The sequence below is a fragment of the Alosa pseudoharengus genome, unplaced genomic scaffold (genome assembly GCF_046254945.1).
Source record: "Alosa pseudoharengus isolate Yale_2024_CS ecotype anadromous, Long Island Sound unplaced genomic scaffold, YU_APseudo_1.1 YU_APseudo_1.1_scf_14, whole genome shotgun sequence".
Taxonomy (NCBI): Eukaryota; Metazoa; Chordata; class Actinopteri; order Clupeiformes; family Clupeidae; genus Alosa; species Alosa pseudoharengus.
The window spans coordinates 5178543-5322721 of NW_027468609.1; the positions used below are offsets into that span (position 1 = coordinate 5178543).

Below are 144179 nucleotides of genomic sequence, written 5' to 3' on the forward strand. Positions count from 1 at the left end.
ATCTTACACGTGAGAATTTAAATTTATAAGATAGTTGATTGGTCAGTAGGCGGTATTTTACACGATTTGAGTTATAACTTAGCACATAACCTGCTCCCGACCAGGTTTGGTTGACAGCATAAGACACCATGGTGATACAGTGATGCTAAAACAGAGCCACTTTTGTGTCACAGCATACCCTGGCTTTGAGCGCAACATACCTCACTAACCCACTAATCGAGCTTCGTAGTATACCCTACAGGTAACATACATGTAGGTTCACTTCATTTAGTGACCTTAACAATACCACTGAGCAAAGGAGACCAATATCTGGTCCAACGGAAAGGCAATTAATGGCATTGGAAGTATGGCAGTAGACTTGCAGGACAATCTGTTGTGTACTTAAGTTAATTAATTAATTAATTATACAATTAAATAATACAATAATAAACAAACAAACAAACAGACAAACAACATCACTTTTTGTAACATTTGTGGTTGTTGTTGTATTGTAGGGTGGTGTTGTTTGCACTATAGTCATAACAGTGTGATATAATGCCTTTTATATGTAAAAATCGGCACACTTAGAATATAATAGAGAATTGCTGAGGCAATGTAGAGTATTGTATTGTGATAAAAAATTAAATGTGAAGAACAGACCTGGGACAATGTCCCCATATCATCTCTGCCTGGAATTTATTGAAAATTAGATGATTGCACAATGAAATGTGTGAAAATCCCTAAAATCGGACTATGTTGTTTCCCAACGGTCACAATTGTGACCAAGCATAAAACACTCCTTTTCACCCGCTTTTTCAGGAAAATTGGAAAAAATAGTAATTGATTACTTCAAAGGGTTACTCAAGACACATGATTTTGATATTTTCAAGTCTGGGAAAAATTTGGGATTAAACGGGTTAATGACAGGACAGTGGAGAGTGACAGGAAGTGAATGGGAGAGAGAGTCGGGGTGGGATCCGGAAAGGACCACGGGGCGGGAATCGAACCCGGGTCGCTGGCGTACAGTGCAGGTGCCCCAGCCAGTTGTGCCACAGCTGGGGCCCACTTCTGGCATTATGTAGCGACAGGAGAAAGCAGTCACCCCACCTGGCCGCAAACCCCAGTACAAAACCTGCACTCTGATTGCATTTTATTTGTAGAGCACTTTATCATGTACTCAAAGCACTGTGACTGAACATTGTAGGATAAAGAAGGGAGGCAGGCAGGATTAAAAGTAAAAAGAAAGTAGAATGAAATAATAAATTAGGAGGCACACATAAAGCACAAGCAGTTGCAAGTGTGGAAAGAAACAGACATATGCCAGCATAATTAAAAAGTAAAGTATTACATATATAACTCTGTTTCTAACAAATGCAGACAATACATTTGCCAGTTTACTTAAAAGTATATGCAATATAATTGCTCACATGGTTCCTATAATTTACACAAGATTGATTTGTTTGGCAGGTGTGGTTCACATTGGGAGAGAAGCAGCCTACATTAGTTCAAGAAAACACTGGGCTCCCATAATTTACTCTAAGCTTTCTTGTGGAAAGTATGATTCTTGTGTAGAATGGGCACACAAGCACAGGAAAGTTGTAGGAGTGCATGTATGGAGATGTCTTAAAGGCTGTCACATTGTACACGGTATTCGCTGCGCTCGCCGCTAGGTTGCTCTTGGTTGAAGTAACGTCTCAAAGATTTTTGTTGTGCTTGCCGCTGGCAAGATGGCGCTTGTGCTGCACTTTGCTGAGCGCAGCGGCAGACCAGTTCTTGCGCGCGCAAGCCATTGACTATAATGCATTTCATAGCGCATGCCGCGCCATCCTATGGCGGTCATTTTTGACCGTAAACAAAAAAAGTGTGACCAAGTTGAAAAAATCACTCAAAATTCAAAGAAATTAGTCACAATAAATTTCATGTGTTCAAATGCCTTTTGGGAAGCATATTATAAGGTCTTGAGGCAATTTGATGAAAAATGCCATATTTATGGTACAGGGAATGTGTAAACCTGCATATTAAGCTAAAAAACCTGCACAGTGTACCTTTAATCATAGGACTTTCTCTGTGTATATTGGCTAGTTCTCCTCATCATCTCCTCCCGTCTCATATGGGGTCCCTCAGAGGTCCATCTTGGGTCCTATGCTTTTCAGCCTGTATATGCTCCCATTGAGTGACATAAGAAAGCATAACATCTCTTTTCACCTCTATGCGAATGACTCACAGCTGTACTTGCTTCTAAAATAGGGACTCCACATAGTCTCTCCTGGTCTGTCTTGAAAACATCAGAATTTGGATTGGCTAACAACTTCCTCCAGCTTAATACTGACAAGACAGAAGTCATCATTTTTGGTCCTCCCAAGCAGGGTTGTGCACAATTCGAATGGCAATTCTGCTTCCTGTTTGCTACCTCAATTGAAATGCAATGAAATTCAAGAATTGAATTGGAATTTAAGAGCCAGTTTCAATTCAATTCTGGAATTTTGCACAAGCCTGGTCCCAATGCAAGATACATGTAGTGCAAAATTTAGGTCACTGCACCCCATCTGTCAAACCCTATGCTAGAAACCTGGGTCTCATCCTCGACTCCGAACTCTGCTTTGACAAAAAGATTAGCTCTGTTGTCAAAGATAATTTTTATCAGCTCAGAATAATATCCCGCCTCAAATTTTTCTTATCTCACAATGACCTTGAGAAAGTTATCCATGCCTTTAATATATCACGGCTGGATTATTGCAATTCCCTCTACCTTGGTCTCCCCCAATTCTCACTTAGACGTTTGCAGCTGGTCCAAAATGCAGCTGCGCGCCTTCTAATTGGCACCAAGAGGCGTGAACATATCACCCCTATTCTGGCCTCCTTGCACTGGCTCCCAGTTGTTTTTAGGATTCAGTTTAAAGTTTTATTATTTGTTTTTAAGGCATCTAATGGGCAGGACCCAACCTACATCACCGACCTTGTACAGTTCTCCCTGGATATTAGATCCGCCCCCTCCATTTCTGCCTTTACTCCCTGCATGGCCTTCCTTGTTCCCTAACTTCCCTGTGTTGTGTGCCCTGATATTGAAGATTTCCTTTTATTTATGTTTTTATGACTATTGGTCCAGTGTGTTTATTCTGTATTATTTGTCTTAGTCTTTATCATTAGTTATCCACTGCACTTTGGTCAGTTTATGCTGTGTTTAAATGTGCTTTATGAATTAAATGTACTTACTTACGTACCAAGTAAGTGGCATTAGGCAAAAAATAGAATACATATACTGAAAGGAAGATATTGGTTTTATCCTTTTACATTCAAATGTAGAAGCTGGGGGAAATAGTACAGAAGATGCGCGTGAACAGTGAGGGCACCACTGCCACTGCAATCCTTGGAAAGGTAAGCAGCTCACGGTGGGTAAATAAAAGCAATGTGAGATCACACCTTTCTGCAAGAAAGCCTTACGGAAAAAAACAACAGAAAGGAAATAGAAGGATGTTGTTACCTCCACCATCATCACGCATACTCCTCTTTAGCACCCAAAACAACCTTGGCACATTCTGAATGAAAATCCACTTGTTCATGGAGGTTCTGTGCCTCTCTCATCCTAAATAGCCTTGCAAATAATGACACGGGGCCTCTTGTCCCTGGGCTACTCGAAGCCTGACATCATAGAGGTGTTTTCAAAGATGCTGAGTGCTTTTCTGTTCTATACTGTTTGGCACAAAGAAAGCATGTAATCATTCCTTTGCCTTCTGTGTCTCTAGTTCTCTGAGCTAACATTGTTTTGTTTCCATTATTTGTGGTTTGTTTTATGTTGGTATACAAATGATTTATTGGATTCATGGATAGTTGTGCAGAGTTAGCACACAGGAGTTAAAGGAAAACAAATGAGGGAATTATTTCATAATTGAGTATTTGCAAATGCAGCCAAGCAGAAATAAAATCAATTTGATTTATATATTTATTTTATTGCATACATTGAGAATTTAAATACTGTCATTCTTCAAAACGAGACATATTTTCCATTTTGCTGATTTGTTGTGCGTTCTGCAAAATGGTGTGAAAGCTGCAGATGTGGGGGGCTTCCATAGCTTGTTGCTGATGAAACCACAGCAGGAGCACACGGGCAATGACACGCGGGTGTCATTTCCTGTCAATCACACATACCTTGCTGACAAAACGTCACACCTTAAGAGCCTGCATGCGACTGATCAACTCTTGCCATTTGTATGTTCTACATTATGTGCACCAAAGGTCCTGTTTTGCTTGCCAGCCTCATCATCTGCATATGGAGTGCATTTACAGGTAATTGCATAAACAAGTTTTCTCTACCTCCAGAATCATGATTAGCTCTGTTGTCAAAAATAGTTTTTATCAGCTCAGAATAATATCCTGCCTCAAATTTTTCTTATCTCACAATGACCTTGAGAAAGTTATCCATGCCTTTAATATATCACGGCTGGATTATTGCAATTCCCTCTACGTTGGTCTCCCCCAATTCTCACTTAGACGTTTGCAGCTGGTCCAAAATGCAGCTGCGCGCCTTCTAACTGGCACCAAGAGGCGTGAACATACCACCCCTATTCTGGCCTCCTTGCACTGGCTCCCAGTTGTTTTTAGGATTCAGTTTAAAGTTTTATTATTTGTTTTTAAGGCATCTAATGGGAAGGCCCCAACCTACATCACCGACCTTGTACAGCCCTATTCAGTTCAAAGGTCCCTGAGATCCTCAAATAAAGGGCTTCTGCATGTGCCGCGCTCACGGCTCAAACAGAGGGGTGATAGAGCTTTTGCAGTTGCTGCTCCACATTTGTGGAACCAGTTCCCCCTGGATAGATCCGCCCCCTCCATTTCTGCCTTCAAATCCAGGCTAAAAACCCACCTTCAAAATGGTGTGAAAGCTGCAGATGTGGGGGGCTTCCATAGCTTGTTCCTGATGAAACCACAGCATGAGCACACGGGCAATGACACGCGGGTGTCATTTCCTGTCAATGACACATACCTCGCTGACAAAACGTCACACCTTAAGAGCCTGCATGCGACTGATCAACTCTTGCCATTTGTATGTTCTACATTATGTGCACTAAAGGTCCTGTTTTGCTTGCCAGCCTCATCATCTGCATATGGAGTGCATTTACAGGTAATTGCATAAACAAGTTTTCTCTACCTCCAGAATCATGTAAACTGTAACTACAATGTCAGGTCATTAAATCGCTCAGATGGGGCAGGAGTGTCCATTGTTGGAGGGAAGGATGTTAAGGCTCATTCCAAACCATGGATGGTGTCAATCCAATCCAAAAAGCAGCACATCTGTGGAGGAGTCCTCATTCAGGACCAATGGGTTCTTACTGCGGCTCACTGTCAGAAGTTGTGTGTGTGTGTTGATTTTAAAGCATCCTATGTAGAAAAGTACAGTGCAACAACCAGTGAATATCTGCTGTGTGACAATGTATATTTTACATTAACTTAGAATTTACAGTTCTATACCTCATGAAGAATTCATACGTGATTAACTTAGTCAGCTGCATCCTATTCTAGAGTTTTCCATCCTTGGGAGATGTGACTGTCCTCCTGGGCGCTCACTCTCTGAAGAATGAGAAAAACACCATTCGGGTGGGAATCGAGCGCTGTGAAATCCCCCGGACCTTCAGGATGACAACAAAAGCTGATGATATCATGTTAATGAAGGTATTAATTATAGATTAATTATAAGCCACCGTTTTTTTTCCCAAAGGAATCTTACTTGATACTTGCAATCCATTATTTACAGAACTGATTTCTTGAAAATTAATAAAAACAAAAAAATCTTATTCTAGCTCAAGGACAAAGTCAAGGTCAAGAAAGAGAAAGTGAAAACAGTCAAACTACCTAAATCACACAAAGATATTCCGTCTAAGACAAAGTGCCAAGTGACTGGCTGGGGAGTCACAGACCCAAACGGCAAAAAGGCCTCTGACACGCTCAAATACGTGGAAGTGTCCATCATAGAGCGTGATTACTGCACCTGCCTGTACAATCAAAATCCAGTCATCACAGAGGACATGCTCTGCGCAGGCAACAAGAAGCCACAGCACGACGCCTGTCTGGTACGTATGGAGTCCCTGTCTTCGAAAGAATAAGCAATGTGAGCTTATTGACAGCAGGTTTAAAAACATGACAAACTCTCTAAAATCCTTGTTTAAATGTCTACTGAATAGACGATTTCTATAGACTTTGCTTGTTGTTGTCATTTTCAGGGAGACTCTGGGGGCCCTCTAGAATGTAACAAGAATCTTGTCGGCCTTGTGTCTGGAGGGTTAGGATGTGGCGATCCCAAGAAACCTGGAGTGTACACTCGCCTTTCAGAGAAACACATGTCCTGGATCAATAACATTATAAAAAGACAGTCCAACAGCACCGTCTTTTAAGACATGACTGAATTCGCATGTAATGGTGTCTCATAGACAATGTACTTCAAGTGCATTATTTATGTCTATGTAAGAAGAGATGTATGTGATTGACAGTTGGCACTGAATCTATCTGAATCCCACAGATATTCTAAGAAAAGGTGCATCACTTGTTAACTTAAGAGTAAGCATATTACAGAAAATGGTAAGAGTGATTGCCATATTAAAAGTTTTAGAATCAACAGCCTATGTTTGCCTTACTCTTCTAAGTTCTAAGTTTCTTTTGTAAAGTTTGTTAATGAACTGCAGCAGAAGTGTTTTTGTGCTAGAGTCAATGTTTTCTTACATATCACTTTCTATTCTAGATGATTCTTTTCATCACTTCTTGGGCTTAATATGAGGGTTTATCTTTAAAAAACCTCCCTGAGAAAAGTACCTGCTGTCTCATACTGTTCCGGTCAATAAATATAAAAGAATCAGGTTCCCTATGCACTTTTCACTTTTTAATCTTATCCAGCTTTCACCGCAAGGCTTATTGCAAAGGATAAAAGTATAGTATTTTTGTCTCCAGTCAACTGGTCTGTCACAGATGTTTTATATTCTGAAATATAACTCAATATGAAAAGGTCATACTGAAATGAAAGGAAAGCAAGTGACATTAAAGAGGCTTCACTAGAGCTATGATTCCTAGGAAAAAAGAATATAAGGCTGGACGAAATATATTGGCCTACTGGTTACTTGTAAAATTACATATTATTTACAAATGTAATATTACCAAATCTATCAATTCCAGAAATGTCCGTTTGTATGTCTGTGCTTCGCATATCACTTGCATATGAACTAACAGTTTGGGGCCCTATCATGACATTCTAAAGCGCATCGTCACTCGTCAAAAGTTTATTCAAATTTAGTAGGATGTCCAGTTCACATTGGGAGGGGTTTCGTTATCAAACGTGGAGCGCATGGCGCAACAAGGTGTTCCTAGGTTTTTAAATCAGTCTTATGGGTGTGTTTGGAGCGTAACATCATTTAAACCAATGAGAATGACATCTGTCATTCCCTTTAACGGCGCAACGCGCGATATGTCAAATAAATGCATCGGTATTTTGGCATTCAACGGCGCATTTGAAGGAGGCTGCTTGCGAGACCGTATGGAATAGTCATTCCTAAACCATGCTTTACTAAAACTTAGCATAGCCTTCACGCATTTGCACTCGTCTATTATTTGAACTCATTGGCAAAGTGAAACTAACTTCACCAATGTGTCAGTCAACGACAAGATAGTTATATGCAGTTACTTTCACTATTGACTGACAATGGGTTACCATCGAAAACATAGGCTGGAAAAAGCAACACTTACCCTAATATTGCTCAAATGACCGAATAAAACAACATTTCTCCTGCAGAGGAGTTGCTTATATCTCGTGACAATGCGTCTTCAGCTGTGCTCCATACGTGTCTCTCGCCTCTCCCCTAATCACTTTTAACCGTCATTACCAATTTGCAAATGATGGTGAATAACTACTCATCATGAGATGTACAGTATTTCGTAATATCTTTATATATATATAATATAGCCCATATTATGGGCTATATATATATATAACCCATAATCACTCATTTGTGATTTGCACCCCCCGGTAAAAAATGAAAATGCAATATAATTCTGCTTTAATCGCCCCTCTCTTCAGTAAAGACGTTCAGAACTGCACCAAATTTTGTGTGTATGATTAACCTGACGTTCTCTGGGGGTATGCCAAGTTTCGTAGAATTTCATCCATGGGGGGGTCTAAAAAATTAAGTTATGTGTACATTTAGTGACTGTACACTCATTGGCCTGTAGATGGTGGTGCACACATATACACATGCACACACACACACAGGCACCCACATAATATCGGTATTAGAACGGCCGATACATAATTACAAATTCAGTAGGATTAAAAGAAAGCCAAAATAAATATTCATCATCATCATCATCATCATGGCTGCATTTCCAGTATTGGCGATAAGTAGTCGTTTGTCCACTAGATGGCGCATCGTTGCAGTGAGACGTGGGGCTATATTTTGGGGCACCAGCACATGGCGTACAGTTCGTTTTTCAGTCGCGCGAAGTTGAATTCGGTATTTTGCACCTTTATTTTTTAAGCATTGCGCCCAGGGGTGTGGCAATTAACAACCTAGGGCGGGCCCTGGCGCGTTGTCTAAAAATCGCTATCATACACCATCTAAACCTGGTCAGAAGTCAATGGCGAGTTGTTCATATGCTATTTTAAGAGCGCATGTCAACAGTCATATTGGCAGGTGCACGCACCATCCTTCTATCATTCATGAACGCACACCAGCGCACGTCCATGCAAAGCATTACAAATTGCACGATTACAATGGTAAACATAATTAGAATAAAGATATTACGAAATACTGTACATCTCATGATGAGTAGTTATTCACCATCATTTGCAAATTGGTAATGACGGTTAAAAGTGATTAGGGGAGAGGCGAGAGACATATGGAGCACAGCTGAAGACGCACTGTCACGAGATATAAGCAACTCCTCTGCAGGATAAATGTTGTTTTATTCAGTCATTTGAGCAACATTAGGGTAAGTGTTGCTTTTTCCAGCCTATGTTTTCGATGGTAACCCATTGTCAGTCAATAGAGTGTGCAAGTGACTTCCGTTTTACTTCCGCTACAAGGGACCTGTCTTTAAAAAAAATATGAACGGGAGTTAATGGAGAGATAACAATTATTTTTTGGTCCAGTTTGAATTGTGCCACGAATTTCACATATGTGTGTGAATTTAAAAGATAATTTTTCACGCCAAGAAAGTACTGTTGTTCGATAGACTTCAAAAGTTATGTTGGTTTTGTACGAATCCGCTCAGTGGACTACATCTCTCGTCTCGAACGATGTACGTCACCAACGTAATGAAACGATAAGATTAGAAGCTAGCTGATAGCTGTTATGCTAGTTAACGGTTGCATCTTGCTGCCTGCTGTCACTTAACAGTATGTAATGTACAGTCTATGGACGAATACAACTTACCTGATGTGTTTAATCCTCTGACTCATGGTATTTTCATCGGCAAGGAAAGCCCAATTAAGACCTGTTGCTGGTATGCTTGTACAATCTAGTGTGGCTGTGAATGAGCTAACGTCACTAGCGCGACTGATGGGTTTGTAGTCGTTGGAATTACGATCTTTCACAATGTTGTAATTCAATAGTTACGAAACAAACTGCAAATGTCTTTACATGAAAAATTGTCTTTAAAATTGACCAACATCATATGGGTAATTCAAGGCACAAGTCAACCGGGACCAGAAAATAATTTGTTTTACGCCATAGACTGGCGTTAAATTTTTTTTGAAAGATAGGTCCCATTGACCTCTCCAGAATAAGTCCCGCCTCCGTAACTTCCGTATCCATCCAACTTCCGGGCGTGGATTGTCTATGAGAAATAACATGGCGTTTCGAAATATCATACCGGTAAAACATCTGTAGGTAGCGAAGTTGAAAAAGCTGGTGGGCAGATTGGCCTACACACTTCTGCCATATAGTTTCCACTGGGTTTTTTGATTGTCGGTGCCGTTTAAGTAGTATACTATAGACTATACTACTTAAACGGCACCGAAAATCAAAAAATCCAGTGGAAACTAGATGGCAGAAGTGTGTAGGTCAATCTGCCCAGCAGCTTTTTTTAATTTGTCACCTACAGAGTTTGACAGGTACGATCTTTCAAAACGCCATGTTATTTCCCATAGACAATCCACGCCCGGAAGTTGGATGGATACGGAAGTTAGGAGGCGGGATATATTCTGGAGAAGTCTATGGAGGCAAGTGGAAGTGGCATCACTTGCACACTCTATAGTGAAAATAACTGCAACTGTCTTGTCGTTGACTGACTCCTTGGTGAAGTTAGTTTCACTTTGCCAATGAGTTCAAATAATAGACGAGTGCAAATGCGTGAAGGCTATGGTAAGTTTTAGTAAAGCATGGTTTAAGAATGACTATTCCATACGGTCTCGCAAGCAGCCTCCTTCAAATGCGCCGTTGAATGCCAAAATACCGATGCATTTATTTGACATATCGCGCGTTGCGCCGTTAAAGGGAATGAAAGATGTCATTCTCATTGGTTTAAAATGATGTTACGCCCCAAACACACCCATATGACTGATTAAAAGACCTAGGAACACCTTGTTACGCCATGCGCTCCACTTTTGAGGACGAAAACCCTCCCAATGTGAACTGGACATCCTACTAAATTTGAATAGACTTTTGACGAGTGACGATGCACTTTAGAATGTCATGATAGGGCCCGTAATTTTGTTGGAAGTTAATCTAAAGTGGGTTGGAAAGACACTACGCTTCCTAAGACAAGACTGTAGGCTACAGTAGTTTACCGCAGAGAACCTAAGGGTAGGATGATTTCTGCATGTAATTCCCATTTCCTCTTGAAGCCGAAATAAATCTGTTGTTTATCGGACATGCTTGTTTTTTACTGCAGGTAGGCTACGTTAATCCTATCAATAGCAGAACGTAGGTAAAATAATGTTACCGTTAGCATAGTTGAGTGATGGAGGCCAATTTGATTATTGATGTATTTGTAGAAAACCATAAATGCGTTTATAGGCTACCAAGCAAATCGATAACAGCACTAATTGTATCTTTCGACTGTCATCTCATTTGCTTATGACCATAACCTAGGCTACTAACAGGAGCTAAGTGAGTTAGCCACAACACGTTCGCTACGTGATGTTTTTTTAATGGAAAATATATAGGCTACCTGAAAGATAACCTGTCTATGATGCATCCTAAACACCTAGTCCATGAGCCACAGGGGGTCGTCACTACCACTTGGGGGGGCAAATTCTCACTATATTTTTCTGAAAGCTACATATCTCTGGAGTATAAAATGGTATGATAGCAAGTTGGATCTTGTAGCTTTGTGGCTGTACAGGCCTTCAAAGTTGACCTCTGATTTGAAAAAAAAAGGAAATTCCGCCTATTGCAGGGGTCTCAAACTCAAATGAGCTGGGGGCCAATTCTGCCAACGTCATCTGATTGGAGGGCCGGCTATTTCTGAAAATGCAATGTTCTTTTTTTCAAATACCACACAAAACTGCAAACAGAAAGTGCAAGTGTTTTTATTTAGTTTTAGACACCTGTGCTAGCAACCAGCTTATAAATAAAAATATTTTAACATTTTTAAACCTGGCAAACTATAAGAAAGCAACACCATTGGATTTATATATCAACATTTCAAAAGGCCATGGCTTGAAAGTGGTCAGAGATAAAGTCCTACTGTAAATGTAAAAATCTTTGAGTAAAACAAAAGTTTATGAAGGGGGTAAATTTACCCATCTAATTTGCCACTGGATGGCAAGCACCTCAAATTATGCACCTTTCAGTATACTGGATGAACATATTTGAGCAGGTTTACTTTCCTTTTTTCATATTACCCACATAACAAATTAACAGGAAAACATCTAAGATGTATACCAACACCTAAGATGTATGGTTTCTAAACCACAAGGCCTACAATAAAGTATTCTGGTCAAATCAGTTCCTATCGCGGGTAATCTGAGTACCCAGAAGTTCGCATCATATTGCGGGTGACTGTAGTTTAGAGCCCTATTTCTACTAGCCCTGCTGTCTGTAGCCTACCACGTCTATTACGGACACTATCATCACGATTACCACTGCAACCTCCAAGCTATGTTGGGCAGAGGGTCGAAATAAGCATGGTATGCTTAGTGGACACCGTCGTATAGGCTACATGCAGACGCACCTCCATTCAATAGACGATGGATCATAATCTCCAAAAGGATATTCTTCTTCAGATTTAGAATAGGTGAATAACATAGCTTACCTAAGACTTCATCACACGTAAAAGTTTTTCAACATTTGGTGTAGGCCTATTTCTGCTTAATTTCTGCTTCAATTTATGCAACACTATGGCCTGCATCGCTTCCGCGTCATTACAAATGCACGTCTTTGTGTTTCTCGCGTGTAGCCTACAAGTATTTCCTGAAAACTTTGCGCAGCGATTTTGGGTTTGAATGAAGCTCTGGATGTCTAGCACATAGTGGAGCAGAGTACAAATGAGATTTGTCACTGTACTTGGAACTATCGTCTATTTTAATCAGTATCGTTGTTTGTCGCAATTAAAAATAGTCTCAAGGGCCGGATTACATTATTATTTTGACATACGTCGCGGGCCGGAATTGGGCCGGACGCGGGCCGGATTTGGCCCGCGGGCCGGGTGTTTGAGACCCCTGGCCTATTGGCTTTTTTTGTTAAAACACTCATAAGAGCCTAGAAAATAATCCAAATCTTATTATTACTGATGCATATGTGGTGTTTGATCATTTTGGTTGATTAAATTCAAGATTTATGTGCAAAAAAAAGCTAATTTGAGTTTTCAGAGCAACATGTTATGGCAATACCTGAATGCAGACCTTATTGATCATTACTATTCTACCCTCCTTACTTTCAATTGCGAGTTGAAATTAATGTTAAATGATGACATACATAGGTCTGCAGTACAAATGTTCTTTAAATTGTAGCTGAAACGAGTACAAAGGATCTTTAATCTATTAATTGAATTCATCGTCAGAACAGGAGCACATCTCTATTGCCCTTGACAATAGCAACACCTATGTAAGAATGCTGTTCATTGACTTCAGCTCAGCGTTCAACACCATCATCCCCTCCAAACTGATCACCAAACTCAGTGAACTGGGCATCAATACCTCCCTCTGTAACTGGATTCTGGACTAGGCTACTTGTATTGCATTCATTGTGTCTACACTTGAGATACATAAGTTTGGTTTTTCTTTTATCACATATACATATATTGGTAGATGTTTTTTCTTTACCTTGACATGTTTCGACGTATACTTCCATCTTCATCAGAAGGTCACACGGTGGAGTAGTGTGACGCGTTTTTATCAGCTGATGTTGTTACGGAGGTTTGATCCACCTGTCAGTTTTTTGACAGGTGGACCACACCTCCTGCTGTCAGTCAGCCGCCCCCCAGGACGGCACTCCAGGTATGGGAGAGCATATATCATCCCTCATCTCTGTTCATCGTCTTCGGGCTCCGCTTTCTTATTTCAATCGCCTCCTTTATCCAGCGGTGGTATCGGTTGTTCTCCTGCTTAATGACTCTGGCATGCAGGAGGTGTGGTCCACCTGTCAAAAAACTGACAGGTGGATCACACCTCCGTAACAACATCAGCTAATAAAAATGCGTCACACTACTCCACCGTGTGACCTTCTGATGAAGACGGAAGTATACGTCGAAACATGTCAAGATAAAGAAAAAACATCTACCAATAAATGTGTATGTGATAAAAGAAAAAACAAACTTATGGATTCTGGACTTCCTAACCAACAGACCTCAGTCTGTTAGGTTAGATAATCGCACCTTCTCAGCCATCGAACACCAGTGTACCACAGGGATGTGTGCTGAGCCCTGTCCTCTACTCCCTCTTCACCTACGACTGAACACCTGTACATGGCTCTAACACCATTGTCAAGTTTAAAGATGACACTACGGTGATTGGTCTCATCAGCAACAACGATGAGATGGCCTACAGGGAGGAGGTCCAGCACCTAACATCGTGGTGCACTGATAACAACCTGGCTCTCAACACCAAGAAGACCAAAGAGCTCATTGTGGACAGGAAGTCTAAAGCTAGCACACACACACCCATTCTCATCAACAGGACTGAGGTGGAGCATGTCACCAGCTTCAAGTTTCTGGGTGTCCACATCTCTGAGGACCTCTCTTGGACCCTCAACACCTCTACCCTGATCAAAAAGGCTCACCAGTGTCTCTTCTTTCTGAGGTCCATCTGTCTCCTCAGATCCTGGTGAACGTCTACCGCTGCAACATCGAGAGAATCCTCACCAACTGTATCATAGTTTGGTAAGGCAACTGCTCTGCCCATGACCGGAAAGCACTGCAGAGGGTGGTGAAAACTGCCCAACACATCACCGGTTCCTCACTCCCCTCCATCGAGGCCATCCAGGGCAAGCGATGCTTGCGTAAGGCACACATCATCAAAGACTGTTATCACCCCAACCACAGACTGTTCACTCCACTCCCCTCCGGGAGGCGTTACAGGTCTCTCCACATCCGAACCAGCAGGTTCAGAGGAAGCTTCTTTCCTGCGGCTGTCACCCTACTGAACTCTAGCTCTGCATCCCGGTGACATCCAACCAACAAAGCCCCCATCACCCCCTGCCCCGCCTGATGCCTCCTTGCCTGTGCCTGTTGAGGTGTCCACGACCATGGCAACCTTGACAGGGACAACAAGGAGGCAGACATCAGACTAGCCCCCCCCCCACAACTGCACTACCCTATCCCACCCATCTATCCCATCCATCTATTTATTTACAAATGTACATACTGTAATTACACTTATACTGTACATAGCCATATTCCACTGCTTTTCATCCTGCACATACACTTAATACTATTGTAATGTTTTTTTACATTACAACTTTTTTTTTTGCACTTCTGGTTAGACGCAAACTGCATTTCGTTGTCTCTGTACTTGTTCTCTGCACAATGACAGTAAAGCTAAATCTAATCTAATTTAATCTAAAAAATTATCTGCCTCTGCTTTGCCTCTTTACGGATCATGCTATGAATAGCAGCAGCAATGTCTGCATAAGTTGAGACATTGTTATTGACCTTCTGGACCAGAGACATTCCATCAATGATTGTTGCTGTATTATATTCATCTGGAAGATTATCTGATAGTGATGCAAGTTTCTGCAAATGCTTTGCAAGTGCTGCTTTAGAGGTTTTCCTTGGGGTCCCCTCAGGTGTCACCAAGGTCCAAGAGGGTGACAAAAGACTTCTCTCATGTCCAGTCTTGATGAACATGATGGTCTTGCTCTTGCCATGTGCCTGTGTTTTCTTTTTTGACTCGTAAATGTCTAATTTTTGCTTTGTCAATGTATCATGGAATTTGTGCTTAGGTGTATCTGACTCCAGCCTCTATGTCATGATCTTTGCCTGTAGTATGAGCCTGAATCAGATCATCCCTAACCTCTTGTGTTGCTTTGCCTGCTGTAGATATGCAAATGAACTCATGTTCCTCTGAAAATGGATTGATCCAATTTCAGTTTCTGTCTCATCTCATCAGAACTGTGTAGAATTTTTAAAACAGTTGTAAATGTATGTACTTGTAGATATTGGAAAATAGTTATTATTTCTTTTCAATGGAAATTATTTTAACATCAGATGAAAGACAATTTTAAGTATGATGATAATAATAATAATAATAATAATAATAATAATAATAATAATTGTACATAATGATAACAATGTGTAAAGTATGAATATTTTCACCAACCAGTTCATCTACATCTCATTCCCACATTCTTACTAGTCAAAAGTACAACTGAAATGTATAATGTAGATAATTTTAGCACCTGTGATGCAATTACCATAATTTCCCAACTATTAGCTGCAGCTTATACATTGATTTTGCAAAATTTCTTCAGCTATAATACACGGGGGCAGTTAATATGGTATATGGTTTTGTTTCTTTCAACTTGCATAAAACACTGTCCTGTGGCTTATACACAATACGGCTAATACACAGGAAATTACTGTATGTATTTAATGTGCCCTGGGCATTATAAAATTATAATATTTATGTTAAGCTGGGTACATGTGGTGATGTGAACCATTTTCATATGGTATTCCTTGAATGTAAAGGTAATATGTGATTGGTAATCAAGATGTTTTGATCTCTTGGAATATCTCTTATTAAATACTAATTTACTGAATTGATTAATGAGGTAGTGGGCATTTCAATTAGTGCTGCAACACGTTGTGTATCTGAAAACGTAGATTTGCTCATTATTACACATAAATCTTGAATTTTATCATCCAAAATTAAGGGCAAAATCACATAATGATTCAAAATATGTATGCCAACATCAAACACCACATATGCATCAGTAATAATGAGGTTTGGATTATTTTCTGGGCTCTTATGAGTGGTTTAACAAAAAAAAGCCAATAGGCGGAATTTCCTTTTTTCAAATCAGAGGTCAACTTTGAAGGCCTGTACAGCCACAAAGCTACAAGATCCAACTTGCTATCATACCATTTTATACTCCAGAGATATGTAGCTTTCAGAAAAATACAGTGAGAATTTGCCCCCCCAAGTGGTAGTGACACGCCCCTTTTTGGGCCTGTGGCTCATGGACTAACCGGGCTGGGACATTTCTGCTCAAGGTCTCAAAAAGCATCTGAGTCAACGTTCATTCCCAAACACCCATAGGCTACTTCAATCCTCTATTTTCAAAGGTGATTCAAGTAAGGAAGAGCATGGCTCAAAGTAAAGTAACTGAAACGACATAAATTCTTCAAAGTGAATCATTTGTGTCAACTCGCCGCAATGTAGATTTATTAACGCACCCGTGATGATCTACATCTCCATTTAAACCAGATGTTTTAGAGCGCACGTTGAGATGTATTCAGGGCAGGGCTGTACACATATTTGTTGCACGTGCTACAAAAATCATTCTTTGCGATGGATGATTTAGTACCAACGTTACACCGGTCAGATACAGTTTTGCCTATGGCTATTCCGTGAGACTGAGGCGCTTTTTGTTTGTTCGAAGTGCGTGTTTAGGGTGTGAGAGGGGAGTCGATGTGCTTTGATTCCAGCTTGGTAGTTGTAGTCTATGCGATTAAAAAACACGTGTGTGTGAAGTATCCAAACAATGATAACGCTTTCATGGCTGCTTTAGCCACAGACCTTGAGCTACTGTACAGTGGGTTGGGTTCCATTTAGAAGTGTCCACTTCATTCGCCCTTTCCGTGATCTACGTGAAATGTATTACTGATATGCAAAACTATTAACTTTTTGCCAAGAGGTGGCAGCTTGATACTGTAAGGTGTAAGCCATTGGTTCCAAAGGAGATTTTATTTGGGTCGCCAGCATAGCCTAGTGACAAGTGTTGTGTAATAGGCCTAGCATAGGGCCTACCTTATATAGCTTATAGTTTGTTAACAGTCACGGTTTTGTCATAACTCCCTCTATGCATTTTTGCATTTAGAATAGCTCTGAAACCGGGGGGCGAACACGTCGCAGGGGGGCGCCAGTGCGTGGATATCTCAATCGGAAAATTAAACAATATTTCTATCGGGCGCCTACATGGACTAGGCTGGGTGAAAATCAAAAGATTGCGTCAAAAGATTGAGCTTAACCATGGACCTCATAGTTGCAAAATGCAAGGGAACATGAATCAGCATATTATTTGCACAAACAATAACGGACAGTAGCTCTTCAACTTTGCCCGTTAAAATGTGTGAACAGTCTCGCAACGCATTTCATGAAGGCCCTTTTGGACATGTCAGTTATTTGCACCACTGGGTAAAACGGCATTTTGTTTTAGACTACTGGTATTTAATTTGTGCATTGACAATAAAGCTGAATATCATTTGAACTAGATGACTAAACTTATGCATATGTAGAAGAAGAAACATTCACAAAAATCCATGACATGACCTCTCTTCTTGATAGCTGTTGAAAACTGCATGGAACTGACAGGGATTGTTTTGTTTAATAATAAATAAATAAATACATTATGCTGCTACCTTCTGCTTTTCCCAAATACAATGTAGCCTACAGGTGTACCTTTCATCAGTCCAGTTGCAATGGATGGACTGTGATGAACTGCCCTACTTGTGATTGTTTAGAGGTTTTAAAGGTCATATTTTGTACCGCTATGCGGTACATCTAGTTCTAATTATGTTTCCCATTGTAATCGTGCAATTTGTAATGCTTTGCATGGACGTGCGCTGGTGTGCGTTCATGAATGATAGAAGGATGGTGCGTGCACCTGCCAATATGACTGGTGACATGCGCTCTTAAAATAGCATATGAACAACTCGCCATTGACTTCTGACCAGGTTTAGGTGGTGTATGATAGCGATTTTTAGACAACGCGCTAGGCCCCTCCCTAGGTTGTTAATTGCCACACCCCTGGGCGCAATGCTTAAAAAATAAACGTGCAAAATACCGAATTCAACTTTGTGCGGGTGAATAACGAGTATTGCGCCATGCGCTGGTGACCCAAAATACAGCCCAAAGCCTTGCAGTAACAATGAATTTATCAACATTCTTCTCACCACTGATAATGTGATTTGGACTTGAGACTGCATTTGCTAGTGTTCTGTTTTCTTTCATTTTGGACACCTCATACATTGAGTGACAGAACACCCTAACTTGTCATACTATTTTTGGGTGGTTGACATGACATGGCCTTTTTTTGGTCCGACACCTCATACATTGAGTGACAGAACACCCTAACTTGTCATACTATATTTGGGTGGTTGACATGACATGGCCTTTTTTTGGTATTGTGAATTTAATATTGTGAAGCCACCCTTAACTAAAACACTTTGTCCCAGAAATGGATATCATATGGTGTGACGCCATATTACTTTTTTTAAACAGGCAATTGTTTGGAGACTTTTGGGGAGTAGGGGTCCTCCTTCTTTCAGGAGGAAGAGCAACACCTCAGAAGGACACTGAAAGCTACAAGGTGAGTTTTCTCTCTTCATGTTTTCAAAAAAATCAAGTATATCCAGCACTCCTGCTTCAGTTCCCTTTTGCACTGTCTTCTGGTGTGACGCATTTTACGCAAAAATGCCCAAATAAAATTACTTTTCAGTCAATATTACCTTTAAAACTATATTGTCATATTGCAGCTAGCATGTTTTTAGGATGTTAGCATAAAAGCACATTGCTTAATGTCATGCTAAGTACATGAAACCTCATATGGTGTGACCCCATATCATTTAGTGTAACCGGGTTTTCTCGTCACACCATATGATTTATTTGTCACACTGTATGATAGAAACTGCATTTTCCTGCATAAATAATGTTTTTTCATACATATGTTTAACTCATAATATATATATATACATATATAAGCGTAATATATATTTTGACATATTTAACATGATTTAACATTTATTATTTAAGATGTGCAACTATTGCATGTATTGCGAATCACACACACATAAAACACAGAAATCACCCCCACACACACTCACTCACTCACTCTACAACCTTGGATACAAAAGATACATATTTGACATTCTAAATATCAATAGTAGTCTGAGAAAATAAATTCTGGTGTTAAAGAAAACAGTAATATTAATGTTGTCTTTAGCACTATAAGTAATTGCAACAATTTAATCTGATTATAATGCAGGAAAACTTTTTTAATTATCTGAATAAATTGTTGAATTTGTCTTTTAACAGATATAAAGAGAATAAACTCAAAGGGGAACTACAAACATTCAGATTGAAGCCCACCATTGAGAAGAGAAAAACTCAGGGAACCCAAGAGCTATACAATATTTGGTGGCATTCTGTTTTGCATAGTTGTGATTTCTAAAAGTGAACCTTTACATGATATACCTGTCTTAAACTGTCTTTTGTTGCTTGTGAAATACATATAATACACATTTTTGTATTAACAGATTGTTTTGTCGTGTTATTCATCATATGGCGTGACACCATATCATTTGGTGTGACATCAAGAAATTATGAAAATAAAAAGGCTTTTGGGGTCTATATCACAAATCTCAATGGAACAGATAGAAAATAGGGTCAGCAAAAGTCACAAGCATTTTCTTTCTTTTATATCAAGGTATGTCAAAATGAATATGACGTTTATTGAAAGATTGAGGACATATGCCTTACTCTGTGTATTGATGAAGAAATATACTGTAAAATGTAATACATTTGCACAAGGAAATGCTAGATCTTGATGAAGTAATGATAGAAGATTATAATACATTGCTCACATTAAAAACAAAATACCCCATTATAATTTTACAAACAATAACTTTCATGTCACACCATATGACAATTTTAGTCACTACCACAACTAATTAGTGAATAAATATGAATTTCAACACAAAATCTAAAAGACCATACATATTTTTGGGAATGGAAGGGTCAGTACAACAGGACTAAGTGATTTCCATGCCTAATATCTGAATTGTTTTTCAAAAACTTTTTTTTGGCCTAAAACGTCAACCACCCATTTACATATTTGGTATTGTTGGATTCAGTACAACCACACCTTTCCCATAAGCCATCATATGTGTTTCTATGATAATCCCTGGTAAAGCAGCTACAAAGTAAATGAAAACATTCTGCATATATATTCATTTTTTGCATGTCCGCTTATTTTAGGTGTATGTTTACATGTTTCTATTCATTCCATACATCAAGATATTCACATCCAGTCTTTTCTAGTAGGTAAAGCAACTTCCTGACTATAAACATGCCAAGTTTCAAAGCTCTCAGAGCTTGTGTGATTGATCTGCACTAGTTTATATGCCTTAACTCCCATACGGACAGGCTATATTTTAGTCCTTTTTTGGTTTTGGGGTGTATAACAATATCTGTTAATTTAACAATCTTAGCAGTAAAATATTTTAGCTAAGAAACCATTTCATATATGGGAGACCTTAGAGATAAGGAAAAACATTGTTCCGTTTAGTTCTACCTCCGGTAGGGGTATCTCAAAAATGTGCATGGGGCCATTGTCACTAGCCTATATCTTCTTAGTTCTTATAGTGCCCGTGGTGCGCTTTACTTTGGAAAGCGCTGTATATCTAAAGTGATCTGTGTCAAATCAATAGAGCAGTACTACCATCTACTGGGCAGACCGTACACACAGTTCATTTGGATTCAGTTAGAACAAGTTCCAATTAGTATACTTCATTAAAACATGCTATGGCATGCTATGTAGCCTATGGTTTAGCCTGTCTGCACTCGATCTACAGGTCAAAGGGGTAGGCCTATTGAGGATAACTGGATCTTGAATTTAGATAGATAGATAGATAGATAGATACTTTATTGATCCCCAGGGGAAATTCAAGAATTTGCAAACACATTATATTCCTCACCACTTTCACATAGGCAACATTTTAGTTGGACAAATGCGTGAAAAAAACCAAAACAAAAATAGGTTGGGGGCATTGGATATTGACACTGCATAATTATTCATAATTATTAACGATACCCTGTGTCTCTTGGCACTGTGGCACTGGGCCTACAGACCAGAAAAATACAATTTCATCCTATTACATCAGTAGGCTACCAGGGCTCTTGTTATGGGCATGCACCAAATTGTTTCCCGTAGGCTACCAAATGTGTCAATATTCTATGTAGTAGCCGCATAGAATCGGCCGCGCAACCATCTTGGGTCCATTGGATTTCCCAAGCTGCGTAGGCTGGTGAGGAAGAAACCTATTTAACCTGAATGATCATTTGTTTTCGGTTGTCTATCTTACTTCACTGCACAGCCCTTGTATGCTCGCATAATAGCGTCTAGTCCACCGGACTTGATGAACCAAACAAAACATTATATCAGTAGGGGAAAGGATAAAATCACGATGGTCCGAATCAGTACAAGCTACTGTACACCGTCCGGGAACGGTGTAACATTTCATCCAGTCACGAGGACACAGGGGAGGTGACGTCATGACTTACCAGGGGAACAATCGGAGGGAGAGAGCGCCACTGAGCAGGCTGCAGGCAGGCCACCTCAATGGACTCACTGATGGCTAATGCGTTTAGCTAGCATAGTCCAGCCTCACGGACCTGCCTGTTTCGTCCAGCGCTGTTCATAATTTCCCGTTTCCCTATGCATGTAAACATTTGAGCTGAATTAAATGTCGCGTAGACTAGTCAGTAAGGGCTGAAAACTCTCATCTGCACCAAATCGCACAACTCTTTGTCGCTGAACTTTTGTTAAGTGGGTAAGTGTACAGAATCTGGAAAACACTTTTCCCAGCATGATTGTTAGGCTACCACTTTTGTATGACTAGTGGGAAAGCTTCCGGTAGCTGTAACAAAGTTCAGTTCATTGTGCTCAGGATACGTGAAGGAATGTGAGCCTGTTACATTTGTTCCTTCAGTTGTTCTCTTGTGTTATTATAGATGCTTTGTATTACTTGGTTGGTTACTGAATCGCTGGTCCTGACCCGAACTATGAGTAGGCTATAGATTATATACAGTTATTCGCTCGCATCACCGCATCACTCTAACGTTAATTCATTTGAAAACTTTGGGGGCTCCCATTGCATTTATTCACAGTGGACTGTGCACCTTTTGAATATGTTTCTCATGCTTTATTGATTCAAGAAATGATATGTGCACCGCGGGCGACCATATTACTTCCCACCACATTGTAAAGAACTCTCTGCAGCGCTTTCACACCAAGACCAAGAATATTAAATGAGTTTGTAAACTGGCTACTTGGCCCCAGGCTCGCTTGCCACAAATGACGAATAGTCCCAGGGTGCCTGTTTAAATGAAATGCTGCTGATGCCAGTTCTAAACCGCCCCGGTAAAGTTGCAGTGCCTTCTTCTAGTTCTGTATTCAGTAACTATCTGGGGGTGAACAATCTTCACTTGTAACAAGACAGTGAATGGTGTAGAGATTTCCCAAGGGACACAATGTTGATTATATGATATTTTTTGCCATAGACCGTCTGGACTGCCTCAAACTGAATGGACTAACATGAAGAGCCTGAAAGCAAAGTTCAGGAAAACTGATGTGAGTAACCGTTCTCTTTCCTATATAGTTTATGAGCTTATGATCTGACCCTTGCTTTAAGTCTCAGTGGCAGTCACCTCACAGAGACACACAGTGTTCAGCAAGGAGTCACAGTGAATTTAAATTCGCCATGATTCAGTGTGATTCATAAGTCAGGAAAAATCCTCCACCCAGCTCATAGACTACATCCTGTGAGTCATTTCTGCTGTACATCCAGTGAACCTGATCTTCAAATGGATAGATCTGGTAGCAAGTCATTTAAACAAAACAAAAAACCTCCCTGTCCTTGTATTCAAGATGAAAGTGAACGGGAAACCCTGCTGTTGGTTTCCTGTGAGACGGAGTGTCTTCCCATTTGTTCTTAGTAGCTGTCACCAGCAAGAAAATTCCAGGGGTAGTGGCTGGATTCCTTGGAGTTTGACTCATCAGACTATGACCATAATGGAACACCAGAAATCTTGAGGAGGAGAATGTGGTTTTTATATGATGAGACACTAACAATCTTAATTGTGTGTTAGGAATGTTCTTAAAAGGTATCTGTTATAGCCTATAGACATCCTACTCAAACCTTAATTCGAGTGACCAGTGTACAAAATATGAAAGCACTTCCTGTCATCCACTTCCTGTCATCCCTTGATTTTCAATTGGTAAATGTTAGGGAGTGTGTTACTCTTGGAAGTTGCTGAATGTTTCAAGCATAGATATGAATGTTCTACGTACATGGTTTGAAGTGTTCCCCAAACTAATACGCCACCACTGTTGTTGCCAATAATTCTTTTTCCATCTGAAAGATGGTGGTCGGGGCATTATTATCACTGAAAATTGTAACAGAAAATGGTAATCAGTGTTTTTTTAGGCAGTATAGTCCGTTTGCTGTTTTTCGGCCATAATGTAATAGTGGGCTTATTTCAGAGTAACGGTTGCTTGGAAACCATTTTAGTCAGTACAGTAGATTCAAAGTACTTCCACCCACGCAGCTCTGAGTCTGGTCTCTGGCTTTTGCCGTGAATAGTTACAGAAGGATAATACATTTGGCTGATTACAGAATAACTAACAGAGCATTGAAATTGTTATAACTCCGTTAGATATACTGTAAATATCAGATGTCTAAGGACCTTGTACATGCTTAACACCCTCTTGTGTTAACTGTACAACAACTGTGTTGGTGTACTGAATTCCATGCCCCTGGTCTGATAGTTTAGTTTTTCGCCAATAAATGTCATGCATTCGGTTTGGCTAAAGTGCTTGCCAGTAAGACCAAAGACATGGGCCAAGTGTACTGTGTGTTGCCAGCTGCGTTTTAACAGCACCATAAGAGAGGGGGAGAAAAAGGTATCCTTTTGATACTATTTAAGGCTCTGTGTGTCAGCCTTAGGCCTTGGGTGCTTTTTGACCAAAAGTTTGCGTACACAAAAGATTGCGTTCTGAACGAAACCTTACCCAAATACTATGCGGGCACTATTCTGAATTCTGTGGTGTTACTGGAGTGCAGACCACAGAATTCAGACCCAGGGTTGTGAATAAAGCTGGCCTTGCATGCTCATGTTCAGTCACGTACTGGAGCTATACAACCGCTTCTAGTGTTGATGATGAGAATACTGCATCTCGCAGGCCCATCACTTTTTTTTTTTTATCACTGGCCCTAATTGCACTGGAATCTCTTTAACCCTTAGAACCCGATTGACGCAAAGTGCGTCAAAAAACACACCCTTTCTTCTCTGTTACATTGCTCCGGAACTGTTCATCGCAACGAGATGAAACCTTTATTACGTGACAGAGCAGAAGTAAAAAAAATCATGAAATTAAATCAAATTGCATCATATTAACAGTCTATACTTCTCTGCGTTCACCTGCGCACCCACTCTCGTTTGAATTACTCGCGAACCCGTGATCGCATAGATATGGCAAGCATATCTTGCATATCAAGAGGAGACACAGGGCTATCCATTGATACCATGTATATCGATCCTTCTGGCTTATAAAAACAGACGAAGTGACTGCAAAATAATAACGTCATGTACACAAAACAACGCTGCACACCCATTACTCTGGTTTGAATTACTTGAGGACCCATGATCTGATAGATATGCCACGCATGTCAGATGAAAGAGGAGACTCAGAGCTATCATTTGATACCAAGTACATCATGGGTTATAAAACAGACGAAGTGACAGCAAAATAATAACTTCATATAGCTGGACTTACCCCACGTTTTTTCTGTTTTTGTGGCAAAGCATGTTTATAATCCAACGCTATTGTGTGTTTCTCTATGGCAAAGCATGTTCATAATCCGGTTTTGAGATCCTAGCAAATTCCTGCATGGCATCCAATTCAAGGCTCACATTGCATCCCAATTTGTTCAACAAAGAAACGCCTTTTTTGCCTTTACTTTGTTCATGGCAATGCAGTAAAAAGTTGAGAATCATTATGAGTGCATACACCATAGGCGCGCAGGCTAACACGCAACCTCGGGTCAAGTCAGGTCAGATCAGTTCTTGTCACAGATATGGAGCGCAGAAAGGTCATTTTTCATCACTAAATAAAAAATGGCATTTATTTCCATAAATCACACACCACATATTTCTGTAAATTGCTCAGCCCCAGAGTATCCCTCCAACATGGCAATTGTATTGCCCGATTCAGGACAGTCTGCCCTACACACACATGAAATGCATGTAGAGCTATGAGCTTGCTGTGGTGAGATACATGTCGAAATATAAGATTTTTTATAATACACTTTTTATATTTTAATTCTTTAAAAATCAAAATAAAATCAATGCTAGTACTAATACATGCAATGATGGCAGATCTGGATAGCCTAGACTCTGCTGAAAAAAACAATACATAATGTGTGTGTGTGGCACTTACAATGACCAGAATAAATAAAAAATATCCTTATGAATAAAGGTAGTGAAAATGCCCTAAAAACAGCTGAGGGTTCTAAGGGTTAAGGGTCAGCGTTTCACTCTTCAGTGAAACATGGGTTCTGGAATGGCAAAAAAATGCACTTTTTAGAAGAGAAGTAGTCCAATGGCCAAACAATTCTCAGATGAAATGTATCGGAGAAGCAGGAGTACAATATGTGCATACCACTAGCTAAGGGGTCTTTTTTGTTAACGAGAAAACTTTTTTGTTAACGAGACCTTTTTCTGTTTCTCATTGTGTAGTCACACCAGTTCATCCCCTCCCTTGAAAATATTTAAGCAGACCTTTGTTCAGTCTCACGTACAATTCCACAGGCCTTGCCAGCCAGTAGATGCTGGCCTAGATTGAAAGGAAAAAAATTATGCATATAAAGTAGGAGATTGCAGGAACAATTTGGAGCTGTGTGTGTTCCCCACAGAATGCTTGTAATGTGGCCAGCGTTGTCAGTCCAGGACCCCCTGGTCTGCACCCTGTTTAGACTGGGGAACCTTCTGTGTGATGAAGCAGTGCCCCATTAAACCGTGCTACACATATATTAAATATTTATAGGTCCTAGTCCCTCTCTCTCCCTTGGTCCAAGTTTCCTCTGTGAATTGTTTTGAAGTTGTTTTGCTTTTTCCTCCTCTCTCTCTCTCTCTCTGTTTGTGTTCTCCCTTTCATCTGTGATTCATTATTTGTGAAAGCACTGAGACACACACACACACACAGGCACACACACCTACATCCCACACAAAACATCTTATTCAGTATGATGTAATTACGCTGTTTATTAGCATGACAGCATTTGGTTTGGAGCACCGACATTTCAGCAGCCAGTTCATAGAGACAGCAGAGACATTTCAGCAGCCAGTTTACAATGCAGGATGTTCTCTCCCTTCCATATCTTTGTCCTTGCCTTTGTCTTTTTCTAATTTCTTAACGCTGATACTAATTCTTTTCATTATCACAGGCAAACATGCATTTTAAGCATACATTTTAAGCAGATATATTTGCTTTAGATTTGACATGAGGATGTCTTGTACAGTGGAATGGTTTTTGAATATTTCAAGACAAAGAGGGGTTTTGGTGAAAGTTCTTGAAGGTTGAAGCTTACTTAAAGTTTTCAGAGAGCAGTCTCTCAGACCTTGTAATGCTTTGACAGTGTGAACCACGGGCAATGTGTTGGTAAGAAAGTAATGCGGCACCACCAGGAATCTTCTAAACCCAGCCGTGGTGACCATGCCAACCACATGCCAGCCTTTTTTTCATCTACTTTGGCCTTTTCTGTGTCAAATTCCATCATCACTTTTGAAGGATTTTAAACAGGGCTTAAGAGCTGTGTGGAGCCACTGACATCTGTTACGTCCAGAGAATACTTTTATGCGGTGACAGTTGGGCTCACTCCCTATTGTTCTTTACAAAAGGGACACATACTTGCAGTAATGTCTATGTTTTTTGATAAACTTCACACTGTCGGTATGGGAGGAATTGCCCTTTAACTCAACTCAGGCAATAGCTGGCCAAATAAAGAGGATGAGATCATCGTAGACCTTTTAGGGTAGCATGGGAGGCCAGCCGACCAGCCTGGGAGTGAGGAAGGCGGCAGTGTTGTCTCGAGGGCGATAAGTAATTGTGAATGTAGCGTGCGCTTTGAAGGCTTGGCACAGTTACCTCATCAGTCAGACATGGGTGAAGGGTGATGCGAGTAGATAGATAGTCTCTCCACCAGCAAGAGGGAAAAGGGGAAAACGCTCCACTTCTCAGCCTCCTAGCAAAAACCGCGAGCCTCCGCTCTCTCTTGGTTTCCTTCACAGCTCTCTGACTCATTCCCATGGCAGCCTTCTAACTAAGTTCATCTGGCTGCAAAGCAGACAGACTATACTGTATTTAATTCCCTCTCTGTCCCCCTATCCGTGATTGACACTTGAGCAGAACCCAGCTCTTCCACAGTGCCATGCCTGAAAGGGAACTGTCCTTGCGCATGCTGGGACCATTTATATACTTGTTAGTGCACTCTACATGGGGGCAGCCGGGACACGGTCAGAAATAGCTGGCTGCATTGACAGGGACAGCTGTAAATAAATTGACTTTTATTTGACTGTGTAAGACTCAACATGGCCATTATATTTCCAAACATTGCCATTAGAGTATTGAGTAGTGAAATCGTACAGTATTAAAGGAGACCCCTGTCTGCTCCATTCTTTGAAAACTGGTTGGGATAAGGTCAGAAAGGATTGATGGCTCTTTTGCATGCTCTGAGTCTATTTTCTTTCTCATCCATTGACCAATCAGCTCTCCCAACTCAGACCAGTTTTGAGACTGGTAGTATTTGTTGACAAAAAAGAAACGTTTCAGGTGACCAATAGCAGTAGGTCTGGCAGCGATGCAAGAAAGCAAAAGAGAATGGGAACAACAGGCGCTTGCCTTGAGCATTATCCTCTGTATTAGCCTGCTCCCAGCTGTCTCACCCTGAGGGATTAACAGAGGCTAGTCTCAGCATGGCAAACCCCCTTTATGTCTCAGTCTCAAGGCCTAATTCATGTGTCTGCCTTGGATTATGCAGTACTGTGCATCAACTCTGTCAACACAGCTGTCTGAAATGCTTATTTGTTACATATTCTGTGTTGTGTTGTCTAGACAACACTCTTTTTTTGGAGTCTTTAACCATCTTTTTAGATGGATTTTTGCTTACTGTATGTCTAATTGTAAGGCCTGTCTGGAATTTAGTTACTATTGTCAGAAGGTTCAAAAGGGTGAAGCTCCCGATAACGTACACATGCTTTCCTCCCAGCATGAAGTAACGATGCAGTCGGCAGATGGAAGATAAGACGGGGAATACAGAGGCCTTGAGAGTCAACATAGAGATGGCAAACAACAGATACATTTCTCAAAATCCGCATTAACTTTAAATTTAGAACTTTTTGGGGCTTCTTGTTTTTACTTATTGTTCATTACATTCATCTCTGTGGTGGGTTGTAGAATTTTAATGAAGTTTTTGTCTGATATTTGTTTCCATCACTTCAGACTGGTTTTATTGCTCATTAAACAATGTCCATTTATGATATCTTGGAATGATATCTTGGGTTATTGTTACATTATTCATTTAAATGCACTGCAGTAATTGTAGCCCCCAGACCAAAGTGAAACAGTCTGGAAAGTGTAAGCTTAAGCATTCCAAATTCAATCATGTATTAATAGAACAGGAAAGGCTATTTGTGCTTCAGGAAGTATAGCGCAAATGCTATTTTTACAGTGCTGAAGGGTTAAGTCTTTGCTGGCCTCAGAGCAGAATGAAATATGACGAAGTACTCAACATTCCTTGTAAGCAGCAACAAAAAAAGAAAGACCGAGTGAGTGAAAAAAGAAACGATGGCGCTGCTTATGTTGTCCTTTCACTAACCGTACCTCAGCACAGGCTTGATAAATGTCTTCCCAGACTCTGACCTCATCTGAGACAAGGAACGCCAGCACCAATCCTTTCCTCTTAACTGCTGTGATTTACAACGATTCCCAGCAATGGGTCTCTGTGTTTTTTCCCCCTGCCCGTACGTGAACTAATGTGAGTTTGAAAGAAACCTACAGAAGGCTCAAGCTTCAGGCATCGCCTTAAGGAACTTAACATAACATTAACTTATTTCAAACAGTCTGGTTTGGCATGGCTGGTTTGTGATTTCTGTTAGGGGAACATTCAGCTTTTGTGAATGTGGAGAGAGATTGTTTTGGCAATGCATAAAAGATCACATCCCGTAAAGCAAGAAGATTTGGAGACGGGGCAGCTTTTCTCAAGTGGATGTAGATGGCTGTCCAAGAGCAAACATGTAGCGTTTGTTTGTTGACCCTTCTTTCTTCCGAGGACTGAAGTATCTTATAGTTTGGTTTGAGCTTCGGAGTAATGTAAACTTGCAGAAGCCATTTTGAACAGTTTAAGCTGTTTCAGCTGTTACACAGCAGAAAAGGAGCATTGTGTTTATTTCGGAACCCTATTCAGATGTTCTGCATTATAAACCCTGGGAATGAAATATGCTCTGTTCCGGAATGGACCAGGGTTCTCGAGTCCCTGCCACCCTCGCAACTCCCAACATGCATCTGTTTTTTTTGGGGGGGGTGAGGGGGCACAGAGCCTCAGCGCCACAGACACAACTCTGTCTTCCTGGCCAGACAAGACATGGCACCTTTTCAGACAGCTGGTCCCAGTCATCGGAAGCGCTGTCTGAAACGTCTTGACTATGGCTTGCAATTTTGCTCAACGCATCGAGACGAGCTCTCCAGCTTGCTTAGGATGTGTCTCCACACAGTGCTTACCCAGTATAATCATAGGGCTGCTGATGATTGAGGGGGGCTGAGGGCTGAGGGTTGAGGGTAGGGCATGGAGGAGGACTGGAGAGAGGGGGGGAGGGGCAGTGGGGAGGGTGGAGAATCAGATTTATAAGATCAGCCGAGGGATGTGGGTGTGGGTGAACCCCAGACACAAGAGCTAAGGCTTGGAGATGCAGGCAGAAGTGGCTTTAGCAGCTGCTGTTCGTCTGGATGGACTATAAATCCAGACTAAAGGTTTTTTGCCAGGTCTTTAAGATTTTTTTTTTTTGCTCCTTGACTACAGAGTGAGGTATTTTGCAACGGCCCATAGGATTGAACGATTGTGCAGAGTTCCCTTCAGTTAAAGCCAAGTACTTTTGAAGATGCTTTATTTCTGTATTTCTCATCATAGGTTACGTTTTATCATTATGCTGTGCGGTTTTCAAGTCTTAATAAGATTAGAGGAGCTTATGGCTTTGGTGTACTTTCGCCCTGGGGATAGGGGAGCTCTGTTGGGGGTCTCTTGCAGACTAACACACTCTTCTCCAGGCGATTTTAAAAGGAAATACTCACACCCTCCACCCTGTGATCAGGGACACCACCTTTTTGGAAACTGTGATGCATTGCTCCGTGTCATGGGTGTGCCGGCATCTTAACCTGTCTCTTCTGGGTTGGCAGGTCAAAGCACATACATCCCTCACCCAACTTTCCCAGCTTGAGCTGCTGAAAGTGAGATGCTGTTAGCACCAGGCTTAGGCAGCCTATCAGCTGGCCTATTGGCTGAGCGCCTAACTGAACATGATACCCAGAGAAGCTTGAAGGGGGCAGAGCGTGGTCAGTGTAGTTGCTGATTATTTCCAAGATGTGCCTCCGACAGTGTACACGAATTGCTGTTTTTGGTATGCTAGTAAAGAGCCTGTGCACAAAGATAATTTATATTGGACGTTGTCCCTTTGCTCTGGAAAGCGTAATGTACTGCGGTTTGGCCAGTGAAATCACTCTCTTCCCATAGTGCATGCACAGAGCAGAGACTTGCTGCCCCCTCCCCACCCCCACCCCCACCCCCACCGTCAAATTCCCATGAAGCATAAAAAGGGGTTTATGGAAAAGGACCCGTTTAATGGTCTGCTCAAAGTATTTCCATCTCTGCTGTCCCTCTCTCCCGCTCCCTGCTCCCATCCACTCCATTACTGCCATGTTGAGGAAGACCTGGATCTGATAAGAGTGAGGTGTTTACACTGAAGAGTGGGTGTTGGTTGTGTTTGGTGTGCGTCTCCATATGTACCCTCCTTCTACCGCCACCACCGCAACCGCCAGCAACATTTACTCAGTCACACACAGAGCCCCCCAGATAATGTTAAGTGTTTCCTGTTTTTCCAGGGGTAGGGGAGGGGTGGTGCTAGATGTGAAACAACAGAGATCTCTTGTCTTCAATCTGTGTGGGTTTCATTTGCACCAGTGGCTGATGTATGCACACTGGCAATGATTAATACATTTTTTTTCCAACAGAAGGAATGAAACCGGAAAGTATAGCTGTTCTCCCCTGTTCGTGGTGCGGGGGTACCTATGAACCTGATATCCTCACTGCTGAAACTCTCACCAGCAGAAGGAAATGGATTGCACCGTATATACGCTGAACAGCAACGTTTTTTTGTTGTTGAACACGCTTCGACAAGGAGACGTTGGTGCTTGTTCTGTCAGGCATTTATTTGTTTACGCCTCCACTTATCTTTGTGGCATTTTGCAATTTTGCACGCTTGATCCTCCACAAAGCCTAAACTGAATTTGACAGTTGCTTCATCCGATGTTGTGCCACACAATCTGCCACAGCTGTCCTGTTGAAAGTGCAGCCATTGCGCAGATTTGGATTGACCTCTCTGATCCAATTCATATGATCCTGATGCATTTGACGAGGTCATCTCATAAGCACTGGATTAGCTGTTGCTCCACATTTGTATTGAGTGCCAATCAGTGTGTTGTAGCAGGAAGGTGGCTGCGGGCCCCAGGCCATCTCACATTTGCAGCTCTCATTGTGACTATTCTGTATGAGGATCCAGACAATAAAACGTGTTTTCAACGATTTTCCTCACAATGCATAAATCAAAATCTTAATGCATCACGCTGAGAGAATGATGGACTTTTTACCCTGAAGCATTAGCATTAAATGTGAGACAATGTAACCAATAGGGACTATGTTTATCCACAGGAGGCTTGTAGACGTTTTTTTTTTTGCTTTTATAGGCTCTTTGTTGTCTTTAAGGGAGGATAATTGAACTATCCAGAGGCAATCAACTCAGTGGATGCCCATTGCCCGATGTGCTCTGTATGTCTTAATTTTGTGAACGCAATGAATTGCTTGCTCGCATGCAGCTGCAAAATTGGAGCGCCCATTTATATGCAGTCAGACTCTCGGGGCCCCTGTGGTTGTGCCCAATCGTTCCCTCTAGCCAGAGAGAAGTTTCAACACATGCAGCGTCTGACCTCCATACCTGGGGCATGGACCACTGAGCCGCAACATAAATGCTGAATGAAGGCTTGTAAATAGCAGAAAATGTGCCGTGAAACTGGGAGCTTGTATTGAGCAATAATAAAATGACTGTACAAGAGAGGGTTAATAAAGAAATCCCAGCTCGTTCTTCAAACAAAGCCTAATCAGACCAAACGGGGTTAAGCAAAACAAACAGTAGGGATCTGCATTTATTTGAATTTGCAAGTTTCCCACCATGCTCTCTCTCCTTTGAAACCTTATAGGCGATCCACCGTGGTGAATGAGAGTGTAGGGCCAAGAGGTTGGGTTAATTTTATTCACTCTTTTTTTTGGTTTCTCAGACGTTGCCTGAATTATGTATGAGCCAGCCAAAATTTGGAGAAATGCACTTTGCAGTGCTGCAAAAGGTGCTAACCTTTGCCACCCAGTGCAAATGTGAAGTTACTTTTTCCACTACACTGCTTCGGGATACACTGCTTGGTCACCGAGGTCAGTTAGGATGTTGACCCTCATGGGAAGAGAGGTGCCTTGCTCAAGGGCACTTCAGCTGTGGATGTGGGCATGGGAGAGCAGTGCTCAACCACTTCCCCCACCCACATTTTTCCTACTGGTCGGAGATCGATCCGGCAACCCTTCGTTTTCAAGCCCGAAGCCAGTAGGCCACGGCTGCCATATCAGGTTTGTTGGCCAAGTGTACTTGTATACAAGGAATTTGTGAAAGCTTTGCATTTTACCCATCCGGGGTTAGTAACACACACACACACACACACACACACAGACACACACACACACACACACACACACACACACACACACACACACACACACAGACACACAGTGCATTGTCTGGTTGTGACAATGTGTCATATCCATATGGCAAAGGGAAATCCTCAGCAATCAATTTGATGCTCAAGAGGAATCTTGATTTGAAGGATTTTACAGATGTAGAAGCTGATGAGCATGAAGGCAGGAATGGATTTCCTTTCTTGCCTCTACTAGGGAAAGACTGTTGAGCGCCTCAGTAACTTGAGATACATGCTATTCACCAAAAAAAGAGATCCTCAAGACAAGAGAATGTGCAGCGGAACACATCAAGCGTGCACGGCTGCAAGTCCTGCTGTGGAGAGCTGCTAACAAAACACCTCCCGTGTGTACTGATGATCCATCCCTGTTTGGTTGGAAAATAGAGGATGGAATTCCTGTGCCTGTTCATGGCAACACTGACATTGCACCCGAAAAACGTTCTACAGCTTGTTGCTTGTGGATGCAAGGCAGTGCCAGCATGCTCCAGGGTCTCTTGTAGGGCTGTAACGATACACCAACCTCACGATTCGGTTTGTATCACGATTTTTGACCCACGGTTCGATACGAATCTCGATTTTTCTTTTTTTTTTTTTTGGGGGGGGGGGGGGGGGGCTAGACATTTTATTAAATAACATTTTTAATAGCCTCCCTTACAACACCAGAGGATTACAATATAATATATCTATTATTTTATATCCTGATATAAAAATATTTTTCTGAATGACTGATATTTATGACAGCACACTTTATGCAGATTAGCCTATAGCCTAGGCCTACTATTTTATATTACAACTCTACCTCTTTAATTCAGCTGTCTGGTTGAAGCCTGGAAATATTGTAAACAAAGTTGGCTAGCTTAGCCGATCATAGTCTACTGATTGGACTGTTCAGTTTCCCCATGTGTGTTTAAGTTTCAAGGTAATACTTGTTCTCCTTGGGACAGGCCCTGTTGGGAAACGTTGGTATTGAGATGATCAGTGAACTGCAAAGCACTGCGTGAAACACTAGAAAGGGTGTGTCGCGATTCTGCCTTTTCACACCGCGACACAGTATAGTGGATATGAATGTCGCGATTTCGGTTTCGAATCGTATATCGTTACAGCCCTAGTCTCTTGCAACTGTCAGTCAGATGGACTACCGTGCACCACCGACTGCCATTGCAAAGGTGATGCACAGTGTGCAAATAAAAAATTGAAGATGGTTACACTTTCAGTGGAGGATACTGATGACAGCAAGGGAGAAATGTCTGATTGAATGAATATTGTTTGGAGACATTTGATGTTTGTGATGTGTACAAGGCCAGCCTGGCAACATGTTCTGTATATAGCTGCTTTTAGAATCAGAGTACTGCTTTGTTCCTTGTAAACTGTCCATTTAATTGTTGAGGGTTGAGACAGTTTGTTGCTCAGCCTAGCATTTCACCTTACCGGACTTTACAGATATTATGTTCTCTAGAGGGACTTGAAATCATTTTTAGCATTTTATATTGACATTGTTGATATCTGTTTGAGAAGAGCTTTCATTTGACACCGTACATGATGGGTTTATACAGTAATCTGCATCTATTTTTTCATGGTCAAAAAAGGGGGCATGGCAGATTCATACCTTATGTCACACCTATCCTGGGGTTCTACCTGACTAGATGAATCATTCCACAAAATGGTTTGTCTTCTCTATCAGGAAGTTTTTTAATAAGCTTAACAATAAACATATAGCCTAACTCAAACCAGCTGTTAGGCTTATGTCATTTTGATCTGCAAAAACATGCAGCCATGCCTACATTCTGCTTACTGCACATTAATTATAGGCTAATATATAATATAATATTCAGTTTTCATTATTGAATGCTTAGCTGGAATGATGTTTTTCTCTATCATCCTATTTTTTTTAAAGTATATATTTTTTGGCCTTTTTATGCCTTTAATTCGATAGGACAGTGGAGAATGACTGGAAGTGAGTGGGAGAGAGAGTCGGGGTGGGATCCGGAAAGGACCACGGGGCGGGAATCGAACCCGGGTCGCCCGGCGTACGGTGCAGGTGCCCCAGCCAGTTGCGTGGGCCACCTTTCATCCTATTTTTAAAGCAGGCCTGCTTGATTTTCACTAGGGATGCACCGAATCCAGGATTCGGTTTCGGATTCGGCCGAATATTGGATTTTTTGACGGGGTTCGGTTTCTGCCGAACCTTAGAATTTTTCCCCACCGAACCGAACCCTACGCTTACACTATGCGCGCTACACTGGTCGACGTCATGACGCCGCCTTTGATTATAGGAAGGTGTTTACGTAGGTGGCCCGTTCGAATGCAGTAGGCTGTGTGAGTGAGAAAGTGAAAATGGAACTCGTGAGCAGAAAAAGTGTTGTTTGGCAGTACTTTCAGTCCAAAGAAGGTGATTCTAGTCGAGCTACATGTTCAATTTGCAGTTAAAATAAAATAAAATTAAATATACACTGCTGTGGATGTTATTTACTTCATAAATGTGTTTACTGTGTTAATGGACTGAGGATGGAGTAGGATTCGGTATTCGGTTTCGGATTCGGCAGAATCTTAACCAGTGGATTCGGTATTCGGCCGAACCCCAAAAATCTGGATTTGGTGCATCCCTAATTTTCACCACTGTGACTTGGGAATGACTTGAGACTTGCTTGTATCTTGCACATGTGTGATTTACTCCCACCTCCGTCTTAAGCTGATTGATTCATTGTTGGCCACTTAAGTAAGCCTGTTAACTGCGGATGTCTTTCTCTTCGTCCTCCCACTCCCCACCCACAGATGGTCTCAGTTTCACTTTGTACATTATTTGCCTCCTTGGGTGTACAGTATCTTCTCCCCCTTTTTTATGATATGAATTCTACACTGATTGAACTTTGTTGTCATTGCCTGATACTCTCTGTAGCCCAAGTGTATCTTGTTGCAAAGTGACTGAGCTGTATGAGCTCCTGCTCTTATTGGACGATTGTAAAGCTCTTGATTAGCTCACCGACTCGGTTGTGCGTGACGAAGGCTTTATATCAGTATAGGGATATACCTTAGGCATACAGGGTCTGTAGTTCCACAGGGACACTAAAAGGAATAACCCTCTTGAGTCCTAGTGCTCGCTAGCTTTGGAGTTTTCCTGGCGTTCGGCTCTTAAGGATAGTAGGCCAGGATACACAGAAATAGCACTAGGTTTTCCAAGGTGGGTCCCTGATGCCATCTCCAGTTGCAGTACATTCCCAAAATGGTGACAGACTTCAGCTGTGACCCCTTTCATCGGCTGACCTCTGCGGTCTGCTTTTGGCTCAACCCTCGTGCATGCCAGTGTGAGGTAAACAATCTGCTCTCCTCTCAGGGCACTCGACCATTAGGCTTGATTCCTCCCCCTAATACTCTGCACTTAAACACCACTGGCTGTGTGAGTAGGTTTTATTTATATATATATATATACAGCGGGGGAAATAAGTATTGGACACATCAACATTTTTTCCAATGAGGCTATTTGCATGAAATTTTCACCAGACATTAGTATTAACTCAAATAATCCAGTCATATAAAAAAAATCCAAACATTAATGTCCATAGGTAGAGTTATGTGTAATAAAGTGGAATGACACAGGAAAAAAGTATTGAACACGCCTGCTGAAATTTCTTAAATACTTTGTGGAAAAGCCTTTATTCGTAATGACAGCTTTAAGGCATTTCCTGTATGACGAAACTAATCAGTCACAGTATTCTGGTGTGATTTTGGCCCATTCTTTTAAACAGATAGTCCTTTAATATTGAATATTTCAGGGGTCCCTTTTGTGAATCCTGATCTTTAGTTAACTTCCAAAACTGTTCAATTGAATTGAAGTCAGGGCCTTGATTTCCTTTCTCTGAAACCAATTGAGAGCTTCCTTTGCTGAATGGTTTGGATCATTGTCCTGCTGGAAGGTCTAGCCATGTCTCATCCTCATCATCCTGGTGGAAGTAAAGATTCTCCCAGAACAAAATGACTCCATTCATCATTCCTTCAACTGTATGAAGTCTGCTAGTGCCATGAGATGCAAAACAGCCCACACCATGATGCCACCACCATGTTGGTATGTTTTTTTTTTAGGGTGATGCACAGTGCCATTTCTCCTCCAAATATGGTGTGTAGTATGACATCTGAAAAGTTTCATTTTGCTCTTGCCTGACCAGAATACATTCTCTCAGTATTTCATAGGATTGTTCAAATGTTGTGTAGCAAACTTTCAACAAGCTTTGACATGTTTTTCTTCAGCAATAGAGTCATGCGGGATGAGCGTGCATAGAGGCCATGACGGTGGAGTGCATTACCTATGATTTTCTCTGTAACAATTGTACCTGCTGCCTCCAAATCTTTCTGGAGCTTTCTCAGAGTGGTCCTTGGCTCTTCTGACTATCCTTCTGACTTCCTGGTCAGAAATCTTGCAAGGAAATCCTGTGCATGGCCAGACGATGATGCAGTGATGTTTCTTCCACTTGCAGATAATGGCTCCAATACTGCTTGCTGGATGATTCTGAAGTTTTGAAGTGCATCTGTAACCAGTTCCATTGATATGTTTTGCAACAATAAGGTTGCAAAGGTCTTGGGAGAGCTCTTTACCCATCATGAAATGTTTCTTGTGTGACACCTTGGTAATAAGCCCACCAGTATGTACTAACCCATCTTATATCAATTTGCACAGACAGGAGGGACAATTTCTCTAACTACTTATAGATTCCAGTTTGTTCCTTGTCATTCCTCGCCTTTGTGTACTGCTTTTTCTTAGCGTGTTCAATACTTTTTCCCTGTGCCATTCCACTTTTTTACTCATAACACTACTTTTAGACATTAATGTTTGGATTTTTATATATGTGTGGATTACCTAAGTTAATACTAATGTCAGGTGAAAATGTCATGCGAATAGCCTCACTGGAAGTATACTTACTGAAAAAAAATGTGACGTGTTCAATACTTATTTTCCCCTCTGTATATATAGGTGTGTTGGTACGTGTATGCTTGTGTTGCTGTATGTACTAGCTAGATTGTTTGTAGGTGGTATACCGACCTCTACATGTGTAGCCACATTGCGTTGTGTTGTTGCAATCAAAGAAGTTGCTTTGCCCTCGGTCTCGCCCAACACATCAGTAAGCTCAACTAGTATACAGCCAACACCCCAAAGCTAGTAGCTGCTAGCGTGAAACAAGAAAAACAAGCATCATTTGTCCTGGTTTGGTGGCTCTGGGGAGGGGGACAAAGACATGACACTAAATCAACCCTGAGTGGGAGTGGGACATGTTGTGCTGTGCTGTTCCTCCCCCACTGAGAGACCCACTCGCTCCCCTGCTGATTAATTGTGTCTCTGCTGGTGTTCTCCCTCCTACCCAACATCCAATAATCACCTTGTAGCTTCTCACCCATGACTGAAGGTGTGTACAGATTCGAGAGGGGTGGGGGTGGGGTGTCGGAATGGCAAGAAATAAATGAAGAAAACGCCTTCATCTCCTTCATCTTGTTATTTCATGACATGTCTGTGGACAGCGTGTTTCTGGTAGAGGAGCATGCATGAGGTACCTATTGAGGTTGACCTTCATGTCAGGATAGTTGAGGTCAAACCCTTTTGCCTTGGCAGTCAGCGAGGGGTTATTAATGTGGCTATTATTTGAGAAAATGATCCGCAGTTGAGTAGAAAAACAACTCCGGCCTGTTTGTTGATCTTGTTCATTCTTAGAGCGTGAAGCATGGTGCTCTACAGAAATAAAACATCAGGTCGTTCTGAAAGGGTAGCAGTGACAACCTCTCCTTTTTAATAGGCCTGTTACTTCCATGGCAGCTGACATTTATCTCACTACATAGCTTCTTGGCATGAGCAATGATTTGGAATTCTCCTCCCACACCGAATACATGGTCTGTCTTTATCCCAAACACAAACATGGATGAAACCTGTCACATATTTGCCACATGGACCCATGAGTTTTAGCCGCTGTGCTAACACACCCATCTCCCATGCCTCAGGTCCCTTTATTCTCTCACATGGACCCATGAGTTCTAGCCGCTGTTCTAACACACCCATCTCCCATGCCTCAGGTCCCTTTATTCTCTCACATGGACCCATGAGTTCTAGCCGCTGTGCTAACACACCCATCTCCCATGCCTCAGCTCCCTTTATTCTCTCACAGTAAGGATCAGATAGTTTACATTTATGTGGAAAGCCACTGGTCTGCTGGAGATGTAATTCGCTGTATTTATGCTTACTGTGTGTGTCTCTGTCTGTCTGTCTGTCTGTCTGTCTGTCTGTCTGTGTGTGTGTCTGTGTGTGTGTCTGTGTGTCTTCCTGCAGGCCCATGAATGGAGTAAGAATGACGAGCGTCTCCTCTCCGCGGTGGAGCATGGGGAGGTGGACAAGGTCACGTCGCTCCTGGCTAAGAAGGGGGCCAGTGCCGTTAAGCTGGACGCTGAGGGCAAATCAGCGTGAGTAGGCAGGGTCATGTCATGTGTAAAATGTGGGAGGGGACATGGACCTGAAGGGGTATCATCAATGGGGAAGACTGCATGTAGAATTTGTTTTCTCTTTCAGAGATAATCAAACAGCAACTAAAGAAATGTTGTTTGGAAATGAAGCATCATGGGGCCTGCTTTGGCAATGAAAGTGGCTGGCAAAAACAGCCTTTCTACCCCACAGAGATTATTCAAGTGCCAACCACAAACACACACTGGGCTGCCCAAATCTGAAAATGAGAGAAAGATATACTCTGCTGTACTCGTGCATTATCCACAAAATATCACTCTTCTTGGCTATAGAAAGAGGTTGCATTCAGGTGTTCAAATTAATTTGTATAAACATAAGGAGCTCGAAACCTCCCATAACCTGAGCTTTTCCCATTCATGTAGGCTACTGATCACTGCTGGGTTTGTGTTTTAAGCATCAGGTTCTTTCCCTGTCTCTGGGAATCCCATATCATCAGTAGCATCATGTTTGACAAATGAATACTTTTATATGTCCACTTGCTCTCATTGATCCAGTACTCATCTAAACAGACTTTTACTGGCCTGTTCAGTTCTGCTGGTTTCTGGATACATCATAGGCACCAGCTAGTGTACAGTTTGTTCCCAGAATAATTGTATGTGAAGAAGCCATTTAAAGAATTATCAATCTGATTAATGTCGACTACCATAGTTACCGGAGATAACCCTAATATGATGGTATAAAAGCTGAAAATAATGACAGGTTTCCAGATGGCCTACAGGTGTCCATTAGGGTGGTTCACAATATAATGGTATAAGTCTTCCAAATTTTGCCAGATTGCATTTTGCCTTGTTCCTATTGACATTTTGAACATCTGCAGGGCTTAAAATTCATTTTTCAAAATAGGGGGTAATTCCCCCCTTAGGTTATTTATGTAGGGGGGATTTACACACTTTGAGGGGGAGGGGGGGTTTGATTCTGATACCAAGTCAAGAATTGCGATTTCGATACTTCTTCGATACTTTTTTATAAATGTGTTTGATTTTGGGGCCCCCACCACCCTGACGTCATCAGTAATATATACTGTAGTGGGATCATTCACAACAGTGGACATCCTAGATTCTGCTTGACTCTCTCCACACACACAATGTTAAATTCATATAGTGTATTTAGTTAATAATGTATTTTAATGTATGGCATTTTATTAGTAATTACTAGTAGCTAAACATATTTAGTAATTTGAATGACGAGGCCAGAGATGGTAGCTGTACTGCTCTTGTGGAAGAAAGACTTGGCATCAAGTCTTTGAGCATCTTCCCAGGGTGTCTTTCAAGATTTCTCAGCATTGTCTCTTTTCTTCAGCATTAACGCGAGCATCAAAAAATGACAGATATCACAAATGTCGTCCAATGCTCTTCAATGAAGCATCTGCAGTGGTTTTATCCGGATACAGAAGCCTCATGCCAATACATCATGTATTGTGTGTGTGTCAATATTGTGAAAAAGTGTGCCACCCCTAAATGTGCAGCAATTGACTCGGTTTTTGGTACAGATGCTTATAATGCCAATTGGAACAAGACAAAATGCGATCTGGCAAAATTTGGTGAAAATTAATTTTGTGAACCACCCTAGTGTCCCTTTGAAAATGTTTTATTTTAATTTTAGACCTTTACCTCCTGCTCCCACATGTTGCAACATAATAAGTGACTGTCTGCTGAAACATGAGACCTCCCTCTGTTATGACAGTAGCCTAATCACATGCTCCAGTGATCATGTCATCTACCTTGAAAAGGGGTATGATTACTCTTAATCATATGAATTACAAAACAAGCAGAAGGCGTGCTAGAAATATGCTTAACAGAAAAGTTTAAATGACAGGTGAAACACAGGTCTTATGTGAAGTGAAGCGTACCCTCAATTGAACGTGCTATTCATTTATTACCGGAACTGTGATTTATCAAACTTAAAAACCCTTCAACTTTAGACCTTCAAATAGAATCAGAAATATAGCTGCAAGCAGCAATGTGGGGGCCAAGCAGTGCGCTATAGCAGGAATGGCGTTGCCATGGCATGAGCAAGCACTCACAGCAAGAAGCCAAATTACACCAATGTCCTTGTGCATTCTCACAATCAGCTACCATGTCCCTCTACCAAGTTTGGACTTCATACACCAAATTGTTGCTGAGATTTGAGCTCACTTTCTTTATTACAGCACCCCTAGAGGCGAAATGAGACCACTTTCCTTGCATGTCCTCATAATCAGCTAATATGTCCATGTATCAAGTTTGGACTTCATACAATGAAGCGTTGCTGAGATATGAGCCCACTTCCTGTATTACAGCGCCCCCTATAGAGGCCAAATGATGCCAATTTTCTACTGTGTCCTCACAATCAGGTTCCAAGTCCCTGTACCAAGTTTGGACTTCATACATCAAAGCGCTGCTAAGATAGGAGCTCACTTCCTGTATTGCAGTGCCCCCTATAGAGGCCAAATGATTCCAATTTCCTAGTGCGTCATCATAATAAGGTAACAGGTCCTTATACCAAGTTTGGACTTTGTACACCAAAGCGTTGCTGAGATACAAGCTCACTTCCTGTATTACAGCGCCCCCTATAGAGGCCACATGATGCCAATTTCCTAGTGCGTCCTCACAATCAGATACCAAGTCCCTGTACCAAGTTTGGACTTCATATATTAAAGCATAGCCTAGATGTTAGCCCACTTCCTGTTAGGCGGCATCGTCGCCATGTGTGATTGGCTGTCACGGGCAAATAAACTTGAAATTAAAAAATCTGACAAGTATCGTTTGTGAGGCTCGGTCTGAAGATCATCTCCGCCAAGTTCTGTGAAAATCGGATGAAATTTGTAACCGCTGAAACTTTTCGTAGTGTTTGGACCAAATCCAATATGGCGGAGGTCCAATATGGCGGAAAGTGCCGGGATAGGAGTCGATGAACTCGGGATGGTCCAAGGACACAGACACTACCTCAATTGTGAAATCAGACAAAAGAGTCAAGGATCACGCGCATGAACGCATGTCCAGCATTGAACTGGTGGTGGCGCTAGAGTGTTCAATGTATATGCATAAAAATAGCTGTGAGTGATTGGGACAGTGTCCTGACTAATGGTATCGGGTTTTGTTATGTTAACTCAAAGCGTCACGGAGATGTTGGTCTACTTCCTGTTTGGCGGGTTCATCACCATATTTGATTGGCTGTCACGGACAAACAAAAATGAAATTGAAAAATCTGACAAGTATCGTTTGTGCGGCTCGGGCAGAAGATTATCTCCGACAAGTTCCATGAAAATCGGATGAAATTTGTGAACGCTGAAACTTTTCGTAGAGTTTGGACTAAATCCAATATGGCGGAGGTCCAATATGGCGGAAAGTGACGTAATAGGGGTCATTGAACTTAGGTCCCATAGACCCATTAGGCACCCATAAATATCAACAAATACCTACAAATTCTTCAGTCATTCCTCTTTGTTGCTGTGGCCATTTATCAGCAACATATCAACCTACCAAGCAATATCATAAATTCTTCAGTAATTCCTCTTCATTGCTGAGGAGGAAATTGTTTTCCTCCTCCTGTTCTCTGTCATAATTATTTGATGTCTCAGAGATTGATGGTGAAATACCCAGTCAAGGTCAGTATGCTGCCCTAGAGTGATGCATCTGCATCGGAAAATGAAATAGGTTCTCACCAGCTGTGTTGAATGTGCCAGAGGTCTGGTGATAAACATGATCATCTCTGTCCAAATGTGATGCCCCTGTCTGCTCCTACTGACCTTTGGGGTGGACGTCACAGCCGGTCTTCCACATAAACTGCATACAGATGTGTGACCTCAGTGTTCCACATCACCCTGTTGCTTCTCAGACAACTTTCTATCTGATGTCTCATAAACATCATTCTACTCCTGATGTTTGGTTTTGCATTTGATAGCACACTTTTTTCATACATTTTAAAGTATGTCTGACAAGCTACAATTACTGTATATGTAAATGAATGTAACTGTTTTGATCGGCAAAAGAATTACTACAGTTTGTTCCTTTGTAAAACTGCTTCCAGAGTGGGCAGCGATTTTACAACCTCATTGTATTGTAATCTCAGAGCATGCAGCAATATTACAATCTTTTACTGACTCAAATCAATATAACACAGTTCAACTCAAACTCAACTCAAAATTGTCTGCTGTTTTATTTGCGTCTTTATGCATTTTACCTGAAGTGCCTTACCTTTTGTACACTCCACTCAGAGAGCGCAGAGCAGGGATCACAATGGTAATTGCTGAAAAGAAACTCTAAGTTCAACAAAATAGGCTACTGAAATAAAATCTCAGAAAGTCCAAATGAGGCTTAACCAACGATAATAGATCAGTGTACGTCATGCTCACAGATGTGCACAAAGAGCATAATATACCTGAATGATCAATGTGTTCTGTACTTTGGGATGTAGGCGGGAGAGGTTGGAACAGGGGGATGCTTCATACTCCTGCTCCCATAAATGAAGTGGGAGAGACAGTCACAATGAAAGAGAACACCACTGACCTCGATGTGTTCCAAGCCAGCGAGCCGCTCGGTGAGATTGACTCCGAGCAGCAAGCCGAGAGAGACGCGCGCACGGGCACACAATTCGCTCTTTATCTCTGCCAGAGAGAAACGCTCCATTGTTTGTTCAGATCGACCCAAAAGAGGCTCAAAACTTGCGGTGTTGCTACATACAGTACACTCGTTGCTGTGCAGTTTTTTTTCATCGCAGTCATCACCATGGAGATCTCTAACTTACAAAGAATGACAGTATGAGACCTCCTTCGGTTATGACAGTAATCATATGCTCCAGTGGCTGTGTCCTCTACCTTGGAAAGGTTTCTGATTACTTTCTTAATCATATTAATTGCCAAACAAGCAGAAATCTGCGCAATATGTGTAAATGACATGACGAATAAGTGTTGATGACAAGCGGAGCACTCTTGTGTGAAGTGAAGCTTACCCACACTCATCCCTTTGCAAACGAGCATAAGTATTTGAGCATTCTGTTAATATATTACTCAAACGGTAATTTATCAAACTTTAAAGCCCCTTCATCTTAACACCTTCAAATAGAATCAGAACAAAGAGAGACTTGCCTGTGACACAGAAAAATAAAACAGTGTTCAATCTCTGCTGTAAAATCTTTGATGTGTCAGAGATTGATGGTGAAATACCCAGTCAAGGTCAGTATACATGCTGTACCAGAGTGATGCATCTGCATCGGAAACAAAAAAAAATTTCTCACCAGCTGTGTTGAAAGGCCAGAGGTTTGGTGATAAACACAGTCATCTCTGTCCAAGTGTGATGTCCCTGTCTGCTCCTACTGATCTTTGGGGTGGACCTCACAGCCTGTCTTCCTCATAATCTGCATACAGATGTGTGACCTCAGTGCCCCACATCACCCTATTGCTTCTCCGACAGCTTGATGTTTATGTATACATTTATTTAACAGGGACAGGGCATTTAATATCAGAAGTTTGACATCGGAAAAGTTGCAAAGTCCTTGGTGACAACAGGCTGTCCACACACACCTCTATCATTCTGATTTCAATGGAAGCTAATGGCATGTATTTTATCTATTTACATCTCTGTCCGAAAATGGACAGGACCAGTGAGAATAAAAGAAAAAGACCTGATTAAATCATGATAATCTGTCAAATCCATGGTGCACAAATTAACTGCCTGACTTGATTGATTCAGTCCTTCATAGTGTTTGCCTGAAAGCCCTGTACACAGAGAACTGGTTTATAAACATACTTTTCAAGAATTAGAAATGTCTCTTTCCAAGTAAAACTAGAGGACATTTGTGGTGATGCGTTGCCATAGTCCTCACTAAAAACATAGCCATGTGTAAGCAGCAGCCAAAAGCAATCTAGCCATTTGACTAATATCAAAACCATATCACACTTTCCCAAAGCTGAGGTATTGAGAGCAACGCATACATAATATTTGTTATTTACATCAATGTGTCCTTGTGAAATAATAGATTGTTTTGAAGTCATTATTTTATATTGACGTCAGTACAGCTCAGAGCCGCCTCTTTCGCTTTTGGTGTGAAAATGATTGGCATCAGTATGCGGTGCTCCATTGATTGCTCTACCGGGGAGTTGATGATCATCTCAGAAGCAGAACGGCTAGTGTGGAGATGGGTTGGTTGTGTTCCTCAGATTGATTTGGCTGAGGAGGACGAGACTGCATCCAAAGCTCAGATGTTATTGCTCGCTGCCGCGTGTTCTCCTGAGCGTTTGGGGAAAAGACGAGAGATAATAAGAATGGAAAGGTGTCCATTGGCATGAATTTGAGATTGGCATGAATTTGTAACAATGCTATCAGTCATGCCCTATTCGAGCTGATATTTTGGCTGAACAGTAACGATCAATTGCGATAAAATCAGGAGATTGATGACTGGTCTTTTGGACAGCTGGTGTCTGCTTAGTCCATCCCCACAGTTTATTCTACACATTAATTGCAGCTTATCAGTATAATATTAATTCAATTCAATTTATTGAGCTTATATAGCGCCAAAACATTACACATGTATCATGGCGCTTTACAGAATGTAGGCAATCAGAGAAAAAGAAAAGAGGGAGAAAAGAAAAGGAAGAAAGAAAGAAGGCCCATGGGTAACAGGGGCGAGGAAAAACTTACTAGAATTGGAGATGCATATAGGAAGAAACCTCCAGCAGATCCACGACTCAAGGGCCTGACCCATCTGCCTAGGGTCAATACGGACAGTAAGGTCTGTAAACAATGACAAATGCATATCACAGTCAGGTGTGCAGAATAGGACATGGTGTTTAAAGCACCTGAGGTGAAAGTTACAAGAGGTGGGATGATTATCTCATGATTTAGTGAGAGAGAGTGCAATAGTCCGGCGTCGGAATTGTCCAGGAAAGAAAGTTGTCAGGGGGCAAGTGGTGGGTCAGCAGACAGGCCAGAATCCGGGCAGAGTTGTCATAGGCAGGTGATGGGGCTGTACGGGCCAGGAATCCAGGTAGGGGGACAGTAATACAGCAGTCAAGGATGGGACTTCAGGTGTGATGGATAAGAGGAGGGCCAGGCACACGGATGGTTGATGACTGGTGATGATATACCTCACAATTGAGGTACAGTAAGGGGGAAGAAAGAGAAATGTAGAATGGGTTAGTATTACTTGAAATCAATGTGGTTAATGTCAATAAGTGATCAGTGGTGCTATATATTGTTACAGTAAATCATAGTGAGAATGGGCAAGAGAGGGAGAGTTAAGAGAAAGAGAGAAGGGGAGAGAGGAGAGGGGGGGGGGGTTGTACGGCGTGGCACATGAGAAGTCCATGACAGCACTATGCTATAGCAGCATAACTAAAGCATGGTGAGGGGTAGTCGACACCAGCGCAGGTATGGTCGGGGACCACCATCTCACGCGCAACTGGGGTGCTTAATGGCTGGTTAATGGCTTTGTATGTTAGAAGTAATATTTTGAAGTCAATGCGACTTTTAACAGGCAGCCAATATAGAGATGCCAGGATAAGGAAAATATGTTTTTAGTTCTAGTGAGTGTGCGAGCAGCTGCATTTTGAATAAGCTGTAAGCTCTTTAGACAGGTGTTATTGCAGCCAGCATATAGAGCATTGCAATAATCAATCCTTGAGGTTACAAAAGCATGGATTAATTCTCAGCGTCTGGTAAGGATAAGGACTTCCTTATCTTTGAAATGTTCCTTAAGTGATAGAATGAAGTTTTGGTAATCTGTTTTATGTGATTACTTAGTGATAGGTCTTGGTCAATTGTAACTCTTAGATTTTTAACACTTGTGGATGAAGATAGTCGAAGATCAGTAAATGTAGTCTGTGATGAGGATAGGATATAGGACCTACAACCATGACTTCTGTTTTATCAGAGTTCAAAAGCAGGAAATGATTTGTCATCCATGTCTTTATATCTCTTATACATGTGACAAGTTTAGCTAACGGAGTTAATTCGTCAGGTTTTATGGAAAGGTATAGTTGTGTATCGTCTGCATAAGAATGAAATTTAATGCCATGTTTCCTAATTTCAGAGCCTAGGGGAAGCATAAAGAGAGAAAATAACAGGGGCCCTAGTACTGAGCCTTGGGGCACCCTATATTTTACCATAGTCTGGATAGACGGTTTATTGTGGACTTGTACAAATTGTCTGCGATTAGAAAGGTATGATCTAAACCAAGCGAGTGCTGAGTCTTTAATGCCTATCAAATGTTCAAGCCTGTGAAGTAGTATGTCATGGTCTATGGTGTCGAAGGCAGCACTAAGGTCCAGGAGGACTAAAATGTCCATTATCGGCAGCAATGAGGAAGTCGTTAAAAACTTTAACTAAGGCTGATTCAGTACTGTGGTGAGCTCTGAAACCAGACTGATATAATTCTTGGATTTTATTCATATGTAAAAAGGCACTAATTTGTTTGGACACTATTCTTTCTAGTATTTTCGACAAAAAAAGGGAGATTAGATATAGGCCTATAGTTGGCCAGGCTGTTAGGGTCAAGGGTAGGTTTTTTGAGGGATGGCTTAATAACAGATAACTTAAACGACTGTGGTACATGCCCTGATAGTAGTGAATTATTTATGATCTGGAGCAAAGCATTATCCAAGAAAGGGAGAGCAGTTTTCAGAAGATGGGTAGGGATAGGATCTAGTAGACTAGTTGTAGATTTTGATGAGGAAATTGTGGAAGTGAGGTCTAATATGTCGATAGGTGTAAATGAATTCAAAGTTGTTCGTCTTATCTGTGATTCAATTATGTTTTCGCTACCGTTCAGCAATGGAGTACGAATATTTGGTGAGACTGATTGGTTATTAATCTTATCTCTAATTGTTTCAAGTCATTACTGTTTAGGCATATAGGGATAGATTTGGTTAATTCAGTGTGGCTCTTCGTCAGGCGGGAAATTGTGGTAAAGAGAAATTTTGTATTATTTTTGTTTTCTTCGATCAGCAAGGAATAGTAGGTTGACTCAGCCTCGTTGAGTGCTTTTTTGTATGTGATAAGGCTATCTTTCCATGCTTGGCGGAAGACTTCCAATTTAGTAGTACGCCATTTTTGTTCAAGTTTGCGCGCTGCTTGTTTGAGGGTTTTTGTCTGTGTGGTGTACCATGGAGCACGTTGTTTCCTTACTCTCTTTTTTAGTGGTGCTACTGAATCAAGGGTTGAGCGTAATGAGTTCATCACATTATCAGTTAACAAGTCGACCTCGGTTGGATTAAAGAAAGGGCCTTCTGATACCACATGGGTCCGGAAGGGGGCAAACGTAAGCGAGATTTTTTCTAGAAAGTCTGCATTCGTTTTTTCAGATAGGCTGTTAACTGTTAACTTCTCTATGCTTACTGTATGCCGTATGACAAGACTAGATCAATAGTATGGTTATCTGAGTGGTAATGGTAATATTATATTATAATAATATGCTATTTTTAGAGGTTCCATAATAAGGTGTATACCTAAGTAACTGAAGCCCTCAGACAGCTCATCAGCTTTGATGTCCTTCAGTGTCGCATTACCACTCATGGCTCCATGGCTCATGTGCCTCATGCAGGTTTTGGCCCTTGCTGTGTGATGTGTCTTGTTGGGGGCCTAGCAGCAAAGCTGCGAAGGCACCCATTGAGTTACTAGCTTTTCCTATTATACTTCCGCCATTGGAGTCTATGGCAGCCCATAGAACGCCTGGCTAAAAAGTGCTGAAATTTGGCAGAAAGTTTAGGGTCACTCCACTGACCACTCATACTCATTTACGGACCTCTAAGCCCAGCCGTCTAGCCCCACCAACAGGTCAAAATCTGTCCGAAAATTGAACCGCTGGGTCTAAAGTTATGAAATTCTGCACACTGATTCACCACTGTCCCATGATCACTCTCACCAATTTACAGAACTCTATGCCCAACACTCTAGCGCCACCAATGGGTCAAAACTAGATTGCATTCATGCATGTGACCATTGAACGGTGCGTCTAATTTTCACAAATAAAGCACTGTTGGAATCACTGGACCGACCAGAGTTCACTGACCCCTATTACGTCACTTTCCGCCATATTGGACCTCCGCCATATTGGATTTAGTCCAAACTCTACGAAAAGTTTCAGCGGTCACAAATTTCATCCAATTTTCACGAAACTTGGCAAAGTTTACCATCAGACCGAGCCGCACAAAAGATACTTGCCAGATTTTTCAATTTCAACTTTGTTTACCCGTGACAGCTAATCAAATATGGCGATGAAGCCGCAAAACAGGAAGTGGGCTAACATCTCGGTGACGCTTTGAGTTAACATAACAAATCTTGATAACATTAGTCAGGACACTGTCCCAATCACTCACAGCAATTTTCATGCATATACATTGAACACACTAGCGCCACCACCAGTTCAATGCTGGACATGCGTTCATGCGCATGATCCTTGACTCTTTTGTCTGATTTTCACAATTGAGGTAGCGTCTGAATCCTTGGACCATCCCAAGTTTAATGACCCCTATCGCGTCACTTTCCGCCATATTGGACCTCTGCCATATTGGATTTGGTCCAAACTCTACAGAAAGTTTCAGCGGTCACAAATTTCATCCGATTTTCACGGAACTTGGCGGAGATGATCTTCAGACCGAGCCGCACAAACGATACTTGTCAGATTTTTCTAATTCCACTTTATTGGCCCATGACAGCCAATCAAATATGGCAATGAAGCCACAAAACAGGAAGTGGGCTAACATCTTGGAGACGCTTTAATGTATGAAGTCCAAACTTGGTACAGGGACTTTGTATCTGATTGTGAGGACACAGTAGGAAATTGGCATCATTTGGCCTCTATAGGGGGCGCTGTAATACAGGAAGTGGGCTCATATCTCAGCAACGCTTCCTTGTATGAAGTCCAAACTTGATACATGGACATATTAGCTGATTGTGAGGACATGCAAGGAAAGTGGTCTCATTTGACCTCTAGGGGTGCTGTAATAAAGAAAGTGAGCTCACATCTCAGCAACACTTTGGTGTATGTTGTCCAAACTTGGTAGAGGGACATGGTAGCTGATTGTGAGAACGCACAAGGACATTGGTGTAATTTGGCCTCTTGCTGTGAGTGCTTGCTCATGCCATGGCAACGCCATTCCTGCTATTGCGCACTGCTAGGCCCCCGCATTGCTGCTTGCATCTATATTTATTGTTGTTGTTGTTGTTATTATTGTATGTGTATTCCATTCAGGATTCATGAATCAGAGTCACACCACAAAGGTGGAAAACTGACCAGGAGGTTGCACTTGTATTGACATAGCCAAAACATGCATTGAGGAATCAGAAAATAGGTCCACAGTAGTTTCTCTCGTACTCTCTCCATATACATTCCACAGTGAATACATTAAGGCTTTAAATGTTATTCAGATGGTTTGTGCTTTGATGATCTGTTTTTTTGTGCCCACTGAGACCCTTGTTCTTCCCTCATTCAGTTTGCATGTGGCTGCCATGAAGGGCCAGGCGGAGTGTCTGGCTGTGATTCTGTCCCACGGAGCAGACGTATCAGTAATTGATGCTTCAGGTCAGTCAGAAATCTTGATCTCTTTACCTCTTTTTCTTTCTGCTCACTCTCGCTTGCTCATTCTGTCTGTCTGTCTATCTGTCTGTCTGCCGTCCCTGTGGATCTGTTTCAGTCTGCTTTTTCTCAAACACTCATTCTCTGTTGGGGTCTAATAACCTTGTCGATGAAGTTATTTTCTGAAGTGCTTCTCCCGATAGAACATAAGATTGAAACTCTTCATGACTTGAAATTACCCATGACTTTCTTTTGCCCCCCCCCCTTTTTTTTTCTACCTTTTAGGTTTTACAGCTTTACACCTCGCTGCCAAAAACAATCACCAGGACTGTGCCAAAAAATTGATACAGGTATTTCAAGATTGATATGCCTTAGCTACCATGTACAATGTGTGCTTTCACTTCAGTGATTATGCATGTTGAGTTTTGAAATCCTTGTGTCCTCTTCTAATGTGCTGCCTGTGAATTTCCCAGAAAGATGAAAGGAAAACTGAAAATAGAGATTCTATGCCTGAGCTGTAAACACACTCACAGCAGGGTTATGCTAATCTGACTACATCAGCTCCTGGGGTGCCTTACCCCTATTTACAGAAATGTCAGTGTTGCCGCTGTATGTCAGTGCCTCAAAATTAAAGTTGGGTAGCAAAGTTCCTACTTTAATGGTACTACTGGATACCAATTAACGTTAAATCAGTTGGAGCAAAGGTGCAAACTTTCGGTACCAATGTAATATATTTTTTGCCACGACGGTTTTCTTTTGAAGACGCACAATGTCTTTGCAGGGCACAGTAAGCTAACGTTACCCCAGGGTCATGTTTCTATGTAAAATGTGTGTTTGTGTTACCCTTTAAACCCAGAAGTGTGCTTGGGCTGAAGGCATCAACTGTAAGCACATGAGTATCATATGCCTTTAGGAACATCATGGTCAAAGGGTCAATTATCGTAGAGAACTATTTAGAACTACAGTGTTTCTCTTAATTTATATAATTAAAATCTGCATAATATGCCTTTTAAAACACAATGAAATGACTAAAACTCAATTGAATAACTGTGAAAGTCTCTTGGTGCTGTTGTGAGGAGAGGATTGTCTTTGCTGTGTCCACTGGTCCATCAGCTGCTTTCCTCGTGCTTGTGGCAGTGCTTGTGATCGGAGTTGATGAGCAGCATTTTGTCACCTCTGTATCTGCTGACCTCTCCGCAGCACAGCAGCAGCAGCAGCAGGCTATGCACATGACTGCTACTTCCCCCTCTCCCACAGTATGGAGCACACGCGAGCGGCCGCTCCGATTGGCTGCTCTCTGTAGAGCAGAGGTCCCATATTGACCTACCATCCATCAGATTTTTAATGTTACGGCCTTATTCTAAAATGGATTCAATTCATTTTTTTCCACAATTCTACACACAAGACCCCATAATGAAAACATGATTTTTTTTTTACAAATGTTTGCACATGTATTTTAAAGAAATAAAGAACGAAAATATAATATGTACATAATGTACATAAGTATTAACAGCCTTTGCTCAATACTTTGTTGTGGCACCTTTGGCAGCAATTACAGCTTCAAGTCTTTTGGAATATGAAGCCACAAGCTTGGCACACTTATCTTTGGCCAGTTTCACCCATTCCTCTTTACAGAACCTCTCGAGCTCCATCAGGTTGGATGGGGAGCGTCGGTGCACAGCCATTTTCAGATCCCTCCAGAGATGTTCAATGAGATTCAAGTCTGGGCTCTGGCTGGGCCATTCTAGGACATTCAGTGTTGTCCTGAAGCCACTACTTCGATATCTTGGCTGTGTGCTTATGTCCTGTTGAAAGATGAACAGTCGCCCTAGAGCAGGTTTTCTTCCCAGATGCCTCTGTATATTGCTGCATTCATCTTTCCCTCAATCCTCCCAGTCTCTCCCAGTTCCTGCTGCTGAAAAGTATTCCCATAGCATGATGCCGCCACCCACATGCTTCACTGTAGGGATGGTATTGGCCAGGTGATGAGCGGTGCTTGGTGTCCTCTAAACATAATGCTTGTTCAATCTTTGTCTCAGAATCTTTCAGGTGCCTTTTGGCAAACTCCAGGCGGGCTGCCATGTGCCTTTTACTAAGGAGTGGCTTCTGCCTGGCCACTCCACCATACAGGCATGATTGGTGGAGTCAGAGACGGTTGATGAAGCATATTGTGTATATTATGTATATTAAGTATGTATATTAAGGGTCTTTGGTGGAGTGCTGCAGCGATGGTCGAGGGTTCTCTCTCCACAGAGGAACCCTGGAGCTCTGTCAGAGTGACCATTGGGTTATTGGTCACCTCCCTAACTAAAGCCCTTCTCCCCCAATCACTCAATTTAGAGGGACAGCTCTCTCTAGGAAGAGTCCCGGTGGTTCCAAACTTCTTCCCGATGATGGAGGCCACTGTGCTCATTGGGATCTTTAAAGCAACATAATTTTTTCTGTACCCTTCACCAGCCCTTCCCCAATCACTTGAGGAAAACCAAGCAGCAGGTCTCTAAAAATAAGCCCAAAAGAAGTGACCCAAGACCAAATAGTTAGCATCCACTCCCCGAACCCCTGACGTTACATTTCTGGGGCTGTCATGTTAGCGGAGCCCACAGTTACAGCGCAGGTTAAAATGCCCTCTGTGTACGTGTAGAGGCATAGGTTAAAATGCCCTCTGTGTATGTGTAGAGGCATAGGTTAAAATGCAATGCTACAGCAAATGCTATACGTAGGTTGTCCAACGAAATATTACCACATGCAACATTTTCTTGGTTTCGGCCTGGCAGTGTACATTTAGAGAGAATGCAGAAAGTCTGATGAGTCTCTGCAGTAGTGGTAATGAGTAGTACTGGCAAGGACTAAAGGTTGTGCAGGGTAAGATAATATTGAGCATCTGAGCTGTCTTTAGGGCCCTTCTGTGTGATTGAGGGGACTTTTCTTTTTTGCTATAATTATGAGGTGTATTTACCAGCCTACAGAAACATCTGATAATAAGCTAATTACAGTCTATCAGCTGGTCAGATAATTATCCAAGTTTGCAAAAGTCGAAAACCAAACTTTAGGGTTGACCCAGATTTCAGATTAAAACGACCTGACTAGAGTGTGTGCATTTTCAGGCGAAGAGTCAGTGTGGCATAGCCCACTTTCTTGTGTAGACGTCCATTTCCATGACACCCAGTGCGACGCCTTTGCAATGACTTGCTCACAGGCCATCATTTCCATTGGCCTTCGCTGTCAGGTTTAATACATCCTCCTTCTATTCTCTCTGATCATGCCTGTCAAATTAATCCTTGTGCCGATTCACGCATGAACACTGGTTTGACACGCTTTTTAAAAGCTAGGACACATCACTTCTACTAGCTGTGTGCCAACAAAAGGCTTGAACACAAAGGATGTGCTATGTTCATTGTATATGTCTCCACACAATGAGGTGGTGTATGATAGGTGTTGGACATTTTAAATGAAGGTTAATGCTAAACTTGTGGGATGGTTGTCCATACACTGAAACTCTTTTAGTGGACATTTTCACTATGGTTTTGTCTACGACTTGGCTTTATCCATGTATGGAAAACCTGCCCATAATTATTTGCATTGATTTGACATTAACATCTAACAGGTATTATTTGATTATTTTATTATCCTATATTGGGTTATATTATTTTATCATACGGTTCTTCAGAATGCTGCAGGAAGTTTCATTGACTTGAATGGGCCTTCCCAACCTTCGGAATATCCTTTTACCAACCCCACACCCTCTCGTGTGATATTGCTTAAATAAGTTCCATCGCTAATGCTAAACATAGGTGTCACATTGGAATGAATAGGTCTGCTGTATGTAGTTGACCTAACCAAAATGGTGGTGAAAGTCAGTAAAGATTGTATGCAACTGCATCATAACTGTCCTGTCACTTCCTTTCCTTTTTCAGAATAAGAGTGTGGTGGATTCTCTTGATGGCTCAGGGAAGACCGCTCTGCATCACGCAGGTAGAAAAAAAGCTATGCTTGCTCAGTCTTAATGTGTTTGCGTATATGTCTCATGATTCAATTATTTTATTTATTCAGTACTCTAGCTATTATTTCATTCTTGATTGAGCTAACTGGCTATATTGTTTCTGCATATAAATGGATGATTCTTGCTATTTTGCTGTGATGGCTTTTCATGTTTACATTATTGCATTGTGTCAGTTTTATGTAGAAATGATCAAAATCTTTCATGAAATCATGCAATATTTTTGTTTGCTCTGTTTATTTTTTAGAAGGTTCTGAATTAAGTATACCAGTACCTTGTTGTTAAGTGATCGAATGTACCTTCATTTCAGGTTAGCGTTGTCCCCAAACAACTTTTCAAATTATTTCCAGTTAAGCTACAGTTAATAGTTTTAATTGCTCCAGGCCTCCTAGGGCATTCATAAAAGTTGTCATTAGGCAAAAAAAGCCTCCCCATTTGGCTTCTTTTTTGAGAATACAGTGACATTCAAAGGTCAGTCAAAGCTAATCATATAGGCTTCCCACTATGATTAACCTTATGGAATACCACGCTGGTCCCAATCAGAATAGTTCAGTTTGAAGGCGATGGTAGGATTCTAGTAAGTTGAAAGCAATTCTAGTAGGGTCTGTTTAGAAAGAAAGGGCATAAGGAGGCTGGGATAATGACATAATGATGGCCTCATTATCAGCAGAAGTGGAGAGTCTCTAACAGGGAGTATGTTCTTTCCCCCATCTGTGCTGATTGAGAATAAATGCTGTTAAGTAGCATTTTGGGACTTGAGGGTGATGCTGCAGTCATTTTCTAGGCTGATTGTTCTAGGTCTTGGGTCTGGACTAGAGTATTGTTTGGTTCTAGGTTGTTTTATTTTATTCTGCTTTGTCTCCCTTTTCCAGCTGCGTGTGGAAACGTTGCGATGGTTCAGCTCCTGTGTGAAACCAAGTGTCCAGTGAACCTCAAGGATGCGGTAAGTGCTCCATGCTGTGGTAGCTCCTTTAGCGCCTTCATTTTTTATAACAAAATTCTCTCAGTCGGATGTCTCTATCTGTTGGAAACGCTGTTGCCATAGAAGTCCACTACAGCTGGTACCCAACTGCTCTGGTATCCAACGGTGACGTGCATTAAACATCACACCTTACCAGAATATCCAACTAGGGCTGTATGTTGAGGTTGCAGTGATTAAAGTCACTTTGGTAGACTTGAGGTCTCTGTGAAGGGCCAATCATTATTCTGTTTTGTTTTGTTTTGCTTTGCTTTATTTCCACCCCCTCTGCTTTAATGGTGTATGTTTTCTTTGTGTCTCCCTGGAGGCTTTGCGCTTTAAAGCTCTCGTTAAGATTGCTAGAGGCGACCTCGGTGTAGGCAACAACGCGCCCAGTTGAAACACGCCTGTTTACTTCAATTAGCCTTGGCAGCCCTGCGGCTGTTTGGGGCCAGACGGAGGCTTTTAAGCGTCTCCTCACTCTCTGAGTGCCACAAGTGGGCATACACAAACCCCGTCTATGCATCAGGCAATGACTGGTGGAATTCAAAAACAGTTTCTTCCCCTCTGCAATTTGACAAAACATAACCCCCTTTCTGCATAGTGGTTTTGTACTTTATTTGCATATGCACTTTGTCATATTTGTATAGGCCTTTGATATTTAAATACTTCTGTCTACCAGTGTCTTGCACCATTTCACCAGGTCCAATTCCTTGTTCTTTCTTTTTCGTAACGTAGAAGCTTCTACATTTGGGGTAATTTTCTCTTTATCTTTGTTAAGATGAATCTTTCGTGCTGCTGTGTTGATGAATCTGTTGTGCTGCTGTATTGCTATTATATTACATCCCCACTCTGATATGATTCATCTTTTATCTTTATGGAAGAGAGTAATTTTGGAGTGATTTCACAGTTGTCGGCTTTTTGTGAGCTCCAACAAAGTCTGGTGGAAACGTTGGTATGCTTGAGGTCTTCCTAATTAGCTCCCCTCGTCTGAGCTCTGCTCTGAGAGAGCCTGAGAGCAGGAAGGGAGAATGGCTTTCTCTACCCACATAATACCCAGATGGGCTCGCTTAGAGCAGGGACGACATTGAAAGGGAGAGAGAGAATGTGGGCTGGGGAAAAGGAATTGAAAGACATGAGAGAAAAATGAGAGCTCTGAGTCAGTCAGTCAAGGGTCTGAGACTTTGCTCAGCAGATGCTGTCTGTCACTGCTAAGCAGCACAGCATAGTGACATGAAGTCTCACTTTGACAAGGTTTTCTAGTCAAGTATGATGTTGTATCACTTGTAATGCGTATTTCCGCCATAAATTTCACAAAGGCAAGGCAAGTTTATGTAATATTTATATTACACATTTCATACAAAGAGGCAATACTTTGTGCTTTAATTAATGCAATGACTTTTTTTTTTCTCCAACAAATCTTTTATGATGAATGTGTAGTTGTATATTTAATATAGAACAGAGATTGAAATCATAGGATAATGGGGATTAACTTTCAGACATATAGACATTTCTTAGTGCCATGAGTCTAGGGATGTGCACACAGAAAACCACCCCTGTAAATGGGAGCTTCAAGGTCAATCAGTAGTAAAGATCGGAACATTTCAGCACACTCACTATGTTCAATGTGTAAAGGATGTGGAGGCCTCTTATAGCACCATTGCTCTATAAATTGGCTCTCTCGAGGCCTGTGTAAAGGCTACCATGCCTTTTCCTTCAGCCCGCCTCATCACCCATCTGATCGAGGAGCTGCTCCCGGACAAACGCCCCATTTTCCCCTCCCCTAGGACTATTCTCGATGTCCCTAATAGTCCCCCAGACACACACACACACACAGATACACACACACACACATTACTAGCAGACATCAGGGATCTGCACACGCGACGTAAGAAGAATGGCGCTTTGATTCTCTGCGGATAAAAGAGACCCTTAATCTTCATTTGCTCTGTGTGTGCGGGGAGGCACCTGGTGATCAAACAGCGCTGGCAGCAGACATTAGCACTGATAAGTGCCGGCTGCCCTGCCAGGCCGACGCGGTTCTCTGCATCTCATTGTGGGAAGTTCTTGGCGGCCATATTAAGGGGGTGAGCAGTGGACAGTCCAAAAAGCCTCGCTCTGAAGCCGCTGGGCTGCTCCAGGATCTGAGAGTAAAAAAGGTTTTTGCATCTGGAACTTATTCTTCAAGGGTTGTCTGGTATGCCCACTTGTTATATGCCTATATGCCTGCATCTTGAAATAAATGTATGTTAGAAGAGAGTGGCTCGTTATAAAATCCCCATGGTCAGTGAACTAAATGTTTACAGTACAGTTATCAGTTGCCATGTGTTTTCCTTCGCATACTAATGTAAACGTGTATTAGCTGACCTCTTTAAAGCTCCAAACGGTCTGATCCAACTCTGCAATCTCACATTCATTACTTGCAAATTAATCTTGTAATATATAATAAAACCAAATACCTAAAACATTCAATTTATTGCTTTCATAAATCATGATCTCAAACAAAATGACTTGTGTAGCAAAGTTAGCCAGCTTTCAAACAAGGGAGCACAGTCTATTCCAAGTTTCAATCTCTTGGCTTGACCTAAAAGAGATTGGCCCTGCAATGGACTTGGCTATAGCTGTCTCTTTGAAAAACCAGTGGTCTTCAAAACTGTGTACAGTATAGTTCAGAAACCCATTTCTGTGGTTGGATCTTTTATTTGGAAGCTGTCCAGTTTAAAATTAACTGAGGCACCTGAATGGTGCTGGTCAAAGTTATGTATAGAATATTTAAACATTACTGTTGGATCATGCTTAAGGAGAACCTCTGTTGTAGGGCCATGTAGTTAGAGGCCTCTTATTTCACTAGTCAAACAGAGTACGGTCCACTGCAAATGAAAAAAAAAAACAGTTGAGCAAGGTCAGTGGAGTGGTTGAAAATTGAGAACGTGCCCTACAGTGTCACACACGCAAGTCGCACACACACACACACAGTTCCAGGCCTCTGAAAATAACTTGTCCAAGCACTCACTCACCCTCCCGCTCTGTTGGTTTAAACAGTAACCATAAAATTCCCTGGCACCTCCTACCCACTGCTAATGTTCCAGATGTCTAAAGTAAGATTGTTAAATTAGTCACCCTGGCCCTAGATTCTCCGACTGCATGGCCTCTGTACATGATGCAGGTGTGGTGTTAAGGCCTATTCACACCAAGAACGATAACTATAACCATAACGATAAAAGCGTTCACACTGAACAACGATAAACAAAGTCTCTCCTTGTGTTAATGAATGTGACGGTTACAATTCTATGGGTTCTGATTGGCTATTCATTTTTTATCGGTCTGAAAATCGCTCTGAAAGTGATCCCCAACGATATCGTTCTTCATGTCGTTATCGTTATAGTTTATGTGTGAATGGATGTCATTCATATTAACGAGAACGATATTTATTTATAGTTATCGTTATCGTTCTTGGTGTGAATGGGCCTTTACTCCATATAGTCTCTGTGCCCTTCTTTCCCTTTTCACTGCTCTCTTATTCATTTGTTTATGGTTTGTCTGTTTATTCCATTACATTGGAAAATTCTTGGTGGTAGGCTGGTGTAGAGTGACCGGTCACGTCCTGTTTTGTTTGTATGCAAAGTTTGATGAAAAAGACGTTGGGTGCATTGCCTATCGTCCTATTTACCAGCGCCAGTATGTGTTGAGAGCGTGTCGTGAAACAATGTGGACACACAAAGAATGTGTCACCTCGCCGAGGTTTTTTTTCCTCCCGGTCGTGCGCTAAATTACTGATACTACCGTTAGCAGGCACTTAAGCGCACAGGTCACACACCTCACTTATGACGCCAAGTGGGCTAGATAAATCCGCCTCTGCCGGCGCTGCCTCTACTCACAGTGCACCCATACAATCCGCACCATGTTGTCAAAGGCTGGTGCCGGTGGGGGTGGTCAGCATTTAAAAATTTGTCATAGAAAAGGCCAGCTGTAGAATGCAGTATGTGCTCGGTTTATAAGTGGTCAGTGGAATTTGTGGTTGTATAAGTCTGTGCACTTGACTGTCTTGATGACGGGCTTCAGCAGTGACGCATATGAACAGTGACCCCTAGACAGGGTCTCTTTTTTAAGGGATAATTGACGTACACAGAAAGGAAGGAAGGAAGGAGGTGTGAAAAAGCCCCTAATTGCTGCCTTGAGTCATGGCCTAGGCTACAGCGTTGGTAGAAGTGGAGTGCACAGGCTATGGTTTGAGTCATGCCAAAGCTCTTAAATCTGAATCTTTTGATGCTGTGTCAATTTCTTGGACCTGGATAATTAGCTAGCACCCAGTGACCTTTGTGTGTGTGTGTGTAGGGGTAGGACAGCAGAGAGGAGATGAGATCCAATTCTGTCAGAGCACCATGGAAAGACGGGATCGCTAGCCAAAGGCTTTTTAAAGCAACCCCCTTTTGTGTGTCTGTCTGTGAAATGCAGACCACAGTGTCAGGCCTTTCCCAGCGTTAATTAGAGTGCAGGCATTGTTGCATCCCTTCGCTGACCTAGTGATGTTGTCTTTTGACAAGCTCCCTCTCCCCATAAATGGAGTCTGACACGAAAAGGCATCTACTAATTATGTCTGACCGCTCCGAGTATGGCTTGTGTAATTATACAGCTGTTCCACAATAGAAAGTTAAATAGTCTGACAAGTAAAAGAGCTTTGGATCAATGATGCAATACAGCGGGGAATACCCACAACAACCAGTAGCACAATGATGCAAACGCTATGTTTGAACACTGATTTACAAAGTATAGAGATAAGACTTTCTCAGAACAAAAAGAGGAAATGGACAAACTTCTTTTGGTTTTGTCATGATGACACTGTGTGTGTATGTGTGTGTGTTTGTTTGTTTGTGTGTGGGTGTTGTGCTATATTTCCAGGAGGGCTTCACACCCTTGCTGTTGTCAGCCAGGCATGCACATGCTGACGTGTGCAGCACCCTGCTGAAGTGGGGGGCCGATGTCAACGCTCGCGACAAGAACGGCAGGTACGCTCTCAGCTCCCCAATGCAAGTTTGAAACGCTTGCCCACACTTCTTAACATATTTTGTTCTTGTTGAACATTTTTGTTATTTTAGCATTTTTGAGTGTGCTGCAGGTACACATCATGTGTCCACATTTAAACACACAAAATATTCAACCCTAATTGTGGTCTGACTAACACCAGACCACATCAAAAGGACAACATGCTAGTTATCCCTTGAGCTTCATTAGCCATCGTCCCCTGATACCCAGAGCCTTTGCGCTCACTTTGATGTTGCTTGGACTGGTCAAGCCATAGTCACTGCCGCTGCATCTCTGTCTAACTGGTGCCTCACCCCCCCCCAGGACGGCCGTGATGCTGGCCTGTGAGGGCCGCTGCGTGGCAGCGCTACAGGTCCTGGTGCAGTGTGGAGCCGACCTCAGGGCCGCGGACTCCCTGGGCTGCGACGTGCTGCACTACGCCAAGCTCTCTGGCAGCGCCGAAGTCCGGAATGTTCTCAACTCGGTTCTCCAGAGACAGCAAGCCGACTCGGGTATGACGAGGTTTTGTACCTCTCAACACGGCCCTTAGAAAGTGTAAATATTAATGTTGGACTTTGGACTGAATTACACTGGTTTATATTTTATGTAATATTGTCTGCACCAAAGGTAGGTTTTCCTTCAGACTGTGAAATGGGTTTGTTACCCAATCTCATAAATACATGTTCCCCTTTTTCACCTAGTGGTGAAAAATGATATGACACCAATGCAGCCTGTTGCTTCCTCCCCAGGCAAACATTGCCATCTTCTGGTGATTAAGGGGCAATCTCAATTCTCTGTTTTACCCCTTCCCCTTCCCTATATCCCTTCATCTTACCCCTAGCCCTTGTCCCTCGAAACCGAGTGGCAAGACATAGGCTAGGGGTGAAGAATATTCCCCTTGGAAATGAGATACCACTAGCCAACCATAAGGGAGAGCGGGATGATTTGAACACTTGAATTAACGTAATTTACAGAGATCGTACCACACTGAAAGCTAATATTTTGTCACTAGCAACCTGTCTTCTGTCAAATAGGCTATCATTGCATTTTCAGCTCGGAATAAAACCTTTCAGGAATTATTTCAACAACAGCAGAACGTGCCTATGTTCGTTCGCAGCCTACCTTCTGGTCCGGGTGAATGAAACAGGGATGGGGGACAAAATAAACATGCAGTTTGCTATGTAAACATCCCACAACTCCTTCGATATTTTACAATAATATCCAAATTATCGTTACTTGACATCAGAAGCAATCGCTAGCTGCTACCTGTAATAGCCTATGCAAGGAGTCGGCAGCAGTAGGCCTATGCAGCATTCATATCAGACGAGCGGTAAAAAAGTTCAGCGAATTTAGCTGCTGTTGGACTTCACATTTCTTCTAACATGGGATGCTGCCAATTCGCGGGGTATCAGACATGGAAATATGTAAAATGCGAGACATTCGCGCAAATAATGATGTGCTGTTAACGTTCCCAAAACAGCGATTTTTGAAAACTTCCTCGTGAAGAACAGGACCTTCAATATATGGTCACAAGATTGAATGCAACATAAAACAATTACCATTTTAATTTTATAATCCTTATTAATGCCAACATTTCATGTCAATGAATCTCTCGGTGTGCTTATTTTTCCGGTGTGAACGTTGTATGTTGGCTATTTCTCTTACCCCTAGGTTTCAAGTAAGCTCCCGATCTTACTTGGTTTTAAGGGGTATCTACCCCTTGCCCTTATCCCTACCCCTCGATCGAAATGAGAATTGAGATAGCCCTTCGTCTCACGTCCACGCGCAAAACTAAGGGGGAAGGGGTAAAATAGAGAATTGAGATTGGCCCATATGTCTCACATCAAAGTCTTTTGTTTTGTGTAAATGGTTATACATGTTATTGAGAAGAACCATTCCCTTTTGTCCTTGCAGATAATAAGACTCCACAAAAAACTCCACAGGTAGGCATTTGTCTCCTTCCACTTTTCCACAAATAGCAACTCAGGTTGTCCAGACTCTGCTGCTAAGAATTCAGAAAGATTGCCACAGAGTGCAGGCTTAAGTGTGCATTTACAGCCAATAGCTGCCATCTCGATCACAAATTGTGTGAAAACTCCTTTTCTTCTCAACGAGACTCATGTGATACACGTTAAATGAAAGCACGATGAGCATGTGATAACCTAATTCGACTTCAGCATCCTCTGTAGATCAAAACCCTCGGGGTTCTTTCCCCACCTCTCTTTACTAACACAACTAAAAAAACACACTTCTGTCTCTTTTCTCTCCCCTCTTTCTCTATCCCTTTGCTCCTTCTGTCTTTTTTCCCCACCTCCCTCCCTCTCTCTCTACCTCTCACTCCCCTTCAGCATGAAATGGCTGCTTGGGTAAATGATGACAGGAACTCAACCCCTAAAAAACGAAAAGCGCCTCCACCTCCTATTAGTCCGACACAGGTAAAACCCCACCCTGTCTGCCTGCCCCTTTCCTTGTGTCTGTGTGTCTGTCTGTCAGTTGACTGTGTGGTTCGGCTGCTGGATGTGTCATCTTTAGCCTCTTTCATCAACTCTCTTTTGGAGCTAAGATGATGTAATAGATTGAAATATATATATATGTTTTCTTTTTTGCTGTTGTGCTTTAAACCATATCTGTTTGTTGGTTGGTTGTTTTTTTAGCAGTATTTCAAAAAACACTGGTCTGATTTTCATGAAACATGTCAGAAAGGTGTAGTAATGGGTCAAAGAAGAACCCATTCTGCTTTGGAAAGTGAAACTAAATTCATGCAGATGCCCAAAGAGGTTTCCCGCCAAGTTGAATTCAGGCCTACATTTAGCGAAATCCTGAAGGTTGTGAGGTTGGTGAGTGAGGTTACTAGCTTATCTAGGTAACTTCAGGAGTAACTTTGTGACATAGGGCATAACTTATGCTGCGTCTCAAAGCTGCTCTGAACAGGTTATGTTTGTGTTTAGCTCAATGTTGCTCTATATAAACACTGCCCTTTTGCCTATCTTGGAAAATATTAGCGCATGGATTATGTCAGGCTCACTCATCCAGGCAAGGATGTGTAAAGATGGCAAAAATCATCAAAATCTTTTCTCAACAATGTTTTCTATGAAAGATATCAATTTTTATTGAGGGGCAGATGTATCCAAAGCCTCTTACTTTTGAACATAGCCTACAATGCATTGTTATTTTGCCAGTGATGGTGAACATCTGAGCAAGTATAGGATGCTGTAAGGTGTTGACCTACTTGTTCTCATTAAACTGCTGGATGCCTTTGTTGTGTTCCCTAGCCATTTCCGTAGTCTTTTTAGTCAAAGAGGCTTTTTAAGTTATCTCAGGTATAGTCTATAGTTTATTATGCATATTCTAGACCTATATATGCTACGGAACTGTTCTCCTTTCCCAAGTGTGATGGATGCGATTAACTGTAGCCTGCACATATCCTCTTTAGAGCTCTTTTCAGACTCAGAAGCAATAGTAAAATAAAAATACCAATTTACTCCTTTTCTTTTGTTGGCCAAAATGTATATTTGTTTTTGTAGTTAACTACACATATATGGCAAAAGCAATTTGAGATTTATTTAAACTCTTTACAGCAACAAACTGTCGTAGTACATCGGTTACGAAAAAGTGACCAACTGCAAGTCCTTGGTCATGAACTTGGCGGATACGTCCTTTATTGCAAAGATGAACAAAGTCCAGTTTTGGTAATACAGAATCAGCTAATCAACAATTTCTCCATCATCATGTTACAATTCAAAACCAACTTGTCACCCATGAGTGTCAGCCAAATAACCAGACAAACAAAGCAACAAAGCGTCACTGGTTAAACCATAGCCTTCTTGGCAGAGGATCTATGAAAGAGCCAATGAGCTCTACCATTTTAGTCGAGTTTCTCTTTGTGACTCAGATCTTTCCGAAAAATGCCAGTCTTTTTTTGGGGGGTTTTACAGTCAAGGCCCATGGCACGTTAGGCTGTGTTTGTGTGTTTGTGATCATCCAAAGGCCCATGGCACGTTAGGCTGTGTTTGTGATCATCCAAAGCCATCCCAGGTATTTCCCCTTCTGCGCCCACAGTTTAAACACTCCCTGACTCACGCGCGTGCAGTTTAAACACTCCCTGACTCACGCGCGCGCTGAATAACTTTTACGGCTCTCAGTTGGCAGGCATCGTTTCCCCTCCCTACCTGACCCCGACGGGAACGCCATCCTCCGCCAAGAGTGACACACCGAAGAGGTTTAATTACAAGGTGAGCACCAGAAACAGCCCCCGAGACAGTCCAGTGCCGGCCTGTGTTTGGGGTCCATCTAACACGCATTTGTGGAGTTAACGACAACCTAACGCCTAACAGTCTGACATTATGTGGAATGACTCAATTACAGATAACAACTTGGGTCTGGTGTGTGCAAATGTCAACATGGCTGTGTGTATGCGTGTGTGTGCATACTGTATGTGTGTTATGTTTGAGTGAGCATGCATAAATTGTGTGTGTGTGTGTGTCTGCATGCGGTGTGTGTACAGGAGGATGAGATCCGTAGCATTGCGCTGAAAGAGGAGATTGAGAAGCTCCAGGAGGAGAAGAGCATGCTGCTGGAGACCATTGAAGATCTGAAGCAGATTGTGGAGCAGACTGAGCCCAAGGCTAGTGTGGTGTGTGTGTGTGTGTGTGTGTGTGTGTGTGTGTGTGTGTGTGTGTGTGTGTGTGTGTGTGTGTGTGTGTGTTTACTACAGTCCCTTTAATATTCTCTGATGTGGTCCAGACTTTGATCCTCAACCACTTGTACTCTCTGGAAGCCATTTCACCAGCTGTAGTTTTTTTTATTTTTTTTTATTGGACCTGTTCAGGTAAAGGTTAGCCTTCAGGGAAAGGCAGACCTCAATCTCTCTTTCTCTTTCTCTCTCTCTGTCTCACTCTCAAATATACTTTAACTCTCTAACTCTGTCACACACGCAAACACACACATACACACACACACACACACACTACCTCCACTGCCACAAGGCACACTCCAACTCAAAGCTGACAGGCAATTAAAGTGCACTAAATGAACAGCCCTGAACTCCAGCATGATTCATTTGCACGTGTTTCTGAAAGTCTTATGCAAGTTACTAACTCAGAAAAAAGACTTCCTGTTTGCTTGATTAAATACAATGTCTGAGGTCACGGCAGGTGATTTTCTCCAAGTCCTTCAGACATAGAAGCAGTGTAGCGGATCTGTCTTGGCTTAAGCAGTTTCCACCGCGGTGTGTACTGTATGTGCGTGTGTGTGTGTGTGATGCCACTGCCGCAGTCTGGCACTCAATTTGGCTCAGACCTGAGCGGGAGCACACACACACACCAAACGGCACCACCACCACAGCACACACACACCAAACGGCACCACCACCACAGCACACACACCGCAGGCTCAGCGGCTTCCTGAGCCATGACGGCAGCGGAGGGCTTTTGTCTTCTCTCTTGTTTGGGCGGCAGCACAAAGGGCCAGGAATGTGCGGTCTGCCATGGTGGTCATGCTGGGCTGTTGGTTTTGTTGTGCAGGTGGAGCGTGGGGGGAATGCTGATGCGGCCCTCGTCGCCACACTGCAGGCCAAGGTGGCCGCGCTCTCGCTGGAGAACCAGCAGCTCTCGCAGATCATCAAGGTGAGTTCCAGAACGTCAGAACCCAAGGGAAGGCTCTACTGTGAGATGATCGCCTGGTCGCGGTGCGACACCATTGTCCACTAATCTGAATCTCTCTCACGGGTGATATATTAATTCTAATTTCTAATTAATTATAATTTAATAAAGATTCAGTTGTCTTTTCAATTTGCCCTTCAATTCAAGTCCAACTTTTGTTTGCCATTCCAGAATAAAAAACAGTGTAAGTCCAATATGAGGGGGAAAATGCAAGGCTCACGTTTCCATAAATAATTTCCATAGATGATATTTAATGCATGAAGAACAGCTTTGTGTTTAGCATATCTTTACAGAAAACATGTACAGCACACACCTAATAGTTCAAAGTATTTCAAAGATTATCTCAATGCTATGGTTGTTAAAAGATGAAAACATGCAACGTATACAAATACAGTGATGGTCAAAAGTGTTGGCACCCATGCTAAAGTTGACTGAAAAGAGGAATATAAAATCATCTTTTGGAAATTGATCTTAATGCCTTAAGTGAAAAATGAGGAAATATCTAACCTTTAAGGACACCAATTTTCTTAGTGAATGAATAATGTATCATAAATAAATAAATGTTCTTCCTTAAAATACAGGGGTCATAAGTATTGCCACCCCTATGTTAAATTCCCATAGAGACAGGCAGATTTTTATTTTTAAAGGCCAGTTATTTCATGGATCCAGAATACTGTGCATCCTGATAAAGTTACTTTGGCCTTTGGAATTAAAATAGCCCACATCATCACATACCCTTTACCATACCTAGAGATTGGCATGGTGTTATTTCAGTTAGCCTATTAGCTGGTTTGATGCTCATTGAGCTCAATGCAAATCAAACCAGCTAATAGGAATTGGAAATTGCCAAAAGATGATTTTATATTCCTCTTTTCAGTCAACTTTAGCATGGGTGCCAACACTTTTGACCATCACTGTACAGTATATTGCCCTACTACAAACGCAAATGTTTTGAAATTTTATTTCCTCTTCTCATTACTATTATTTGTTATTACTTATGCATAACAACTGTGCCAACTTGGAAATCCTGTAGCCTAGTTTCTCTACCTAGTTATGGAACTATTATTAGAATGATACAACACATGTCGAGAAGTATCCTAATGGTCCCAATATGCTTAACCTTAATAATGCATATATGAAGATGGCATTGCTACTGTATAAACTGCCTGATCCAAAGCTGAGATGCACTTCAGGAAATTGTATGTGTGACTGAAAGAATCTGTTTGCATCATTAGCATTCGTATATGCACCCGAGTGTCTGCATCCACATTCAAAATGGATTTAAATAAGTAATGAGGATTATCAGATTGTTTTCACAGTGAAACCGTAAATTAGGTCCTTCATGTTTGCAGGACTAATGGCACAGAGTGCTCTCTCTGCTAGCGAGTTCAAAAGGCTTAGAGTCTGGGAAAATAAAATATCTTTAGCTCAGTGTTTCTGTTTTTTTTTTCTGTTGAATTAATGGCAAAAGCCTGAAAGTTATGGAAAATATGCATGTTTTAGTGTGTGAGTTTGTTTGTTGTTTTCTCTCACAATGTTAATTTTGACAAGAATTATTTATTCAGTTTGCAGTTGGTTTAAAGCAACACCAAAGAGTTTTTTGTACCTTAAGATAATGTATCCAAAATCGCTGCAGTGGTTCATCAACTTGTAACAGGCTGAACGGCACTTCTGCATTCGCTTCGCGGCCCTCTATCGGCTATAACCGCACTATGTAAGTTTGCCAGATCGGGTAGCGGGTCTGTAGTTCGATGGAATGAGACATAAGAAACTACAAATTTGACTTGCATCTGATGTCGCAATACATCGTACTTTCATAAATCGTGCAACATATTCTACCTTGTCTGTGGACATCGTTATTTGCAAAGCCGTGCTGGATAAACAAATAGCGTGCGTGCGACAGAGGGAAAGTTCTTTGGTGTTGCTTTAAAGTTGCATTTTAGTTTTTTTTTCAGACAGTTGACAAAATGATCACTCTTCTCACATTGTTCTGTTCTCACCTCTCATTCTTCTTTCTCGCTCTTTCTCTTGCTTCGTCTCTTTGTCTCCTAGAAACGGCCAGCGCCACAAGGAGAGGACGAGGACTCGCGGCCCAACAGCATCGATTCCAACGCCTCCTACCACTCCACGCGGGCCGACTTTGAGCACCCGTCGCTCTCGGAGGCCGAAGACGCGTCTGCCGTCGAGGAGGACCCGAGTGGGAGCGGCGGTGGCGGGGATGAGATCCTGCTCCTCAGGGAGACGCTGCACAGCGTCCAGTCCAAACTTCAGGAGAGCCAGCAGGAGAACCGCTCACTGCAGGCCCGCCTGAGCCCCGTGCCGCTGGGAGAGATGGCCATGCTGGAGAGCGTGGCGGAGCTTCAGGCCAAGCTGGCCGCCACCCAGGAGAGGTACCTGCGGGCCACCCAGGAGGTGCAGACGCTCCGGGCCGAGGTGCTCCAGGGTGGTGGCGGTGGAGGTGCGGGTCGGCCTGGGACCGAGGTGGACGACGCGGTGATGCAGAAGGTGCAGAAGCTGAAAGGCTGCCTGGAGCAGGAGGTGATGGAGCTGAGGGCCAAGCTGGCCGGCGCTGAGAAGCAAGGCAAGCGGGACACCGGACGCATCCAAGAGCTGGAGTGCCGTCTGGAAATCGCCGCCAATCAGGAGGCGCACGAGCGCGAGAGCCACAGCGTCCAGCAGGAGGCGCTCAAGCGGGAGAAGGCGCAGCTGGCCGAGAAGTGCAAGCAGGCGCAGGAGGAGGTGAGGATCCTGCAGGTGGCGATCAAGGGCATGGTGCCGGTCGAGGCCGCCGCCAAGGACTTCGAGGCCATGAAGGCGGAGACGGGCGAGGTGATCGAGGGGCTGCAGAGGCGCTTGCGCGAGCTTTCCAAGTCCTACAGCGAGACCAAGAGCGAGCTGAGCGCCGCTCGCAGCCAGCTCAAGACCAGCCAGTCGCCCGAGCCGGCGGGGGGGAAGGGCGATTCCCCGACCGGCTCCGTCAAGGAGACGAAGGAGCAGCAGGAGCTGCAAGCCGCCGTCCGTAAGGTGGAGGAGAGCGAAGCAAAGCACGCCAAGGCGCTCAAAGAGATCGCTCAGCTGACAGAGGAGATGGAGGCCCAGGCCCAGGCCACGGTGTCGCTGGCTGACCACACACAGGTGGTGTCCTCCCTGGGCAGCGCCATCAAGGACCTGGAGGCCCGGGCGGCGGCGCTCGAGCAGCAGCTCGGCCAGAAGAGCCTGCAGGTGGACGCGCTGCAGAACCGGCTCGCGGTGGAGCAGGAGCGCACGCCCGACGACGCGGTCCCCCGCGCTGACCACGAGCACCTGCGCGAGCGTCTGGAGGCCGAGGCGGCGCGCGTCACCCGCCTGCTGCAGGACGCGCTGCGCAAGCAGGACGAGATGGCCCTGGAGGTGGCCGCAGCCTGGCAGGAGGCCAGGGATGGCCACGCCGAGAAGCGGGCCCTGGAGGAGACGGCCGCCGCCAGGCTGCAGGAGAACAACGCGCTGGGGGCCAAGCACCGCGAGGCCCAGGATCTCATCGCACACCTGAAGAAGCAGGTGGAGAACCATGTGGCGTCGGAGAGGGAGAAGAACAAGAAGGTTTGCTATCTGTCCCATTCCTTAAGGTCAAGCCCACTGGACTATTAGTATACTAGACTTCCATAATGACATCAACTTTCAGAAATAGATTTGAATTTTAACTCCTGAAGAAATACTACCAAAAAACATCCTCTATTCTTCTAAAGTGACCTCAGTGAATGTGCTGAAGGTGTCTATTTTATTAATGTTTTAGAAAAACGATTTAGGCGAGGATCACATCAGCCAGCGGCAAGCGGCAGCGGCAAACGTAACGCAACGCTCACACCATAATAAGTTTTATCTCGTTCCTAAGCAACACAAACGGTTTGTCCATTGAATAAGCTCGCGTTGCGCTTTTAAAGTTGAACCAAGTTCAATGCTCAGCTTGTTCAACGCTAGCATTACGTCAGCCTTGCCACCGTTCCGCTGCCAAACCAGAGAGAACAATAGGAAACCTGCCGCTGGCTAATGTGATCCCCGCCTTACAGTAATATTGGTGGAGCACCTGGGGCCTCATTTATAAAGCGTTCTTACGCACAGATTTGATCTTAGACCGTGCGTACGCTCAAATCCATGCCAACGCTCAGATTTATAAAAACCGTCTTAGACGTGGAAAAGTGCTTATCTCCACGTCAGGTTCAAACTTGACGTACGACCATTTCCTTGTGGTAATGCCGGGGTACTGCAAGTAATCTGAGGTCTAAGTGCGATGCATTTTCAAAATTCCAAGACCAACGATCTCATGTCTTTCTTTGCCATATGCATGATCAATATCAGAAGATTTTTAAAGACGTTTTTGGACGCAGCTTAATGTTTCATGGTTTGGCATAAAACTGCTAATGAGAACTGTAGCCCACTTAAGAAAGTGAAAAGACGTACAGTATAGCTTACTTATTTCACAATATCTAAAAAAACCCATCAAGACGATAGAATAATTGAAACATTCTTACAGGTGATCTAGTATATTTAGTGTTCTCACCAATCTAATATTGACCATCAAATGTCCAATTGCCCTCGTTTAGGAGAGGAAGGCATTCAAAAAGGCATTCGAACAGTTTGATAATGTTGGAGGTTATTGTGCAGTATTGGGAATATAGGATAGTATTTGATCATACAGTTTTGAATGTTAAAAGTGAATAAACTTTTTTGAGAGGTGGATAAACTCTAATAAGAGGTGGGTAGGCCTAAACTCTATTTCTGAAATTTCAGGTGGATAAACTGCGTTTACTCGCGTTTAGCCTCCACTACATCCTTATTTGCGCTCATAGGCCTATTCCCAGCTTCGTAACAGAAAGGTAATATTTGACTGTAAGCTATACAATGTAGGCTATAGATATTTTATATCATATATAGCCTACACAACCAAGGGACGGAAGTTATCCTCTGAAAGCAGGGCATCTTCATATTTAGTGTTGCGTCTGAGTTGCGTAAAGAGGTGCAGAGCGCGCACCTGTTTGCTTTTTTTGACTGGCAGTGCCCAAGATCAGATGACAATACGTGAGTTGAATAATGTAGGATAAAATATAAAGGTAAGCCTAAAGCAAACAATAAAGGACAATGTTTAAGCCATTGGACATTATTGAAAGAAAATGTAAAAACATAGCCTACCCTAAAAGAAACGTTAAGCCTACATGACATATAACGCTTATAATTTAGTCCTCTGTTTTGTAGGCTAAATCAGCATATTACCCTGGGTCATGTTGGAAACGTACAGTAGCCTACTGTACCATAACGTACAGGATTATATAGGCCTAGAGGTCTTTCCTTCATAAGCTAGGCCTACCCATTTTTTTTCTACAAAGTAGGCCTAAACATACGAAATGTTGATTATTCACATTACTGCAAGCAAAAGGAATGAAAGCGAGCAGAGGACAATGGACATGGATGCATACGATCTCTTTCCAGAAAGCTTTGCTGGAAAAAACATAATTAGTTAAGCTATTCGAACTGACGCATATAGTTTACATCAGATGGCATAGGCTAGGCCTATACAATGTTTTCAATATATAATTTTACATAAGCTACAGCTTTTAGGCCATTGATTTAATTAAAACATGCTAATGATATTGATGAGGGGGTGTTTACAAGGCGGAGACCTAAAAGCATCCGTCTGCGCACAAGTTGACGTTCATTTGTGATTTATAATGGGCACATCTGGAAGGGTGGCGTACGCACGTTTTTTTGTGCGTACGTTCGTTTTCTCTGAATCACACGTACGATCATTTCAGAAATTATCTTAGATCAAATGAAGGATGGTTTCTACGCAACCCTTTTATAAATGAGGCCCCAGGTCTCCCTACCTGAGTTACTAATACTATACCCAACTTAAAAGATATATTCCCACACGCCTTTGTTATTTCCCCCTTCACCCTCCACTCCAGATTGACGATTTGTCGAAGGAGGTTGCGAAGCTGAAGGAGGCGCTGAACAGCCTGTCTCAGCTGTCCTACAGTGGCAGCAGCGCCCCCAAGAGGCAGCAGCAGAGCCAGCAGCTGGAGGCCCTACAGCAGCAGATCAAGCAGCTCCAGTACCAGCTCACGGTGAGTCCCTCACACGGCTAAGGGTGGGCTCCACCAGCTGAATGAGTGTGGGTTTGTGTGTGTGTGTGTGTGTGTGTGTGTGTGTGTTGTTGAGATTCAAGAGGACCTGTGTATTATTACAGCTTTTCAGCTTTCAGTTTATAGCTCTTTGTGAGAAGTAGTTGGAATTCTGAAGAGGTGACCCATGATATTTCTGTTAAAGATTGTGGACTTTGTGTGGTTTAATAGAACTGGCAAGTGTTTCAGAGTTGTTCTTCTCACTGCCTCTCTAAAATCGCTCTTTTCATCTCTCCCTGTGCCACTCTTTATCCCACAACCCCCCCCCCCCCCCCCCCCCCCCCACCCCCACCCCCCCACAATAGGAATCTAAGAAGCAACACCATGAGATTGTGTCCGTCTACAGGATGCATCTCCTCTATGCTGTCCAGGTCTGTGATCATATCGGTGGAATGAAATTCATCATAAATGTCACCCTGTTAATTACCATAGCCCAGTGCTGTGGCAGTAGATAAGACAGGTTATCAGAGATGGGCTGGAACGCTGCAGGCACATCTGATTAGCTTTGGAGAGTGGCTGCTAGCATTTCGCTTAAGTCCTGTGTCCTTTGCAGGGTCAAATGGATGAAGACGTGCAGAAGGCCCTGAAGCAGATCCTCATGATGTGCAAAATGTCAACCGAAGCCAAGTGACGCCTGCCATGAAAGATATCAATGCTGTTGTTTCGGGAATTGTTTTTTTTCCGCAACCCATTTGTTGCCAAAAGCATAAAGGACACAAGTAGAATTTGCCATCTCTGTCCGTCTTTCTCAAAAGTGGTTCATCCGTCCATCAAAATCACAGATTCATTCACAAGACACATTTACCGTTATTCACATTTGATCATAGTTCAATCCAGCATGCTATCCGCAGTTTCACTGTAAGTTAGGTCACCTTTCAAGTGCATATCAGACAATCAAACAAGGTCAGTGCTGGCTATGTACCAGATAGTGGAATGAGTTTATCAGTGTTATTTGTTAAATAGAAGATGGAATGTTTGCAACCACTACTATGCAAATGGTAATTGGTTATGGTCCTTCTCTTTTGATCTCATAAAACAAAAATGCATGCTTTACATGAAACATGTTGTTCCCAATGAATGTGCACCTTCAAAAAGAAAATGGTAATTTCTTGCTGCAGTTGATCGAGATGAAGCAACCTTATTGTATTTTCGTAAAATTGTACGAATATGTGGATGAATTTTGCTCTGTTTTCTCATCTGCTTGATATGAAACACTTGTGATCATGGATGTGGTTGTGTTTGGACTCATCGCCCCCCCACCCCTCACCTACTCGCATTCAGTGCTGTTTTTGTAGACTTTTCTAGGTATTTTGTGAGACCGTTATGGACTCAAACACCCATCCACGTTACAGATGCACTTTCCCACCCTCCTCAGAGTCTTTTTCCAGTACTGTTAGAGAGACAGCCTGCCAGCCAGATCCAGGGCACTTTGTGTCCATGTGCCTGTAAGACATAGTTCCTGTTGGAAGTATACACATTATTGAATTTTAGGTAGTGTTTTTTTTTTTGTTTATGTAGTGCATGTTTTGGTGTAACATAGATTACTCTTGAGTTGTATTTCTACACAAACCAGCGGATGTTGTTGGGTTGTTGTTGTTGTTGGGACAATAGCATGGTTATGGTTAAACATTACAACCCCCAAGAGGGCTGACCCCATCAGTCTCTGTACACACAAAGAGGCTTCAGCACCTCAGCCAATCCAGAATCAGGGATAAGAATATCATTTTTGTAATACCGATGAAAATGTATTGAAATGAAAAATGAAGGATTTTGTTGCTGAGAACAGGATCACCAGCCTATAATGTGTTAACTGTCCCTGGGGGGGGGGGGCTTTGAAACATTTTGCTTACCAAAATCACACGTCACAGATGAACTCATCTCTTTAATCACATCAGTGTGGTTTTGATCATCACAGAAATTGTGCACTTCAAGCTTTAGCATTGTTATGACTAAGTCTGTCTGTGGTTAGCTACGTGACCATGTGCCATACTTTTTATATATACTGTGGGTGTAAGTGCGTTGTGCCATCCACCCCTTGCCATACACCTGAGGCGATGAGTGGGTTACTCTCCCTCAGAACACTAAATCATGCACTAAATATTGAAGGGGAGGTGTTTTACAGCACTACCTATTTGACTCTTTTGAAAGCAATAACCTGCTCAACACACCGTTTTATCCGTGACAATGACACAGACACAGGAAATGCTCACAGACTTTTCTTACATTAGCGGCCATAGTTTTATGCTGTGTCAAAAAAATCCTGTTTCTCAAAATTTGTTCACTTTAAAAATGCACTTTGCTGAAAAAAAATCAAAATCCACTTAACGTTCCTTACTGTACATGTTCGTTCATTTGGTGCATGTACCAATCAGCATTCTGTTTGACAAGAGGAGTACCTGTTATTAGCATCTGCGGTTAGTTGAAAATCATTTCACAGCTCCATAATTATGTTTACTTCATTAGTTCTGGGTAATTTGTGTCCTGTCAGCATGCCTGCCAGCTGATAGATCCTCCCCAGATGCTCCTGTCTGTTTATTTCATTTAAACCGTCTCTTGTAATGATGGCACTCTTGCAACACCACATCACATGTTCTGAATAAAACTAGGTGGGTTGTATAAAAAATGTACTTGAGAAGGGCTTGTGGGGTTTTTTCTATTGTTGTTTCATCGTTTGTCATAGGGAAGGGTTTGATATGTTTGTGATGTGCTTTTTGCGCCTCCCCCCCCCCCCCCCCCCCCCCCCATTAAATTTTTGATAAGCTTTGTACTGGTATTTTGCCTCGCCTCCTGGTGCTTTAGCCAAGGTACTTCATATTTTATTTTAAAGGGTAAAAGTGAATTGTATGTGTACTTCTGTACAGGAAAAGCAGTGACCTACATGCGAGCTACATAATTTGCCTCTGGGTGAAATAACCAGTCAATAGCTATTGATTTTAGCAACACAAAAGTCAGATGATAACTCCAACCCATAAAGGTCATCACACATGTCACACATTATCTATCGCACACACATACACACAGCTTTAACAATTCAGTTAAGTAATATGCTCATAGCCATTGCATTTTTCAGGTGTTCCAAATAGATCAGTGTTTCTCAAACTTTTTCAGACAAAGGACCACTTACTGTAACTAACCCTAGCTAAAAACAAGGGCGTAGGTTTGGTCTCAGCTTTGGTGGGGACATATATATATATATATATATATAGTTATATAGTATTTTATTTATGTTACTGAGTACGGAAATGCACCATAGTTTAGGATTAAATATGTCTATGACTTTATGCGACTCTAAATCATATTTGTATTTGCTTAACTGTAATTGGAATTCTTTTGCTGTAAGATACCAGTGCCTTAATGGCGATTTCCTTTGTTATTTTAGACTGTTGGCAATACAGAATATCACAATACAGAAGTGAATCTACTCCATCTCATTATATTGTACAGCAATGCTGCTGACTCCAACTGAATTGACAATTTGACAGGCTAATAATTAGAACCTCACCTAAGCCCCGATGCTGTTTCTTCAAGCTGCCATCCATCTGTAGTGGTTTGATGCTGTCTTTCCTGCATACAAAGTGGTTCATTCATTTTGTAGCCTATCCTTTGGCTAGCGAGTTTAACCCTCCTACCATATTGTATATGATAATGTTATTTGGATATTATTCATCAAATAATGATTCATTATATTTGAATAACCAACAGTGTTAACTTATTCACATTGCCAACACGTTTTTACAGCATGTGTGATGTGTCATAATGCAATGCAGTCCTTCAAACGAATTTGGGTCTCCCTTTTATTTCTCTGCATTGTGTAGGCTACAGAAATACTTAACATAAACAGAATAGAAACGTAAAATGTCCAGATCCAATGTTTATTGTGACTTCCAAGATTCTAACTTGACTTGGTAATAGCATCTATTGATAGCGCGACTTCTTGGTTGAAAGATTACAGAAGCTAGGTTTATCTTTAACAATATCCTGGGTAACATATGCTATCACCAGTTAATACTATTTTTCTACATAATAGAATCTGCATAATTTGAAAGCCTGGTCACTACCTAGCTTGTGTGGCTAATTATTTTGCTTACTTACACTCTGCTTTATGAAAAAGCTTCGTATGTCCCCTTTCTTCTTCTTGGGTGGCATAGCTGATCTACACACCACAAAAAGGGGTTTGTATGTATGCTGAAGGGAAAATGGAATATCAAAATGTTTCACTCTGGCCTTTTATGGGGTAGGCCTATGTATTGACAGACAGCCCTGGTAACTTACCGTTGTCGTTGACACACCTGCTCGCTTGACTACAGATAACCCTTCCCCCTCCCCCTCGGTTTTTCAGCCAATCAAACGACGACCTTTCTTGTACTGTCGTGCTGGCTGTCGGAATGATCAGCAGCACAAATGAGTTCGCTAAAATATTGGTGGGGACAATTTTGTCATCTTAAAATATTGGTTAGGACTAGTCATGAGCGTCCCACCCTAAATCTACGCCCATGGCTAAAAAAAAATTGTAAAAAAAGATTAGACCTACTTCAACAGTATATTAGTCTACTCTATAGGCCTACCCACTGAACCCCCTTGCTTATTGTCTTTGCACTTTGCTTATTGTGTCAGAGGATTCATACTGTATGATTTAAACTGGCATATCTTACATAGACAGTGTTGCAGAACTGTTTGGATTTACATACAAGTTGGTTCAATATTGCAAACAACTCATCTATATTATATTTTACCACGTCTGCCCGCGGACCACTTGGGATAGCTTGCGGACCACACTTTGAGAAACACTGAAATAGATACATTTATTAATACGATCAATAATAGTTTTCTGAAGTTTAAAAACGTATGAATAGCTCACAGCTTTGTTTCCCTGTGCGATTAAAAGTTTTGAAGGACTGCTTCATAGATTCCTTTCTTTAAGCAAAAAGAATACGCTTCATGAATGCATTCAGAGCATTAGGCCCCAAAGCAGGGTGGTGAGCCTCTTTAAATCCAGTTACCAGTGTGCATGTACTGTAGCCTTGTGCTTCATCCTCCACTGAAATATCAACTGGCAGAAAAATCTATTTCATCTTTTTCCTCCATACTAGTGAACATTGATCCTCTTCAAACACACTCATCTTATATTTGACATGATGGTTCTTTTTTACACCGTGCCCCTGGTTTGAGAAACTGGGTTGTTGGCCATACCCGCTGGCCTGTTCTGACCCAGAGCTCTTGGTATGCGCATGACCATGCATCAACAGATTGCACTAGTTTCACTCTGCTCTTAGATGTACTGCCAGATGAATCATGTCATTGCTCTTTCTTTTCTCTCGCTGATGGCACGGGCCTTTGTAGTTTCCTACTCCTAGCCAGTCGCAGGGCCTCGCGGGCATCAAATAAAATACCCTCTGCTGGCTGCCACACAATCGTGCCACCCATGCCAAACACAGTGCCCTAGGGTAGGGTCACAGCGGGCACTGCTCTGCACCTCAATAAAAGTTACTCTGGCAATGTTTTTGTAGGTTCAGTTAGTAGCTTTTTTTTTTTTTTTTTTAAAGCAGACTTTGCATTTAACAGGCTATTAACAGATTCTCACAGAGGGAGCCCTGTATAATTATTTTGCATTTCACATGGCTATCTGTTACACATCTTTAGTTCTCAATTTAGCTTTTTGCCTGGAACGTGATTTAATGTACTCTACAACTATGTCCTTAAATTGAACCATATAAATTAGTCACATTTCTTTCTTTCTTTTTCATTCCTAGCACATCAAGCTGTATACATTCACAGTACTGGCATACTGTTAGCTGTTTGGTCACCATCATATGCACTGATGTGAGTATTACTCTCAAGTAAATTGAAGACATTTACCACAGCCAAAGGTAGGTGGCACTGTGGACCAGTTTTAGTTGATCAATCCTTCAAAGTAACATGTTTCCAGTAGAAATGTGACATTTTTCTCTCTTTCTACTATTTTGGAGAGACATAAACAAAAATTAAATTAAATTAGTTAATTACATGGATTTAGCAAAATATCTGAATAATTAGTGCAATTGATAATTCAATGATACTATATTGGAAGGTTTATTATTTATTTTTTGAACATATTTCTATTTTATGAATGTGTTTCACTATGTAATAAATCCAACTTTGGGACAGAAAAAAACAATAATTGCATCAGTGTGTGCCAGACACTATTTATGTCCCTAATATATCGACCATCGAAAATCTGGCCACATGTGATTGTTGAAAATATGGATTGAATTGAAAATACAGCTATATTTGATTGTTGAGAAGCTCGACATGTCTGCAACATGTCAGACCTCCTGTTCACCATGTCTTTAACCAGACCACAAGAGTCTTAACTCTGACACAGAAAGAGTCAGGCACCAAAACCCATATCTGATTAATGTATGTACTGTCCCAAGAGCATGCTAGAAAATTGTTGCAAGATGTACAGACTACTGGCTAACCATGCTGAAAGCAGGGTGGTAATATTTACTCTGTCGTTGAGGTCATCAGGATTAAGTTGCACTTGCTTGCAATCATAACTTGTGGGATCCCTGAACCTAGGCCACTGGGGGTGGGGGGTTGGGGGGTGTTATTGGGATGGGGGGGCACATAGAGTATGGTTAAGAGGTGACGGTGAACAATGCTTATTTCAAGGAACTCATTGCATGTACTGTTGTCCAAGAGTAGATATGTCTGTGGCTCGACGATAAACATTGCAGCTTGAGGAGAATAACCATGCGCTGCTCCTGCAAGGTCCCGTCCGTCTGGGGAGACTGGGTCGGGGCCACGGAGTCGACGGCCGGCTCCGTAGGTCGTGTCAGCAGGCCGCCTGGGGCCTGACACGCCACCAGTGCGCTCCTCCGAGATCCCCTCACTCCTCTCCCCCCGATTGAAGCATCCACATCAGGTTTTTATGAGCCTAAACCGAACCAGATGCCACCGTCGTATTTCAAAACAGATGGGATCATATTATTCATGACATAGTACTTTAGGGGCCGGAGCACCCCCACACCTCATCTCGGACTTCTCCACACTCGAAAAGAAGGATTGGGAGTGGGGGGGGTGCTTAAACAGCTCAGCTGGATGAGTTACTGGGGGAATTACTTTGGAGTGCAGCATTTGGACCATGCTGGGCTATGTGTTTCCCAGGGAAAAGTCCCACTCAACCCCTTCACACACTCACCCACACACACCATCACTCCAACACACACCTCCCCCCACCCCCCTACTAAACAAGCCCTTTCAAGATCCCAGGGTGGTAGTTGTTTTAACTATTTAGTACGTATCTTGCTAATGGTTTCTTTCACCTTCAGTCACACCTGATTCATTGGGAATCAAAGGGGCGGAAGCCACATTCGCAGTGACTCAAAAACAGGCAAAGACCAGCAACTTGGGAGAGGTGGGAGGGGGGTCAAAGAGGTGGGGGTGTCGGTGTAGCCTTGCTTGCAGCTAAGTGACAGAGAATTTATGGGTGCACTTAGTGTTCTCGGGGAAGTAAGAAAGAGGGAGAGAGAGGGAGAGAAAAGAGAAAGAACACGGCAAACACGTTTGTCTATGAGCGGCTTATTAAAAAGGTGAGAAGTGAGTATACTGTCTGGAGTAGGCGGATAATTGTGCTCTTAAAAGGGACTTCAAAAGGCCACTTGTGTCGACGGAAAACCATCAGTGACACGTGAATGAGGCTTGCCGAGGAAGTGGCCTCGCTACAGGGCTAGCCTCCACCCCTGTTTTTTTTTTTTTTTTCTCGTGCATGTGGCGGATCAAATCACTGCGTCTTGAATGTGAAGGGGCGATGCAGACACCATATGCCCAGATGTCCCCGAGCTGGCCTCTTTATGGAGAGCATCGGAAACCGCAATCTACTCCCCTCACATCATTCTCCCCCTCACTCTGGTATGTGCTACCGGTATGCACAATGCAGGGTACCCATGGCCGATTAAGACTGTCTGCACGGGATGAAACCATGGGTCCTGAGACACTTCATCACATTGGCACACAAGAAATGTTAAACGCAGAGTGACAAAGTGTCCTTTATTGCTCTAAAGTATATGCCAATACATTTGAAATATTGAAAATCTTCAACATGCCCTAAGAATTGATATTAGATTTCACAATAAGTGAAACTCCAAAGGTTGCAGCATTTTAAATCCTCCCTCTCCAGTGCAGGATTTTGACTACCTATAAAATGGGATTTATTGTCTTATTCAGTGTTTTTTAACCACTGTGCCGGGACACACTAGTGTGCCGTGAGAGATCAGCAGGCGTGCTGCAGAAAATTACCCAAATGTCACTCACTGGTCCAGAAAAGAAACTGTTGCATCAAAGAATTTATAACCACATGCTCTCATTGATTGTATGATTGCACTATTTGTGGTATGCAGGCATTGTACAACAGGGGCCCCATATCCAGTATTCACAGAATCATCACATATCCAGTTCATAACAACAATTATATTAGATATAGTCACCTACAAATGAAACCGAGGGCGCTTGTTTTATTGAGCAGGTCTTGCATATGAAGCCATAATAAGGCCATATCTGTTTATTATTTGACATTTTAGGCTATGGTATGTTTATTTTTTCTTCACACAGGATGTTAGTGTGCCGTGGGACATTTTAAGTGTCAAAAGTGTGCCGTGGCACAAAAAAGGTTGAAAAACACTGGTCTTATTTACCCACAGACCACAGCAATATTTGGTATTATCTTGAACCTGTCAGCTGTTTACTGATATCAAGTGGTTAATTTGTTCTGGTGTATCATAATTGAGATGAAGGTATCAGTAAAAGAAAGACAAAATAATCAAATTAAGTAAATCCACAACTAGATATAATAAATATTCAATCCATAAAAACAGACGGAGCAGTCAGTGGACATGATAAATATTGCAAATGAGTGAAGTTGTTGGTCTTTGGTGTATGTGGTTTGCTGTGTACAGTGTAAAGCCTGACAGTAGAAGGAAGAAAGGAACTGAATAAACATGGAGACCTGGACAGTGCACACTCTGGTAAACATTGTACAGTGATCTTGCTCAAGTGAATTGTCAGTGTTGGTCTGTGTGGTCTGTTTGGAGCAGCAGGAGCTGTAAAGTCTGACAGCAGTAGGAAGAAAAGACCTGCTGTATCTTTTCTTCATATTTCATCCTTTTTGTGACTGAAATGCCTATGGGGTCTGCTCTCCATAGAGACTGGCACATAACCAGGTCTTTTCTTTTTGTGGTATTGAAACTGTGCTCAGTGGGGATTACTTGTTCCCTGCAAAGTTTATTCGTGGGTTTAGTCAGAGGACCAGTTTTGAATCACAGAGGCTTTTCCCCCCTTGCACTGCAGAGGATATAACAATACACCAATGCTTACGTTTTAGCGAAGAAACCACTGAGATGTAGACAGCAAACTACCTCCAATTTAAAGAATGAACACTCCCAATGGCTCCCTCCCTACTGCTGCTGAAAGACACTAACAGCCATTTCAACACTCGTCCCAGTCACGTGCTGTGGGATATCCCTTACAGTATTTCCTAATGTAGTATTCATACAGTCAGCACAAGACAGAGAAAGACAACTAAATATCATGCAGCATTGGACATCTATTCCAGCCCTCTCCAGTAGTTAAAGAACAGGACCCAGTCAAAGCCACGGTAGGCCTGTGGTACAGGATCTGAACTCACTGAGTTGCGTAATGGATTGTAATGGTGCATGTCTGATCAGACATTAGCTCTGTGAGGCACAATTACGCATGCAGCTGTGGAACAGATTAATGACTCTGCACATCCCAGGGCTGCTAACTGAGTCAATAATAATGAAGAACACCGATTAATATACAATTACATCACAAATCCAGAAACTCTGACCCTTTTGGCTACAACTGTATTTAAAAACTAGATGTACCGCATAGCTGTACATAATATGAACACCGCATGGTGTGTGTGTGTATAGACTAGTGTGCAGTGCTTTATTAAGATGAGTTTGCAACAACAAAGTAAAACAAACAAAACATATTTTGGCAACTCCCAAATATTCATCTGTATCCAAAATTCGCCCACTATGTGGCACTCATAGATAGATAGATAGATACTTTATTGATATAAAAAAACACTGAACAATAAACAATAAAGACAGTAGAAGATAAAAAATACAAAAATACTAAATATACTAAATCAAATATCCACATAGTGTGCTTAAGGATGAATAAGCATGAAGCGCTTGCAGGGACAGGGCAGGGACAGGGCAGTGACAGGGCAGGGACTGAGCCTGTGATTCTGTATGCATGGTAAGGTGCCCTATGACAGTGAGTGTCATGGTGATGGTGCAAATAAGTAAGTCCAACAGTGCAAGAATAAAGTATATCACGCATCACCGTGCTGTACATTAAGATCATTACAATTTGTCTGTGTGTGTGGTAAGCCTTTGTTCACGCAAGGAGAGACCGGGAGACTAAAAAAGTATGATGTTGTAAATGTACTTGTCATGCTACCAATATCTGACATACTGCTCAAAAGTATTCACCACACAAATCCAGTTAACGGGTGCAGCTGTCTTATATGTGCTAATTTGTCTTCGGTGTATCTCAAATATCTTTTCATTTAACATTCTGGAACTTTCTATACGCCTGGTAACTCCTCAGAGTCAGGGATCCTATCCAATACAAATGTTCAATTATCACTTAATCACATCTGAAGCATATTATCAGGTCTAATGTTACTCCTGGCTCTGTCTGCAAAGTCCACAGACTGTTTTATTTACTTTTGTATTATCCTAATTCCTCAGCCGACTGTCTTTTCTCTGTATTGTTATTAATGCTGTCCTTTGAAGGAACATTTCAGCAGGAATCTGAAAACAGTTAAATGAAGATTAATAGTCATCTGTGACCCCAGAGGTTTCCTGATCCTCATTTGTGTGCTTTGTTGTGTAATTCAGATGTCTTAATTGCAAACTAAAACAACTAATTCCTGTAATGATTTGGGAGCTAAGGGGGACATCAACTGTTTCTGCTGCGCATATTATGTCATCATTAGGCCTACACCTTCAAGCTGCAGCTGACACTAATATCATTGTTCTCCACGCGCAAGCTCACCAGTGGTGACATAAACTGCCCCTGATAATATCAATTTGTCACAGATCTTAGGTTTCAATCGTTACTTTTATTTACTGTAGCTGCTAAACCTACAAAGATTATTTGGTTTTTGAGGGCTGACCTTTGCTTGTAGAGGCAACAACTGTTGTAATGCGAGGATTAATCTTGTTATCCACACCTAAGGCCATGTGTTTCTGATGATGGAGATTGAGAGATGTTTGCGACTTCAAAACCGAGATACATTCCACTCATTCACCTGTGATTTACTATTCTCAGGCCAAACATACATCACTGCACTTGAAAGCAGTAACTGACACTGGAGGATCATTAGATAAGCAGAGCAGGCTTTAGATGAGTCATTAATATCCAAATAGTCTGACGGTGCAACCGTCTTTCATGTAGTCATGGACATTCATTCTACCGTGTACATATGGGATCCAGTGTGATAAGAGAGAACGAAATCTCCACATGCTTGACCATGAGTTGCTTCACTTTCATGTGCAGTGCTTTGTACACATGTTGTTTGTTTTTTGTTTTACAACAAACCCTGTAAACAGGTACCCTAACTGTGTGTTACATAATACATCTTTATAGCAGGGTGCTGCACAGTGATCTCTGTTTGCACTGTATGAAGTTTGCCATCACTCAGTAATACAGATTATCAAGTTTCCTTTCAATGCTGCCCAAGTACCCTTAAATATGTTTTCACTCATAATGTCCTATTACGTATTATAATACATGTGTCTGTGGTTCCACAGTACAGCCTCTTGAGTAAGTATTGTGAAATATGATCACACAGGACACTAAGATGCACAGTGTACTGAACTGTATGTATAAATATGACTTACTACTGTACATGGAGTATGTGTGTGTGTTTTATGGCTATAAAGGCTGCTGTATCCTGTGTCCACTCATGTTCCTGAGTACACGCTGCACTCTTAGATGTGTGCATCCTGGGGACTGAACTCTCCCTGTGTCTTCCCCTGCTCTCCTCCACAGATGCTGCCGGGTGTCTTTTACGACTGACCGTTGACTCCTGTAACAAATCCACATCCCGCATCCACATGGGGCAAAGGTAAAGGAACACACGCTGAGCTCGCCACAGCCAAGAATGGCTAACACATGCTTTCTGATACTAAGCCTCTGATCTATGCTGTGTCACACACCTCCTCCCTGGTGCACACCACCATCACAACACAACCCCCCCCCAACACACACACACCACTCTCTACCAGTAACCATCTTGACACCAATCCAGATCCTTTTCTAAGTGGGGGAGATATGTATATGCCTTTTACAGAGATTAAAGGGCAGCACTGTGAGTTCAGCTTTTATTAAATGCACCCCAACCTGCTTCCACTTGAAATACTGGGAGCAGACCCAACAAGCTGCCATGTCCATGGTTGGCCTCAGCACATAAGAGCACTGCATGGATATCCTGCCTGTCCTAGGCACTTCCTGTTTCTCTCACATCCACACATCACTTCCTCAACCCTGATGCTCACCTCACAGAGGTGGAGTTTGTTGCACTCCAATCCCTGACTTCAGTCAGCACTTGACTTCCTCTGTCTTTACATTTATGTTTCAGTCATTATATTACTTATAGTATTAAACTAAGTATTACAATAGTTAGTTGGTTATCGAAAAAAAAAAAGATTTATCTTTATTTATTTGCCATTTACTCCCATTGACTTATTCTATCGCTGACAATAGGGCTTTGGAAACCCTTGTAATACTTTTTTATGTGTTACATGAGTGTCAAAGACAGCCACTAATATTTATTTTTCCTTGGGGCCTCTTTTAAAATCAGGCGAAAGAGAAACTGGAAGACCATGATTAATGGGCAAGTCCTGTTTTTCATATTGGGACAAATTGAATTAAGCCAAGTCAGGCCTGGTTAGTGAATAATCAATCAGCCCAGCTATGCCACTGATGTCATCTGTGGTGATTTCCTGAAAATTCTAGATTCCATCGGAATTGTCACAGAATCCATCATGCCGCTAACTGGACCCCACAGGGCAGAACCAATACAGCAGGGGGTTCCATTTGCTAACAACCAATTTCTCAAATGCTGAAATAAATGCTGTTTTGTGGTTTATGACCAAAAAGATCCTGTCAAATAGATGCCTGCTGTTTCGGCAATATGCAAACAAGAAAAGCATGAAGAAAATGACTACACTGTGATATTATTTGTAATGCAAAACAAACATTTTTAAGGAAAAACATCACAAGTATATAGAATTCAATAGATCAATGCTCCGTCAGCAATGGTTGTTCTCAAAGTGATGGATTTGAAAAACAAAGGACAAATGTATTATTTATTCAAAGGGATTTGCCCAAATTCTCATATGGCAAGAAAGAGAATAGACTTCGATTAGTTTGAGAATGTTCTTCCCCATGTGTTTGTGAATGTCTGGTGGTTGTGGCCCAGACAAGGATTTCCGCTAGCTGGTAATTACTGTGTTTTGCCAGGAAATTTTATTTAAAAACGATGAATTAAAAACTTGGGAGTTCACAATGTCCTTAAACAGGTTTGTATTTTAACCAAGGCCAATAAATCAACTTATTTGAGTGACAATACCTTTCTCAAAATCCAACAATTTCCTTCTCCCATTTAGACAGTGTGGGGCGAAAACTGATTTTATCCAATCATGTTTCATTCTGGGTGAAACTTCAGTCTGAGCCTTCACCATATCTGTTGCAGTGGCATAGAAAAACTGGTTTTGATTGCCAGACACATCTTAGTGATCAGCCAATCAGTGTTCTATTTCTATGAGGGGTGCATAATTGATCGGAATCATTTTTCCAGCCTTCTGAGCCAAACTGATGTTGACAAATAAACAACATAAAAGATTTATCTCATTTTAAGGTGCCATTATTTGATCATTATCTTGTATAGTTGTTCTTGTAGGCTATAACTTGTAGCATAGCTTATGGAAGAAATGTTTCCAACAAAATTTTACAAAGTTCTACTGAGCTAGTAACAGCAAACATGCATGTAGTCCTTTTTCTGTTACAGTGCTGGAAAAGTGTGCTAATCTAAACTTTAGTTTCTTTCTTTAGTTTTGTCTTTATATGTCATTGGTTTAATGTTCTTTCATGTGCTCAAGCAGGACAGTTTGACAGGTTTTTTGATGGCATCAAATTAGAATAAAGTAGTGGCAAGCACAATTGCCCTGCACTGTTGCAACTGCAGTCTATACTGGACGACTAGATAGCAGACAGTTAGGATTTAGTATACATTATATAGGCTACGTTATCTTTGCATTTGTAACAGAGTGTTACTGAAACATCTCCCAATATGTTTCTGATTTGCACGGTAAAACCATTTATATAGACACTGGGCAAGAGAAAAACTCCCGGCAGAACCTTGGCCCAGTCCTGAACTGCACAGGATGCACCCCCTTTTCTGCTCCAGAGAAAACTGAGACGTGTGACTCCGGTAACCCTCTCTGCATATTTCACACCTTTTTCCCTGCGGCTTGACATCAAATAGACTCCTCTGGATTTCATGGTGGTGGCAATGTAGTGATTATCAGATGTCTCAGACAACACACCCCCATTGGATGCTACACTTTGACCCAGCCCGACCCGAATCAGATGCTTGCGGGGCAATTAACCCATAATCAAAATTCCTCTACCCCACAATTAGCATGGCTCTGGAGGACACATGTATCTGGAGTAATCTGGCTAATCCTCAAAGCCCAGCCGTGCATAGCCAGCAGAGGCAGTGGCTACACCGCTAGACCACTAAGGGGAAAAAAGATCATGTCTGGAGATAAATAACACTGATATAGGAGTGCAATCCCACCAGTGTGTCCACTGAAGTGCATAAATGCCCAAAGCCTGGCCATAGCACACCAGGCACACAGCAGGGGTTTGACTGGGGATCGTTTACTCTTTCGACTCAATGGTTCGTGTGCTGACTGTCTGTCATGTCATGCCCTTGAGAATAGCTGACCTTATCGCTCATCACTCCTTTTATTCCGATGGATTCCTCTTACTTTTCCTCAGAGAGCTGTTTAATCATTACATACGGAACTGTTGATTTTGAAAACAGCTGTGGACATGTTATAGGTGCAATAGGATAACAAAATGAGACAGACCCACCATGGACAAGTATCCATACTGTATTCCTTGCAAAGAGGTAGAGTATCCTATGATATGACATAAGTATCCATACTGTATTCCTTGCAAAGAGGTAGAGTATCCTATGATATGACATAAGTATCCATACTGTATTCCTACTCATACTGCAAAGAGGTAGAGTATCCTATGATATGACATAAGTATCCATACTGTATTCCTTGCAAAGAGGTAGAGTATCCTATGATATGACATAAGCCAGCAGCAGAAAAAGAACTGCACAGGTTTATATGATTATGCAGCATTGCATGCAATAGTCAGTGTAACTCATTGTGCTACATAGCTCATAACCAATTATTGTCATTATACTTCCTGACTTTTTCAAAGGCTTTGCCAGCATTCAACGCTATTATAGAGAATTAGGGGGGGGGGGGGGATTGCACAGCCAGAAGTTGGCGATTAAATCAAAGCACATTATTTTTGAAATATCTCAGTAATTCACTTGCAGTCCCTAATTGAATTGACTGATTTGTCTTCCAGAGTTAACATTGTTTAGGCTCACTGACTATGCCTCCTGACCAAGGAAATTGAAGTGCATGCCGCTGAAATATTCATGCTGACACTGGATGTCCATCCAGAAGGCGAATTTGCCATGGCCAGTTAGTGTTGTTTTATTTTTCCTGGGTTAGCAGCCTGTCAGTGTTCAGAGATAATGAGACAATTTAACCGTCATCTTATCCTTCCCTGGTGGGTGCGCTTGCTCTTTTTTCCTCTCTGAACTGGACCTCGGTCCAGGGGATCGGAAGTCATATTAATCACATTACTCTGTGCTGTCTACCAAGGGGGCTGTAATTCCTATGAGAGAGACGGTAATCAGATGTCTGGTGAAGCCCTACCGAGGCTGGATGCTAATCTTGTTTTTTTTTCTTCGCTCTGCAGAGGTCATCAGGTCGCTGGCGTCCATGTTTGTTTTACTCACAGCAGGCTCAGGCTGCTGGCATGGCAGTCTAAAATTCTAACATGTCTGTGCTCATCGGCTCTAGACTGTTGAAATGTAACGAAGATATGCCCACAGAATGTTTTTTTCTCTTGGCTATTTTTTCCCTAGATGTCAGAGTTTAAAAATATACTCTGCCTTTTACAACATTGTTTTTTTCCAATAACAAAAAGGAACAGCATAGGGGAAAACCATTGCTTTCACTAATTGCAACAGAATATTGTCTCTCGGAGCATCATGGTCTCAGATGCAAAGAATGAAAAGACCTTGAAGCCAGTGGTGCAATTTATGTGCTCTTTTGTGGTCACCCTGAGTGTATGAGAAAGGTCTGAGCAGCATGCAGGATCCTGTCAGGTTACCACCTCTCGAAGGTGGCACTGTTCTAAGATTCTTTACCTCTCCCCCCCCGTTTGCAGTCCATCAAGCAGGCGATGCCCCCATGAATAAGTCATATGCTCAGCTGTATGTGTGTGTGTGTGTGTGCGGCCCACCACCTCTGCAGTGAGAATAGAGATGAGGAGTTGTTTTTTAGGAAGTGAAGGGTGGTTGGGGGGCTGAGGTGTGGGGGATCCAGCAGGCCTCACTGACAGTGCCTGGCAGTGGGTGTCAGCACCTGGGAGACAAGGGGTCTGAGGGAGGGTCCCTGGAGAAATGTGCTCTATGGTCGAGGAGGTCTGGAGCTGTCAGAATGAGCAACAGCCCTGTCTCTCTGAGACAAACCAGCAGCCTCCCCTATCTTAAGCCTCGCCAGTCTGTTTCTCCACCACCACCACCACCCCGCAACAACAGAGAGTAAAGGAACCGGGATCTGATGGCAGCTGCCATGGCACACAACAAAAGGGCTTTTCTCTTTTCCCGAGATTAGCGCATGGCTAAAAGTGAATTTATTGCTGAGCGCTGTCCTCACCAAGAGCAAGGCCTTTCAAGCGGCCCTGGCACTTGGACCAGATCAGATATTGCGGTTCGGCCTCATATGGTCTGTCATCTGGTTGAGGACACATGTATTCCCTACAGCAGACGAGGACAGAAACTCTACTGTCCTACATTCTCCTTCACCCTATGCATTCTCCTTCACCCAATGCATTCTCCTTCACCCTATGCATTCTTCTTCACCCTATGCATTCTCCTTCACCCTATGCATTCCTTCTCCCCAGGTTGCTGATTGGCACCACTTCCATATAAATACGAGACAAGGACAGAAACTCTACTGTCCTACATTCTTCTTCACCCTATGCATTCCTTCTCCCCAGGTTGCTGATTGGCACCACTTCCATATAAATATGATTTAGAATCCTATTTTATTTGTCATGAAAAGATGCCATCTCTCTTTAGCTGCTGAAATATTTAGTGCCAGGGCATGCTGGGTCTGGGTCTCATCTATGGCACCACTCTCCACACGAAAAGGGTATTTCCCCCTTCTCCTTCTATTTCCCTTGCGCCCACTCAAGTGTCATCCTCTTGACTTTCCACATCTTCTACTGTGGCAGGACATAATGGAAACAGGCAGATTTTGAATAGTGCAACATGGCTGGTCTTAGTTTAATATGTCAAATATATCTCAGACTGGCCTGCCATAATGGAAACAAAGAGGTCACAAGAGAAAAACTTAAAAGGCCCTGACATGGTCTGGTTTGGTAATAATATGAAACGGATGTCACTTGAACATATTACTGTATGCGCCACAAATTCACACAGTAGAGATGTATGCCCCCAAAGAGACAAGAGCTCGCTTGAAAGTGCCCAACTATCCGAAATCTCCATTTATGGGCCCTCTATGTCAATTAATCACCAGAATGGACAGGTCAGTCTGCCCTCCCAGTGTCCATGGCTCAGAAAGTGACCACACACTGACTAAGGGTCATAAAAAATTAATTACTGCTTTTATGTTCAGTCACACAATGTTTCGTCTATGGAGGAAACAAAAAAAACTTAGTGATTGCCGCAGTTGCACAATTACAAGATTCTTAGCCATTACTAAGCCTGGTGTCATTACTTGGATTACTTACATCGTGGTGCACACACAACTCTGCTTAGTCACGGCTGTTGAAACAAGCCTGAGTGCTTGTTTTAATTAGTCAAACATCTGTACAGAGAGCGATTCAGGGCAAGATAGTTGAAGAAGATCAGAGGAGATGTGCTAATTGGGAGAGGTTAAGGACTTATCACCAAAGAACACTTGCTGACTCAACCCTTCCTTTCTGACTTCTCATTGCCCGTCATCCAGCATCAATACTTGATGAATCTGTCGGCATTCAGTTGTTTCAGGGGCTCCGGTTACAAGGAGGAGGCTCTTGTTTGTCTTGCCCACGGTGTGTGTGCGTGTGTGAGAGTGTTGTATGTGTTGGTCATGTAATCTTTCACTTTGTGCCAGATGGTTGCATCATCTGAAATCCCTGGTGCCAGGATAAGTTTCAGGAAGTTGGCAAGTTGTTTGACAGAATCTGACCTTTATAGTGGGCTCTGTTTGTGCAGTTCAGGTTCAAATGTGTTATGTGTGATAGGTTACAACTTACATGCTATACTTTGGTGGAATAAATAAACTGTTGATTGATTGATATTTTTTAGAGAAGCAAGTGAATCGTTGTGAAACTACATCTTTCAATGATGCATTGACGATTTCATAAATAGTGACAGAATCTGACTTTTATAGTGGGCTCTGTTCAGGTTCAAGTATGTTATGTGTGACAGGTTACATACTATACTTTGGTGGAAAAAATAGATGATTTATGGATATCGTTTTCAGAGAAGCAAGTAAATCGTGGAACTATGTGTTTGAATGATGCTTTGATGATTTTGTAAATAGTGTGTAAGATGCTGGTGTTGTGTGTGGTTATTGTGTAAGATATTGTGTTACTTCAGTAGCTCTGCCCTGCAAGTTTTGTATATATTTGTTGTAGACTCAGTCTTGTATCTCCTATGATGTGCTTACTTTGGGTCAACATTTAGAATTTATCATTAACTTGACAAGTAATATCTGGATGCTTACTTGGATAATCTATTGCCATTATTAATAGTTAACAATGAGACAATGGACAAGATGTCTGCACATGTTTCCAACTTTTAAGCTTTTGTTTTGTTGCACATACCAGAAACTTATTTGCAATCATTTGAATAAAATAGATTAGTATTTATTTGTGTAAACATCTGCAAACATGTCTCAGGCTTATTATATTCATGAGTGTGGGTCATTTTATCTGTGTACTACAGTGTGGCTATGCCCGATACAGACGTTGAGATTAATCATGAGCGTACACTATATTAGTTCCAGACCTCAGACATATTTACCCTTTTATAATTATTTCTGCCGAACATAATAGAGCCTTGTCTTTTCCTCCTCAGCGACAGACTGCACCTTTGGTGGCCTGATGAACACGGCCAAGACAATAAAACAAGCCCTGTCCCCCTCTAATGAGAGAGAAACATGTGTTAGTGTGGAGCATTCACGCCTTCGTGCTCTGTGTTTTTCCATTCCTCGTCACCAATCAGCCATGGCTGCTAATGTTTGTATGCACCCCCAGAGTATGACATGTGGCACACGTATGAACATCAAAGACAGTATAGGGCCATATGAAGAATTTGCCCCCTCTTGTTCATTTTAAACTAATTACAGATTTACGGTATATTACAGTCTCCTGCCAGGAGTAGAGGGGTCACCATAAGATTAATCATTTCATCTCAGCCGAATGACTGAGTTATGTTCCCCCTTGCACCAATGACTATGTAATAAATGCATCTCACACTCCAAAAGGACTTTATATGACTGTTCGTTGAGAAGAAGTGCCTCAACGCCACACACAGCATGGGTTTAAGATGAGACAGAGCACCACACTCTTCACCATGTCACTATATGCTCTGCCATTCACGTAGGGGGTCCTTGTTGACCTCTGAACTGGCCCAGTAGCTGACTGTATATGGCCTTGTAACCAACTGGCCCCTGCTGCTCTTTAAAGGAACGGGGAATGAAATTGTATAAGAGCAGGTAGTTAACTCTACTCTTTTGGGGACAAAATGGGTGGATGGGTGGATGGGTGGAATGGGGGCTGTCAACTGGTTGTCAATTTTTTTCTGGTCTCAACTCTTTTCATATCACTTGGGGACTGGGTGGGGGATTTGGGATTCGGACAAGAAGTTGTTCTTTCTGACATTGCACATCAGAGGCAACTGACATTAGCAGCCAAAGGAGGACTTGGCTGACAGTGTTTGTGGCAGTTTGTCAGGGACTTGTGAAGTCTTCCTCTCTCCCTGCTGGCTTCATTTTAAAAGCTGCTGCTCACATTGACAGTAAAGGGGAGGGGGGTGGCATCAGGTCGTCCGTGTTTTGTTCGAGGAAACATGCGAGGGTTCGCTGGCGCGGTGCAGAGACGTCAACACCAAGTCACCAACACCGACTCCAAGCCCACAGCACTCCATGCTTCCCGGCGGTGAGTGGTATCCACGAGTGTTACATCACACGAGCAAAGTAAACAAAGGGAAGGGAAGGATAGTAGACCAGGCCGAGGCGAGGAGAGGGTGTCGAGAGAGGGTGCGATGCTCCGGTGTCAGGGGCAGTGCAGCTGCCGCATGTAACTGTATCGGGCGGTGTCATCATCGGCAAACCCCACCATTCAGCTGATGGGGGAAACAATTCCTGCTCAATCACACAATGGCATTTTTAAAAAGTTCAATGGTGGTGTCAGATTTTGCCATGACTGGGTCGTCATCGCACGTCGTGCGAAAAGTATGTTTTATAAAGTCAATCATATTTCAAAACAAACACAAACTTTGAAATGTGCATGGTGTATTTTGGACAGACTTGGACTTGAGAGGAAATTACACATTTCAAAAGGCATGGAATAATTAAAAAGATATTTGGGCCAGTAAGTCGTTTTAAGCAATCCAGAGGCCCTTTTCAGTGCAGCTCTCCGTGCTCCCGTCCTCTTTGGACTTGCTGGGACAGACAAACTCCTTGTTGTTGGTTTACGGCTCATTGTCTGGCACTAAAACGCAACTGACCACATCAGAGGCAGGCGTGTCTTTTGTTGTTCACCATGATTCTGATTTCCAGACATACCTCTTTGCATCCCTGTCTATCCACCAGCCCCGAGTTTAAAGACAGGTTGCATAAAAGAAGGTGTGCTTAAGCAGGTTCATGATCATGATGAAAAGACCTTTTGGAAGTGTTTTTACAAAGGATTTTTTTTTTAAATTTTTCCCTCTCTCCTACAACCCTACTCCTCCTACCTTGAAAGAACCTGTGTGTTTCCAGCTTTTCTGACAGCATCAAAAGGAAAATTCATAGTGGTGAATGACGTGTTTAAGAGGAGCACAGATCTGAAACTGAATATCACAGTCCGAGGGCCCTGATAACAAAGGCTTTTTTCCACACTCGCTGCTAGTTTTTGTGGCGTATTTGATGTCAGTGAATAGAAACCGGACACCTCACCTGCCGTCCTCCTGGATGGTATGTGGCCAGGCCAAAGGTACAGTCGGAGAGGTGACACTACCCATCATGCCTTTGGGCACCTGAGCTCACCATTACACTTTTCATTTAGGCAGCTCTCTTTTCACATCCAAAGAACAGATGCAGTGAGCAGTAGCAATTGCATAGTATATAAATGAATATGCATTTTTTATATCTATAGTATATACTGTGTCATAAACTAGAGCTGCCTTGTTTATGCTATGGTGTATGATTCTTGCTTGTCAACTTCTTCTCCACAGATCTTGTTGATGAACCTGATATATACATAAGATACATACCCAACTCATGCAGTGAAGTGTAGTAGTCTGGAAATGGCAACCATAGGGTTACAACTGTTCAACTGCTATGCATGAAAAAACACTCTAGCTTTAGCCTCATCAGAACTAATTGGCTGATTTGAATGTCAGGAAGACTACTGCATATTGTGAGGGTCATCTTTAAGGTAATGTCATATGCTAAATATACACATTTATCAGAACACTACACCTGACCACCTGACTGCACAAACATCACACTTTGTTCACTGTGCAACAGTGAAGACACACAAATTACGTGTTATGATTAATCAGTGAGTAAACAGTGCCAGTAAACAGTCCTAGGATAATTGTCTTTAATGAAAGGCTCTGTCATCGTCAACATTTATTTAGCCCACAGAACTGGTTTCAGTGCTTAGCCATGATGTATGCCAGGGAGCTTTGTTTAGAGATCCAGTCTTTAATGACTTTCAATTAAAAAAATGGTGTTAATGCTAAGAGTATGAATTATTATGTGTGGCATTTACCAAATAGTTGACCATGCTCAAAAACCACACCACAATACACACACAATGAACCTCTTTGACATCACCCCCATTGAAAGTGACTCTGAGGGCATTCCCTCACGCCGAGGATCATGGTGTCTTTCAACCCAATTGCCTCTTCCCACTTGGGCCCACCTGGTTCTCATTTCCACACTTCCTCTTCCTGCACCTCATATATCTCTCTCTCTCACACACATACACACATTGGCAGGCCACACACCTGATAAAAGGCCTCTGAGGGTCGGGAAGGTCCACATGCGATGCTGCTGCTGACACAAAGAGATTAATCCCGGGGCGAGAGCTTGAGAGGGATTCTCCATTAGCGAGAGACCGTAACTTACACGACCAGTGGACAGATGTCACCTGACTAAAGCCATATGACATTTAGGTGATGAGAAAATAACCCTTTTAATGTGATTATTCCCCCCACCGGTCAGACAGCGAAACAAGGTTTAGGTTTCAGCCAAGGGGATTTTCTACGGTCATTCAGACTTTTCACATTTCTGATAGCATTACTTAGCAACTCAGTCTTCTATGTGTATAAGTAACTTTTAATGAGAGCACCATTATATGGAAACCCTCAAGGGTCTTGATTGGGACTTTTTTTTTTTAATTAATGCTTAAGCATTCCACCACAGTACTTTTTCAGTAAAAGGGTTGAAAAAAACAGTTTCTGTGCTAAAATATCAAAGATTTTGTGTGTAAAATAATTTTCGTAATGTTTTTATACAGTATACTATAGGTAGCGTGTCCTTTATAGTGTTATTCTTCCACTTATCCTTTCATGACCCTCAATGAATGTCTCCGCCAGCCTCAGCCATCCCATCATTTGCATTTGTCTGCTCGACACAGTCCCATGGGGTACGGTGGCTCAGCCTTGTCCACCTCACACCCTGAAGCCATCCATCCACGGCGCTGGATGGATGGATGGATGGATGGATGCACGTTCATTTATTCATCTGCCCCGCTTGTGCTTTCCCTGAAACCAGAAGCGTTCCGGACGATGAATAATTCACCGCCGGCGAACACTTGCCCCCATGAATTTTTCAGGGCTCAGGCTGGCAGAGGTTTTGTCAGGGAGGTCTGGATCACTTTGTGTTATTAAACAGGCTCGGGAGTGGCCGTCGAGCACAGGTTCAAATGTGAAAAGGTCAGGGGTACAAAGATACCGCACGACTTAAAGGTATCGTGGTACGTTGTATTGTATAGGGATGTCTTGACATTTGTTTGTGAAGCTAATCTGTCCGTGGCCATTGTACCTCCATATTGTGATGAATCATCTCAGCTTTGGACAGTAAGTCATATGCAGGTCACGTGTGTACATCAGTACAGTGTGTTGTCAGTAATTAGTGGTGTTGTGGCGTCTTTGTCGTGTTCGTTGTGTTCAGTTTATTCCCAGTGGCAGATGTAAAACAAACAAACACGCGTCAGTACTTACTTCAGTGAGCTGGCTTCCAGTCACCATGTCATTAAAATAAAAATGATGGATGGGCCCTATTTACAGCGGAATTGCACCATCCGGTTTCCTGCTTGGGTTGTTTTTATTTTTAGTCGCATATGTATGCATTATTTACAGTATCTACACTTTATGCGATAGGGGTATCTGCACTGCAGATGTCTCCCGATCATATCTGTTACGCAGATGTGTTAGCGTCAAGAGAAAATACGGTAACACTTTCCTTGAAAAGTATAATTAGAAGCATTATATGACTTCATTTTGAGTCATAACACTCCGTGACCTCCACAGCCCCGTCTCTTTGCCATGATTTGATGTCTCAGAACTCCCATCCTGTCCAGGTCTAAGTGGTTGGCTCACTCAGAGTACACTGGCTCGAAAAACTGGGAGTCCCTAAAGGGATTACCAGAGGAAAAAGGCTCTGGTGTAACATCACTGATTTAGGATTAAGTCCCAGCTTCCACGGCATAGGAAGGAAGTCCTCATAGGGCCCCAACGGGGGAAAAAGCAACAAAGAGGTAGCCAAGAAGTGTCATTTCAATCATAAGGCTGGGAGGACCCAATTAGTGGATACTAATAGCCCTAGGCTGGGCTCACTGTGGGTAGGCAGGTGGGGTCCACATCAGTGGAGCTTTTGCTTCCATCCGTGCCAGTCAAATAGAGGTGATCCAAGTCCTTGTGAGCCCTAGTAAGGCTACATTCTCCAATTTGACAGCAAACATAGTTTGGAAGTTGCATTCAGGCAGTTCAGTGATCATGTTTCATATTTCTGGTGTCCATGTTGTCCTCAGTACTTGTATTATCATACATGTTCCACAGCCTTTTTACTATGCATTATACAGTAAAGGAGCACATTTCTTCTTCTCTTCTTACTTTTCTCACAACTTTGAACTGATAGCCAACAAATTATTAAGGACCCTCTGACATGAGTGAGGAAATCAGCTGGATCGTCTGAATTCACTTGAATTGAACTGAATCAGCTCAGCTTATGGAATCAGAATCCCACAGAAAGGAGCCTTTATTCTCTTCGCCGGTTCTGCATGGCTGACGTGCAATGAAAAGGAGATTTCCTGAATGTATCTTCTCTCCCCAAGCAACTCTGCCAACTCCATTCCCAGATATGACTATACATATTCGCCTTGGCCAAACACAGCTGGATGCTCAACCACAGTGGCAGCTGTGGGACACAAATCTGTCACCTCACAAGAATTAAACATGTACATGAAAAAATACTTAACAAGAGAGGCTCGCAATGGCCTTTCAGCTCACCACTCGCTTTCCCCATTACTGCACTACAGCTAGAAAATGATATCATTATTGCTCAAGGACTTTTTGGGGTCTTTTTTACCCCTCATTGTTTTTTCTCCATAAATGAACACCATATCTCTGTTCTAAATCTAAAACACATCCTTAGGATCATGTCACGGTTTGATTGACACATTGCACACCAAGCCACTGTACTGTATGTATCAGTGTCCGACATCATGTTAGATAATCAGCAGTAAAAAAAAAATTCTTGTTTCCTGCTGTACCTCAGCATGAGAGATGCATGAATGAGATAGAACATTCATGAGAGATGCATGAATGTTCTAAAAACGTCTGTCGATTGCCTCAGACAGACATCCCTGCAAAAAAGTAAGCAGCTTTTTCTGGTGATTCACTGCCTGAGACACTTTCTTTCAGCCGGGGGAACAGTGAAACACCTGATAAAAGGCCGAAGCGGAGGACCTCACCGACGAGAAGGTTGAGTTTCAGCCTCCCCCCCTCCCCTCTTTGAAGTAACAGAGGGGGATTCAGGCCTCTCATTAGCCTGATAGAATCTACATTCAGACATGTAAGTTAGCGATTCAACTCTATTGGGGCAGATTGAATTCCGTTAAATAGTGCTGGTTTATGGTTTTCTCAGGCTCTCTTGGCTATCTCCAATGCGGCGGGCGAACAATGAGGAACACTGCAGGACATTCAGTGGCAGAGGCTGGCTGGGAAGAAATCCGCCGGCTTTCTCATGTTGCCCCCTTTCTCTCTCAAATCCCACCACAGATATGCTTTCTGCCTGAAAAGCACTTTGTAGACACTGAGTCATACCCTCAAACTGAATACCCGGTCTGCATACTTCGAAATGTAATTCGCTCTACCGATGTTACTTATCAATACACATATTGTAGATGTTTTGTTTGCTAGATATGGGGCTATTTGTATATCGAGGCAAAAAGGAAGAAATGTTTGATAATTAGTTTTAGTCTTTGTTTAAAAGAAAGCTAATTACACAAAAGACTGAATGACAAATCTAAATGTGAGATAATGATGCACATGTACTTATCTACTTAACACATTTCCATTATCCATGCACCAAAGTGACTAGTCACATTTGGCTGTCTGGGCCAATGTGAAGTGGTGTGTGTGCAACAGATAGCTCAGCAGATTTACAGGATTGTGCAGCCCGTCCAACTAAGCGGGGCTTTTTTGGTGTGTAGCCCCCCAGGTCCCTTTGTTGGCAGGAAACATCTCACAGAGGAAGTGCATGATAAGATTGAGGTGTTTACAGGGACACAAGATTAAGTGCCGAGCCCACACTTCTGAGAGCCACTCGCAGAGTCGACAGACAGCACACAGTGTGTGTGTGTGTGTGTGTGTTGTTGTTTTGTGTGTATTGAGGGTAGTGGTGGTTAGCAAGAGATAACAGGTCACCCAGAGTTGGGACTGAAGAGTAGTCCTGCTGACTAAGGAACTCCATTCATTTTCAGGCATACTGTAAGTTGTTGAAGGCATCCGTCAGGCTTGGGTTACACGCCTCCTCTCCTCCACGCTGTCATTAGGATTTACCTCACTAGAGGGACCCAGTGAAGTTCCTGTCGTCTTTTCCCTCTCCTCTCTCCATGTCCACTTCAGACGTTTGCATCTGTGTAAATCTCTTGCTGTCTCTCTGCGTCTATGTCTATATTTACTTTTGTGTTGTGAGCCCTGCAGCTGTTGAAGGAAGTTAAAACAATGGAGACACAGAATTGGATGCGACACGGTGTTTGTTTTTGTATCTCTTTTGCAGTTCGCCATGAATGGCCCCTGTGAGTATACCCGTGCCGTCTATAAGCTGGATATAGAAAAACAGTTACACATTCCTCCTTCAAAGTGATTTGCTCGCAAGGGCCATAAAGTGTTTGTTATGGTCCCTGTATATCAGTGAAACGGGCAGTGTTTTGGGGAGGTAACAGATGTTCCCTCTCTCCACTCCCTCAGCACCACAACCCCCCCCCCCCACACACACACACACACAGAGACACACACACCACCCCACTCTTCATGGGTTCATGTGTCTTTTGGCTCTTTCAGGTTCTCTTCCCTTCTCAGAATGATAAAGATTCCAGAGGACCACAGTGACGCACAAAACTGACCAGTCAGCGTAGTGTAGGTAACAATGTTATGGAATCAGAAGAAACTGTGGGTTGTCGCTTTGTCATAAATGAGATACTAGTAAACAGGAGACAGTAAAAAGAAAGGAAAACATTTGAAAGCACTCAATGAGTTGAGTGAACTCAATAATCTTATGCAAGATGTCGTAATTCAATCGGCAAATGTTTTGCTTGTTTAGTCAGCATCACTTTCTCTCTGCTTTTGGGAATTCTGTGGTCAGATGAGGAAAACAAATGCATTTGGCAATCCCATGACAATTTTCATGCCATACTTTACGTTCCTGAGCCTTTGAGACAGAGAGCGGCAAATGGAAGACCGCTCGGAGCATGATATGGATGACATTTCCTTGGCAAGTGGCAGAGCTTGGCCATGTTGAAACCACTGAAAACAGGAGCTGCTCAATAGGTAGGCAGGGGAATGGAGAGGACCGGGGATATGGTTTTGTCTGACAATGTGAAAAGGAAATTAAACAACAAACACAACAGACCCATGCTCCAGACTCCACCGGTGGACGAGCTTCTCTGACACGACAGGGAGCTTTCTCTCGTTTTCTCAGCCCCTCACACACGCCTGATCTTCTCCTTCTCTCCCCCTTCTCTCTCTCTCTGTCTTTCTTGGTCTTTCTAGTGAAGCAGTAGATTTATGTTTCTTTTTAAAAGGGGGGATGACTTTTGAGTGCTTTTCTCATACTCTAATGGATATTCTGACATACAGTTTATCATGTTTTTGCTATTGTTCTGACGGAAAATGTCCTCAAGTACATAAAATTAAGAGACAACAGATTTGAAAAACCACACACACACACACAAGATCACCAGAGAGACAACAACTTCTTCAAAAGCACCAAGAACAAAAAGATAAAAGTACAAGGGAAGACTCAGTGCAAATGAGGAAATAAACAGCAATCAGCTCCAGGTGTCTTAGATAAGAACTCACATGCCAAGAGGGAGCAGGGCATTAGAGGAGGCCAGAAAGAACAGAAAGAGAAAGAGAGAGAGAGAGAGAGAGAGAGGGAGGGAGGGAGGAGGGGAGGGAGAGTAAAGGAAAGAGAGAGGGGTGGACAGGAGACCTGTTCTGTGGAGGAAAGCGCTCTACAGGCGTACAGCCTGAATGGAACTTACACTGGTAGGAGGGGCTGGAAGAGAGAGAGAGAGAGAGAGAGAGAGAGAGGTGCTAGGGGAAAGGGAGTGAGAGAGACGTAGAGAGAGAGAGAAATGCCCCTCTCTATCCCCCCACCCCTTCATTCTGACACACACAAGCAAACAAAACACACACACTCAGAGAGAGAGAGAGAGAGAGAGAGACACGCACACGCACATGTTAGACCATCAAAGGCAACTGACTGGTTTTCATAGACTGCCTATTAGCAGAGGGAGATTACATCTGGGGGCCAGCGCGGGATACATAAGGTGAGAAGAGTGGCACGGCTCAGTCAGTTTACAGACCGACAGGGAGAGATCGGCTGTACACACACACACGCGCGCACCGCGCACACACACACACACACACCGCCTGGGACGCACCGCCAGAGATAGAGAGAGAGGGAGGGTAGTGAGTGAGAGAGAGAGAGGTACACTCCCAGTGGGACAGAAGGAGAGCGGACAGAGACACACGCAGAGGAGCAGTGGCGAGAGCCCGCTGAAGAAAAGCAAGAGCAGAGCAAGGATCCTTTTTTCTTCTTCTCCCTCGTTCACAAACTCTGGATTGTCCTAAGTTTTTCATTTAGAACAGATTTGATCTTTTTTGATTTTTTTTTAGATTTTCTCCTTTTTGTTGTCTCTTCAGAAAATATTTGCTTTAGGACATTTTTTACCTTGTGTTCCATTTCTCCATCTATTCCTCATTTACCACCACTTCATCATCAGAGGGGTGCAAAAAAGTTCCTGTGTGGATTTTACACAAGAGAGACGAGTGAGCAAGAACAACTCCTTGGAGGGGGGACAGGAGTAAGCAAGCAGGGTGAGAGGTGACGGTACTCTCCCCCCCCCCTCACCATCGGAGGCACCCCCACGTTATGGATGTTGACACATTCCTTTCGGACACGAGGGGAACCCGCTTCAACTTCAGAGCCAGCGTAACAAGCCGCCGCCACCGGGTCAGTTTCATCCGCCGCAACGTCCGTCCCGAGCGAAGCCTCCGCCGGCCGCAGTCTCCGCTCTCCGCCGCCGCTGCTGCGGCCACCACCACCTCCACCTTTCTCCCATCCAGCTCTCCAGCATGGTCCTTTCTGTGAGGCTCTTCCCAGTCCTCGTCCATTCTCTAGTACAATGTGCAGATGGAAAGTGACTAAAGGTGCCGTCGCCTGCTCTGGTCCGCTGTCCTGCCTCTTCTCATCTTCATCATCATCATCTCCTTCGTCGTCCTCATCCTCATCTTCCCCATCCTCCTCCTCGTCCAACTGCGTCCTGCTGCTGTTGCTGCTCTTCCTTGCCCTGAGCGCATTGCCCGCCGCCTCCTGCCACGATGGCCACAGGTCCACGCGCTCGCCCCGGAGCCCTGACCACCACAACAGCAGCGGCGCGTCCTCTGCGACGGCGGTGGTGGGCCGGCATGTGCGCAGCTACGACCATCTGCAGGGGGATGTCCGCAAGAGAAAGCTCTTCTCCTACCAGAAGTTCTTTCTCAGGATTGATAAAAACGGGAAGGTCAATGGCACCAAGAATGACAAGGACCCGTTCAGTGAGTAAAAGTTTTTTTTTGTCTTCACTCTCTTTTTCCCTGTCTTTCTCTTTTTCATCCTCTCTCTCTCCCATTTCTAATTTTCATGTGCATGTATCGTAACTGATTGCGGTGTACTTTCACCCACTCCCACAGGTGGGTTCTATAGAGGCAGGGGTGGGGGGGTATTTTTTCCACTAGAATGGGCACTGCTTTCCCTCCCATTTCCTTTGATTTTTTTTCTTCCTTTTACTTTTTTCCCCCTTTTGACTCCCAAACATCCACAGATAATAAGAACCTTACCTGGTATTACAGTGGGCACCAGGCGGACTGTTTGGAGTTGCTTTTGCGTGTGCAGTGCAGGGCCCTTGGAAAGCCAAGCACCACGGCATGTTTGTGCTTAAAGTTTCAGAGCAAAGTTCTCATTCGGAGCAATTCTGCTGGAAACAATTAAATATTACCAGAGGAGCCCTCTGCTCTCAAACAAACACAAAAGGAGTTTCTCAGGGATGAGACAAAATGCCATGGTTATTGTTATCACTGGGTTGCGATGCTTACTTTATACCATTATCACTTCAGCCTTCAGATATGTGAAGTACTTCAGTGAACAAATTCTTGGCTTGTGCCAGAGAATGAAACACATATCCGCACACACACACACACAAGCACGCGCACACACACACACACACAAACACAGAGAGAGACACACACACACATGTTCCTGCTTGCTTCAGTCTTACACCACATGTAAACAATATGTCCCTTCTCCCTCCACTGTCATTTAATTGTAAACTCAACACTTCTCTGGGTACCATGCACTTTTTTTCTCTTATTGGTAACTGTCCACTAACAACCCCATCTCATCCCACCTCACCCCTTCTCGCTTGCTCAGCACAGCACCTGGCTACCACACTCCCCCCCACGTGCGTGTGTGTTGGGCGCACATTGCCCTAATAAAAAAGGCTTTTGACATATGGGGCCCATGTGCACGGGGCAGCATTTCAGACGCAGAGACTCAGACATTGGGCTTAAGTGCGACATGGCTGTAGGTATTTCAATTAGCCTCCTTTCTCTCTCCCTCTCTGTTTCTCTCTCTCTCTCTCTCTCTCTCTCTCTCTCGTGAATGCACAATACAGGCATCTGGCAATTAAACATAGTGTATATTAATTGCAGCAAATTTTGCAAGTTGCAAAAAAGTGAAGTTTGCTAATCACAAATTTGTACAGTACCACTGAAGCACAGGGTGGCAACAGAAGATGAGCAAGGCATTGCAGGAGATTTCATTCAAACAGCTCGTCTCTCCACAATTCCCATGTTAGTGTGTTGATGCATGTTGTGTGCCCAAATGTGTTACAGTGTAAGTGTAAGTAAGTTCACTTTTTATTTCTGTACTGCGCAATATGACTCAACTTCAGAGGTGGAAAAGCAACCCCCAACCTAACCACCACCACCCCACCCCCCATCCTGTACCAGCCCCCTTCGCCCCCTCACCCTCATGTTTGGAGTCCTTGCCAGTGACTTACCACATGTGAATATAATGCGGTTGTCATTAGCTCCCACAGTGACCTGAAGGCACAGGCCGTACTGGCAATAATGTTCCCGCCTGATGCACCGCAAGTATCAGAGGGGGAATGCACATGCCGGCTGCATCCACTTTAAACATCTTAAGTGTGGCTAGGGCCTTGGAATGTCTGTGGGGGGGTAAAGAGAGGGAGAGAAAGAGGGTGAGAGAGAGGAGCTGCTTATGGTGGTGAATGAGTAATCTCTCCAAAACACATTAGATCCCTGCCGTTCTTTCCCGCTCATTTGTGCTGGGTTCGCTTGTCCGATTGCGAAAGGACCTCGCGCCCACAAGGTAGCAGCAGTGTTCTCGGTGTACTTGGTTCCATCAAGATATTTTGGGTGAATGGAAAAAAAAGGAAAAAGAGGTGCGGGAAATAAAAAGGAAAGAGTGAAACAGATTGGGCCTGAATTTTCCTGGCGCAACAGTGATACGATAAGCCGTCCTCTGTGTATTTGCCGAGAAATCAGACGCCCGATCGCAGGCGCCTGAGAGAGCTGCCTTTTTGCTGCCCCAACATCCAAAACAAAACAGGGAACGTGTGAAAAGAATGCGTGCCGATCTAGCCGCGCACACAGAACCAGAGTCTGTCAGAACAGCGATATTTGCAGAGTAACACTGTAAACCATAAGGGAATGATGAATTAAGTGAAGGGAGAGAATTTGGCATGTCAATCTGCACCTAGTGAATCCCCCTCACAGTGGGAGATAAACTGTATGAAAACCTCTGAGTAAGATACTGTTGGTATAATCAGATTATTTTTGAAGAGCTTTTATCGTCAAATATACAGTACGTGAGAGGTTTTGACTGTATAGACTAAATTGGTAATTCATTGGTTGTGTCTGTCCCCATAGAAATGTGTGTTTAGCAGTGTGTGTGTGTGTGTGTGTGTGTTTGTGTGCATGCATGGGTGGATGAGCATGTCTGCGTTTGTGGTTAGTGTTTGTATGACTGTAGGTGTGTGTGTGTGTGTGCGTGTGTGCGTATGTCTGTGTCTGTCTGTGTGTGCGGTACGTTTTGCAAGGTCATCAGTGTGTGTGTGTGTGTGTGTGTACAGTATGTGTGTTTGTGGTGTTTTCTGTGTATTTGTCCAGTCATAAACGCGGATGATGGAGTCCTGAGAATGATGCCAAAGCTTAATGAGCTATGCAGACGAGATGGCAGAGGACTGTAGGTGGTTGCTGCCTCACACAGTCTCCCATTATATCCTCTCCAGCCTGCTTTTCAACTTCAGAACTTTTGGTCTTTTCAACAAAACTTAAGAACAGTCCATTCAACTGCCATGAACTGCTCACTGGGTCGCCTTTCACCCAGAAGTGTATCCCACAGAGGCTGAGCAACACCTCAGTCATAAGTCATTCAGTCATAAGCCCATGTCCCTGCTATGCAAAAATGATTTACAATTAGAGGCCGTCTCATACTGTGTAATGTTCCATGTTAACATATTATTGGGGCCCTCCATCCATTTTATGGATTACAATTTGTACAGCAGCTCCTGTCCTAATACCATGTCATTACGCTTGGGGTGGGGGGATGGGGGGTGGATCATACAGCTTGGCTGGAGAGCGCCTACCTTCCAAATTGCAGGCTGTTTGAGCGCGCAGACGACTGGGACTTTGATGTCGGTGTGTACGGGGGCTCACTGTTTATGCATTCAGGGGGTCTGAGGAGGAAGATGAGAGCGTGTGCTAATTAAAAGAGCCATGTAATGTCTACGCGGACAAAACCGCAAGGACAATTTAGACCCTGTGTCTGGTCTTTAACGAGTCTGTGATATCTGTTTAAAGCCGGATGGCTTAGATTCGGGTGGGGGTGGAGGTAGGGGGAAAGGGGGTGTTAGTGGTGTCTGGTCTTTTAAGTGTTAGCGCCCTGGTCAGTCACATCAAGAAAAATCAATGTTCAAGTGTGCAGATGTGTACTCTACTTGTGTGCATTTGATGGATTTGGTGTGACAAGGTGGCTTGGCGGTTTGATGTTGCAATTCCTGAATCAGAGGTATTGTTTAAACATTCTGACGAAGCTCACTTCAACCCTAGTCCCCCCCCCCCCTCCACTCTTTCTCTCTCTCCCTCTTTGCCTCTCTCCCCCTCTTTCCACAAAAGACCTATGTGCTGTTTGAAATCCAATCCTACCCATATTGTTCGATTCCCTTTCAGAACCCATCTGCTCAGTATCACATTGTTGTTTTTTCTTTCTCTCGGAAGCTCGTCTCCCCTAAGATATCTCTGAATGAGCATGGCACCGGTGGTGGTGTGCACCTCTGTTCTGCATGGCCTTTCACAAAAAGAAAAAGAAAAGAAAGGAATATAAGATAGAGAAAGAAAGTCTTAAAAAAGACAAAAACAAAAGAAATGAACATGGTCATTTGTGTAAAAAAAAGTTGAAAAAAAAAAACATGCACTTAATGGTAAATCGAAAACATGAGTCAGAACCTGTTTGATCATTATGGTGAGAGTTTTTTAAAAACTGCAGCTGAAAGTTAAATGCTGCTCAGAAGGAGAAGGGGCCTAATGAGCATCATTAACAGCTTGACAGCTCTGATTGAGGGCACTGCAGCCAAGGGTTCAACTCCCGGTTGGATCACAAAAAAGCCCGGAGCACACAGGTCCTCTCCCCAATCAGTTTTGTAGTTTTGTGGATCCCACATCAAACGGAGAGAATCAGGCCGACAGCCATTTCTCCCCCAACCCGCCCCATTTCGGGGTCACCCTAATCTAATGCTGGTCAATCACGGGTACAGATGATCCTTGTTAGCGCTAGGTGTTTCAGAGCCAAAATCAATTGCTCCCGTCAGGCTGCAGGAGAGGCGAGTGAGTCTGATGTGGAGGGCAGTCTGCGAGGGCTCAATAATGGCAGGAGATTTGCATGCATCATACATCTGAGGCTGAAGCACTCCATTACTCACTGCTTAGTGTGCCCAGACACGGTTCACTTTGTAGAGGGGAATGTTGCTATGACACTGCAGCAATACGGCCATATCCCTCCTCTAATGTATGATGTACGATAATGATTAGGCAGTGAAATGCAATTTGGGGATAGGTGCACTTTATGGAGAGCACTTTTGGTCCTTTATACATGGAATGTGTTACTAAGAGGACGAGAAAATAATTATAAATACCACCACAGGAGATACTTCTGAGATACTCCTAATAGTAGATGTAAATGCTTGAAGTCAGATGGTAAGATAAGATTAGATTAGTGTCTTGTAGAGGAAATTAGTGTATCTGTAGAGGAAACACTAGCATAACACACTGATTATCCAGTTCACCATTTAGAGAGGTACAGGTAGCAGAGATGTAGACCACTGTAAAGCAATGAGCCAACCAGAGCAGATGTGAAAACTAGTGGTGGAAATCACTGGATCAACTACCATACACGTTCTGAAGACCCTCAAGAGAGAATCAATCATCATCTTTAAACAAGCCCCATTCAGCAAGCAAACATTAGAGCATAGAAGATGAAAATCAGTGCTAACATCTTGGCTAGGTCGTCTAGTTTGATGCTCGACAGACTGTACTTGACCATCGTCTGCCTCTATAAAAGCAAGTCTATGATTTGTAGACGCACTAGTATTCTAAAATAACACCGTTCAAAGCTGTGATCCTGCCTTGAGCAATAACCAAGTTTTTTCACTGTAAATTTCTCTTTGGACTGCAACTCATGACATTTGCAGAGGCATAATAACTCTGTTCCCTCCGTTTATTTTACCCGTCAGTGCAACATAACAAGACGCAATTAAAATCATGTATTGCGAGCAAATTAAAAACAATAATTCTGTAGGGGTTTTTTGTATTCGGTCACCACAACATTTCTTTATTTCCTGCCTTCTGACAACTGATGGCTCAGGCAGTTTCTAGCCACAGTGTGTATAATCAGCGGCGCATGACTGACACCATACTTTGGCCATGGAAAGGCCATGTGTTCCGAACGTGTGAATTTATAAGTACGGCTCCCGTCCCAGCTGCATGGATGGCACTCTCTTGTGCCTGTTATTTTTCTCTCTCCTTCTCTCCTTCTCTCTCCATCTTTCTCTCTCTCTCTCTCTCTCTCTCTTCCTTTTTCAGTGGTTATAGTGCCCATTTATGGCCCTCGTGGGAAATCCCAACCACACAAGCAATAAAAGTGACTTATGGGGAGTGGTTGATGTACAAAAGGTTAGTGTCAATGTTTCTTTTCATTCCATTTGACCTCAGCATCTTCATAGACTTTCTCTCACTCTGATAAATAGCTTGACAGATTTTCTGTAAGAGGAATCTTCAAAATGCAGGACATTTTTTTATGAAGCCTCGGTGATGTGCAGTGAGGATGGTGGTATATGAACGACGTTGCTGTGGTTTTACTCCAGGTATTTAAACAATTTATTTTAACCGCTCTTTTAATTTATATTATTGGCCGCTGGTGGTCAAGGTGGTTCTGTGGTCATTTGGTCTGAATTAGCTCATTGGTTTGGATCTTTAGGGGGAAAAAGATGCCTCCAGACAACATATCAAACACAAAGCAGACAGCATTGCATAATATTTCTGTCTGTCCTATTGTGTTTGTGTCTTCCTCGTCCCCCATTCTTTCATAGAACTCTTGTTGTGTGTTACATCATCACGTCCAGTAAAATAAGTTTTACAGTGTTCCAGCAGGCCATCTTTAAATCAACCCCTTCAAAGGGACAAAAAACAGTTTGTTCGCAGTTCAAGTTATCAAAACCAGGCCGCAGTGGTCGAGGAGTCAGAAAGCGCTTTCAGACTTACGTGTAAGACCGGAGGTTCTGCGGATGTTAAACGGTGGGGCCGTATATCTGAATGACATAACCGGTCATATGGAAGTCCGAATTTAGCCGGTTGTTCTACTACTCCCCCCCTAGTATTTCCTCCAGACATTATGTAAATGTTCTGTGTCTGAACGAAGCGTAGAACATGCGGTTAAAATTCACACCTAGTGAGAGGGCGTGTCGGTGACGTTTCTTTCGTGCGTCCATGTGGTTAAATCTGACTTAAATGCCAGTGTTATGATGGAGTGGCATAGTGCTGTCCAGAAAATCTCCGACCTGGAAAGATGCAGACATCATGGAGCTACTGTCCATGAGGGCAGACAGCATTGTGATAGAACACATGAAGGGAACGGCAAGTAGCCTACAACTGCATCGCAAGGCCAAACGAATTCAAAAGACCGAATCATCATAAGCAGAAGGCGCTGAAAAGGCAGTAGCCTACAGCGACGTTGTTGACGACAATAACAGGAGTATTTAATAAATTGTTAGCCAACACGGTCGGTTTTCTGTTCATTGATAGCCTTCTCATGACCTCACTGCTGAGCTCGCTGATATTTGTTGAGCATAAATATGCCTAGAGAAAATGACAACGAAGAAAACCCAACTTTGTTCCAAGCTCCTTACGTAAATGCAATAGACACATGGGGAGAGGATGCTTTTGGAAAAATAAACCATGAAAAAACGAACCACTTCACTGTTATGTTAGTATTTTGTTTGTTGCTTTAAAATGTTGTATATGATGGCCTTGAAGTCTTTAGTTAGCCTACTGAATTGGCTGGTACCATAAAGTTCATGCATGCTCTCTCCAACGAAGATTTGGGGTTTCATAGGCAAGTAATTCTGCTACATAACTTTGAAAACAGGTGTGTTTATTCGAAGCACACATACAAATACTGTACAGTAGGTCAATTTCAAGTGCACACTTACGTGACTACTTCAAGTATTAGCCTACGCACAATAGATTTTTCTTCTTTAGCCTACATAATGCCTACATACCTACATACACTTTGTAAACAAACAGCAGCTGTGACAGCGGCCGCATATATTCTGTGTCATATCTCGCCTCTTGTGAACTCTACAAGCCCCCACCCCTCGACAACCACACAGAGATTCTGTAATGTGCGTGTATGTCGTTCACACATAGGTCCGTATAAGGTCAGTATAAGGTCTGCAGGTTAGCATCATATCTGAATCATCCGCAGAGGCGGACAGAGTACACAGCTTTATTACTTGAGTAAAAGTACAGATACGCTTTGCTCAATTTTACTCAAGTACAAGTAAAAGTACAACAGTCAGATGCCTACTTAAGTAAAAGTACTGAAGTACTTGTTTTTAAAAGTACTTGAGTATCAAGAGTACAAGAGTAGCCTACATTTTCGAAATATTGCATTACTACTGCCACAGTGCTTACATTTATGTACAGAAACGTCCTACATGGAGTTATAAAAAATGTTAATACCTTGGAGAATGTAAAAGGAATTGAAAGTAAAATCAAGTCATTTTCATCTTTTTACCATGTTGACAGGGATGGGCAGTATTTCTAATACATGTATTTAAAATACGTATTTCAAATACAAAATACTATTTTGTAATTGAAACACTTGAAGCGAAAACTATCATTAACTTGTTCAGAAAGTTGAAATAGTCTGGCGAGGTGGGGCCACAGGTTGGCACATTCCCGGGATGGACCTGCTGCGTCTTCATCCATTGTTTCGTCCATGGTTTCGTGTCTTATCTAAATCTGACCATGGAGTTGACTTTGGCGGAAAGCTGAAGGTGATTGCTGATAGGCTGTCCCAATCAGTGGCGCCTGCACAATCCAATCACGTTTGAGAGGGAAACAACAAATTGAGGGTTTCTGAGAATTTTCTTTTTTCCTTTTTTTTTTTTTAGAAGAAGTGACTGGTACTCACGGTTATGGATCGAAATGTAGTGGAGTAAAGAGTACAATATTTGCCTGTCAAATGTACTTGAGCAAAATCATAAGTACTCCCCAAAAATGATACTCGAGTAAAGTACAGATCCCTCAAAATTGTACTCAAGTACTGTACTCAAGTAAATGTGCTCTGTTACTGTCCGGCTCTGATCATCCAAAGGGTAGGACCTCCGTTTGACAAACCTCCGCATATACTCCGGAGGTTATACTTATATCTGAAAGCCCTAAGAGAGAGCATCTCATGGTGATCCCTGCCCACAGGGTCTCTCTCTCTCCAATGTTGTGGTTTAATCTATCTGATGCCATTTGAGATACAGTATCTCAATGACCTGTGGATGAGGCTGAGCAGTTTGAAGATCAGAGAAGACTGAGATTGATTGAATTTGCTGTGTATGAGGTTCATGTTTATCTTCTAAATCCAGGTGCTCCAAAAAATCTCTCTCAGTCCTGTACCTTCTTTCAAGGGAAAAGCAGGACCAGAGCAAATCAGAGGACAACAGAAGTTTCACCCATGCAAAGACAAACTCTCATCATGGGGGATACTAATTAGGTCAGTGACACTCAGCATCTTCTTATCGACTTAATGCCTTCTTTCTACCCGGCCAAGAGTTCACCTCAGAGGTATGAAGGACCAGATGTATATGTAACCCCTGACCTCATTACTTAGCAGTGACGACCATTTCTGCCATGGCGAGAACTGGGAAGGAACACCACTGTCTCCCCCCACTATCGTCGTGGTTCCCATGATTACTAACAGACACGGGGCAGAAAAAGAGTGTGTGTGTGTGCACCGCCCCCTGATTGGCAAAGGCGTTATTGTTTGGTTTATAAGCTTTGACATGTCTTGAGCAAGAGGTGGTGAATCCTCTTTGAATTTCCTCTAAACTGAACTCGCCTGAACTTCTTATTTATATAACTCCAAGACCCCAATAGGAAACTGGGTTCGCTTTGTGCGGTCTTATGTTCCGATATAGCTTTTCGGTTTGAGAAATTCAAATGCGCAGTGCAAGAAGGTTGAACGTGTTTTTCCATGCGGTTTCTATTAGACCAGACTCAAGAGGGCCGCAGGAAGTTGAGGCGTCGCGCTCGGAGTCACAGTCGCTTCCCTAACCCACCCCACCCCCCAACCCCTGTCTCATGCATCTCGGCTCGCTTTGAGCCGCTGAAAGCCCAGGGCTTGTTGCCCAGCTCTGATTTTCGCCCGTCACAGTCGCCCATCCGTCAATCACACAATCGCAGGATTGTCTGGATGGGTTGGGTTGAATAAAACACAGATTTATCGAGCGGACCACATTGACATAACTCCGCTGAACCGAGTGGCCATCTCATTCCTCTGTCACTCAGCCGGGGCTTTGAACTCTCTGTAAACTATAGTCGTCGTCAATGAACTCTTTTTGTCCAGCGCTGGGTCTTGTTCTCTCCAGAACACCGAGAACACATCCAGAGAACATTTCCTACTCTCAGGGCTTAGTGCCTGAGGCCCTGTGAAGCCTTTGGGCAGGGGAGGATGCACGTACATGCCTGAGTGTCTCTGAATGTTATGCATGAATCTCCATGTGTGAGAGGTAGGTTGAGGTTTATGTCTCAGTGGAAGGATTCATGTTTGTGATCATTTATGTATGCAGATTGATTATTCCAGACATATTCATATCTTAGTTGGTCATATTCATTTCTATTGCTGGTGACAATATCTTCTCTGTGGGGTTTTGATAACAACCTCAGATAGGGTTTACACAGGGTTTCCTCATTTCTGCCCTTGCTGTATAGAATCCAGGTTCAAGAATCCATTTGAGTCCATTTGAGCTTCTTCTGTATTAATTGTATTATTAGTGAGGTCATGGTGCAGAATCTGTTAATTGTATGGGAACGCAATATAGGCAAAACCACATAATATAATGCATGTTGTTCTGTAAATTTTGGAAGACATGCTTGATCTTAAGATGTTGAGAGGCTCAAGACAGATCAGCTCTCCTCGGAGGAGTCCATAGAGTCGTGAAAGAGCCCATCCCAGCCACCTATCCAAACTCTGTTTCCCTTTTGGATCCAAACATGGATATTTAATTTTAAGGCCTCTCTGCCGCCTGCCAGACACACTGCAGGGATATATAAATGCAGTGATAAAAGAGGAGAGAGGGAGAGAAATAGAGAGGGGGAGAGAAAGCAAGGGAGGAGAGAGAGAGAGATTTATCCTACTCAGAGCACATGGACCAGCTAAACAGCCCTCAAGTGGTGCTTCATGTGTTGAGAAGCATACCAAGAACATGCACGAGACAGCCTGGAAGCACCATGTTTATATATGGTGTGTTTATGTTATAGAAGACTAATGTCCGAGTTACCTTGCATCAAAGACAAAGGGCTGTAGTCTCTACCCTGCATTGGTGAATGTGCAATAAACTGGTAGTCCACATGCCAGAGACAGGCCACTAGCCAACAGTGCACTGCAGAACTGATTATGTTGTCAGGGAAGGTGGATGAGCATTTGGTCTCAATAAGATTTTCACATAACACTTTGGCCATCGGGTAAAACGGACCACCCCAGCATCTATTCCCTCTTTCAGCATCCTGTGAGCCTGAGCTTTGGCCCAAGCCCCGGTCGCGGTGACCCCACGCTTCATTACAGGCCCCACCACCACACTCCCCATGGCCAACATGCAGGAGGGCCTGTCTGCTCGAAGTGTGCCGCACACACTCTCAGACACCGGACATCCATCTTGTTTAATGGGACGTGGTGTAAATGCAGGCTGTAGTGGAAAAGAAGAAGGGGTGAGTTTTTACCTCCAGCAAGTATCTCTCTCACTCCCTCCAGAGCCAGTACAAGCCAGTGGAGTGGAGCTGTAACTGGTGAGGGGAGATGGAGGGGGAGGCGGCTGAAATGGGATGGGGGTGGGTGGGTGGGTTTGGGAGGAGAAGGGAGGAGGAGGTTAGTCAGATGGAACCATCAAAGGTAGCGAAGTGAGACCAGCGATCTGACCAGGGACGCATCTGGTCGGCCTGTTTTAAAAGAGGTAGGCAGGAATGCTGGCTAATTATACATTGCGTGCGCAAGAGGCAGGGAGTCTGGGGGAGTGTGTGCGTGGGGAGAAAGAGGGTGGGGGGGCTTGCTTGTCCTAAGGCAATTGGTGGCGGGACCAGGAGCCCTGGATCTTATCCGTCACAGATCCTGCTGCCCCCCTACACCCGCCCCTCCACCATAACTTTACAGGCCACTAATGCAACACGTTCCCACACTGGCTTGCTCCGGCGCCCATTCAGATGGGTGCCTGCTCTGACATTTAAGAGAAGGCTGGAGTCTGTTTACCGACACAGTGTGTGTGTATGTGCGAGTGTGAATGCAAATGTGTGTGTGTGTTTGTGTGATTGCATGTGTGTGTGGATTTGCGTGAGTATGTGTGACCATGGCTGTGTATCTGCGTCTGTGCGCCAGTGTGTGTGTGTGTGTGAGAGAGTGAGAGTGTGTGTGTTTGTGCGCCCATGTATGTTTTGGATTTTTACACAAGACCAGGCTGATTTGCTGACTTGAGGTCATAATCTTTGTCATATGCAGGCACAGCATAACAAAGCTGTTGTGCTACGGTGAAACTACTTCTGAGTGGAAAGGGATGCATCTTCTCAATTTGACACAAGTGGTATAGGGATGAAATGTATAAGTTTGTTTACATGAGGAGATTACTTACTGATGCTATGAGTTTAGCTTGTCATCATGGCTTTCACTCTTGGACTATTAAGATTCCGCTAACACACCATGTCATAAAAGGATTTTCTCCAGGACCACATTTTCCTCTTGGAGCATCAATTTTCTGACATTTTAGTACAGGTTTTAAATCTAAGGCAACCGCAATATCACTGTTACTGTTATCCTTTCTTAAACACTGCACAGGGAGTATGTTGAAAATTAGTCACAAGGGATTTTTTATTTTCTTTATAGTTCAACGATACTCTCTTCTTCAAACCGCCAGAGAATTGCGCGAGCCAAAGCTGCAATGACAAAACAAATAGTGGTAAAATGATTCAGCTGGTAAGCTAATACCCAACCATGAGAATGTTGACATTCTGCCCAAAAGAAATTTAATGCTATCTTTTGGAAGAAAAAAAGTTTGGCCATTAAAACCAATTTAATACGCAGCATTTTTTTTATTCTCCCGCTGAAGAAAACGTGTGTGTTTTATGGCCAGATTCAAAATTACATACAGCCTCACAGTATGGTTCCAATGTATTTCTGATGTAATGGACACCAATAGGCTATCTAAGAAAAGGTAACATATTACACAGTAGAGGTGCAGACACTAAAGATAGATATACATGTGCTCAGTTTTGATGGAAACAGCATGCTTTGAGCAGTCTCTCACCTCTCCCTCAACAAATTGGCACGTGTCAATGCAAAGCAGGGGATCACTGCTCCATACTCATATGGTATGCAGTATGCAACACCACATCATGCTACATTCACAGATGTTTTTATAAAGCACATCCCGTAGTACACAGTTGTTTCACAACACTTCAATGGAATTGGATCTGTGAGTCTACAATTGCATTAAGGAAGACATTTTTCCTGCCTCAGGGTTAACTTATAGATCCAACACGCCTTAAAATTCCCCTATGTATATACACTTGTGTTTCTGATGCTGTGCACAGAAACAGTTCACCCTGCTTAAATGGCTTGGCTCTCTCTCTCTCTTGAATCACATAATGAAACACTGACGATAATATCTTCAGGGCTGACAGGCTTTGCATTGTGCAGATCAAATGATTTCACACTCTGTGCATGTACCATTGTGAATGCTATAACTACAAGTGGTTTATATATCTAATTTTACTACTTGTACTGTATATATTTAAACTGTACAGGGGTTCACACATTGGTCAGACTTGGGCAGTTAGAGGTCTTTACCAGGGGGGAAAGGAATTAATTGTTGTGGCAAACATCAAAGGAATGTGGACTGGTTCTGTTAGTTTTGCAGTGAATCAGCACAGACAATATGAAAATATAAAGAGCTCAATTGGGAACAGCATTCCCCGAAAAATGCATCATTAAGGTCCAAAGTCAAATGATGTGTGGCCCGGAGATTTTTCTTTTTACTGAAACAACACAGGCATTTTACAGCCACCCTGTGCCATTTTCGCCCCCCTCCCGGCTTCATTCTCACACACCGTTGCCAGAGTGAACAACGAACTATTGCCATAAAAAGGTGAAAAAAAATCTTCAAAAGACTCAAAGATAAACTGCGGAAACACTTTCACAGACCCCCCCACCAATCCCCAACCCTCAACCCCCCCTGAACTCAAATTCATCTAAAAAGTCACTCCTTACCACATTGAAGCAGGAAAAGCTTTAGGCGGGGAAGTGTGTGTGTGTGTGTGTGTGTGTGTGAGGGGGAGTGTGGTTAGTCCCCCTGGCCCACGTTGAGCCGTTCAGTGATGGCCCAGAGCCCCTAGAAGCCGTGGGCCTGCTGAGGCCAGATCAAAGGTGCAAGTGACTGTCATCAGGAGGCAACACGGGGTCACTGGTAATCACAACTTTTAATGGAGCCTCTGTGTTGCCTTTATGGCCCAGGAACTGTGGGGAGCGTGGGGGGGGGGGGGGGGGGGGGGGGTGTTAGGGGGCTAACTGAAAAGACATGTCTGTCACAGGCTACACACCTCAGGGTTCCCAGGACTATTAGCCATACAGAGAGGGTGGGGTGGGTTGCCGTAAAGGTGAACGGTAAATAACGTTTTTCTGGGTTTAGGTTGATATTACTCATTGGTTCTGTCTCTTGGCCTATTTGTCTATATCCCTCTTTCACTCCATTGCGTTTTCTCGATATATGTTGTATCTTTTGGTTTTCTCGATATATGTTGTATCTTTTGGTTTTCTGTTCTATGCTGTTGTTTTCTTCTTTCTCTTTTCTCTCTCTCTCTCCCTCCCTCCCTCCCTCCTCCCTCATACACACACCCAAACACACCAAAGATGACATGAATGCCTTTGCATGCACAGCAGATCTCCAAGCGTGCCCGCCCGTCTGATATCGTTTCAGCTTTCCCCAAACACATGAGCGCATGTGGGACCTGAGGGGCCTATAGGGGTCTCCTTACTACCCCTCCCAGCCCACCTTCAAGCGTCTCAGGCCTGTGCGCGGAGGGAGACCATGCAGGCGCAAGCCCCCGCGCTCCAGCTACGAGGCTGCGGGGTTTTCGTAATTATCACAAGATGCGATAACGTGAGCCCTGTCACCCTGCCAAGAGAGCTGGGGCCACCAACAGAGCCTGGAGCAGAAGCCAGGTCTGCAGAGAAAGGGGGAGAGAGAGAGAGAGAGAGAGAGAGTGGTGCGCTTGAGCTCACATACCAGACCACAGACAGTCCGCTGTGGACCACCAAAGGACCTGGTCTAGACCGAGCCACCATGGGGATGAGGTCTGCTGGATGCTAACCCAAAGAGGGGGGGGGGGGGGGCACCATGGGGATGAGGTCTGCTGGATGCTAACCCAAAGAGAGGGGGGGGGGGAAGCATATGTGCTGCCTATAGCAGTGGGGAAAGCTGCAGGTTGAACACATGTACGAACTGGGCTTCCTTTACTGTTAGCAGCTGTAAGCTGAGATGCCACTAAAGCAGGGGTCTCAAACTCAAATGAGCTGGGGGCCAATTCTGCCAATGTCATCTGATTGGAGGGCCGGCTATTTCTGAAAATGCAATGCTCTTTTTTTCAAATACCACACAAAACTGCAAACAGAAAGTGCAGTGTTTTTATCTAGTTTTAGACACCTGCTAGCAAATAAAAATATTTTCCTCTCATAACTTTTTTTAAACCTGGCAAACTAGGCGTCAGGGTTAGGAAAGCAACACCATTGGATTTTTATATAAACATTTCAAAAGGCCATGGCTTGAAAGTGGTCAGAGATAAAATCCTACTGTAAATGTAAAAATCTTTGAGTAAAACAAAAGTTTATGAAGGGGGTAAATTTACCCATCTAATTTGCTACTGGATGGCAAGCACCTCAAATTATGCACCTTTCAGTAAATACTGGATGAACATATTTGAGCAGGTTTAGGCTACTTTCCTTTTTTCATATTACCCACAACAAATTAACAGGAAAACACCTAAGATGTATACCAACACCTAAGATGTATATGGTTTCTAAACCACAAGGCCTACAATAAAGTATTCTGGTCAAATCAGTTCGCAGGTAATCTGAGTACCCAGAAGTTTGCATCATATTGCGGGTGACTTTGTAGTTTAGAGCCCTATTTCTACTAGCCCTGCTGTCTGTACCACATCCATTACGGACACCATCATCACGATTACCACCGCAACCTCCAAGCTATGTTGGGCAGAGGGTCGAAATAAGCATGGTATGCTTAGTGGACACCGTCGTATACACACATACGCACCTCCATTCAATAGACGATCGATCATAATCTCCAAAAGGATATTCTCCTTCAGATTTAGAATAGGTGAATAACATAGCCTACCTAAGACTTCATCACACGTAAACGTTTTTCAACATTTGGTGTAGGCCTATTTCTGCTTAATTTCTGCTTCAATTCATGCAACACTATGGCCTGCATCGCTTCCGCGTCATTACAAATGCACGTCTTTGTGTTTCTCGCGTGTAATAGCCTACAAGTATTTCCTGAAAACTTTGCGCAGCGATTTTGGGTTTGAATGAAGCTCTGGATGTCTAGCACATAGTGGAACAGAGTACAAATGAGATTTGTCACCGTACTTGGAACTATCGTCTATTTTAATCAGTATCGTTGTTTGTCGCAATTAAAAAGTCTCAAGGGCCGGATTACGTTATTATTTTGACATACGTCGCGGGCCGGAATTGGGCCGGACGCGGGCCGGATTTGGCCCGCGGGCCGGGTGTTTGAGACCCCTGCACTAAAGGAATGGAATGGAAGAAAGAGACATACAGTAAACAGGGACACACTTTAGGATTGTGCTGCACCGTAAAACAAATTTGTACACATTTTTATTCTTTCAGTCATGTGCCACGATAAAATTCTTGGATTAGAGGGGGTGGCAAGGAGAAGAATAGAAAGCACTTGGCATTGGAATTGAATGATTCATCATGTACTGTAAGCATCGCAATGCACCTGTTTTGCCAAAAATACACTTCTGAATTAATCAGCTTTCCGGTAAAAAAAGGGATAAAGTCATCTCAATCATTGCAAGGCTTCTCCAGGGTGTCTGTTACATTTGCGGCTGACTGCTAAATGGCCACATGGTGCGCTTTTGTAAATATGGCACATAAAACTGTACACAAGCCTGTTACTCATACAGGTGTTCGAGGTAATGTCTGAAAAATGTTGACTCCAAAATGCAAGCACCCAGCTTTTTTATTTCTTGTGAAAAAGAAAACTGTGGTTTGTGCACTTAAGGTATAAGGTCATAAAACATTTGGACTATTTCTTTAAAGTCAGCTTTTAGTAAATAACCAAAACGTAAAGGGTTTGGCTCTGTGCCAAAGGCAAGCAGACACACACGCACACACAGACACACACACAGATGGAAAGAGAGAAGGCAGACAAAGAGAAGAAAAAAATAAGCTAAAAGTAGTACAAGGCTCTTCTACTGCAGTCTGAACATGCCAGGATCCCACAGCGGATCCCAGTGTTGCCTTTCTGCTTCCCCAATGTTATCCTTTTGTTGCAAAACTTGCCTTTCAACTCGGCGGCTGCGGACAGGGTTGATGTTCAGGTGACTGGCAAGGGGGTCATAAAGAATTGCTGTGTTTTGATTCAGCTGAACCACATCAAACGGGCCAAGGCAAACGTCTAAAACAGGTGCTTTGACAGAGGAGGGCGTAGATAGCTGCTTTGACATGGTTGCCTTCAAAGGCCTGCCATCCGCTAGAAGGTGGATGTCAATGTTTCGTTGCCCCGTTCAACAGGTGTGTTTGTTGGTTGCGGGTGTGTGTATATTTGTGTACAATAAGCATGAAGGTGAATATTTTTGTTTGGAGGGAGATGCAAACGTGTGCATGTGTGTGTCTGTTCATTTATGTGTGTGTGTGTGTGAGAGCGTATGTGTGTGCTTTCCCATGCGTGTGTCGCTTGTCTGAATGAACATCTGTACATCTGTTTGCTGCCTTGTTGTTCTTGTGTGTCAGCATCCACATGCATTCTCATCATCTGGCCAGTTCAGCGCTGGGGGCCCGGGGGTGCAGCTCTTTGATCAGGGATTATTCTCCTCTAATCCCACTGATTTGGTCATCCAGTTTCTGCCCCCCCCCCCTCACGCCCACCCTCTTTTCACTCATTCCTCCTCTCTCTTTCTCTCTCCATCCCTCCATCTCTCTCCTTCTCGGGGCTCTGTGAACCTGAGGCGAGGGAGGGGAGAGGGGAACAGACCAGATTCCCTTACGACCTCCACCCCCCCCACCACACACACACACACACACACCCTCCTGCTCAATGCCGGGAACTTGATTCCGAGTAGAGGGAGCGCTCCCAAATCTAGCCTAATCCCCCAGTTGTGCGGCATTTACGGCGCTTGTGTCACCGCTTCACAGGTGCCGATTACACAGCAGCAGCCCACAGGTTAACCCGACTGAGCACTGATGCCATTAGAGATCAAGCGAAAAGATCTCAATTATTTTGACCTTTAAAGCAACACCAAAGAGTTTTTTGTACCTTAAAATAATGTTTCCAAAATCGTTTCAGTGGTTCATCAACTTGTAACAGGGTGAACTAGTGTTGCACGGTGTATCGATACTAAAAAGGTATCACGATGCCTTCACGCAAAAAACGATACGATTTCAGACATTTTTAGAATCGATACTTTATTAAAATAATAACGTTCTGTGTCTGCGTGAACTGCTGCTCTCACTGCTCCTTGCATGCATCTAGGCAAGTGGGCGTGTCAAGCAGGCAGCTCTGAGTGAGTGAGTGCGCAGCCAACGTCAACATAGTTCTTTGCCGACAGTTCTAGGCCTTGTGGATAAAACAAAAGGTGCAGTGAAATTTGCAACTATTTCGGATACATCGCGAATAGTGAAGGCAAGTCATCAGGTACACAGAGGCCCGTTTGTAAAATATGTTTCAAAGTCATTTAAAAGCAGTAGGCTACGCATGGAACTTGGCTAAACACCTCGCAGACATATCCCAACATTTTTAACGAGTTCAAAGAACGACAGGTTAACGAATATGCTATAGAAAACACGACTACATGGTTAGTGCCAAGTTCTTCTCTTATGTTTTAGTCTAGCCTAAGTGAAACGAGTATGGTTCTCTGGGATAAAGCGAACCTTCCTTCATCAATGAATTTTGACGAGACATAGGCTAACGAGCTGTAATCATTTTGACGAGACATAACGAGCTGTAATCATAGGGTGCTAACGTGATGAAAGCGCAATGTTCACGCCAGAATAACATTACCATAACTTGTAAACGATCTATCATGTTCGGTCAGTACTACTGGTATTATTTGTCATGGCATGTAGACCGCTAATTAAAGCCCACAGCATACCACCAAAGCGTGTTGAGTCCTAATAATAATAGCGGCTTATTGTTACAGTACGTGATAGCAAATCACGTTATCAAAGAAATAGACGTAATGTAGGAATGCACACAGATATATTGCAACAGGTAATGGTGTAGGCCTATCTGACGAAGACCTGAGTGGTTGGAACGTCGTACTTGTACACTGGGCTCAAAGAAGACTATCCTCACATTTTCCCCTTTGCAACTGTCAAAGAAATCCCATGAACACGGGAAGGCCTAGGGTAGCCTATACTGTACATCAGATGGCCTAAAGATTAGGCCTCTCTGCATAGCATTCAGTGATTTGCATGCAGTAATTGAACACTGACCTTGATCTAGCCTAGTTTGGCTATTTAAAGCTACTTTATTGCCAAAACACAACACAATGTAAATGAACTATAACAAACAATAAAGGACTTAATCACACAAAGTAGGCCTACTATTTTACTGACTGTAAATAAATAATAATTATGTAGGAAGTTTAGAACCCAGAATTGACCTGCACACTACAAAAGTGCACCGAATTCAACACAAATGACTCTATACACTTGGAGGAGGTATGAGTCCTCCAGATATCTTAGGATTTCGCCGTAGTATCGTTTTAGTATCGAGCATCGTGATATTTATGGCAGGTATCGTATCGAAGTCATAATTTTGGTATCGTGACAACACTAGGGTGAACGGCACTATTGCATTCGCTTCGCAGCCTATCGGCTATAACCACACTATGTAAGTTTGCCAGATCGGGTAGCGGATCTGTAGTTCGATGGAATGAGACATAAGAAACTACAAATTTGACTTGCGTTTGATGTCGCAATACATCGCACTTACATAAATCATGCAACATATTCTACCATATCTGTGGACATTGTTATTTGCAAAGCCGGTGCTGGATAAACAAATAGCGTGCGTGCGACAGAGGGAAAGTTCTTTGGTGTTGCTTTAAGTATGTCAAGCACAGTTTGATAATGTGGCTCACTGTGAGTTGAGTAAATAGCATTTACCAGTGTCCAGCGTGGCTTACTCTGAGAGCTCCCGTTACAGGCTCAGAAAGAGTGGCCTTCATATGAGTATTAAAGGTGCGATTTGTAGGATTGTTACCAAACGTTCTGTAGGCCAAAATCAAAACACTGGTGAACGTTCTCAAGACTACTAGACGCGAGCCTCTTCTGGGTTGCCAGATGTAATGAAGACTTAGCTAACGTTAGTAGACCTGCAGCTGCTTTAACGTTTCTCCAACCATGACCCAGCTACACATTACGGAAACAGTGAAAACAAAAAATACCTCTAACCAACGTAACATATTTAGCTGAAGTTAGCGATGCAGATGAACTTTAGCCTAGGCTACCTGTTGTGGAGAAATATGGCCAGCTCTGCGTCAGACTTGATATTCTTTGTTTGACGAAGACGTCACCATCTCAGGAAGCTCCTCCGATGTCCACTTAATTTGTTTCTTGTTTTAATTTGGGAAATTTGCCTGCCTCTCGTAGGCGTTCATGACTACAACTGACAGCTGTTGACAGTTGGCCTTTGCTAATTTGGCAACCCAAATAGGAGGACCCGCTAGCCCATTATTAATACGCTATTCTAGAATTAATCGTTCAAAACATAAACGAAAATTCCAAGAGATTCCGCCCCGTAACTAATTTTTTTTCATGGGTTTTACAGGATTTTACGGGTTAGAGTAATGTTGTCAAATAAGCCATTACTTCAATTCATCGTGTTTCCTTACTCTCTGACAACATAGAGTATGGTGATCATTTTTGGAATGGTTACAGTTTATTTTCCCTTATTTCCTACATACTGGACCTTTAAATTAGTCTAAATTAGATAGGGAATGATTATTAAAAAAAACATTGTGGATTCACCCAGTATTCACATCATATGCAAAGTGGATAGCCAAATGATGTCGAAACAGAAAAATGTACAAATATCCCAGAGGAAGTTTTGGTCTCGGCCTGCTGAACACGCTGCTGTGCAGTCAGTTATTATCTTACTCAGTGTATTCAGTATTCACCAGTGTCTCCTGTCCCTGCCACTGAACCCAGAGCACCTAGAAAAGTGGTGCGTCGGGCGCCCCACAACATATGAAGAGGGCGTCTTACGCAGGACTACGCAGTAGTCAAGGATATGTATTAACATTTGGGGTTGATCACCGTACTGTATACCCACTACAGCTAACTACTACATCACAGTATATCCACTACAGCTAACTAGACTACGCCACTGAGTTACATCTCAGCACGTTGTGATAAATGCCTGGATTTGTCAAAGGTCATCTGGTGACCTCTGAACTCGGGCTCCGGTACAGGAAGCTCTCCTGATCACCCCACCTGCCCACAATGAAAACCGCCTCCTTTCACAGTTGGGCTTTTTGGCTTATCCCCTATAACCTTGATGGGTTTATGTAATTCACTTTATGAGGGGGAAAACCATAATGGTTACCACAACCCAAATCACTAATGGTATAATGGCTGAGCGGAACTACAGCCTGCAAGCTGATATGGCACTTCAGGCTGCCATTTTGCTTCAGAATAAAAACAAAATAGAACATCATTGTGTGCATGTACAGTGTGTGTGTGTGTACATCTCTTTCTATTTGTGCGTACAATCTATGTTTTTCATATTCATGTCTGTGCATATGTATGTGTACGCATGCATCTTTGTATGTAACCATGTGTTTACACAGAACTGTGGCACAGAGGGCTTTATGTGTGTCAGTTCAGTGATAAACTGGACCAGTTGTGTGTGTGTGTGCGTGTGTTCATCTGTTCGTTCGTTCATGTTCTGTGCGAGCGCAAACCAGGCAATAGGGAGCCCGCGCCGCACTGGGCTTTGTGGTTGCATGAGGAGGGATCATGTTGGGACGGCGCAACTGCAACGACTAAAAAAAAAAACAGAAAAAAAAACAGTGCTCTGCCGAGGGATTTCAAAAGCACCATGAGTTGGGAGCATCTTCTGCGACCACAGGGGAAGCAGAAAACTGGCAGTGACCAGTGTAAACTAACCAGACTTCCAAACACTGTCACCAAACCACTGGATCTAGCCCTGAGGAAGAACAGATTTAGTGCAGGAATATTATATATATTTATGTTTTTAAAACATATTCCAATAATCAAGGATAATGATGGAAATAATCCAATAATGATGGAAAGTTGAAAATACTGTGGGTGAGCTCTACCACTGTCAGTTTTGGCATTTAGTCATTGCCTATCAAGTCTTCCTCTCTTTTCCTCATTCCTTCATTCATCTTTTTCTTTTCCACCTACTTACTTTGTTTTTTTAATGACTGGATGATGGGATTAAATGTGATGGGATTAATTGTCAATAAATTTGAATCCTGCTGATGAGGATGGGTGTATTTATGGTCACTATCAGAAACCATCACAACACAGCAAATGTAATCCTTGTGACTCTAAACTTTTCTAAACGTATGTGTTTTACTTTACAGCTATATTTGAAATCAAGTCAGTGGAGGTTGGTATTGTGGCAATCCGAGGACTCCACAGTGCAAACTACCTGGCTCTCACCAAGAAGGGCACTCTGTATGGCGCGGTAAGTGCACTTTTCTTTAGAATTCACATTTGGTTTCAGGTCCCAAATGCCCTTAGAGATAAAATAAGGAACTCTTGTCTATCTCAGTCTGTCAATAGTGATAAAATGTACCTAAATATAAACAGCGTGGTAGAACGCCTGTGGTAAAAGCAGTAATGGTATTCATGAAGAATGTGATCCTAAGGCAGAATTGAACGTAAAGAGGACAAGCCTGACACTGCGCTTTCTTTTTTAACGGCCATTATTCTGCAAGGACTAAAAAACAAACACACTAATTTCCATATTTGAAGAAAAAATTTCATAATGTGTATTTTCTTAGGATTAAGAGTTTTAGTGAAAACAATGAAGAAATGACCGCGAGGGGGTGGGGGGCTCCTTGGCTGCACACGGGGACTTTGATGTTGACGTAGAGTTGCATGGCTCCTCATGTCACCGAGCCCCTTGAAAATGCCTGCAGCTTTTTTTTCAGCGGACAGTTCCACTTCACTGCCACTGAATAAGCCCCTAGCAGAAGTTTGCCTCAGTTAAAGCCAAAAAGAGAAAAAGAGAGAAAAAAACTGAGTGTGTGTGAGAGAGAGAGTCCTGTCATCTTCTCAAAAGTAAGCCGAGACAACCCTCTTACACAGAAGTCTCCCCCGAAATGCTTCTTTTGCATGGACCTTCCTTCTATTCAAAGGCAGGGAATACAATCCACACCACCATTGTTCCCAGTGCTGCTACCCCCCCCCCCCTCCCAAAACCCCCAGCCTTCTCACCCTGACTCTCAACCCCCACCCCCCTATAAACGTTACCTGAAATGGGACAAAAATATATATGGGAAGTCTGAGTCTGGCAGAGGAGATGATGTTTCGGAATGGTTCATGTGACGCATGCTCTTGGGGCTCTCTCTGTCGGGGTTTGAAACTATGATAGGGTGATAACCAATTCCATTTCTCTCAAACTCATACTCCGCTCCGTGCGGATGCTCAACCGAGTGAGCCACATCAAAATATTATCCAGAGTGTGTCAAACACTGTTAGGTCATGAAAGAATTTTGCTGGACCCAATCATGCATTTATCCTCGTAATCGCACACTCTCGTCTGAAACTACATGGGAATTCAACAGACGTTTTTCAAATCTCTAGAATCTGGCCTCAGTTTTACGCCACTGGCCAAACCTCAAATTAAAAAAGTGCAGTTAACTGGCTAGTTCATTGACATTTGCCCTCTTCTTTCTGATTTGTTTTCTGCAGAAGGAGTTTGGTGTGGATTGCATGTGGACAGAGCGGATTGAGGAGAACAAGTACAACACGTATGCGTCTGTTGAGCACAAGAACAAGAAGAAGTTCATGTTTGTGGGCCTGAGTGTAAGCGGCAAGCCCATGCGGGGCAAGAAGACCCGCAGGAAGAACACGGCCACCCACTTCCTCCCCATTCCTGTGGACCCCCAGTCATAGGGCGGACCCCCACTGTCCACATGGAAAAAAAAAACGCCCAACTGCACTGAGACAAAAGACTTCGAATCACCAACAGTCATAAGAATTATACTGATAGACAGACTTGTTCTGAAAGTTTTTGTTGTTGTTTTGTGGGAAATTTAAAAAATGGATGGAGCTATGTGAAAGAGACTGCAGGAACTCTTACAGGTTGAGTCTTGATTGATGTCATATATTTGTTGTTACTAAGTTATTGGCACAGGAGAAAAAAAAAAAATCACCGACGACACATTTTTTTTTTCTGTGCCAAATGCCGTGTTCGGATAAACTATTGGACCAAGACAAGGAACAAGCAAAATCTTTTTTTTTTTTTTTTTTTCAAAAAAAGAAGAAACATCATGACGGGAAACTCTGGCGTCTTATGGCTTTCATGAAGTCGGAGACCATGGACAGAGAGTGCATCACCTGCCTGCATTTGTGCGTGTTTGGTCTGCAGATACTTTCTATTTATATTCTACTAACTCATACGAAGCCTTTCCAACTGACACTACAGCTCTGTGATGCAGTGGACAGCTAGTTCTACAAACACTGACTGGAAGCGCTTGCTTTAGACACAAGACAGAGGCCTGAATTCAGCACAGGGGGGCGGGGGGCGGGGTGGGTTAGTAAAACTAGCGCCATAGCATAAACAAGAACCTAAACAACCTTTATCATAACAAGCAAAGCCACTGTATTAAGAAAACAATATCTCAACTTCTTTACCTGACTGCTTTTAAGAAAATAAATTATTTATTTTATGTAATATTTAAAGAAATACAAAGGCAAAAAACATAAAATGGACATTTTTTATCATTTACGGTATGCTCCTCCTTTTTAAATACTACTCTGTTGGTTAAACATAAATATTAAAAATAAATGAATAAGTAAATAAATATATTTCTCTTTATTAAGCAAAGTCTGGTTTTGTGTCTTTGATTTGCCTTACCCTAAGATGCATTTGAACCTTATCATTTTACTAATAACTGTTCTGTTTGGTTGTGTCCTCGGGCATAATAGTGACACATTATAGAGGGCTGCTGTGATTATACTGGAGCATGTTGACATCTTTTGCTAGCACACATCAATAACACACATCTTATGATGCCACTCCATCTTGTTAGCCAGTTTATGTGGGATACTTTTAGTAGTCACATTCAAACAGTGCCTGAATATTGGGATGAATAAATATTGGGATGTTTCACGACTCAGGAGCTGATTGAGGTCATGTATGATTCAGTTATGATTCATTAATGATGATTTAGTGCATTCAAAGTTATATTTTGTTTTAAATAGAATCAACATAATCAACGCTGAGGCATCTGATTTGAAGTGTTAGTCGTAACCCCTCTAGCCATATGACAAGACAAAGCTCTGAGGCCACTGGCTTACAGCTGCCGGAGAAGAGGTGACATTGTTAGCTCGATCATTACATTGTCTTTAAGTTCGGCCAAGTACTGTGAAGTCATGGATTACATCTGTCATTATTCATGTTTTTTAAGGTACTTCAGACCAAAGCATCTGCTAAAATTATTTAACAATTACAAGAATGTCTACCCAGTCAGTGTTCTCCACAGTAATACTTTTAAGAAACCACTCTCCACACCAATGTATTTAGCACATATTGTATGTCTAAACTACATTTAAGATACTTATATAGCCTATATACTTATAATTATGAGTGTTTGCACTCAGTGGCACCTCTGACCTTGGCATTGGTTGTGTAGTACCCTTCCAGTCAAGCACCAGGGGAACCAATTATAACATGCTAATGAGATTCATAAATTTCATGAAAGGATAACCAGAAGGAAATATATTTTTGTGGACTTCAGCTGAACACACAAAACTACTTGACGCAGGACAGCAGCTCTAACGGAGGGGTGGACGCTCTGCCCAGCGAGAGGGTGCAGGTGGTGGCAGAGTTCATTTACAGAGGGGAAGAGGATTTCCATGCAAGCCGTCCACTGTACACAGCACCTATTGGCCCCTGAGGAATCAGTAATATGTAAATTGGATTACATTTCATAAGCTACAGTACACATAACTCAGGCACATGAACAGTTGCAAAAACATTTGGCTCGCCTTGGCGAAAAGCAAATATTTTAGTGGCATAATTTTTCTTCTGGAGCACAGTTTGCACTTGGCTGAGGCGAGCCCTGCCCAGAGAATGGTAGCCATTAACAAAGCATATGGGGATGAATCCCAAAGGTGCTCTGTTAGCTATACTGCCTATGGTCTTCATATCATGCTATTTGATTTGTACTAGCGCACTCATCGTGGGTTAGTATAGTGCTAGGTTTCACCCGCCATTCAACTGGAATCCAAGGTCAGTAAACAATTTTATGTATGAGACACAGACTTGACTCTCTAAACACACGTCAGAGTAAAATGGGCAGGATTGGGGCATGTTAAGGTTTGATTTCATGCAGTCTGGGTTGCTCTTGATATCTGACATTGGATGGGGAATGAAATTCAGACGTGTTGGCTAGAAACGGTTCTGTTGCCACATACCTGGCGTCAGTGTATCGGTATTTTCTTAAAATGAGGATTTGATATGTGAGAAACCTATTTAAAATGCAGTTGCTGACAGTTGATGGTCTTTCTGAAGCACGTAGGCACACACATGCACACATATACACACACACACCACACCTGCCTGTTTCACATTCTTTGTGTTTGGACATCTTCAATGTTGTTGACTAGGAGTAGGGATAGGATCCAAAGTTTACATGTATGTTGAATGAAGCTATGTAAACACATGCTATACACAGGCACAACAGCCAGTCAGCAAGGCCATAATGAACAGTACAGACTATCAAAGAATGCAGCCAGTACAAATTACAATGCAAAGGGAAAAAGGAATTAAAAATGATTTTAGCTCATTATACAAATCATGGACTTTTATCAAAACATAAATCAAATAAGTTTGTATTTGGATAAATGTGGTGTAGTCCAAAACAGATTTAGAAATCCACTTCCTTTAAAGAACAGAGGACTAAATTGAACAAACGTGCAGGGGGAAAAAAACAAACTTTGAATGTGGTCCTTGATTGTTGTTTCAATATCGTCGAACACACTGAGCAGCAAGCAATCAGAACCCTGAGTGCACCTTACAGACAAAATAAATGTATGCCACTTCTCACAAAAACTATGAAACAAAAAAAATGAAAAGAAGGGGGAAAAGCCTGTTAAGATCACTAATCCACCAAAGAGTACAAATAACACAACAATACTTTTGACAAGGCCGTCTACAGTTACAACCACAAGCATTTAATGGCTGTGAATGGTAAAATGCCCACCATGACAGGGATATAGACAGCGACACAATTAAGCAACTAAAAACACATGTGCATGGAAAGTTCACAGACTGCAAAATATGCAAATGTCGACAAGAAATGCAAAAAATATGCTAATGCCACTTCAAATATATTGTGTGTTTCACATGAACCATCTATAGCATTTTGACGTGTGTGTGTGTGTGTGTGTGTGTGCAGGGGGGGTGGGTACGAGAAATTAATACACAGTTCAGTTGAGTTTCAATTCTAAATCTGTTTTAAAGTTATCCTGTACTGCCTTTCATGACAGACACTGTCATGAGGCTTCTCTGTGGAGGTCCCAGCTCAGGCACCCAAGAACAGGCCCGGGGCATCTGTGGCCGCGAACAACTCCCCGGATGACAAGGGATGACCCTGGAAAGAAAAAGGCGGACTGGACTGGATGACAAGGGGAACTCATTCATCTTAGGTCGGGGCAAGTCCGTTTGGAGGATGAATAGGATAGGCAAACATGCAGGGATGGTTCACTGCAGGAGCCAGGCGCTAAGCAGGCAGGGCAGACGGCGCAGGCAGGGCGAAAGCTAGGACAGCTTGAAATGAAAGGAAACATGTGAGTGCAGGCAGCTGTCTCGGCAAGGGGAGGCGGGCGACGATGGCAGAATATCTAAGCCAGAGCTTGTGGATGCCAGTGGAGTATCAGCATTCGTTGGTCTGCTGAATGTTAACGCTTCCACTGTCACTGGCATTCAAACTCAATTCTCTCCCCAGCTAAAGGGAGCAGTACGTACAAGCCTCAATTTAAGTTCAAACCAAGGACTATTACATTGCAATTTAATTACTATTTTACCCTATTTTATTTCGGCATATTTTAGGCACTATATACTTGTGTACTTAATACACAAAGGAAGGGCTTGGTCCCAAATGTTACATGTGGTGGTTAATTTATTCATTTTGGGAGCAGTATGCAGGAAAACATTAAGAGACCACTGCACATCTGATGTCATCCTACGATTGCTGAGTGACTCAAATGAGTTGACGCTCATATTCAAAACTAAGAGACCACTGCAAAAGAGAATATGACCGTCAACTCTTTGAATGTCACTCAGCAACCATAGGATGACATCAGAAAATTTGCAGTGGTCTCTTAATTTTTTCCAGAGCTTGTAAAGTATGATTTCTATGTGATATGACACATCATTGAAAGTTAGGGATTTAATACTTGTTTTATATAAACTATGTTATAATTACATGATCATTGTTTCTGGTAGAGTCACGCAGAGCATTGGTTGGGTGGAAACATTGATAAAACAGGTCTGACACAAGACAGGTTACGGCCTGCACTGGTTACTTTGAACACCCCTGCTATTAACAGCTAAACATCTTTATATGGTACATGAGCATGAAAGCACACTCTGCACCGGGAGGTTAAGTAATCCCACCTTTCCCTAACATGGCAGAACACAGCTTGAACACATGGTATAAACCCTTTCAACAATAAAAACAAAAACAATGCTTAAACATTCTATTTGGTTCCCAATCTACTTCCTCTGCAATAAGATAACATATGGAATGTTAAAACGGAAGCCTTGTGGGGCCAACTATGATGCTGATAATGGAACTAGAAAGGGTCTATAATATCTAAATACTCCTCCACCAAACGCCCTCTCCCCCCCCCCCCCCCTCACCTTTTCTCCTCTCTTCTCTCATGTAAAGTGTCAGTAATGAAGCAAGGACATGTGCTGTAATATAAATACTGAATGTTGTTTATGGACTGATTCTAATTAAGTATGATGTCATGTGGTTACTGTTTTTTTTTTGCTCTCGATTTCCCAGATCAGTTCCAGCCATTAGCAACATGGATCAGAGAGGGGACTAAAGGCAGGATCAGACAGGGGAGTAGAGGCAGCCATGGGTAGCCACCCCTGGGCTGCTTTCACAACCCGATCAATCACTGTCTAACACCGACCACATGCTATGTAATGCCACTCTTTGTTTTTCAGCTCTCTGTGTGTGTGTGTGTGTGTATGTGTGTATGTATGCCTCTATGTGTTTTCCTGTGTGCATATGTGTGAATGTGTGTGTCCATGGCCACAGAGAGAGGCGTGTAAGCTCAGAAATATGACAGTCATCTACCATGGAATTAAAAAATGCACTACATTGTGTCTGGATTTATCACAGTAATCTACACTTCCTCCTCTTTCAAGTGATGGGAGAATTTATGCTTTGTTTATCTGCATTAGTGAGTGTTCCATAAACTACCTTTCATGTACAATTACTCTAAAATGGATTCAAGACACTACAATGTTCTTTTTCCAAGTAAGCAGCGATCTCTAACCTTTGTGATTGCAATACAACAGCTGCTTTTTCCATGCTATGACGTTGCAACCTTCACTCGCAACTTTACTGATACAGCATTAATTAAAATGTAAACAAGATATTTTGCCTCATATTGCCAAATAAAATCAGGAAAACACAACATGTTGAGATGTTTACAAAATGGTTTTCAGGGCTTATGTCGAAAGCAGTATTAGAGAAGTTGTTAACAAGTCTTTCTAATTCTAACCATTAATAGTAGAAGCACTTACATGTAATATTCTTATAAGCCATGTGCAATGTAATGCACTCAATAAACATCAAGTAAAAACTATACACCAGGGGCTGTATGCAGAGCGCTGTTCAAATACCAGCATGGATATCTGTTGTGATAATGTGGCCATGTGTTCATGTAAACTGAAACATACATCAAGGCCTTCTCAGCTTCTAAAACTCTTTGCCCTTTAGAATATGTGGCTTTGTTGACCAAACCGCAGTGGCAGCTGGGAGGATTTCACATTGCAGCCATGGAAGCTTCTGAGTGAGGACTTGGCAAAAGTCTGAACAGCCCCAGAGGACCAAGGACAGTGACCCTGGTTTGTTTCTGGAGGTCAAACGCAAAAGGAGAAGTTGGGATGGCGCCCACCGGCTTCAAAGAAGGGAGGTGTGTTCTGAACATCAGCAGTCAATAAGTCAATATGTATATGATTCTGTAGCATGAGAAAACAAAAGCTTTGTTTTCTTCTTTTTTTTTTTAAACAAGGTGCTTTTTGATTACTCAGGCATCATTGCTATATATAGTCAGATTTGTTCTCGCATGCATTAAGGACTGAGTCAGTTTGACCCAGACAGGTCTTGGACCAACTCAAGGATCTCCAGAGGTTTCCAGTTTCTTCGCAGCAGGTGTGTCAAACATTTGCCTTGGCTTTGACCAAGATGAGGCATGTGTTTATCAATTCACTGAGAGAGTGAGTGAGAAAGAGAGAGACAGAGAGAGAGAGAGAGAGAGAGAGAGAGGAAGGGAGGGAGAGAGAGGGAGAGACGGAGAAAGAAAAAAGAGCCTGCCAACAAGTCTCTCACCAGACACTGCCAGCATCCAAGAGAAGGGAGGGCTGGAAACACTCTCACTGAGTTTTCATCTGAATGCAATGTGCTTTACCATCCATCCGTGAAATACTTCTCGACAACATGACTCGATGGCTAAGTCTGACCATTTTGTGTACATGTATGATTTTGGTAGACACTTGTTACGTGCAATATGCATAAGCAAATCACATGTAATTGAGCTGAAGAAGAAAATTATTTAATTTGGGCCTGCATAACATGAAAATGCATTTTCTAGAGACAGAGGTTGAAGTTAGGTCTTGTGTTCTAACCCCAACACCATGTCCTTATGGCATGCAACACAAGTGTTAGTGACAAAATCAGTTTGTTGTCAAACTGGATGTAAGCGAAGCAGTGCTGTGCAGCGCAATGCGGTGCGACAGTTTGAGCAGAACTTTTGTCAGACACCAATTTCTTTCTGTTGCTTCCGCTGTTCTGCTATATTTAGCAAGAAACATGACACAATAGAACAGCATATTTAACAGATTCAGTGTGTGGACAGAGAGAATTCAATGCTTTGTGATGCTCGCATGCATTTAAGATAAGCTGTAAAGAATCTGGAGACAGTGTATATAGTATTTTGGCTTGGATTTTTACATCCTTACTTCCACTACCTGGTTGTATATTGGAATGTTAGTGCCCTCCAAGGTTTTTCTATGTAGCTCATTCCTCACCATAGTGATGCAATGGGCGTTTCATCTCTGGCAAACACCTGTTTCATCTTTTCCTATGAAATGGATTGTTTATTTAAAGTAACACGAAGGCACACAGCACTGATCTATTGGTGTCACTAGTGTTTATAAGATATTGCTCCACGAGCATGAAGCCGGGTGGGGGAAACATGATCCAAATGAAGAGATCCCTCAAACTCATAAAGCACTCAGATGATCTAAGAGGCCTCTCTTGAAGGAGAATTTATGTGATAAATGCTGCCATACGCCCCTTCTCCACTTTGTTCTTCTCGAGCGAACCAACCACTTTGTTCTTCTTGTGCGCGTGTTCAAGCAGTGGTCCACCCCTTGAACACGCACACAAAGACACTTGATATCACACATTTAAGCAAATGCAGCGCAAGGGCAGATGAAGCATGGCAAACGTTGTCTCCCAATAAATTTGGTGTTTATTGTGTCAGTAAACCACATTAATAGCATTGCAGCCGTAGTCCTGTTTTAAAACCGGTGAATGTGTTTGATTAGAGAAAGAAACTCCAATTCAAATGGACCTCAGACAACTCCTCTTGGCTCTGAGTCCTGCCTTAATTACTCCCAAGGAATGATCATTATTTGCTGGCTTGATGTAGGTCCAAGTCAGGTCCAATAAAACAACACACATTTTTAACTCTTCATTACCGGGCCTGATTCAGACTGACGGTTTGTGAGTGAGGGTTCTCAGTAACTGTGCTCATATAAAGAACAAACATGACTGCCTGATATTGGAGACTTCCCCCACTTATTCCTATTGGATCTTTCAAAAGAAAAGTTGTCAAGCTAACTGCTTACTGTTCTCCACATGTCAACATTAACATACAATACATATTTCCATGGAGCAGTCAGATGATAGTTAAAGGACTATTATTGATGACGCTTATGTCCCTACATCTGTCTGCATGTCATTGTCACACACCTACTCCGGCTATGGATTTTATCACCTGTTGGATGTTTATGTGCAGGTTAAGTGTACTGCCACCAGGAATTGAAAGGAATGGCGTCACAAAATGCAAACCAATCTCAGGGACACAATAGTATTTTGTCCTCGGCTAGTTTTCTGTGATTCATGAGATGAAACTGAAGGTATCTTGAGCAGGAAAGTAGTGAGGAGTTTCCATATTTTTGTCTGGTGACCTCTGAACCTGAGGTGAACTTGATTTTCCCTCCATGATTAATGGCTATTTCAGTACCATGGACAGCTCTGCGATGTCATGCCACATGTGACCGATTAAATACATCAGCTTCTGACATATTGGCTGCAGGGGCCTAAAAACTAATCTGTACTAAACTAATCTAAGTGCTTTGTTATAAATGAAGACAAAAGACAAATGGAGGACTCCGTACAGCTCAGCCTTAATGATCTACAATGGCCTGCCATATAGCTGATTGCTTTCATTCAATCAGCAAGCAGTATTGAATAGTTTATTAGCTGCATTGTGCAACCTAACTAGACTGAGGGGTTTAGTCTTGGCTCACTTGGTAATGTTCATGCTTGGCATTAAGTTTGGTTTAACTGGCATTAGTTCATGTGTTATTGAACATGAACAAAGCATTGCATTGAACTATTAATAAAACGCCAAAAGCAAAACGCAGCCCGGTGAGAGAGAATAGGAGAGAGACAAGAGAGGAGAGCATTGGCACACCAGTGTCGCTGAAGCACTTGGCCAGCTTCCCTCGCGGTCCGTGCACGGGATCACGCGGTATCACGCGACTTTAATTTGTATTTTTCCAGTGACGCTGCAACGACGCTGCAACAACCCAAACAACCGGCAGATGTCTCAAGTGAGCAGGGTGTCTCGTAAAAAGAAATGGAGCCTGGAAAACCCTACACAGACTTCACTACAGACTTTAGCAGAAATAATTTAATAGCCAGAAATATGCCTGCCCTTCCCTAATAAAGAAATATTTGGTTAACTGCGAGTGAATCCCGTTTGCAGCTGTAGAAGAAACGCAGGACAACGAGTGCAACGATGATAGACAGACATCATTTGGACAAAATATAGAGCATATTAACCTCCGTTGCTCAGCCAAATGCCTTCCTGTTACGTTCTGTTATCACGGAGTTACAGGCGATAAACGATTTTTAATGGTCACAAGTTTACTTCATTAGCGTTTATTTTTTTGATTATTAAAGAGTGTTTTTGTGATAAAAACTAGTGTCCTTCATATATTAATAATAATAAAAAAAAAACTTGAAAAAAAAAAAAAAGAGTGTTTTTCATTTAAAGGCTTGACTTCGTGCTTATTCAGTAGAGCTTTTAGTGCTCTCCCCAATCCCAGACGTTCACATTGCATGTTTGTTTGTAATGGATGCAACCGCGAGAGTTGTATGGACTGGACTATGTTTTTTTTGTTTTTTTTTTAAACGGCGACGAAATTGTAAATTTCCAGAGCGTGTTACTCCACACTCGGCAATCGACTCCTACGGACTTTCCCCTAAAGACGCCAGCTGCAGCAGCAACATTTCCGGAAAGGTCCTGGCTTGATGAAATTCATTCTGGACTCTCTATCCGACCACATAAAGACCTCGGGATACTTCGGTTTGGCTTTAGGGACCCTCTACTCACTACCACGTAAGTGTAATGTTGTTTGGAACTGTAGAAGAGGTATAAAAATAGCGTTTTGTAGCGGCGAAATGACATGCCCGGGTCACTTCCAGGCTAACGAGTTTTGACTAAAAACGGTAAAATCGAACTTTCTCAAAACACATGACATGATTTTGATGTCAACTCAACGTATGTACTCCCAATCATCCGTAAATTGATCCAAAGTGCATTTTACTCCGGATAATTCCTTTAAAGCAAAAATAAGACATATTTATTATGGTACCTAATTGACCAGTAATAGAGAGCTACAGCAGACCCTTTCGCCTCTCTGTTCCTCAAATGGATGCTACAATGGAGTCAGAAGTACCAACTAGAGCATCACATTTCACTGTCTTCATAAAATGTCTTTGGGTCCCCTCAACATCTTCTATTGAGTCTATATTATTAGAGATGCACCGATTGCAATTTTCTGGCCACATGTTAATGACATCATGACTGACGATTCACATATTACATTACTCCATTCATCATCAGGAAGATATAAGAGTTCCGTTCAGTCAAATTTTGTTCAATAAACTAGGAAATCTGTTGTTTACATAGTTTGTTTAAAATTGCCCTTCAATTGCAAACATATTCTTTTTATAAATTGTAATCAGAGATTTGCGTATTCAGTGACATATGGTTCAAATGACACTACACCTGCGCAATGTGTTCTTTAATCAAAGTCTTTTAAACACAGCAGACAATTTTAGTATTTATTCCGGACACTGCTAGGCTCTTGTGTACAGATGGATGTATCTGAACTGAGGGTGTGCTGTTTGTTTCATCATCTGCATGTGTGTGTAAGTGTATGTGCGTGACCATCTGTGTGTGCATGAGTGTGTACTTACAGGTCCCTGTGAATGAATATGCCTTTAGGTGAGTCTACCAACACTTCCCATCTTTCAGGGTATTGTGTATTTGTGCATGTGTCTGTGTGTGCATGTGTGTGTATGTGTGTGGCCATATGCTGTCTAGGCACCGGTGCATCTGCGTGTGTTTGCATGCACATGTATGCAGAGTGTGTGTTAGTGTGTGTGTGCATGTGTGTGAGCTGGCTTACGGGCTCTTTCAGTCTGGGGTCTGGGAGCTCTCTTCTCCTCAGGGCCACATTGCGTCATCACCAAACGCCATTGTGGCCATCTGGCCTTGACATGATATTTCCTTTTTATCACCTGCTCATTGTGGGGGAAAAACAAGTCTGGTTCCTCTCAAACAGACACATGCACTGCCCACTCGCCTAATTGCTTACTGCGTGGAAGAAAATTGTTTTTTTTTCCCTCCAAAGTGAAGAAGGCAGAGGTTTCGAGGTGTAAAATGAAAGAGAGTTTCAACACCTTCTTTCTCCCTATCATCCCCTTTCAGACTATACACAAAGCTGCAGTCTCTGGCTCTTTTGAAGTGAACATGTAATCTCACTGCATGAATTCGTAGGGAAACATTTCAGTGGGGAATCTATTGGTTCCAATAGATGAAATAGGGGAATCCAATAATGCTGACTGGGTGGCTTCAAATGAAAAGTAAGCGGACCGTCATCCTAAATCCTGCCAAATAAATTACAAAATTCTATCATACTGCCTGACAACACAGATGGTTTGCATTTATAAGAGAGAAAGGGTGTGAAGGATTATGCCACTATCCAAGTCTGACACTAGCATAAAATATTGGTAATAACCAACATTTGAAATACATTGTGACATGAAATTACTTCACTGGGAAAAGTAATTATTATTTATTAGTGGTTATTATTTGCTTGTGATACATCATTATTGGAAAGTGCCTCCAAAATGGGAAAAGAGGCTAAATTAACATTTTCTCTTACATGTGCACTGCAGTGTAATGGCAAAAGGTTCTTTATCTCTTTCCCATTAATAAAATAAATTGTGGTGGCAGATGCCCTTTTTTGTTTGTTTATTTGTTCGTGCATAAGTACTAGGAAGTATCTCTGCAATTAGACATTCACTTGTGGGCTTTCTCCCACAATGGCAGGAACATTTTGCTGATTATTCTCTCAGGTCCATATATGCCTTAATGTGAAACATTTAACCATAGCTAAAAAGGGCCACGGATATTTGTGTAATTCCCATTAAACTGACTGTCTTGCTCCGAGATACTTCAATGGTAAAAGTACCCAGAGTGTACACATTTTAAAAGCCTCTTTCAGCAAATATAAAACACATGCGTTCCACATATGTAAGCAATGAACATTTTCTGGCCCCTTGTCCCCAATTTTAGCCGTCACACAACACAAGCATAGATAATAACAATGATGACTGCCCAAAACACATTTATTGCATTTAATTGTTTAGCTGGGCATTCTTTAGTCAAGGTTAAATGTAAAAAAACAAGTCACTGTGTCAGATCACACCAACTGTGCTCTAAGTAAAGTCATGTGTAAACATTTATCGTAATACCAGTAATATGTAATTAGAGATTTGGTTTCTTTGACCCAGCAGCCACAAGGTATCATAAAATGGAGCACTACGTTTTAATGTAAACAACGGGGGAAAGATATGCTGCCACCTTGAACGTGTTTCGTCTCAGAAGTGTCGTCGGATTTCATTTTTTGGCCGCCTCAGACACCCTGTTAAGTTTTTGATGGATTGTTGCGCTATTATTTACTTGCCTACATGAGGAGAGAACAAACCCAGAGTTCCCCAGAATCCACGATGTAGCGCTAGATTGTCTGAAAGCAACCACAAAAGCCCAGGAGATTTCCACAAACAGTTTTGCATATTTAACTCCAAGAAAAGACAAAGACTCTGGTCTAGACGGATAAAACAAAGAACTGCTGACCAACATGTCAGTCATGTCTTTTTCCTAATCAGTGGCATGTTTGCTGTGTGGTCTTTGGAGCGGAGCCGTATTTGCAGTGGCATCTGTTGTAGTACCCCCCAAAAAAGAGTGACTGCTATTTATCTTAACTGTTGAGTTGTTAAGCTGTTCGATTTGATCAGTCCCCAACACACTTGAACAGATAAACACACATCTGGGTCTGAGGCATTGCTGACACTGCATTCACTATGGCAAGTAGTGAATGCATAATGTGCACTGTGGGTTGTTACGGTTGGTGGGGTCAGAGAAGATATTTTGATGAGCAGACGAGGCTGAGAAAAGGGTTCGAGGCGTATTTCATCAAGTCCTGCTTAAAGACGGCATTGCGACTCGGGTTTGTTTTGAGAGAAAATAAGAGAATGAGACAGAGGAAAGGGCTTCTAAGCCTCCTTGGGTCTCTCTCGTTGCGTTCAATTTCCTTATCTCTTCGGGTCTCTGGTTTCTTTCCAATATCCTCGTTCCACTTTCCCTGCTCCCCTCCACCCCCATCACACACACACACACACACACACACACACACACACACACACACACATGCAGACACACGCACACACACAACCCCCCTTCATCAGTCTGGGCACCCTGCACTCAAAAGCTAGCACGCTTTTTCACTGTCTCTCCTGGGGTAACATATTCCATATGTCTTCATAGGTCTGTACCTTTTTTGCATTAGATTGATCAACTCATTGGACTTGGTTGGTTCCAGCTCTCCGAGACCCCAACCAAACACCACCCCACCCCCCTATTCCCCTTTGCCTCCTCTCTGATTCACGTGAACACAGACAATTTGGCCTAATCACCTTCTGCATGTGTCTTTCATAACAACGATCTGCGTGGTCTCCGTGAAAAGCAAGCTTTCAAAGGGGCGCTCCTTCCACGGATGGACGGCAGAGTCATTCCAGCATATGAAATACCTACAAAGCTATTGTTGCTTACCATACATCCCTCAGGCCTTTTTTGTTTTGCACTAAACTCTGTAAGCCCCAGAAACCATTTAAGTGATCTGTGTACAAAGCTTGGATCACAATCAATAGGCTAAATTACCACTGAATTAGAAGTTTTTGCTCTCACATGAGTCAGGTCTCTGTACATAAAAGCTTCCTTAGGATCTTTTCATAGTGAAGTTAAAGCAACTGTTAATAGACTTGTTACCAGTTTGTCTTTGACACTGCTTTCTTTGCACCGACCAAAGACAGTATATTTTCTGCACTGTTAAAACACTTCCTCTCTTTTCCGAAACTTCTTTTAACAACCTCATTTTGCAGCCGGCACTCGAGACTCCTCTTCCCCCCTCCTCCTCCTCGAGCAATGTGGATCTGCTAGCTCCTCGGCTCTGTCTTTTCTCACCTCCACTCATTTAGGCCTTGATAAGAGCCCTCCAGCTGCGGCTCTGCGGGGCTACGACGCTTCCTCACGCAAGCGTCTGCCTGGTCCTGTTTCATTTACTCAGCCTCGTGCTGGCCCTATGGCATCACTTGTGCTCTCTAACTTCTCTCTCTCTCTCTCTCTCTCTCTCTCTCTCCTTTTATACAGGAAAGGCACTTTTAAACCATACAGTATGTACACAATAGAAATTAAGTTTACCTTGGCCAAGGCGCTTTAAAAGCCAATGTCCTCAACCCCAGCTTCAAACAAGCCAAATAACCGTGGAGGGTCTGACATCAAAAGAGAGAGAAGCAACGAATCGGGGGTGGGGGGTTGGGGAAGGGAAGGGCAGGCAAGAGGCCTCGGCAAACCTGAGACTCTGTTTGGTGCCATTTATCCTTTCCTCTTCAAAAGGCACTCATATGTCCCCACCATGCAGCCTCTCGTGTGTTAAAAGAGCACAATCAGCTCCCAACCAAGTTTCTCAGTATCTGTTTTATCAATGCCAGCACCCAAGTCAATGTACTTACAAATCGACTATGATGTGTACCTTCCCTTGAACAAAGAAAAACAATAAGACACTTCCGCAGATACTCCATCCAAAGCCCTGAGTTTGAAATATGTCCTCCCCAATTTTTCACCACTGTGACATGCAAATGGCTGCCAGCACACTCGCTGATGGATGATGGCTGTCCAGAACCCTCTAATGGCATCTCCTTGCCCTGGACACGAGTGGCTCATTGCCCCCAGGCTCGCCAAAAAAAAAAAAGACCCCCACATTTCCCGCAGTGCATATCCTCCGCGGACAAAGACTGGCATGTGGTTAATGGGGTTAGCTTCCACCGGTGTTCCGGGGGTGCCCTGGCCATAACCTGTGGGCCCTGCGCTGCCGATGGCAGCTGAGCAGGCTTGGCCTGTCAGAGCCCATTTGCTGCAGGGCCTGAGCACAGACGCGCAGCAGCTCCCCTCTCCCACAGTCTCTGGGAGAGCTGGAAGGCTACCTCCGGTGTCCTGCCAGAGGTGAGTTTATTTTTAATGTAGCCTCCACAAATTGTGCTGCTGAACTCTGTAGTTTGATCTGTAAAGTTTTAGCTATATTCTATTGATTCCATATAAATAGATACATAGTTGGTGGTGCATTTTTTACATAGTTTGAAGGTCAAAGGTGTTTAGGGAATTTTTACCTGTGAGGCGTGCAGCCTCTCTCCTCTGATTTTGCTCGGTTGTCAGTTATGCAGCCCACAGGCAGGTCTGAAATTAGCGGCGTAACCAGACCCCGCCAGAAAGGTAAGACTTGATTACACAGAGTACTCATTTCATATCCTATTTTGCCTGCTCGACGAGACACGGATATTCTTTTATGTTTCTAATGGCATTCCTTATGGGGCTCTACAACATGTGCTTTGAGAGGCAAAAAAATTGTGATAGATCGATACAATACAAAACCTCCCTTTTTGGTGGGCGCCAGCAAACCTAGTCTTACTCTTGCCTGAAAGACAAACTGTAAAGGTCTCAGCTGTAATATTCTAACACAATGACGTAGCACCTAAATACTTCATTAATAACCCCAGAGAAAATTAAGACGACTGCTTGGCAGAACCAAAGAGCGCAAAAGTAACATAAACATCTGAAGCAGTGGTCATAATAAGACGGAGAAAGATGAGGGGAAGTCCAGACCAAAAGTTATTCTCCAAATAAGCAGCAGGTCAGACTATTTTTCCATTTATCGAGACAAATGAATGAGTGGGGAAATCTCCGCTTTTGAAAGACCAAGGTAATGTACTGTAGGAGATTTCTGGCCGTGGTGCATCCCTGTGTTCATGCAAGCACAGTAAAAACTGCTCCCCTGACAGTTTTACTGCATTTTCTTGTCAAAAGCAGACATGCAAGCAGAGTGGAAAGGCCCTCGGCCTGTCTGTAAAGACTGAAGCTCTGAAAAAAACAGCCAAGGAGGAAATGGGAAAATAACCTGGAGAATGATCCAAACATTGTTAAAGATCCGCCCAATAGTTGGAGTGCTCGCCGTGCAGACCTCATACTACGAAGATGAGAAAAAGACAGGCATGCAAAGCCAGAGGGATCTAAAGGTTCGTTAACAAGTCAGCCATCTCCTGCAGATAGCACACGTGGCTCCAGATATCACAGCCAGCTCCAGGCATCCCACCCAGCTATAGCATCTGTGACTGGATCAAGCCAGAGTGTTTTTTTTTCTCTTGAGACTAATAACAAAATAACAAAATCACAGTCTCTGATACTGCTATATCTACCCACAAAACCTCCCCGTCCCCCCACCCGTAGTGCCCCCATTACCGAAGGAATCTGGGTCTGAAGGTTGGACCGAAACACAAGAAAGAATCGGGGTAGCTGGGGAGGGAAAGGTGGTGTCTGGCCAGTGTTGAACATAGCCTGGGTCACAGGTGGTGTATTTGCAGCTGTGAGTTTGGTTGTAAGCTGCAAATCTTCTAAACTGAGCCAATCGAAAATGTCATGGAGCTCGTAAGTGTAGATATTCCAAACAAGTTCCCAAACATCGGTTATCTTGAGCGCATGGAAACTTAATTTGTTTATCTCAATAATACAAACAGATAGTTTTATTTTCTGAAAGATGCAAGCGCGATGTGATTATAAAGTCATAATGTAATCTCGTAAAACATAGGCATGTCTAAGTCTTGTAATGGTAATCTGTTCTTGCAGTCTCAGAGGGGGAAAAATGGGGGATAAATGTATTACGGCACATTAATTCAGGAGTCTGTCACATTCCATTGTCTCAGCTTCAACTTAAATTAGATGGCTGGCATAGTAGGCTATCCAACACTTCCAACTATAATTGAGATCAAACACGGAAGGAAATTTTCATTTCGCCTTCAGAAATCACCCCCGACAGATTTGCTGATTCAAAGACTTTCTGACCTGCATGTATTGGCTATAGATCCCACTCCGAGAAACCTTACAAATTTACATGGCTCACTTATTTTTAGACTTTCATGCATGCTTTCATGTCATTACCGTGCGGTTGAAAAACGAATCCAGCAAGAAATCTTTCAGCTGCCCATCTGGGGGGAAAGTCAGCCACTCTACAGGTAGGAAAAGAGCCAGAGTGCC

At 42.7% G+C, this 144179-nt stretch overlaps 3 protein-coding genes across 6 annotated transcripts in view; all 3 read left to right on the forward strand.

The window, feature by feature from the left end:
• The window catches only part of gzmk (granzyme K), a 9449-nt gene extending 2797 nt beyond the window's left edge, over positions 1 to 6652 (forward strand). The window contains exons 3-7 of one of the 2 annotated variants that reach the window (XM_076283158.1): positions 3283 to 4263; positions 5048 to 5098; positions 5497 to 5646; positions 5775 to 6044; positions 6195 to 6652. In XM_076283158.1, coding sequence (XP_076139273.1) covers positions 4060 to 4263; positions 5048 to 5098; positions 5497 to 5646; positions 5775 to 6044; positions 6195 to 6365 — 846 coding nt within the window. In that variant the 5' untranslated portion in view covers positions 3283 to 4059 and the 3' untranslated portion in view covers positions 6366 to 6652. Of the gene's footprint in view, positions 1 to 3282; positions 4264 to 4286; positions 5099 to 5496; positions 5647 to 5774; positions 6045 to 6194 lie in introns of those variants that run through there. The other variant, XM_076283157.1, reaches the window with a different exon arrangement.
• A 15250-nt stretch (positions 6653 to 21902) lies between these two features.
• On the forward strand, positions 21903 to 75860 carry rai14 (retinoic acid induced 14). Of its 3 annotated transcripts, none has more exons than XM_076283530.1 (18): positions 21903 to 22167; positions 22898 to 22967; positions 39763 to 39893; positions 51359 to 51447; positions 51727 to 51791; positions 55356 to 55413; positions 56311 to 56381; positions 61296 to 61402; positions 61743 to 61930; positions 63333 to 63361; positions 63767 to 63853; positions 65561 to 65650; positions 65923 to 66042; positions 66941 to 67042; positions 69131 to 70657; positions 73018 to 73176; positions 73539 to 73604; positions 73787 to 75860. In XM_076283530.1, exons 2-18 carry the CDS (start codon positions 22932 to 22934, stop codon positions 73862 to 73864), a joined length of 3003 nt encoding a protein of 1000 aa, XP_076139645.1. In that variant the 5' UTR covers positions 21903 to 22167; positions 22898 to 22931; the 3' UTR covers positions 73865 to 75860. The 3 variants fall into 3 exon arrangements, with proteins under 3 accessions (XP_076139645.1, XP_076139646.1, XP_076139644.1); XM_076283529.1 differs by having other exon boundaries at positions 21904 to 22167; positions 65923 to 66051; XM_076283531.1 differs by lacking the exon at positions 63767 to 63853 and having other exon boundaries at positions 65923 to 66051.
• Positions 75861 to 101805: 25945 nt separating this feature from the next.
• fgf10a (fibroblast growth factor 10a) lies at positions 101806 to 127812 on the forward strand. Its single transcript, XM_076283533.1, has 3 exons — positions 101806 to 103186; positions 125339 to 125442; positions 126675 to 127812. Exons 1-3 carry the CDS (start codon positions 102775 to 102777, stop codon positions 126876 to 126878), a joined length of 720 nt encoding a protein of 239 aa, XP_076139648.1. The 5' UTR covers positions 101806 to 102774; the 3' UTR covers positions 126879 to 127812.
• The last annotated feature ends 16367 nt before the right edge of the window (positions 127813 to 144179 follow it).

Excerpts from the sequence above, each read along its gene's own strand:
- rai14 (XM_076283529.1), top strand. The coding sequence starts at position 22,932 with ATGAAGAGCCTGAAAGCAAAGTTCAGGAAAACTGAT. Across the intron at positions 55,414-56,310 it reads GACCGCTCTGCATCACGCAG|CTGCGTGTGGAAACGTTGCG; the intron begins GTAGAAAAAAAG and ends TCCCTTTTCCAG. Across the intron at positions 67,043-69,130 it reads AGCTCTCGCAGATCATCAAG|AAACGGCCAGCGCCACAAGG; the intron begins GTGAGTTCCAGA and ends TTTGTCTCCTAG.
- fgf10a (XM_076283533.1), top strand. The coding sequence starts at position 102,775 with ATGTGCAGATGGAAAGTGACTAAAGGTGCCGTCGCCTGCTCTGGTCCG. Across the intron at positions 103,187-125,338 it reads GAATGACAAGGACCCGTTCA|CTATATTTGAAATCAAGTCA; the intron begins GTGAGTAAAAGT and ends TTTACTTTACAG. Across the intron at positions 125,443-126,674 it reads AGGGCACTCTGTATGGCGCG|AAGGAGTTTGGTGTGGATTG; the intron begins GTAAGTGCACTT and ends TGTTTTCTGCAG.